At 37.4% G+C, this 144,179-nt stretch overlaps 1 protein-coding gene across 7 annotated transcripts; it reads right to left on the bottom strand.

The window, feature by feature from the left end:
- Window positions 1–41,889: 41,889 nt before the first annotated feature.
- On the bottom strand, window positions 41,890–142,575 carry STXBP6 (syntaxin binding protein 6). Of its 7 annotated transcripts, none has more exons than XM_085061991.1 (7): window positions 142,445–142,575; window positions 122,823–122,899; window positions 107,354–107,539; window positions 65,184–65,314; window positions 63,291–63,456; window positions 44,931–45,088; window positions 41,890–43,737 (listed from the first exon to the last, which is right to left on the bottom strand). In XM_085061991.1, exons 3-7 carry the CDS (start codon window positions 107,505–107,507, stop codon window positions 43,714–43,716), a joined length of 633 nt encoding a protein of 210 aa, XP_084918117.1. In that variant the 5' UTR covers window positions 107,508–107,539; window positions 122,823–122,899; window positions 142,445–142,575; the 3' UTR covers window positions 41,890–43,713. The 7 variants fall into 7 exon arrangements, with proteins under 7 accessions (XP_084918117.1, XP_084918114.1, XP_084918116.1 ...); XM_085061988.1 differs by lacking the exon at window positions 122,823–122,899 and adding an exon at window positions 136,124–136,200 and having other exon boundaries at window positions 142,445–142,526; XM_085061990.1 differs by lacking the exons at window positions 122,823–122,899; window positions 142,445–142,575 and adding exons at window positions 140,732–140,776; window positions 141,310–141,496.
- Between the last annotated feature and the right edge of the window lie 1,604 nt (window positions 142,576–144,179).

The raw sequence follows: 144,179 nt of genomic DNA, 5'->3' as shown, positions 1-144,179 counted from the left end.
ACATGACTGGCAGTGAATGTAGGAGACCGAGTTGGATGTTTTGTTTGTGTAAGAGGTTTTGTTTGTGCAATCCTTTCACACATGGCTGAACCTTGATGGCCCTATCCAGGCTTAAAATTTAACTCTCACTGAGAGGTCACCTCCCACAGGACAGTATCCTGCAGCTACCAGTCAGTTTGCAATGAGAATAACTTGTAGCACATCCAAGTATTTGGAACGTTTCAGTAGACTGGGTATTTAAAGTGGACCTTCATATTCTGGATACATAGCTTTGGACTTCAACAACTATTTTAATCATTTTTATAACCTCTGGTCAAGTGAAAATTTGTTCAGCTCAATTTTCTCTCTCTGTTTAAGGCTGCTTTTCTAAAAAGGCACTTTGTAAGACCATGAATAGAAGGCCCTGAGAAAAATTAAGAACTTTATGGTTTCTGGCCAAGACAGTTGCCTCAGGCTTTGGCCATAGGATGTTTCTCTTGGATTTTGGCCTACTGCTAAGATAACAGTGTTTTTATTAAGCTACAGTGTACTCTAGAGCTAGTGAGAAAATCGGTGAGGTGAAGTCGGTGAGGTGGTTGTGGCAGTGGCAGCACTGGTGACTGAGGTGTGTCCAGGGCTGAGGGTTGGATCAAGCTGTACAGGAGGGTCTCCTGAGCTCAGGTGGCCCAAATAGTGGCCCCAGCCCCATCAGGACCTGGAGGCTCTCAACCAGGCAAAAGCAGTGCCACAGAAAAGGACCTGAGGACCCTGGTCAATGGCAAGTTAAAGCTGAGTCAGCAGTGCCCTGGCAGCCAGGAGGGCCAAGTGTGTCCTGGGCTGCATGAGGCACAGCATTGCCACCCGAGCAAGGGAGGGGATTGTCCTGATCTGCTCTGCACTGGGGCAGCCTCACCTTGAGTCTTGTGTGCAGTTTTGGGAACCACATTATATAAGAGAGCATCCAAAGGAAAAGAACAAACCTGGTGAAGGGCATCAAGGTTTGAGGAGCATACTCTATGATTATGCTAATCACTCACTGTATTCTCTGATTCCGTGAAATTTCTGTCTCTATATGCAAAAAACATCCAAAACAACAGGAAATCTCAAGATCATACTGAAATCACTTTTAGAGTTTGATGCCTAAAAATGTTTTTGGTTTTCCAAAATTAAAATATGCCTGTGCCAGGGGCTCTCTGCTGCGCATTACCCATCAGGCTTTATTAACAGCTACTGTTCTGTGCACACTAAATTGTCACTGGCACACAAACTAGTAGCCAAAACTTGACAGCTGTGTCAGAAGTTACAGTAAGGAAAGGTCTGGCCAAAATACAAGCATTTCCCTTGAAAGTTATCTGCTTATCTGAAGCTATACCTCTAATGGAACTCAGGGGATGTCAGTGGATAATTTTGCTGATTTTTGCTGAACATGAGTCAGCAGTGCACTCTTGTGGTGACAGGCCTGTTTGTGTACCAGGCACAGAGGAGGATCACAGCCAACAGGCCAGGGAAGTGGCTGCTCACTGCTGCTTTCTTGGTACCCAGGAAGCCACTTCTGGTGTACCCAGTCCCGACCTCAGAACAAAGATATATACCAGGTGCAGAAAGAGCTCTGAAGGGCCACCAAGATGACAAGACAGCATGCAAAGCACGCTCTTTGACAAGGAGCTGAAGAAGCTGGATTTCTTGAGTTTTAAGGAAAAGGCTGAGGAAAACAGCTGCAGCCTTCCTAAGACTGTCTGAAGGGAAGTTGAAGAGATTCTGCAACTGAAAACAAATCTGGGCTTTGGTTTATTAGTAAAATAATTGGCACTCCCTTCCTGTGTTTTCTCAAATTTTGGAATTATAAATAAACACAAATATTTAACTTATATGTAAAAAAGGATTGCCTTCTTTGTACTCTTCTGACTTACTAAATAGCACTGGTAATGAGCCAACAGCTGTCAGACATCAGAAGATGAAGGTCCTTTCTAATTGACTGACATTGGCTCATTTAGCTCACATTCATGATCAGACATGACATAATGGACAGATAGTTAAGCTGAAAGATCACTCTGAAAAGGAGAATTTTGAACATGTCTGGACCTGCATAAGTATTTGTACTAGTAGCCACCTCAAGGTTTGAATAATATGGACAATGCCTCACTGCCACTGGTGGTGGAGCAGGAGTTAAAGAAGAGGAATAGCTCTGTCTGATAACTTAAACATATATGAAGTAATTTTATGTCTGCTCCTGTAATTTTAATGCTCTGGTTCCCTAGTTTAGGTATGTAGGACCATTTCAGTTTTGCCTTTTGTTATTAATAGCCTCTGAATTATTGTTGATACAATCCTTCACAGCTTTCACTTGACAGCTACTTATCTGCTTCATATATATAACTTCCTTGTCTATATTTTTAAGCTCATACTTATTGTTGCCTATATTTAATGAAAATGCCCAGTCATGTATTTATAAACCAGAGAATGGAAACTCTGAGCTACTGGTATGACTTACATGTCTACAGTCCTATGATTCACTGGCAAAGGTGCTGCTTCCTTATATTTCATCTAGGTGAGGACTATGAGTACATTTATCTCCTGAAAATATCCCCTCACTTCATTTTTTTACTGTCTTGTCTCATCCCTAAGGCACAATATTTAAATTTGCACCTAACTATATCTGCTGGAAAAATATCATCTGATGCTGTGGCCTATTTTTCTGCAGTAACACTCTACTATTTCTGATGGAAATTAAACAGTAAGGCCTTCCAGTCAAGTCCTACCTTGTTCTGCCTATTTGTACACCACTAAGGGAAATAGAACTTTATTCCAAGATTTCAATATGACTAATTGAATTAATATACAAATTATGTGTAACTGATTAAGTTGGCAATTGCTTAAATATTGGGAAGAAATGCATCTGCCTGTAATCCTCAGTCAAAATAATCCCGCAAAATGCATTTCTTATTGCAACATTCTGTAAGCATGTATTGGGACGGGGCTAGAAATAAGAGTTATAGATTAATCACTTCCTTCATTACTTTTCTATAGCACAGAGAATATCTTCTATTAAATGTCATCCTTGACTGAGTCTGATGGAGAACAGTAAGTGAACAACCAAGTTTCACAAAGTCTTTTTGGATACAGTAAATTTATACCATTTTATTATCTTCTCTACCATATTTGTAATGAAAAAATAATCAGCTTCTCTTTGATTTTTGTCTGCAATAAATCTTGATCAAAATCTGAACCTGCATGACTTTTTAATGTCTCATATACTCTATGAATTATAATGCTACTTTTTATTACTTTGGCCTTTTCAATATTCAGCAATTTATCTGACTGATCCCTTTTGCTTTCCTCCGTTTATAGCTTCACTGACTTCCCTAGTCATTATCCAAAGTAAGCATATAAAAATAGATTTTGCATATTAAAAATAAACAGAACTTTCAAAATTAAAATTAGATCAGAAATAAAACCGTACAGCTACTTCTCAAGTAGTCTCAAGCTGATGCTGAGTGTCATGTGTCAGAAGGTCTCTGACACTACCACACAATGAAATGTCATCTTGAAAACTGAACTAAACAGCTAGAAATTTATATTCACTGCAGAATTAACTCTAAATATACCTTGAGTATCGCCACAATGTGCAACTCCTATCTCCAGTTTATAAGGTAACAATGATCTGTGGGCTATATTATGTGCCATGCATAAGTGTAATCCCTTTCTTCAAATGCAGTTGTGTTCTGAGTTCAAACGGATGGATCTGACGGGAACATATACAACAACTCACTGCAACCCGGTAACTTGTAGCATAAGGCTGCCTTATGTGGGCATATTTTGTGTCATTCAAAAGCCACAGCTTTTCTGTACTTTCACACAATTGCCTATGAGGTCAGGAAAATAATCCACCATAATTATTTTCTTAAAGCACTCACTACGCAACGCATAGAATAGTTCAGTTTACTCGGGTACAAAACTCAAGTAGGTATGAACCCCTGGAGACTTTGCTGCCTTGCACAGGTGAGTACTGTGAAGGAGCTGATGTTGGCTGACTTGATCAGGAAAACTTCGGTGTAGATAAGCCGTGCCAAATATACAGTAACAATATACATTAAAAAATTGTTACTTTCTCAAAATATCTGTAGAAATTAAGGAAATTAACTCTGAGAAATTTACAGTGAGAAAACAGAAGACTTGATCTCTTACACTGAAGTGAGCTGACATTGTTGTGATGAACCCTCTGAAGTGTATAGTTCTATCCAAGACACAGGAGACAGAACAGAAAAATTTGAGGTAGTAGAGGGAAATGACAGGATGGAAACTGTGGGAAATAATATCTAAGCACATCCTTGCCATTTCATGAAGCACTATGTCTTGTTTGTTTGTTTGTTGGTTCTTTTGGTTTTCCCCAGAACTTTGTTTTCTTAGGTGTTTAACAATATATGTGGCACCATCTAGTGGCCTCACAAAAATTTATTTGAATTGTGACTGTCTTGAACTGTAAGTAGTTTTTAGGGACATCTAATGAGTTACTTAGATATAGAAATCGTGATAAGCAAAACCTTGAACTTTTAGTCAAAACTGGCACAAATTTTTCATCCTTTGTGACAATTCAGAACCATGTGTTAGAAGCTCCTAATAGAATTGTAATTCTTAAAATAATTTATCACATTCTGATTTTCTAATCTCAGATATCTCAATAGACTGTGACTGCAATAAGGATGCAACATTCTTCTTTGATGTGAAATTCCAAATTCAAGCAAATGTCAAAGCCAAAGGAGAAGTCTACTAATCAGACTTTCATTTGATCCTCCGTTCTCAGATTTCTGATGCAGTGTGCATTGACTGATTCTAATACTTATATGTAATACAATGTATTAGCGATCACATCTTATGTGTTATTAATTTCAGAGTCATAGGGCTTTCCTTCTCCTCAGATCTCTCATCTCTGAAAATTAGATTAATACTTTAGGGTTGGAATGTATTGGATTTCTCCCTAAAATTCTTTTCAGATCTTCCCCAAACTTAAAAGATTTGTAGGTCTGTAGATCTGTCCTCAGTCACTGAGTAGTTTGCATTCTTTTAAAATCATGCCTTTATATTACTGCATTTTTATGTCAGCCTTTCCTCAGCCTCACCTCTCTTCTCAGGTGGGAAGTGAAGATTATATAACTCTGTGTTTTACCATCCTTGTATATACGTATAACACAAACTGAATTACAGCTTTCTTAAAAAACACTGCTCTTTTTTGGGACTGATAGAGTTGCCTTTCTGTATGATGCAGAAAAAGATTCATGAAAGCAAGAAAGTATGTTTACATTCTTGTACTAGTAGGTGAGGTTACAAGAAAATTTTCAAGCTATACAATGAAGATCTGTAATAGATTTCATTGTCACTGCAAAATCTTTACTTTTAAGTGTCTTCATAAATGGAAATTACTTTCTACTGCAAGTTACATTAAGTCTGTGAGTCTACTCAAAATCTTTAGAAAGCAAATGTGCTATTCCTCTTTTCTGGTCCATTTGAGGGGTTTATGAGATGGTGCTTAAAATAATGAGGTTATCTGTAATCCTAAACAATTAGCAAGTCCCAAAAAGCCTTCACATCAATGAAAAGCTTCTGAGCAGAGTTATTAAAAATCTGTAGAATGATTATATAACTCCTAGAAACTCTGTTAGAATGGTGAAAACAACCTGGATATAAAGGAAGATTATAAATTCCTATCTTTAGAAGGGCAGTTCCTGCTGACTAAGAAATTGATAGACTAAGACTAAAATTATCTTCATAACAAAAAATTAGGTTGTTTAAACCTGTGAAGAGTTCAGGAAGTTTGCTTCAATATTTCTGCTGCATGTGTACATGGCCTGGTGCAGACAATCCCAGTTTCATTCTGTACTTTGGAGCAAGTTACCTTCAGGTTAAAAATGGTTAATCTCTCAGAAAAACCAATCAGTTCATGTGATGTGCAACATTTACTCTGCTCCACTGGTTCTATCTAGCTTGGAGGTAGTTAATTTGGAGGAATTTTTACTATGTCCTATGTTATAGACCTGGTATATCCTAAATCTCTTTGTCAGAGTGAAGAACAGTGTGTGGATTCAGCAGTCATGCTTGAAATAGCAAGTATTTACAATCTTTGTTCTCTAAAAAAAAAAGAAATTTCTCTGTGCCTTTTCTCATGTTTGCGGTCTGTACTAGTCTGCAATTGCCTTCAAATGTAATTAATGTTCAATCATTTTTCTCTAGAATTCCTTGAGTGTGAAACAGCACTCCTTCCTTATTGATTTATAAATCTTTCTAAATTTGATCTCTTATTAAGATAATTTTCCCATCACTACATAATGATGACAATAAAATGAAAAATAATTTAAGTAAAACTTTTCTAAAAAGTTAGCCACCTCATAGTGAGTCACACCCAGATATATGCATTCTCCCCTTACTTGAAGCATCATGAAAATAAATCAGCTGATGTTGGCTTTATTGCTACATCAGATTCAGATTAGGAAAGGACATGGTAATGAGATATGACAAGTGGGAATTCTCTAATTAAGAAACATCTAGAAATTCCCTGGATAGGAGAAGATAAGTTCTAGTAATCTGCAAACACCAAAGACGGCCATGTAGCTAGGGTTGAAAAATGAGACTCCTTTCTGCCAGCAACAAATATTCATGATTTTGCAAAAGAGGCAATTGAAAAGAAGGTTGAAACAAATCCAAAGGTGGCAAAATGTATAAAGTACAGACCTCAGAAGTCTTTACGAATGCTTAATTTTAGAGGGATATGAATATAGACTATCCCCATGTGAAACAACAGATCTGAAAATGAGACTGCAGAGTTATGGCAATTAAGCATTTGAATTTTCCAAATGAAATACTGGTATAATTCTTGCATATATTCACTCATATTAAAATTTGCCTTACTCTGGAGAAAATTTCAAGGAATTCAATACTAGAAATTGTTTGCTAAGTTACTTGAGATAGTACTTTCAAATCCTACCAACAATTCATTATGGTTTCCTACACCAACTCTACTCAAGCTTTTAGAAATCAGCAGTGCAAGCCTCATGCAAAGTTAATGGCCAATGAATTTACAGGAACACTTGATTTTCTCAGCTGTTAGATTGTGAGGCTGGATGCATAAGGCTCATATGAGTTTGGGATACCAAACGCTGCAGTGCTTGGTTTCTTTTTGTCTGTCCTGCTGCCTAGAGCAACTCACAATGATCTTATAAAGATTGGGAGAGAGAAAGGGAGAAATGCTAGCAGGAACTAGCTGGTGTAAAATACCAAAAAGAGAAATTCTCCAAAGAGAATTCTCCAAAGAGTTAGTTATTTTTCCAATTCAGTATTCACAACCATGAATCCCCTTTGTGGATGTCATTCCCAAGTCAACTTATCCTTTCATCGTCACCAAAAATGGATGTAAAGCAAAGAAAACAAAGAAATAATTCTGCTTATTTTTTTACCTGTAGAGTCCGTAGCTAAAATAATTAGAATATAATTCATTGCCATGAAAGAGTCTCTCAGAGCAGCCAATACAATCTGGGCAGACAGACCAGGCAACTATTAGCAACTCCTTTCAACTCTCTGTTATGCTGACTGTACAGTCAGTGTGGGTAGGAGAAAGTCTAGTCAGTGAGCAGCTGAGCAGGTCCTTAATGAATGCAAACTGCAATTGAATCCTGGACTTTGACAATTAAAGGGGCATCTAGAAGTCTAATGAATCACTTCTTAAACAGCAGGGACTTCTCACACCCGGCAGAAACTAGAATTTTGTAACATGAGTTGGATCAAAGAATTACTTTTGCATAAACTTCGGTTAGACTAGAAGTTACTTTGTCACCACAGATCTCCTTTACAGATACAATATTAATTGAATTCACTGAGATATGAAGAAAAGATCTTTTATGTTCCTGTCACTCTTCGTTTACAAAGCAATATTTTAGATTTTGCTCTCAGTGGAAAAGGGACATTGTCACCTGTCGCTGTTGAGCAGCTAGCAGAGTAACGAAGGCACCAGTTCTCAGTGGCAAGAAGGAATGACCTTTATTGTTTTGATTTCATCACATATATAGAGTTCTCAAAAGTCACCCAGATTGGTGAGTCAGAAGCCTTCCCCCAGGCCTGATTGGCCAGGCCTGCACTGTCCAAGTTCTGGGACACTGTTCCAACAACATCCAAACTTTATTTATAAAACACAAGAAAATTTCTCATGGGAAAAACCTGTGCTAGCCACAGTCACCAACACAAAATTTACATTTATTAACTACAATGAAAAGTAAGCCTTTTCTCAATATAAGGTTTTATTTCATTAGAATTTTTCTTGCTAAAGTGAAATATGTAAACTGCTACAAACGTTTTTTAAAGAAGTTTTTTCTTCTCAGCACATTCTGAGTCTACCATTCTCATACATGGTTATAGTGCAGCAGGGGGATTGATGTTTAAAACTGACTGCTGCTCATTTGCCCATCCTGAAAAAGAAGTTGAAATTTCTACCAGTGAATGTCAGCTCAGTGCAGTTTTAACCAGTATAGCAAATGCACTCCTGTTTTCTGGGACTTCTCCCAAGTCAGCAAAATTTAGTTGTCACTTTTATCCTTCATTGGAATTTGAGTCAATATGAGATTAACAAATTATTCACATACATTCCTGTCTTTTCAAACACTCCATTTTCTCCTGACTTATTGATTAGACCTTAAATTCCTTCAAAGAGGCGCACTTTTAATATAGTTTTCAAAAAACAGCCACATATTCTCTGACATTTCCTTATAATTTTAATACTTTTCCCAGTTTCAACAGAATTTGATGAACCATAGAATCACAGAAAATTTTTGGTTGGAAGGAACCATTAAAGGTCATCTAGTCCAATGCCCTTGCCATGGACAGGGACATCTTCCACTAGGTTATGTTGCTCAAATCAACCACCAGTGAGACACAAGGAAGTGATTTAAAAATCTAATGAGTGGTGGTCTTTTTTAAGTAAGTATTTTAAGGCTATGCAAAGGTTTGCAATCTTCATGTCATTTCAGAAAATTCAGCTAGAATTTTTGAGAACATTAACTGTCCTATGAGAATCAACTTAGACTATTTACTACCTTTCTTCCTATTCATGTGGACCCACGTGAAAATTCTTTTTCATCTTCTTTATCTACTCCTGTCTGTATACTTTGCATCTTAAAAGGACACTTCACAACCTCTGGGAAGAAAAAATACCTCACTCTTTCAACAGAACATAATAGAGTGTTTCTAATATGTCCATTAAGCATAAACGTCTCAAACAGGTAGCTAGATCCCATCAATATACAAATATTAAATAAACAGATGATGAATTGATGGATTGTATCGAGAAACTCTATTAATGATGCTGAGAACATCTATCAACAACTAGAGACTGTTAGATTCTTTTGTGTTTGGCATATGATGCAATTTAGGCAGAATTCTAGTTTTGGTGCTTGAGTAGTCAGCCGAACCTTCACAAGTTTAATGCGATTTCTGAGACTATCAATGTAAAAAAAAAATTGAAAAATTGTTATTTTAGAGAGGTAATTATTTTAAGTGAAGATCCCTTTGCACTTGTATGCAGTGCTGAAAACTGAGACACATTGGAATAAAACCTGCCAGGCTGATTTGAAACCTTGTTGATATTAGTAAAAATGTGAAGTTACAAGGATCACTAACAATAACCAAATGAATGACCAGAATGACCAAATCCACTGCTGTTCAGGAGCTACAGTCTGAAATTCTGTGTGGTCCCTGTGGGATAACCCCAACTGGCAGCTCAGCCCTACTCAGCCACTTATTCTTTCCAAGAATGGGTATGAGAATTGGAAGGGTAAAAGTGAGAAAATTGTGCATTGATATAAAGACAGTTTAATAGGTAAAGCAAAAGGTGGGTAAGCATGAAAAGTAAAATAAGGATTGATTCACCACTTCCCCTAGGCAGGCAGGTGTCGCTGTTGAGCAGCTAGCAGAGTAAGGAAGTCAGTTCTCAGTGGCGAGAAGGAAAGGGCCTTTATTGTTTTGATTTCATCATATATATATAGTTTTCAAAAGTCACCCAGATCGGTCAGTCAAAAACCTCCCCCTAGGCCTGATTGGCCAGGTCTGCACCGTCCAAGTCTTGGGACACTGTTTTTAATAACATCCAAACCTTATCTTTATTTATAAAACACAAAAGGATTTCTCATGGGAAAGACCTGTGCTAGCCACAGGCAGGTATTCAGCCATCCCCAGGAAAGCAGAGCCCTATCACACGAGTTACTTGGGAAAACTCCATATCTCTGAATGTTTCCCATTTCCTCATCTTTCCCCCAGGTTTTATTGTTGAGCATGATGTTGAACAATATGGACTATGCCTTTGGTCAGTTGGGGTCAGCTGTCCTGGCTGTGTCCCCTCCCAGTTTCCTGTACTCCCCCATCCCACTTGCTGGTGAGGATGTGTGAGAAACAGAAAAAGTCTTGGTGGTGGACAAGCAATGCTGAACAATGTCTAAAGCAATCCTGAGTTACCAATGTTGTTTTCATCACAGACCAGAAGTACAGTTCAATAATATGAAGAAAAATCTATCTTAGCCCAAACAAGTACAGTCATACAGAAATTATATCATAATTTAATGATTTTGACACAGGCAGACTCAAGGTTTCACAGCAGTGTTTCAAAATTAATGAGGTTAAAATTGCAAACACCTGCTTGGACTTTCTGACCCAATGTAGCATGACTGCCTGGGAGAAGGGAGATGAAAGGAAGAGCAGTTCTTCTCTGGCTCCATGCTAAGATGTTTCCAGACCTCCTTTGTCTACCAGCAGGAGGATGAGGGAAAACAAAGCCAGGGAGTGGGATAAATCTTCTCATTAGTGAGGCTGAGAAGATTGTACAATCTCACCAGACCAGGTGGTGCCTGGAGGGAGCTGCTCTGCTATCACTGTGATTTTTGTGTCTCTCTTTTGCTGCCTTAGGCAACTGCTTACATGGTCTGGGCCTACAGCTGCCCCCTGCCTTGGCAGATATGCTCCATAAAAGTCATATGCGAGGCTTAGAAATTTCCATGGGGACATGTCTGATTGTTAATTGTATTTTTGAGTTACAATACAAATACGAAAAACTAAATTATTTTAAATGGCTATCAAACTGAAAATCAAATGAAACACTGCTGGACTTGTTACTCACAAACCAAGAAAAGCTTCTTAATATCTCAGTTACTGATAGTCTTGGCTGCAGTGATCACAATATGGTGGAGTTTGGGATCTTGATGAGTATAAGGAAGGTTTTCACTGAGACAAAGGTTTTAGATTTTAGAAGAGCAAATGCCAACGCACTCAGCTCAGATGAGAGAGGTTCATTGGGAAGCTTCCATGGAGGATAAAGGAGCTAGCAAGTCCTGGGAATTTTTCAAGGACCCTCTCCTGGAAACAAAAATCCAGTTTATCCCCTTTAAAAGTAAGGGAAGCAGGTGGAGCAAGTGACCTCCTTGGCTTAACTGTGAGCTTCTGAATCTGTTCTAAACCAAAAGAAAAACAATTCTGAGAAGGACAAGCAGATGAGCACCTGTTGAGAACTCCAAACGTATTTTGGAGTTTTCTGAACAGTTGGAGATAGTCCTGTTCTTGACTCTCTCCTCACTGAAGTAATTCTGAGATATTTCATCTACTTGATAAAGAAAAAAGATCTGAAAGAAATACAAATAAATATTATGTCTGGGTCTAGATAATATATGAAGGTGTCTACTCAAGTGCTTCAATAAACAGATAAAACTGCTTGCAGTTAATCCTGACTGGAAAATGGCACATTCTCCTTGTTAAAATTTCATTATCTTAAAACCACTGATAACAGATCTGCAGTGGGATGTGCTGCTGTGAATTAGTTCAGTAGTTGTTCCTGTTTCATTATGAGGATTGAAGCTTTCAACAAATGTAGTGGCAATTAGCATTTTACGCAATGCCATGAAGAAACAGGTGTTGGAAAAATCAACGACTTTTCTAAAAGTCAGCACCTTTTTCCTGTCTCTGTGAAACCATTGGTCACTCTGGAACATTGGGTGGTATAATTGCTGCAAGAATTATGTCCCTGTGTGATGTTTGGTTTGGGCATCTGGTCGTTACAGGAATGAAACTGGCAATAGGCGTGATAGCAATCTTCACCACTGCATGTGGGTATGGTTCAATCATCCTTTTCCATTGGGCAAATAAGTTTCCTTCAGGGCAAGTAATCTTCTAGCAGTAATACTTTCTCTCTTAATTTGCTCCAGAGATACTTGCTCTAAGATATTTTTTGTGCAGCAGCATGTACTGACTGGTGATTCCTTCTTGCTCTCCACCATGAATTTCTCCAGTCCCTCTCTGACAAAGTTGCAAAGACAGCCTCTTCGTGCATGAAACCCGTGCATCCATTATAAATGTTCCCATTGGCAAACACTGAAATACGATGCTGTCTCAACAGTATGGTCATGTGAAGCAGCAAAATAGAACTATGCTTCAATCTAAAGCTCTTCTATGTTTATAAGATTTATATTCGCCAATGTTAGCAACAGTAGAAAACCCAAAACAGGGTTTTATTCCATGTTTGCTTCTTTTGGACTCAGTAAACAATGTTGCCAGGGAGATTCTGCCAACAACAAACAGCCCCAAAACATGTGACAGAGCTACACATGAAGAGAAGAACCTCAACCCATTCTGGATGTGCACATGCCACTGGTGTTACCTATTGCTATCACAGTACTGTAACTATGCCAGTAAAATGTAGGTGATTTTGGCATCAACTGACACTAAACCCTTCTTGGGAGGGAAAAAAAAATCAAAGAAAATACAGTTTCTGACCAGTATGCTTGGAACATTGAATAGACAGCATATTCTTCAGGCTGACCACGAAACTGCAATTCTTTTCATCAAACTATAGAGCCCTTCAAACCGTAAATCTCTTCTTGGAAGGATCCCTTTCCTCACTGTAAAATATGCATTTCAACTTGAGGCACACAGAAATTTAATACCTGTTTTACAACAAGCTTCAGAACTACATCTATGCTGTTACATAAGCCTTGTATGAAAATAGAACCTCAACCTATTAATCTCCACAGCTGGAATGAGAAACGTACACAATATGCAAATATGTGACTGGTTTGTAATGGAAAGAACAGACAAATTTTGGTTTTGGAAGGAGTCCATGCCAATTCCTCTGTTCCACTAAAAACAGTGACAGAACTGAGATAGTCACTATGTCAAAGAAAAGGGGTAACTTAAGGCATTTCATAGGCTTAGTTTCCCTGATTCTTGAAGGAAACCTATTTATTAGATGTCCTTGTGTTTCCTTGATTCTACCTGATTCAGGCAGTCATGCACTGTGGGGCACACTTGCAGCAGCAGAGGAGAGCTGTGAAGCAAAACATCTCCCCAGGGTGGCCACGTCCTTCAAAAAACCTATTGTCATCATCATTTTCTCTCATAAGAAGGAAAATTGCACAAATTGTGCTTACAAACTTTCAGGGGACATTTAGGTTGTATTCATATTGCAAAGTTCTGTCTGCTACGCATCACTTTAATTTACAAATAAGAAATATTCTGTTCCTTTAAAATGTGTTTACGTAACATTTCCTCACACTGCATGAAATTAAATATAAAGGTCTCTCTCACGTGTCATCACATTTCATGGTATACACTGAGATATTTTATCCAATAATAGTAAACATAAATATTCTATTAGTGGGTTGTAAGGCTTTTATCTCCAGGGCTTCTTCATGCGTGTTAGCACTCCAAGCTTGACTGCTGCTTCTTTTTGTACGTCTGGACCCAAGCAACAGGTCATTTAATTAGTTTCATGATATGTAAATATCCACTGTAATTTGGCAGCTAAAATATATTTTAATAAACACCACTTTTTTAAGACCTAGCACAACTGAAATGTGTACCTATCACAAGATTATTAATATAGTCTGTATAAGCAGCTTAGAAAGCAGGCAGTAAATAAGCTCTGTAATTGGAAATGCTATGTGTTCTGCTGGAAGAAAATGTGGTTTTATCAATTACTTCAGTGTTATTGGACAGATTTCACTCCACAGGCCGGATAATATCTTTGCAGAGCAAGTGCAGTACTAGATAAGTGACAGTGGGAGACAATGCCAAATTGTACTGAGAAAAGTTTCAGGACTGAGCCAAATTCTGCTGTGTGCAATGGCTCCAATTCTGAAGAACAATCAGTACAACTACACACACAAGATAAGGTTAAACACTGACACAGTTTTTTTCAGAGCTGGGCAAAACATGATGCATAAAATAAGGACATTATTTGCATAAAGCAAATTACTAAAAATAAACACAATAGTGGCAGTTTTGCTGTCATTATTTTATCATAGCATAAGGGAGCTGCTGCTATAATTCAAGCAAACAAGCGAGTTTCAAGTTGGTTCTCTTTTTGTTTTAAATTAAGGTACTAGAGACTCATTTATTATTTGGTTTTGTTCAATATTTCATTCCCATTGTTTTCCAGTTGTATCGGAGAAATATCAACTTACATATCTGAATTTAGCACAAACTGCAGAGATTTCTTTTCTTACTCCTGGGCACACAACTTTTATTTTACTTCTCACTGGCTCTCCCCTAATCACAGCTTGAAATGAATTAAAATTGAATAGACCTTCTTCTGACAAGTCTGCTAAACAGCAGATCAATACACTGGAGATACTGGAGTTTATTTCTGATGTCAAAAATTATGTCTAAAGCGGCTTCTGAAAATAACACTAACTTATTTAAAACTATTGCTCAGAATTATATTCATGCACATAATGTACCATCAAACCCTCTTGGTGAATGCTATTGATGATGATAACAATATTACATTGGAACGAGCTGGTATCTGGGGTATGTTGCATGAACTGTCAGGATTCATTTTGCTAAGATGCTGGTAAAATTTGCCTTGTAAAACCTAGCAAAGAACTTTAAATTAGAAAGCAATTGTCTCTAGGATTCCTTTAGACAGTACTGAGCAATACTTCTGTTCTGAATTATCTTTCAGAGGACTCAGAGCTTTTTTTCCACTCTGCTCAGGCAGTCTAGTCCCTTCACAGTTAAAATAAGGGAGATGGAGTTCAAGACTTCCAGCTTTCAGGTTCCAGACACTGTCCCACACTTCAGCCTGAGCTAGACAATCCACCCGCTGGTTTCACATAATTTATGGTTCCTGCTCAGTGACAGTAACCTCACAGGCACCCTGACTTAACCCCGAGTTTTACACCTTTTATTATACACGTTTTGTCACTCAGCAGACACATGAAATGTATGCAGGCCTTTTCAGCTAAAGAGGCTTGCAAAAAGTTGCAATTTCTTTAGGGTGTGATGATATTATCCAGCAATGAGTGTGAAAATTTGGAACAGTACTGCTGTCAGCTGTGGGTCCACATCATCACCTTCCTCTTCTTCATCTTCTTCCTACACTTTTGAGCATAGGAGGTGTGGTGGGGACTGATGGTAGAATAGCTGTGCTACCATTTCTTTTTTCTCATGAAAGTATAAAGGGCCAAACATTGCCACGAGTAAGGGAAATATGCTTTATTTTTAAATTACCAGATAGTATTCTAATTTAAACCCTAAGATCACAAATCATTTTTCAAAAGCGCTAAAGCCTCAATATCTTTTCCAGATGTTAATATTACAGTGGGGGTATATCAGCAAAAATATGTTGATATCTAATGTGGCTGCTTAAGTGCTTTCTGCCAAACTTGACAGACTAAAATGAGATGCAGAAATTTTCATATCCTCCTATTTCTGCCACTGGGCTTGTCTCAGTGCAACAAATCCTTGCCAAACATAATTAACTGCAGCTACAACTCTCATCTAACCTCTTACGAGGTGAAAGTATGGTTCATTTCATCTGTGGTACTTGGCATTCCTGAGAATCACCCGTTCAATAAGTGTGAAAGAGGACATTCCTTCACCAGAGCTTAATGGACAACAATTGCATTGGGAAGTTCCAGCAGCATTTTTCCTCTCTTGTCTGGGGAGGCTTAATTCAACATCAACCTTCAGGTAGAAAAGTGACTTTCCTGCCAGGAAAAACCTAAAAGAGCACAACCTCTCTTGGTTGAAGACTTTCCATTTTGTACAAAACAAATATCACTGACACAGGAACAGAATCCCAGGTATGGAAGTGTGACCACTCTGCTGGAGCTCTGAGGTTACAAATGCCTCCCTGTAGTGCTTTCCCCACAGATAAGCAAAAGGGATTTTAAAAGCAAAATTTTTCATGCTGTCAGAGAATATAAATTAGAATTTTTAACACTTTAAAAAGAGAAAAACTGAAGATGGGAAAGCAATTTAAAAAATATCCAGGCTTGATTCCAGAAAACTCACTGGCTTCCCAGGTCACAGAAAACTCAGTGCAGTTCTTGCTGGCCCTGAGGGAGCTCCTCCTCCCTTAACTCTGCCCAGTCTGCTCTCCACTTTCCCTCATAGCAATAGGATCTCCTCTCGGTCTTCATTTCTCCAGGCTGGACAAGTCCAGCCCATGTTGCCTCTCCATCATGAGCTAAGTTGCATTCATTCTGGATAAAAAAAGAAATGTCAAAGGAGATCAAGAGAGAGTCTGAGAGTTTTTGTTTGTTGAATGGGTGTCTTGCTCTTGGATTATCTCTCTAAGAAAGCTGTTGATGCACAAGAGGGCAGTATGTCACAGGGAAATCTAGCATTTGAGTTACAAAGTACACTGCTGCTCTTTCTGGCATAAAAATTATTTGGGGCTGATATATCAGCTCAGTTATTTTAAATCCAGTCGTTGAGCCAATTTAATGAACCCAGGGAACTAAGCAAATTAACCATGTTTTGCTACAATTTTTCCAGACTTTACATCTTTATTGACTATATAGGCTTTTTATATACCATTTCATACTAATGCATATAGGGAATTCTGCCAGGAGTGACAATATTACAGTGCTGCTGCAAGCTGCAGCCAAAGTGTGATAATGGCAACGATTGCCTCAGCAGCAAGTGCTGGCTGAGGCTTCAAGGTCACCTCTCAGTAGCAGCAAACTTCAAAAAACTGGTGTTTCACCACCCTAAGGAACCTGCAATTGAGTTTTTCTCCTTTGTAATTTCAGGAGATCTAAAGTAGATTTGCGATGAATATTCAGACAGAGTATTTTAACTTACCTGGACATGAAATAAATTTTCATTGCGCCTGGGACTCAATATGACAAATTAATTTAGGTCTTACGGCATTTTTAAACCTCTTAAGACACCAAACTATGTAATTATCACCATCTAGTCTATGCAGCTCTCTGTTTTACATTTTGAGAACACCTCTGTGGTGTAGTGACATTGTTATGTCTGCTTTTATGGTGTATAAAAGTTGGGACTGTTTGTGAATGCTGCAGATCTGGAGACAAATACTTGAGCACAGTCATAATTCATTATCTTAAAGACCTTTTAAAACTTTTTAGCCACAGAGCAAACCATCCAAATACATCAACATTCCTCATCATATCTGAAAGTCTCTTCTACTGAGGCCAGGGACTGGGATATTACAAGTCAACATACAGGTACACTAAAATCACAGTGAAAGAAAGCCTATGAAATATCTTATTCAAATGTCTGGCTCACCTCAATATTGTTATTTAAAAGGGATAAGTGTGCAAAATGAACAGACTGCCAGTGCTCTGCATTAGAAAACCTCTAATGGCACCAGTATTATGGAAGTGTAGAACATTGACATTCTGCAGGGGAAAACACACAAAAAAAATAACCTATGAAATGTCACTAATTTGCTTTTAAAGTTTCTTTCCCAAGATTCATTGCATGTGGAATCATGGCAAAAAATAATACTGCTCTTACTGTTGTGCAAGCCATTCATAATTTTGTCCTCTACAGTTCCAATGTTCCCTTAGCAAAAGAATATTGGGCCCAGACTCTCAGCAGAGAGAAGGGCAATGAGGGGGAGGAAGGAAAAGCAAAGTTTAAGTTTCTTCTGCTGTGTCCTAGGCGTCTGGGCCTCTAAACTATTTTTCAAAAACAGACTGGAGGCAGTGCAGCCATGAGACATCCTCAGCAACCTTCTACATAAGTGGAACATTAATTTGAAAATATGTTTGGAAACGTATTTGAAGATATGCTCCTCAGCAAGAAAAATCATTGAAATTGCAATCTTCCCTTTCATACAATCCTTTCCGGAGGATAAATTCTCCACACTGATAAAGTAATTTGACAGATGCAGTCACTCAAGTGAATATTGTTCATTTGATATCATAGTATCTTGCAAAATAGAAAGAATAAACCATCCAGCAAATAGATATGCTTCAAATGAGAATTATCTTGCATTCTTAGGTACCATGAAGCTGAAAAACTATTCTCTTAAATTTCCTACTTTATTCCCAGAGGCTGGGAAATTTCTAAACTGGGCTGAAAAACCATTTAAGCTATATGAATGGAATCAGTCTCTGAATGTTTAGAAATATAAATCTGCCAACAGTTGAAACATGAGCTAAGATATTTTAAATGAAACTTCATATTTTCATTTCTATGTGCTACTAATTAATTAATTGCATGCTGTTCATTTTAAAACATTTTCAAACTTGATACTATGAATTATTTTTTTTAATGGATATTCCTTTGCCCAAGAGGTAATTGGAACCCTTAGTCTAATCACATTATCTACCATACAATACAAAACTGTCATATTCATATCATACTTCCAATATGGAATCCTCTTGGTAGTCTCCACTTGGGGTACTGTGAGTAATTTGAATTTTTTCAGTGCTTCATTTCTTTGTCTTCAAAGAAACCACTTTGAATTCAGTCTTAGGTTTATTTCTGGTGTGTGACACCATAACTGTTTCTGACAAATTGGAAAACATGACCACTGCTAAGTTTTCAAGGTCTATGTTTCAGCTGAGAGAGAACCTAATGAGGACCCACATCCTAGCTTTTCTTCCATTTCAGTAATTTGTGTACAAACCTGGATGCAAATTTAGCAGCATTTTTCTTAGCTCCACCTACCCCAATTTGTAATAGGCATAAAACTGTGATATCCTATCTTGTGCTTATTGTGCAAATATATTCAATATGAAATGTAATCTTTTAGTAGTATTAGTAGTAAATGCTTGATATAGCTGTAAATATAACTGTAAATATCGGTCAGCTAGATGGCATGAAAATGAAAACTTGAGCACATATTTCTGAAGTGTTGATTCTTATTCTTGCCAGTGGAATTTTCTTCTTTTTGCACACATATGCTAGAAATACCTAATGTTAGATAAATAAAACATCTCACTTTTAATATTTTAATAATTATTTTAAGAATTGAAACATCTCTTATTTTAATTGGGTATTATTAGAAAATACATGTTTTAATTGCAGGGCTAAAAATTCTTTGACATTAAATATTTCAGAAATTAAATACTCCTACTGTCCAGCTCCTAGGTTCTACTTAGAGTCCTCCTCCTCCTCAGTGCTGTCCATATTGATAGCCCCAAGGCATGAGGCCAGTGGCAGTCTCAAAATATGGAGGAGTGTGTGGCTGGCAGGATCTCTGAGGGGTTGACCCTGAGATTGGTGCAGTTGGTTGGAGCATGGTGCTCATAACACCAGGGTTGTGGGTTCAATCTCTATATTGGGCCATTCACTCAATACTTGGACTTGATGGTCCATTCTAAACCAGGATATTCTGTGATCTGAGTCCTGGAGTCCAGGCCTGTGCTGGGCTCATCCCAGCAGCCCAGCTGGGAGGTCATTACAGCCCTGCAGATCTGTTCTGTTTCATGAGGGCTCCTGATGGAGTCAGACTGGAACTCACCATGAGCTGTCTCTGTGCCTTTTGGATAAGGAGACAGCTCCTGAGCCAGTTCTAGCTCAGCCAGTGCATTTATACTGGCTGTCGCAGATTGTCTCCCTGTGTAGCCAAGGCAGCTCTTGAGTCTTGGATCTAACTTTACAGTCATGATTCTTTTTTGCCTGACCAGGTTCCTGGAAGAAAACTGTCTTCAGGCTCAGCCTTCATTTCTTCAGAGTTTGTCAGTCATGTCTCAATGACTGCTATCTTCTGAGTTTTCTGATCAATCATCCTTTGATTTTATTTTGGGCTGAGTATAAGGATTTCATAGAGCATCTTATAGTCATATATATTGTATATTATTATATATTTCACAATATATATAATATGTACTATAATGCATATATATTGCATGGATATACACACAAAAATCTTGTTTTTTCCTGTTTCAAAATACCATGTTTTTACGTGTATCTTGAATCTTCCCTGCTTAAGATTACTGCTTTGAGATAATTTTCTTTAGTTTATGGCTATACTAAATTTGTTCTGTGTTCCAAGCATTTTCAACTTAATCAATTCTGCACATACAGCCTCATTGGATTTTCTTTCTAAAGTAGACAATATTATATTTACTGCAAGAAACTATTCAGGAAAACAGCTACATTATTCCAATTTTGTTTTTATACCCTGCCTTCTATAAAAAGTAAAATAGCCCTGGTTAATATTGATATATCTGAAATTGGTATTTCAGTGCATCTGCATGGATTGCCTTGCCCTGTGAAAAATGGGAAAACAACAGCTAAAGAGATACAGAATAGTCCCTATTCCTTTCCCTGAACTGAGAAGTTCCTGGCAAACATGACAAGAATTAGGGTTGGGGCAGTACTGGTAGGAAAGTGCTGGAAAGTTCACTTACACTCAGCCTTCGTCTTTTTGCAAAGAAATACAATGCTGTTGGCTGTTTGCATTGTAAGGTTGCCAGGGTCTGTATATGCAGAACTGACAAACAGAAAATGCCTCAATCACAGGCAGTTCACAGATGTGGGGTTTAACAAAAAGTCTTCCTCAGTCTGTGCAACCACCTCAACAATCCTTTCCTTGATAACCAACAGTCCATAAAAATGGCAAGATGCATGGATTTCTCAGTAAGGTTGCCACAGTGCAATGAAATCTCTCTGCTATGGACATTATTCTTCTGTAAGAGACTATGTGGGGGGATTTTTGAAACTTTTTCTGATACAATCTCATTGATGAAAAATTCGCTCTCTTAGAAGACCAACTTTCCCTTTGGAACTGGTGGAATTGGTAGGGATGTCTATTTTGATGTTATTTTTGGAGGTTTTATTAATGATTTCTATTTTTAGGGTGCTTTGTACAATTTTCTCATGTTTCCCCATCAATGATATTCTGAAATCCTGCCCAATTGCTCATTTGATTTTTATTTTATGTTTTGTGGCTACACCTGTTTAATGCAGGGTTACAGAGAGCTGAGCAACTCCTATAGTTTCTCCCACAATCTCTTGTATTTATTCAGTTCACAGCTCTCTAGGTGAAACTGAAAAATGAGTTTGGTGTGAGATTAAAGACAGTCAACTGTGACAATGAAACAGAAAAATCAGATGTTTTCTTGACACTCATCATGTTATAACCAATATATAAAAGATTAGTGCAGTTTATGAGCATTAGTACCCATTTCGACAAATGTATTATTGTGTTTTACAAGGACCATGGAGTTACCAAGAAAGCTTTTACAATGTGTCAATTTGCAAAGAATTCCATCCAGCTCCTAAAATATATTCTGATATCAACATTGCCCTGGCCAGGGGAGAGGAATAATTGCTTTTCTGATTTTGTCTCCTAACCATGTGAGTAGCATAAGATATTGCTTAGGTTAAAAAGCATTTTGGTGATGTCTGTAAAATGTCCATGTAAAACTCAGTCCTACAGTTCGAAAGGTGCAATAATTTACTTGGTGATTGTTGCTGTCCACATACTCTTCTCCTGAGACCAGGAAAACTCTCCAGTGTGGAAACCAGATGGGATTTATCAGGGGAGATGCCCAGACACCGGAATGGGACTGAACAAAACAAAACACCTTTATTCATCATCATTTATTCATAATCAGGTACAATTCCTGTGCTAATGTATGAGCACAGACGAATACTTTGTCACTGGAACATATAACAAAGCACAATAATTTGTTCTAAAAAAAAAATCCAGCAAAAATTAGGTAAATGAAAAATGATGAAATGAATGGAAATTGCATATGTCCCATGATTTCATCTGGAAATGCATTGAATGAAGAAAGAATTGTGGCTAAGGAAGAAGACCATAATTCACTTATGTTTGGTTTGCCTTTTATTTATATACATATTTTATTTTTCCTGTTGGCTTTATATTTTAAAAGCTGCAGTAATGTGCTTTCAGAAAAAAAATTAAATCTTCTGAAAGTTCTATTGTAGAAAACAAAAGGAAAAACTGGGCAGATGATGGCTCATGAATTTCAAAAATAGCTCATGAATTTGCAAATGTGCCTGCTTAGTGCAGATAGCAGGAACACCTCCTCAGACATCATGCTCTATAATGCACTTCGACATGGTTACTTGAGAGGTAGTAAATGAACTGCAGTCCTTGTCCCCTATGTTTAATCTAAAGCGAACAGTCACAATTGTGCCATGCTTAATTCACAAAAAAAATGCATGGAGGAAACTAACGTGAGAGTATAGAGTCTCTAAAAGGATGCCATGGACCTTTCTAGGACAGCAGCCTTTGCACAGCAAATCATCCAGAGGCTGGAAACCAATTTAAGAAAATAGAAAGCATCTATCGTTTGCACCAGCTGGGCTGCAGTGTGGTGACACAAGAAAATTTTCAATCTGAACAGCTATTAGCAGGATGTCAAAACAGACTTTATTTCAGAATCTTCAGGGCTTATGACTGTATTTTGTAATAAAAAGTACACTTAGAAGTTGACTTGTTCTCCATACAGAGAAAGATTAATAGCCTTATTCAGCTAGCCTTTTGCTTTACTCATTATAAATGGATTAAGTATTAAAAGACAGAGCTTCTGAACTATAGCTCCAAAACAGAACAGAAAATCTCAGATGTGTCTCCACCAGCTTCAGTGAGAGGCAATATGTGTCTTTCCCTTTACAATACTGGACTTTTAATGTCAGAAACCACATATTCATAGCAAGAAGCATTTCCTTGCAGATCTTTGGTATTTTATGCTTTTAATAAAATATGACACATTTTCTATTTGGCATTTAGTTGCATGTAAGGAAGCAACAAAGTAGCAATTTCTGGTTTTGTTCTTAATGTAATGGTTAGGCTGTCAGTCCCTACTTTGTATGTGATCCATCATCCAAACACAGTTCTGAACAGTGAATGATGAGTTTGGCCTCAATTTCTCTGTGGTGTTTATCCCTGAATATGGTCTAAGTCCTTCACAAATAGTATTGATTTTCAGAGTACTTACTAGGGTGTGAAACATTATTTCCCACTTTATTGGTAGACTAAAAAAAACCCTATATTATTACTTTTAGGTTCACGAATTGCAAAATTTATGAGAGCTCAGTTTTTGATCAGCATAACATTTTCTAACACCTACTGTGGTTGAAGCACAGCTGTATCAGTGTATGCTGGGAAAAATGAACTTAGGGCATCAGAAAGAAATGCTTCAGATGAAATAGGGACAGAACCGCACTCACATCAGATGAAATAATAGGGACAGAAACCCATTCCCCAAGAAAATCATCACCTGCTTGAGCCCTGCAGTCATCTTTCATTCTTCAGCCACAGTACCTAAAAAGGGCAAAAAGAAGGATGTAAGTTCCACAGAGTTACGTCTGCAATACTATCGTGCCTGGAACTAAGCCAGAGATCTGTGGAGAAAAGTTGGTGACATGGCTGCAGATACTGAGCCATAAACCTAAGAAGGTTAGTTACAAGTTGATAGTACATAAACAGACTGGCTCTTTCTAACTATCAAAAGCCTTATCTTGCAAATTTAGTGTCTATGTACACATATAGACATGCACATGTACATATTGTCTACATATTTATATCAAACTTACTCGCAAAAGCATCTCAAAAATATAGACCTAAAGGTATTAACAGAATTACCATTTTTTAACTGGCATAAGCATCTTTTATCTATTTCAACATAGGTGATAAAGAACATCACATTCAATTAATATTGCAATGAGAATTTGACTAGTGAGAATGTGACTGTGCATTATGATCAAGCCTGTTGAAGATGACACTCTTCCTTTTAAAACATCCGTAATGGGATCCCAAAAATTCAAATGTCAGAATCTAGCTTGAATCTCCTGCCTAAATGCTACCTACATATCTCACCATTAATATCCAAGACTACAGTGAAATTATTTAAGGAATTGCATAAGAAGAGCCTAAAGGAAACTGAGAGAGCAAGCAAGAAAACTTGTCTTTTATGCTAAACATTTGAACTATATCTTGGAGGGATGTATCCTTTCATTTCTGTCAGAATTTTTTTCTTGGTCTATACTATGTACATTGAAATTTTATATAAGAAACTGTAGAGTTCTCTTCTGCTTCTGCATAGCCAGCTAGGAGGACAAAGCTGTTAATCAAGATATCTTAAGCCAAATTCTCCCTTCATGTACATTAGTGCAAACACATCACTCACCGAAGGTAACAGGGAAGTGGTTTTAATCATGAACAAAGTTAATTAAAATGTGTGGGCTTAGTCCTATAAATCCGAAGGTGATTTATGCCTTCAGATTCAAATTACCACCTTCTCCCAAAAAGCAGGATGTGCTTTATGAAAACAGCAGGTTACCACTGACAAGTAAAAATCCAGAATGCCTGAACTCAGTAAGTGTTATTTGACAAAATCACCCACCATCAGCCACAGAGCTGTACCAGGTAGAAATGTAACCCCTTTAGCATATTTCTGAAAATAGCTTTAAAGTGTTATCCTGTTAAATTCGAACACCACTGGTAGAAAGGACACATTTTTACCCTTGATTCTTTGATACATTCTAACAGAAAGAGGAAAAATAGATTTCAGCAAAAGTACCCACTGTTCCAATCACTTGCAAAACAGTAGGAGTCATTTTAATGGACGTGATTTAAAGTAGACCTTTACCAAGCATGACCTTCTATTTAAAACTGAAAAATATAATGAAGTAATTCTTATGTTAAAATATAGCTAAGAAAAGTGCATAAAATAAGAGCACAGAGTTCAAATATTTAAACTTAAAAATAATTCTTTAATGCTCTATTTTATCAGTCAATTAATCTTGTTTCACTCAGAAAGTGAAAAAACCCCAATCACAGACACTGAATCACTGGTTTCTGAGCACTTTTGTTTTTGTAAAATAAAGCTAATAGCAATTGAATTTAATCTTTTGGCATTCATTAAATCCCCTTATTTTCATTCACAGGAGTTAAAGATATGGTGCCTTGGATCACAGGTCAGAACCACACATCTCATTGCAGGGTTAATCAGTTTTAAACAGATATATAGCTAGAGCTATATATTCAATCATCAACTAGTTCTCAGACTTGATAGAAAACAGTGTAGGAAATAAATGCACAAGATGTAGATTGATGGCTGTAGGACTTTGTTAAAATAACCAACAAACAATTACTCATTAAAAATTATAGCTGTGATTTAAGCCATCTGAAGCATGTTAAAAAATAAAGATATAATGCTAGTATTGATTACAATTTTGTCTATTTACTTGAAAAAGTGACTAAGGCTCATAATACAGTATCAGATATTCAGAAAGAAGTTAGTTTCTTTGGCTAAGGAGCAGATACATAAGAAGCAAGAGCAATGGAAGTTTTTCCTACCTGCCATGTACTTTAGCTCCTGAAGGCCTGTTGATGTTATCAGGATCTTTACCTTATCTTGAGATAACATCCCATATTTACAGTATAAGACATGTCTGGGAGTGGGACATCCTGAGATGTTCCTTACCATCAATGGCTTCTGAACAAATTACCATCAGAAAATCTTGTAGATCAAAATGGCTAGCTCACTACTTTTGACCAGCTAGGCAACATCAGACACTGACATGCACAAACTTCATGTAAAACATCTAATTCAAATATGAGCTCTAAAACCATGTAATGTATTCAACTGCATAATGGGGTAAGGTAGAGGTATTTAATATAAATGTATAATCTTCACTCTTTTGTCTTTCCTTTGCTCTTGATGTTTGGAGATACAGTCCAAAACACTAATTTATTAAAATGATCTACATGTAGTGAATGAAAAAACAGTCTAGCAATTCCTTTCTGAGAATTTTTAGCTTTGAAGTTTTTACATTCATGCTCACTACTAAGTGTAAACAAGATAAGGAAATCAGGAAAAATAGCATACTAATGCTGCTAAGCATGGAGTCACATCCATGTTTTGTACTGTGACAACTTAGCTGTTCAGTTACATTCCCAAATATCTTAACAAGTCAGTTTTGATTAAAGGCAACCCTGGACTTCAGACCCTGCTTACAATGTTCAGTGACATAATCCAAGACTTTTCAGAAGTGTGATATGCCAATCAATTTTACTTTTTTCCCCCTAATCTTTGATCTTCATGCTTTTCATTCCTCCTAATTTTCAAGGAGCCTTAGAGAGAGAGATGTATTTCAGAGTAACTTCAATAGATTTTTCTACTGTGCCATGTACTGAACTGACACTTTATAGCAGTCCTCAAGGAAAGGTCACTTACAATCTAATTTAATTCATGATGTAATGAGTACATTTGGGGAGCCAGCACAAGGATAATGATGATGTGAAATCCAGTTTGATTGAGTCTATTTAAGTGAACAGTTAATAGAAAAGAGATCAGAAGTCATGGAACCATTAATGATACGGATGAAAAGGATATTGAGGTTATCTGCCCCAAGAGAAAATAAATCACAGCTCTATCATTTCTGGTTTTCAGAACTCTTAGTAATGCCCATTCAACTGTATTTGCACCATTAAGAAATATTTTCTGTTGTCTAACTTAAACCTGCTTTCCTGCAATTGTAATACCATTGCTTCTAAAGCGACCTATTATGAAACACTTTAATCCTTTGTTCTTCATATTATCTTTTTATAAATTTGAAAGTCATCATGTATTGTCTGATTTTCTTTGCTACTTTAAATGACTTGAACGCATTCAGACTTTCCCCATTGCTTACATTTTACAGATCATTTTTGTTGCCCTGCAGTTCCAGGCTCCTCTTTGCTCATGTCAGACCTCCCTTTGTGGGAGGGAGAACAAGTACACAAGCAATATTGAAAATTTTGTCCAAAACAAAAGTAGCAAAAAAGTTTTGTGACATTGTGACCAATAAGTTGTTTGGGGTATTCGTTGCCTGGAAAAGTAAAGAACTGAAAAAGCCCCAAACTGAAAAAGCCCCAGTTTGTTATGTAGTGGAAGAGAAATGATGAAGAGAAGAGTGCTAGGGATTGAATAATGCCAAAACTGTATTTAGCAAAAGAGATGGGAATAAGGATAATGGCAGCACACTCTAGCACTGATACTTTGACTGTTGAATACACTTGGATGAAAGGAACTGTCCCAGAAAAACTAAATTATTTTCAGAAAAGGAAATTGCTCAGGTAAGATATCAGAAAAAATAACAAGCAAAACGGGTAGAAAATTTGCCAACAGAACTGCTTTGACAGAAAATTGCATCTATTTAAATTAATTTGTTACTTTTTGCAGAAAAAATTTTGTTCAAATGTGACTAATACCCCAATGTTTTTTATTTCGTATTTCTTGTCATTCTGAGGCTTTAGCTTTGGTGCTTCCTAGCCACATATTCCTCTGCTGGTCAAATAGATGAGGCAACTTTTTAAGACACAAATCTCACCTTTGCTTTCATGTTTCAAAAACCAAACTTCCATGGCAAGCTTCTTAAGAATATTTGATGAAGACAACATGGCTGTTTTGATGAGTGTTAGAAAGGTGCTATTTTGAAGAGCTGATGTGCTTACCAGATCTTGAGCAAAACTCCCTGTTCAGCATCCCAGGTCCTTCCATATGACTACAATAAAACTGCAGAAGCTGAGCAGCTTCATCAGCCTTTTGTTTTTTGGGCTAACCAGACAACCTACATGCAAATGAAGGCTTCTTTGGGTAAAGACAAGAATTACTGCAGCAATATTCCTGCCTCCTCTTGTACATTTACCAAGCCAGCCACTGTGCTTCCAGTTTGCTGATGTGAAGGAATAATCTTTCCCAACTGTACAGCACCAGACAGTAATTGGCATCTAATAATAGACCTAAGCACAGAGATTTCTTGCTGCTCAGCCTTGCTTTAACAGGCAACAACAGAAAGGTAGCCACTTGATAAATAACAAAATAGTTTAGGCTGGAAAAGACCTGCAAGATCATTGAATCCAGCCCAGCACCATCACATTCATCACTAAACCATGTCCCCAGGTGCCACATCCACATACCTTTCAAACACCTCCAGGGATGGTGGCTCCACCACTTCTCTGGGCAGTCTTTTCCAATTCCTGATCACTCTTGCCAGTGAAACATTTTTTCTGATACCCTATCTGAGCCTCCCCTAGTGCAATTTGAGTCCAATTCCTCTTGGCCTGTCACTGGCTACCTGGGAGAAGAGATCAACCTCCACACGTTTACAACCTCCTTTCAGGCAGTTGTAGATAGAGATAAGAGCTCCCCTGAGCATCCTCTTCTCCAGGCTAAACAACCTCAGCTCCCCCAGCTGCTCCTCATCAGACTTGTGCTCCCAACCCTTCACCAGCTCTGTTGCCCTTTTCTGTGCCCTTTTCTGGACGTGCTCCAGCACCAAAATGTACTTCTTGAAAATATGCATCCAAAGTACTGTAAAAGAAGAATTTTTAAAAAATTATTCAGGCCATAAGGGTATGGTTGTCTACACTCTGACATAGTGTTGTGTTTTTTCAGTCACAGTATGATGATGATGATGTCAGGGAATAAAATCCCTGCAATTACTTTAAGCAGCATTTTTCAGTTTGCAACTTAGTTACTTTATTCAGATGTGTTTTCTACAGCATAAAAGAACATAGGTTCATTTCTAAAAAGTCAGTTAAACAATGCAAAGATTTATATGCAAAAATTTTCAGTTGCAGTACACAAATTTCTTGGAATCAGAGCGGAAATTCAAAGATCCCTAAACATCAGGAATGCATCAGCTAATGCAACATATACTTCAGGACACCAAAAATTAAGGAAACAATTTTTTTTTAATCAACAAGGAAGCTATCTCCACCTCTAATTTCCCACATAATTACTTGTACTTTGTTCCAGTCATCTCTTCCCACCTGTAATAGTATCTTCCAAGTCCATTGTTTGAGTCTACTTGATGTAGATACCTGTCTGAGGAGTTCTACATCACACTTGCAGACACCAGTGCCAAAGATATCCACTATTTACTAATCATATGCAGTAAAAGGACTGACAGGGTTAAGGGTATTTTTTTCCTGCATCACCAAGAGATCTCTAATGACTTCTTCTAGCTTTGACGTGAAGGCATATGTTATAAAAGAGGAGAAAAACTAGAATAAAGAGAACTTTCTCATCTCCAGCAGATATTTTTTTCTCCTGTGACTGTGTAGTGCAGTGACCTAGTGCAAAAATATTATCTGAATCTTTCTGTATCTCTACATGGATAACACAGAACAGGAGAAAACACAGACAAACTCTTCCTTTGCTTAAAGCAAGCAGGGGAGCTACAGCTGAGGATGAGACCTAAGCCAATTTTGGCCCAGAAACACGTTTTGCTTAATAATAGACACTGCTGTCTTGGAAAGGACGGGGGAAAAATTACAGTGGGTGCTACTCCTCTCATCATAGCACTATTTATTCCGTAACACTGAAGGCAACAACAAATAGCATTGATATAAAAACAACAGCATCTGATATTGCCACTTAAATGCATTCATGTGACCAGCATGCTAAGCTTTATGTATAACAAAAGGAGCCAGCATAACCTAAGATACAGTAAACCAATATCCAGGTCATTCTTGCCAATATCCTGTCTTTTGCTCACAATGAGGACTCAGCAAGGAGACAATCAGTGTCTGAACTTTTTTCTATTGTTTGTTATGCTAGCACTTGCTGGAAGTTAAACACTGTTACCATTCTCTCTCTTCATTAAAATGATAAAACCATCTCTGAACTTGTCTGAACTTCCAATGTCAAAATAGAAATTCTGAGCACATCAGTCCTGACATTTTGAAATCTTTAGATGTCCAGGGTAAATCACACACATATTATAAGCAGGAAAATAGCTCAAGGACTCTGGTTAAATACTTTTCTTCAACCTACTCTATTAATGTTGCATTATTTCAATAATAGCAAGTTTAGCAAAACATACAATAAATGGATAGAAATAATTCTAAATCTGTGCTCATTTGGTTTTGACAAGGTCAGAGGCTTTTTGCCTTTTTTTTTGTCTTCTTCCTTCTGCTCTCTTAAATCTCTACTCTTCATGGATGTCTATAGTCACGTGTTATCTCCCAAGTTACAGAGCCAGAGAGAACATACCATCATATCCAAGAGAGACCTCCTTTTGTTTCTTCCACAGAGGAGCCTCAGATGTCAAACCATTATCAATCTGTGCTATCTCATGATGCACATACCCCAACACTGATACCGTGCTGTGTTCTGAAGGAATGCACAGACAGTCCTCTTCAAGGCTTTCTTGCAAATTCCAACACACAGATTGAAGACACTTCCAAGATATCTTCAGGACTCAGGTAACTAAGCCACTTGCAATCACTTCTTATTGCTCTCTCTCAATGACCCCATTTTCATGGCACCTAAGAGTTAGCTGAAGACTGTCAAATGTAATATCTATAGGTACCTCTTCATTTTCTTTTGTGAAATATTTAGATGCCATAGAATACTCAATAAATACTACACTCGACTAGTGTGCTTTTTTGTTGCATTTTTCAAGCTCTGTCCATTATATATATAAAACTTAATCTCCCTTTTTCATTCCTTTTTTGGGGGGTTTCTTGGGAGGGAAGGGGGCTTGTTTGTTTTTGTTGTTGTTCTTTTTGTTTGGGTTTTTGTTTTTCTTTTTGCCCAGGCATAGTTAACACCCTTTTGTGTACCTTTGTTTAATGTGTGTCTATAGAAACATTCATAAATTCCATATATATATTTCTAAAGCTAGAGAAAACATCAATGCAATGACTTGTGTAATTAAAGTACAAACTTCACACAGCAGCTTAGATTGGCTTCTTGGTTGAAGGTCAGAGCTACCATCTCCTTAAACTTCATTTTCCACGTCCTGATCAATCTGTCAGAACTCCTGTATGTGCCCTTCAGTGCTGAACAGAAGCTGCATTTAACAGAGAGCAGGTAATCAATAGCAGTTATGTACTGTAGCAAGATGAGAAGGCACATTATTTGTGAAGGATGTTTAGGGGAAAAGAGAGAATTGTCTCCAATGTAGCCTGACTTATTATCTCAGTTTAAAGAGCAATTAATATAATGTTGTAGTTCAGAAACACATCTGAAATATGAAATTAAATTCTGATGAAAAAATACTAATTTTTTTCTACTTTTTTAAAATTAATAATGCAGTGACTGTATAAGAATATTTCCTACATGGTATCAAAAGAGTAAGACAATTTATCCAAAAACATTTAAGGATTTTAGAGCTTTTTCAATTAAAATTAACATCACTTTAGTAGGCAAACAAAAATTATTTAATAGAGAGTACATTAGTCACATGGCCAACCGTTTAAACCTTATTATCACATAGACAAATACCTACTGTTTCACTCATAATTTTCTTAGACGACCTTTAAATTTTTGAGAGTTCCCTAATTCATCTTACTGAGATATAAATGAAAAACTGGGATACAGGACACAAAACTCTGGAGGAAAATAGAGGATTTCTCTGTGAAAACTGAGTCACACTGTAGTCATACTACAAATTAGAGATATGATGTATTGGGGTATGGTTTTGATGTTGTATGTGCATATGTAATAGAAATTCTGCATACTCATTCTGTGCATTTGTGAATTGTTTTCCTTTCCATACAAGCTGGGTGTGAATGAGACTTGCACAAGTTTGCAGTCAATTCCAAACTCCAGGGACAGTGCTTGAGACACAAATGTTTACATTAAAAACTGATGTAATTTTCATTGAAAAAAGTGAATAGACAGCTGGGGGATGGGCACAAAAACCTATCCAAACAAAAAACCCCCTAAACCTCCAAAGAGATGCTCCCTCCTGCCACTGTTGATGCAGCATTGTTTTGTTTGCAAATCAATAAAAATGTAATTTACTGGAAATTGAAACTAACTGCTGTGCCTGCAGAGATTAATGATCGTGACGAGTTGATCCAGTGCATGCACTGCCATGTCTAACCCTATTGTGACCCAAAGCTATGGTGACCAAGACTTTTAATTTTTAATTCCTCGGATTTTAAGTTGACATTGTAATTCTAACTTTAACAACCATTACAGTTAAGAAAGTAGATTTATTCATGTCTCTTCCTCAGATACTACAGAAAGCTTGGGAAGTCCCTTTTTATCTCCTACAACAATTACACTTAATAACCCTAGATTTTTTTTTTTAAATTTTTCTTGCATTCTTTGCCTACACTTCCTAAACCATTCTATGATGATCTCAGAAGTAATCTACTTCTTGGGTTCTACTTCCTGTAATTCACACTTTGAGACATAAACATTATTAACTTTTCAACCTTTTCAAAGAAGTTCTAAATAACACAATTTATCATATTGAGCAGGGGAGTCTCAATCTTGCTGCTCTGTCAACACTGAAGAAAAATGTGCTGTGCCACTTATCCCATTTGCTCTTTTCCTCAGGCATCTCAAAAGGGCATTAAAATACATGGCTCAGCATAATCCTGTGTGGCCAGGTTCTTTTCTTTCAAAGGGAAAGCAAAAGAGAAGATTGAATGTTTGCTACTTAACTCAAAAATTATAGCCAAGCTAATGTTCCACTCCAAAAACTGAAATCTCAAATCCAGGATGTCCAAGGGCATCCTTGACCATAAGTCAATTTTAACTATCAGGCTAAGAACACCTACAGCAATAATAAATTTTGCAATGGAATTTCTAGTTTACATTTAAGAGGCCAAATTAATAAATTGAAAGTTATTTTCTATATCACTGAATGATCTTGGGACATTTCATAAAAGATCATCACAAAAATCCATGTAAATCTTCATGACAGATCTAGTGTTAAATGCACCACTTATTTATGTCTTAATTACTAAGACATACAGAGAACATTGACAAAATATGCTTACTACATGAAAAAGAGCAGCAGCAAAACCAAACAATTAAGTACACACTGCAGTAAATAAAAACACTTACAAGAATTTCTCTCAAAATGAGAATGACTGCTGAACAGTCCTTCATGATAGTTCATCAGAAAAATTATTTTCTTCAGCATCTCCTCTCACATGAAAGAATTGCATTCTACCATGCAGTTGACTCAAATAACTCTGAACTGCTGATAAATTGTAAATTTCTAAAACATCCCTCCCACACTCTCAGAAGTTTGAGTACAGTTGCACATCCTTTCAGTATCAGCAAAAAAGGATTATTATTTTCTCTACAAAATAGTCCACATTCATTAAAAGTATGCAGTATGTTTTCAAGTCAATGTCATTCCTCAAAATATTTCTGAGAGGATCTTGAAAAACCCACAGAAATACTGGGCTTACAAATAGCAAGTAAAAGCAGCTAAATCTTTATTTTCATTAAATTCCTGTTACTAATGCCTCGAGATAATACACATAACTCAGAAAAACTATCTGCACTTATAGTGAACTGATGCACTGTATTAAGAGTAAATTCAGAAAAGGGAGAAAAAGAATGATAATGCTAACTACTTTATTTACAATAACTAAAATGTCAAGCATTAAACTATGGCTATGTGACTCCTGTCGTGCTGTGTCAAGCAAGCTTAGCTTACTAATCAAACTATAAAAAACAATCATCTAGATTCTCTTAGACTTATGTTGGTGAAATAAACCATGCTTGCTTAAAGTACAAAGGCTTGATACCCATTAAAGTAATTTAAGCAAGTTTCCTTTAATGGCTAAGCCTGAAGCCAGTTAATTGTCAGAATGCAACTGGTTAACCCATTACATCCTGGTATCTGAATTGCTTCTGATACTGTGCCTATGAACTTCTTCTAGGGATCAGTTAGAGCTGATAGGATAAAATCTATCAGACTTGAATCTTCTTATTGGAACATATTCTTTTTCATTCGAACATGATAACATTTTTATAATGAGTAGTTATTCCTGGGTATATCTGGCAAATAAGTATTTTTGTATACCAATGTGATTTTGCTAACTTGATCCATTAAATATGTTGTTAACACTTGACTCTCTGCATGTTCTAGTCTTCATAAAAGGACACTGTATATTTGCATATTCTCCTTGTTTTACACATAACATATGAAATCTTTGAAAGCTTCCCTGGACAGCATGCTGTTTTCTGTATATCCCATTCAGAAATGCCTTAATGTATTGTGCTGCAACTCATAAAAATCTCAGAGCTGAAGCTGGGACACAGAAATTGCCATAGGGAATCCATGATTATACAAACAACCCTTACCTATCATCGCCTCCTAGAAAGCCTCTGCCCTGTGCTCTCTAGGGATTCCAGCCAACCCTTCTCTTCAATTTAAAAAAATAAAAGACCTTATTACTACAATTCCCAGAGCATTTCCATCATTGTTTTACATTGATTTAGCAAGAAAAATCCTGAAGCTATTTTATTTGGAGAGATTTCTAGATTCCCCTGACACAAGTAGCTGCACTTGCAGTCTAACTTGGGGAATCCCTGACTGTCCGGCTAAATGCTACTCTGTTGATTTACAAACCTTGGAATGTCAAAGTTATGACAGATTTTAATACGATTTCTAGTAAGAGAGGAATTAATATTTACCAATATAAAGAATTTGATTAGAACTTGATAACAGTACATTGGTTTGACAAGTGATTGCAGTTCATAGCATGAGCTGTCAGTCACTAAATCCACTACAATGTATTTCAGATAGAAACTATGCTGTATAATAACAAAACTGGGAAATAGACTTTGTGTTATTTTAGTAATACTATTAAAAAAAATAAAATCTCAGAACTGAAAAATTCCAGATGTGAAGACAGCAGATATTGGAAGCTTTCGTTTAACCCCACCACAGGACAAGGAATCTTAACAGAGCTGGTGAAATATTAAACTGTCAACACTGCAAAGACCTTTCATGTGGAAGGGATGACCAAGTAACAGCTTCTTGTATTTTCTGACCAGTTAGAAGGAAAATTAGGACATCTGTTTGCCTTTTCTTTGAGTTAAACTAAGCTCTACTACATTAGCATTTGGTTGGGAATGGAAAAATTGCTTACAGCTTAGGGAATTTCACTTGAAAATGGTTGAGTCAAAGTCCCTGTGCTGGTAATTAGAGACAGCTAAGCCGGTGCTAGAAAATAAAGTCCCCCTACTTTTCTGTTTATAACTTCTCTTAAATTCTGTAAGATCATGCATTATGCAGGAATGCCTCAATTATTTCTTTCGTGACAGCTACTGATCACATGCTTTTCACATCCTGAAATGCTGAGTTCTGTTGCCCACTTAGGTTCAAGGTCGCTCAGTCTATTCTCATTTCTTTAGCATGGCTGATGTGTCTGTGCCTCCAGCGTTCACCACATGACTCCCTGTGGGTCACATCCATGGATAGTGGCAAGTCTTGTTTCTGTAAGTACTCTCATCCTATTCATTTGTACCATGTTGGTCTTCTGTAATCTACCCTTCTACTGAGAATCACAATGCTCAATTACTAAATTCCAAATAAAACGACAGAAAATACTGTGAAGCATGTTTTAATTTCATTCTGCTGTGATAAGAAAACTGCTCAAGTTTGGCTACCTGAAATACTGTTTGCAGATTGAATTCCTATTGCAAATAGCATTGCAGAATGTGAGTATTTCTGATGCTTTATTAGGATGTATCTTCTTTTCCTTGAATTACTTGTTCCATGCTTTTAGGAGGGAGGGTTTGTGTGCTTCAAAAGGGCAGTTTAATGGAAGCTGAGAGTGACTAAGCACTGTGTCTCTGACACAGAGATCCTTTTGTCCTTACACTAAATCAGAGAATGTCAGAGAACTGTTTGAGCACAAGGCAACAGACATTTTTTCCTCACAGCTGCTGAAGCCTGTGACAAAAGGCATACATACACAGCATTCCCCCAAATACCTTAAACTGAGTTCTTTCATTGATACAAAGGCATTCAGCCTGGAAGCTGACAGCTTCTTGCGGTGCAAAATCCGAACAGAGCAGCAATGAGATTTTGTTGCTGGTTTTGTCCAGCTTTCCTTTGGTGCCTCTCTTTCTCCAGATATGTTTTGCAACAACAGATTGATCTTTGCAGACAGCACATACTGCACAGCATGAAAGATACTATATTGCTATAGCAGGAAGGGGAAAAAAAAGTGTCCGTGTGCTGGTTTTGGCTGGGGTAGAGTTGATTTTCTTGACAATGACAGCACTGTGTTTTGGATTTGTGCTGAACAGAGTTGATAATATAGAGATGTTTTGTTATTGCTGAGCAGGGCTTACACAGAGCCATGGCCTTTTCTGCTCTTCATACTGCCAGGCTGGTGAGGAGACTGGGGGTGCCTGGGAGGTTGGGAGACACAGCTGGGACAGGTGACCCAAACTGACTAAAGTGAAATTCCAGACCACATGGTGTCAGCATTTAAAGCCAGGGAAAAAGGAGGAGGGGGCATTCGGAGTGATGGTGTATTCCCTGTCTTGCTTTGCTTGTGTGCACAGCTTTTACTTAAACTATTAAACCGTCTCTATCTCAACCCACAGTTTTCTAACTTCTATTCTTCAGATTCTCTCCCAGTGTCGCTGGAGGAGGATTGAGTGGCTGCATGGTGCTGGGTGGATAAGAGGGGTTAAACCAAGACAGAGAGAAGCATATCTGGAACTGATTCTTTCAACAAATCAAGAAACTAGAAGTATTTCTGTTATAATAGTGAAATTTTCTATGAGGAATGAAGAACCTGGGGTTTATAATCTCAGATCTCAATTCTATTCTGGTCCATTAATTTACTATAAGTTACTTACCTCCAGGCCTTATTTTATACCTATATGAAGGAAATTTGACATTTCTCTTTGTATTCTTGTACGGTGAAACACCTTACATTCAAGATAAATACCTTGTAGTTTTTATTACAGCTTCATCACAGACTTTGTAGACAAGCCTTTAGGAAGAATAAGGAAAAAAACACCTCAGCTGGTGATCTAGCACTCTGAATTTCTGACTGCGAAATCTTATCCTAAGTCTTTTTAGACATGCTGAAACACCTTCATCACAAATTTGCCCTTGTGATGTATCCTCATTTTATGTGCAGTACATGCTTACATCTTCATCGACAAACAGCAACAATCTGCAGTTAATAAATAATGCTATTTAAACCCCAAGGAGCAAGGACTACAGATACTACTTCATGTTGGCCTTAAATCCCAATAGCTCAGCAGTGGAGCCACCCCTTACAATGAGATCCTTTCAAGTGAGCAATATGGCAAAAACATGACACTGAATATTGAAGACTATACAAAAGCAGGAACTAGTAAGGACAGTTGGGGTATTAAAGGAAGCCACAAATAACCTTGCACCTGTATGGTGCCAGACAGAGAAACAGATTCTACAGAGCCTACCCAGTCAATAAGTATAAACACATAACCTCTCTCTTCTTCCTCTTTCAGAGCCATTGTAGAGACTGTCACATAAAATACACTTTAAAAAGAGAGAAAAAAAGATTTTAAATAAACACCTTCTAAATTGAGGTGGTTAGCAAATAGCTAATCATTAATGATGCTTTTGACAAGAATGGATGCCAAAAGTTATGAAACCTTGCCTTGCAGATAAATGGTACCTTTCTCAGCCATCTGTCTTACAAATGGATCCTATATATACAGCTAATATTTCAGTCAGACACTGGCAGCTCTGCAATTGTTCATGGCCTCAGTGAAGAATAATACCTGTCACACAGTTTCAGTGCTCTGTCTTTTAACAGACCTGTTTTCAGCTTGTCTCAAATGCTGCACAACCATACGTGGGGAAGCACCAGAAAAGAACAGGTAAGATAAAGGCCAAGGGCACTCACAATTCTCTCTACATAGGTTTAAAGCCCCTCAGAACTGTCCTGAAGAAATTTTGCTGGAACATGCTGTTAAAATTGCAGATGGTTCTCTACGCATTTGTGAGAAAACACTAGTCTGCTGATTTTGGCTGGGATAATTTTCTTCATAGTAGCCAGAAAGGGGCTGTGTTTTGAATCTGTGCTGGAAACAGTGCTGATAATTGGGGATGTTTTAGTTACTGCTGAGCCAGCCTTGCTCACTGTCAAAGCTATTGCTGCATCTTGTACCACCCACAGAGGGGTTGAAGGTACACAAGGAACTGGGAAGGGACACAAGCAGGACACCTGATCCCAGCTGACCAGAGAGATAATCCTATACCATACAGCATCATGCTCAGCATATAAAGCTGGGGGGAAAAAAAGTGGGGTAAGACACACAGTGGGAGTCATGGCCGCATCTTCCCAAAAAATGGGTATGTGTCCCCTCTTCCCTGGGACTCTCAGAAGTTACCTCATCACCTCTTCTGACTTGCTTACCTGGTGATGCAGAAGTCTCCAATCTATCCCTCATCTTTCCCAACCTCTCCTCAGGTTTAGGCACTGTTGATTGGCAGCATGAACAGTGCATACACTTCTTTATTCCTAAAAAGTAATACTGGGATGCTCTCAACTGAGCTAGTCTCTTACAGACCTCAAACAAATGAATGCAGCAATCCATTGTTAAATCTAACAGCCTTTTTTTATCAGAACACCAACCCTACCAAAGGATCTCACAGCCTTTTTCTTTTTCTTATTCTGTTCTCTCACAGAAACAAATAAATGTTTCCGAATGCTATTTTTCATAAAGCTGGTAAAAGTTTTGGAAAGAATTCTCTTTAAAACCTAAATACGTCTGACAACTAAAGGCACTTTCTGCATAAGTCCTAGTCCTAGGATCACACCAAACCAAAGAAAGCTTTCCTATGTCTATTCTTTCTGAAACAGGAAAAGGCTCCAACTGGTCTGGCTGCAAACCAGCATGCTGATTATTGTTAGCTGCACATGGTGAAGATTTTCTTTTCACCATAGTATGAAATGTTTTTTCATTTATTTTTGCCACAATTTCTTTCTGTTGTCCAGAAAAGAATACTTAACACAGATGAAAACTCTTTCCCCCTCTTTAGCAGCAACAGAATTTCAACACAATACAGGTTTTAAGTCCTCTGCGTAAGTTATCACCCTTTTAGCTGCTAGAAACCCCTGAAATTGTTTAAAATATCAATTAGAATTTTGTTAGATCTATTTTATACACTTCTAAAGCCCCCTGACTTGCACAGTTAACAAGGTTACTTTTATACCCTGAATATTTGGTCTGAACACTGAAGATCTGCCACAAGACTATCTCCATGTAACAGATCTTTACACTTGTTTTATTTTGGTTCAGTCATTGTAAAAATAAATAGTGAATTACTTTTCAGGCCTGTAATTCCATGTCAACCCCTGCCAAAGCTAGCCACCATCACATTAAGTATCTCTTAAAAAATGCTGCCACAATTTGGACTGTATGAAGTGACAGCAGACAAAAAGAAAGTCAACAGCTCAAATTAAGAAAGTATAAATGAAACAGACATCAAATACCATGCAGTGCCTTCAGCTGATGCACAAAATAGGCTGTAATGATGTGCTATGAAGGGAAGTTGGGGCTTTGGAATTATTAGGGAAGTTACTGTTTATGTAAGTGCATGTCATTACCCCAGTGGTAGATGACTACTTCCATGAGGGACTAATTTTGAAATAAGTGAAAGCCATTTTTAATCTGAGATATTGCAATCCTCTGTGAGTACTGGACAGCACTCCTGCTCACTGCCTGAATTAGTGTGTATCTGTATCTTCACAGATACTGTGACTTGCTGCTGAAGTTCGATTTTCTCAGTCAAATATCATCCCTTCAGGAACATTCTAGCATTATCTTTTAGAAATTCTAACATACCGAATCAGCACACATTCATGATTGAGCTTCTTCCATGACTCAAAGATGACAAACAAAATCCCATTAATTTATACACAGCAACAAATTAGGCTGATAATTTATCAAAATTGTAACATCAAGAACAAAAGGACATGATGAAATTGATCTAAAAAATGTTCAAAAATGAACCAAACATTTTGTCTATCTTACAGAATAAACATACAATAACAATAGAAAAGAACTGCCAAATATCTATGTTCAAACTACAACAAAACGTCGTCCTGATCAAATTAGCTTCTGATCCACCAGAGATCTATTTCCTTTACTAAGAGGTTCATACAGGTTGGGCATTGGGGATGTATGGTATTCAACACCTACAGATAACATGCATGTAGCAAAACATACCTAAGAACTACAGTAATTGAACAACTGACAGTATTTGCCAACAATACATTTCTGAGATTATGGTATTAGGGATCACATTTAAGCCTGAAAAGAGAGATAGCAGCAAAGTCAGTTCATATTGGATATGGTTCTTGTGCAAGTAGACCCCATTTGAATCTAAGGGATTGCTTCTCTGCTTTGATAAAAAATTATCAACAAAATTAGATAGCCAAAAGAAAACATTAACAACTTGAGAATAAGCTTTCCATGGCAAATTTAAAGCAAATTATGAGAATTATTTTCAACCTATACAGCCTTTAGGGCAGGCTACTACATTTAACCTAGTTTCCACAACTTCTATTTTAATTACAGTATTCTAGAGAAAATTTTTATCACTACAGCAGAAAATAATTTTTATTCAGTTTTTCTGGAATTCAATATAATTTTGCTAGACTGAAATATAAAAACCTAACTCAAAAATAATTTACATTTTGAATAGAGAAGTCAATCCAAAGACAGTTTTCATCACAGTTAAAGTATTTAATGACAAAAATCAGAATTTCCAGTAGTGAGTCAAGAGAGCAGGTCCCACTTCTTTTTTTCCTCCCCAGAATGACACAAAATAATTTCTACATCTTTGAGAACTTCCAAGGAATTGGTTACAATAGATATCACCAAGTATTACAACTCTGGCAAATCATAGCAAAACCTACCTACCTTTAAGATCAATTTTAAGAGCGCATATTTTTGTTAATATTTCACATAATGCACAACTTTTGCTAGACACAAAAGTAGCCTTTTAAGACAGAGTTTGCAGTACAGCAGTCAAGTCTAACAATACATTATTTTTATTCTGTTCAGAACTTTAAAAAGATAAAGAAACTATTAATATTGTTACAATTTACAAATACATTCTTTCATATGAAACATTAACCTGAATCATAGTATATGTTATGTACATGACTAATAATACTAGGTTGTATACACTACAAGCTAAGTTCCAGAAGGAAATTACAATGCTCTAAGATTTACCTTTGGATAAACATTTACACACCTTGATTTTTGTTCTAAAATCTACCAAACCTTGCAGTTTAATGAACAGCAAGAACAAAGTAAACAGACAAACCACTTTTCCTTCATTCAGAAAACTGGGCTACTTAAAAGTTCCCATAGTAAATGGCTTTTGATGGTTGGATTAAAGTCCTGAGTTATGAAAAAAACAATACATTTAACTGGAGGACATAAAAAAACCCAAAATGCTGAAAAACTCAGGTGGGACTAAAGCAATGTTTCAGTACAATTCAACTCACAAGAGGTCTGGAACTTAGCAGTGCAATTGTGACCTTGTCTTGTCCAACTGATATTTATGTAAACACTTGAAAATCTATGCCTTTTTATCTGAATTTAGACAACTAATTCTTTTCAGGTTTATCTGACCTGGGTTTAGACATTTCTTCTAATTATTTGCAAGTTTCGAAGACCAGCCAGATGGCAGCAGTTCAGAATCTACTTACTTCTCTCAAGAGAAAGACTTGAGAGGTTAGCAGCAGAACATAGTTAAAGAGTGGAAAATATGACAAGAATATAGCTATGTGGTCAAAAATGTACTACCTGACTGATTTATAATCCATCTTAAAAAAAAAAAAAAGCCTAACATTCTGTATCTAGCAGAAGTTTAGTTTCTAGCAACCCCAACCAAAACACCCAACAACAACACAACACATTTCCAGGGCAAGCATTACTTACACACAGCTCAACTGAGTGTTCAGAACTTGTGCTGTTAATGAACCTCCTCTGATTTGTAACTGAAGTGGCCAAATTCCATTCCAGTTGTAGGTGCTAGATTTGGTAACTGTTGGAGATGGTGCTTTATAGACCTAAGTGATCATATGGTACTACACAAATGACCCATTCTCTCAACTCCCAGTGTGAAATTAAATAAAAAGCTTCATACAAAAAGGTTTAAATTACAGAAAAAAATCCCCAAAACAAAACAAATGTAAAGTTTGAATGCAATCATCTAACTAGTGTACTTAGTTCAAATGAGAATACTTTCCTAAAGGCAAGCATCTTCTTACAAAATAGGTATTCCCAAGAGATTTTCAGTTATTTCAGCTTGCAGTAAGTAAAATATTCTCAATTACTACAGTAGCTTTTATCTCTCTTACAAGCACTGCTCTGAGGATTTTAGACTGTTGTGTCATTAATAATACAAAAATCATATTCTACAATGAATACAGTATATTCATACAATGCCAGCTTTTCTCTGGTAAAATGAGGGCAAAAATGAAGAGCAGGCATTTTCAGAATATGGAGGCTGTACCTTCTGCAAGGATTTCTCTTCTAGCTTACTGGTTAAAAAAAAAAGAAAAAAGCAGCATCTTTTTATCTTTTTTTTTCCTCTTCATTCTCAAAGCATATTAGACCATCTTAAAAACATTAAGAAAACAGGAAGGAAAAAGGTAACCTAGTTATTTTTGTAAGAGAAATACAGTGCATATATTGCATTTAGTGAATACAGATGAAATAGAATCACCCTTCCAGTGATAACATATTGAAAGCTGAGGCTCAAACTAGAAGTTGATTCTAGTGTACCAAGACATGCTTTTTGAAAGCCTCTATATTAAAAATCAGACAACTTGCTAACACAAAGTCATTAAAATCAGAGAAATTTTTGAAGTGTTCCAAAAAATGCTTACTGTAGAATTTATGAAAACAGGTATCTTGAAAATAGTGCACTCCCATCTTCCCAGGCCTTTGCATTCTTATTTTCATGGGCCTGTAGCCACACCACCACAGGTAAAAAAGAAATGTTATTTTATATCAGATTGCTAAACTGTAAATCGTGCTTGAGGCACAGACATGTGCGTACAGATGTAAAAATTACTTTTTTCCCTTAATTTTGAAACCTCAAGCATACATTCTTTAGATTTCAGTATACTATTTAAATAATCAGTCTCAAAATGAAAATAGGAATATGTAAAATGCTGATAGGAATGAAATTCAGATATGAACTTCTGAATGCTGGTGCACATGCAATGCTTCCTACAATGGGTAGAAGAAACATTTTTTTTTGTTTCCCAGGACAAAGCCATTTGTCCTCCACTATAGCTACAATCCCAATGTTTAATTCTAACATTCACATTCTGCTGATGCTACATTAAATGAAGAAAATTATACTCTTTCTTTGGATTTTATTTCCACACACATGTCCACAATCAGTTCAACTTTTTTTTTGTACAACCAGGGAAGACTATTACTATTTGAATCCTGATCAGCTTGTCATTTGGTCCTTTTTCAATGTTTGCTTTCACTCCTGTAACAACTGAAAAACAGGTAGAAAGTACTGCAGGACTGTGTAGCATATTAAAAAAGAGGAACAAAAGTAAGTCAAAAAGGTAGAAATGCAACACTTCTTCCTGCACAGAAACTGAAAGAATGCATCTCCACTGAACGGCAAGGAAAAAGCACACAGAAGACTGGATCTCCTGTAAAAGTTGCTGAAAGTAGCCTTTTAGCTTCTCTTGAGATTTCAACTTTGGGCAGTATCTCAGCATTTGTGCTTCATAGCAAGCTGAAAAAGAAAGAAAAAAATAATTCGAGAGATCTCACATATAATGACAGCTGTATCAACCTAATGTGGCTAGTCTGGATGAGAAGAGTTTGCAGGAGAAATTCTCGAAAAGATGCCTGAAATCCATAACTTCCTTGCACACAGATATGTAGTCATTCCCTTTTCTGGGACACATAGGCAAAGTCTCCCTTTGCCATGCTGAGGAAGCAGGATTTATCTGCTTTCAGAGCTGTGTTTCCCAATGCTCCATTATTTTGCTATCTTCTGAGGAAGGCTAGAGCAAGACACCAGAAACAAAGACACACTTAAAGAATAGTAATTTTGATCCAATGATTTTGACTGTTAACTACAATCAGAAATTCTAGACAAGTAATTTAACACACCTATTCAGGAGGTCTGCCACTACATAATGATGAAAAATAAAGGGCTGATTGCCTTTCCACCTCTGTGATTACCGATTATTTCCATTTCAAATAATTCAAAAATGGACTTAGCAGGGAATGAGAGGGAGAAAAGAGAGATGAAGTGAGCTAAAACCTCTATAAAATGTGTAGACAAACTGACTTCACAAACCAAGAGAGCTTAGAAGAGAGAAGAAGAGAACTTAGGTTTAGGGTTCATACAATAACAAAATGCTATCTGTAGATAATAGCATGCTAACAAAGCTGAGATGAGTGAATTCTCTGGGAAGTTACTTAGAAAACAGAACTGCTAGGGGCAGTTAAAATTCCCTCAGTTGCTATCAGTGAAATGATGACCAATAAATGATTCAAACTTAACTGACATACGCCTTTGATGCTCAAGGATTTGGTTACAAATATGCTTTAAAAAATTATTATTTGTAGGGATATACTAGAAATGCATTTCAGCATGAAAGAACTTAATTCAACACTTTTCTTTCTCTCCTCAAACAACACTTTTTTCTTTTTTTGGAAAAATGTGTCTTTGGCATGCAACTCTGAGGAGTTTTTATTATACAGAATTCATAACTTTGAGATCCTGTGCAGTCACCAACAAATGGAAGGGTTTTAGAGGCAAAGAAGGCAAAGAATCTGTCATAAGCAGGATTTGATGCATACCCTGAGCAAAGTACCAGCCTTTACGCAACTATAGATACATGCTTTCATTCAATAAACTCAGAGAGCCAAATGTGTGACTTTCACCTAGTGAGTCTTATCCTGCCAAAATCTTACCTTATGTGCAGTTTCTGCAAACTGCTGAGCACTGTTTTTCAGCTCCTCTGTCTTTTCTTCTGCACGACCTAGCCTTTCACCACGCTCATTCAAGGCTTGACTTGCCTTCTGTACCGCACTTGTCACACTGTCTGCTGCTGAATGGAGTATGCTGTTTCCTGCAACACCAAAAGAAACCATTAGAGTACTCAAAGTACATAGATGTTTTGTATCAAATATAATTAATTTAATTTATAATGTTCTAGGGCTGATGTGCTATCTTGAGTGGCCCCACTTCACTACAACCTCTCTTCAGGTGGTTGTAGAGAGCAATGAGATCACTCCTGAGCCTCCTCGAGACTAAACAAACCCAGCTCCCTCAGCTGCTCCTCATCAGACAAGTTCTCCAGACCTTTCACCAGCCTTGCTGCCCTTTGCTGGACATTCTCCAGTGCTTCAGTGGTGTTTTTGAAGTGAGCAGCCCAAAACTGAACACAGTTCTTGAGGTGTGGCCTCACCAGTGCTGAGTACAGAGGGATGGTCACTGCCCTGGTCCTGCTGGCCACACTATTGCTGACACAGGCCAAGATGCCACTGGCCTTCTGGGCCACCTGGGCACACTGCTGGCTCACTCTGAGCCCACTGCTGACCAGCAGCCCCAAGCCCCTTTCTGCTGGACAGCCACTCTTGCCCCAGTCTATAGAGTCACCTGGGATTACTGTGACCAAAGTGCAGGACATGGCACTGTCCTTATTGAACCTCGTGCTGTTGTCCTCATCCCATTGACTGAGTCTGTTCAGATCCCTCTGCAGAGCCTTCCTTCCCTCGAGAGACCAACACTCCCACCCAGCTTAGTAGCATCTGCAAATCTACTGAGGGTGCCCTCAATCTCCACATCCAGATCATCACTAAAGATGTTCAGTGGGATTGGCCCCAAAACTGAGTCCTAGGGAACACTGCTGGTGATGGGCTGCCAGTTGGATTTAGTTCCATTCACCACAGCTTTCTGGGCCTGGACATCCATCCAGATTTTTATCCACCAAAGCCAAGCCACAAGCCACAAGCAGCTAGTTGATCTAGGAGGATGCTGTGGGAGATGGTGTCAAACACTTCATTGAAAGTCTAGATAAACAACATCCACATCCTTCCCCTCATCTACTGAGTGAGTCACTATGTCATAGAAAGCAATCAGGGGAGTCAAGCAGCACCTTCCTTTCGTAAATCCATGTTGGTTGGGCTTGATCCCCTGGTTGTCCTGGCTGGCCTGCTTTTTTCCACAGCATTAAAATCAAGTATGTAATACTTTTAAATGAATTATTCTGGTAAAGGTATGAAATGAGTTCAACAGAGCTGAAGTGAGCACTACAGCAAATCTGCTGTTTAAAGCTTGCTCTTTCTACTGACATACAAAGACAAGTGAAAACAAATACAAACATACTGATTTTATCATTAACCTGAGAAGTGTATCTACTTCAAAAATATTCTCAGGTTAAAAAATAAAACCAAAACAATAAGTTGAAGGGCTATTTTCCTACTAGTTTGTTGTAGTTTAGCCCCAGCCAGCAACCAAGCACCAGGCAGCTGCCTGCTCACTCTCCCACCAGCAGAACTGGGGAGAGAATTGGAAAGGTAAAAAAAAAGATAGAAAATTGATGGGGTGAGATACAGACAGTTTAATAAGGAAAGCAAAAGCTATGCAGTCAAGTAAAATAAAATAAGGAATTAATTCATTGCTTCCCGTGGATAGGCAGGGGTTCAGCCATCTCCAGGAGAGCAGGGACCCATTATACAGTAACACTTCCCCATGAAGACAAACATCATTACCCCAAACTTCCCCCTGCTTCGTCCCACTTTATGTACTCAGCATAATGTGATATGGTCTGGAATATCCCTTTGGTCAGTTGTCCCTGCTGTATCTCCTCCCAACCTCCCATGTACCCTCAAGTTCCTTGTCAGCATGGCAGTATGAAAACCAGAAAAAGCCTTGGTTCTGTGCAAGCCAATCTCAGCAAAAGCAACTCTGTATTCTCAACCCTGTGTTGCACAATTCCAAAACATAGCCCTGTACCAGCTGCAGTGAAAAAAAATTAACACAGCTGAAAATTAGCACACAGTTTCATTAGAAAAAAGATGAAGGAATGACCCTTTCAGACCCAGTTTTCAAATAATAATCCTTTCCTTAGAAAGGCTAAACCAACAGCGAATAGTGAAACTAAAGGTTGCCCTGAGTAACCTGTGGAGCACAGCACGTACTGCATATGCAGAAATTCCTGAGATAAAGAAAATTGCCTTACAATTTTATTAAACTAAAACACAACTAGCATTAAACTATGGAGGTGAGGGAGAGACTCAAGAACCTACACACAGTGACTCACTGATGATGAGTCAATATGAGTAATACCAATAAAAGAGCACCCTGGCCTCCTGCATACCAATACTGCTAAGTTTTTTTTTCATATCAGGAGTTAAAAAAAATGGATGTATAGGATGTGGAACCGCTACAGTTTTGGGGTTGTTTTCTTTTGTTGCATGGAACAAAGAGGCTGCATTTAGAAAAGGAATATAACAGCTGGCATTATTGTTGAAGAGATTAATATCTAACAATACTGTGAGCTGGAACTTTGCAGAGACAGAAATTAATCTTTTCAAGGGGTCTCCCTTCAGACACTGAGGAGTTTGATTGTAAAACCAAACATCTTTATATATTGCACACTTTCTTACTTCAAAAATTTTCAGTCAATTGCTATTTCGTTCATAATTTTTTAAGGAGATTATTGTTTTGGCTTCTGTTCAGGCAGCTTTTCCAATAAACACATGTACTGAGCAATGCTGCACTGGAAATAGTTTTCCTTTTTTGGTGGTATGACCTAATGGCTTTAGCCTCTTGTATAGTGTTAGTTTTCTAGGATAAGAGCTTTAAAAGCTCCCAGCACTGAATTAAAGCTGTTGTTTACAAGATCACAAAGCCTCTGCTGAATTCAAGGGAAGCAGGCTACATGGCTAACCTTATAAAATTAAGCATCTTCCACAGTCTTAAAATGTGCTGGAGAGCAGAATTTAACACATTGCTAACCTTCTGTAATGTCAATAGGAAACTACAGAAAAAAATATTCTCTATTTTTTATACTCCTAAAAAAATTTGTGGATTTGCGGCCAAAGATTGGTATCTATTTCTCCACATTATTTTCAGCAGAGAAGAATGAACTTGAAAGTTTGGCACAATAATAGTAATTGTTTTTAACTCCAGCTAACACAATATTGTGTTCTCTGCAGGTATGATCTGATGTATTTTCTCATGAGCAGTGACTTGCAGAGAAGCTGCTATTCTGAGACTGTTCTCAAGAACTACTTTGGAGTATCTTTACTAATGGAATGGCAGTAAAACAATAAAAAAACCTCTCTTCTAATCTATGAGCAACTCAGAAACTCACATGTCAGTAGTCTATGGAATTTCATCAGTGTATTTCTAGAGCATGTGTAGGTGGTTGCTGGTATGACTGACTATGCCTCATCCTTGTATTAGGATCACTGCAGGAATAGCAACACTTGCACTTTGTATTGGAAAATCATTCCTATGAATAAATCACCTACAACCTGCAAAACTTTTAAGCTGTTCTTCAGGAGGTAACTACTTTGATCCAAAATATCCTGAAAACCATTTTCCATGTTGATGGAATCCTTTAGGATTTCAGTAAAACTTTTGATGCTCTCTCTCACAGGATCCTTCTGGACAAAATGTCCAGCACAGAGCTGGATAAACACATCAAGGGATGGGTGAACAACTGTTTTGGGTCAGGCACAAAGGGTTACAGTGAATGGAGGGACATCAGACTAGCGACCTGTCACTAGTGGGGCTCTGCAGGCTCAGTTTTCAACATCTTTGAAAAGGACATGGATGCAGGACTCGAATGGATACTAAGTAAGTTTGCAGACTATACTAAATTGGGAGGAGCTGTTGACTCCCTCAAAGACAGAGATACCCTGCAGAGACACCTTGACAAATTAGAGGTCTGGGCAAGCACCAACCATGTGAAGTTCAGCAAAGGAAAGTGCTGAATTCTGAACTTGGGATGGGGCAACCCTGGATGTACAGACAGACTGGGGAATGAGATTCTGGAAAGCAGTGCCATGGAAAGAAACTTGTGGGATCTGGTCAATGGCAAGTTGAATATGGGTCAGCAGTGTCCTGGCAGCCAGGAGGGCCAACCCTGTCCTGCAGTGCATCAGGCACAGCATTGCCAGGCAGGCAAGGGAGGGGATTGTCCTGCTCTGCTCACCTTGAGTCCTGTGTGAAGTTTTGGGCACCACAATACAGAAGGGATATAAAGCCATTAGAAGGTGTCTGAAGAAGGACTACAAGGATGGTGAAGACTCTAGAGAAGACATGATGAGGAGTGGTTGAGGTCACTTGACTTGTTCAGCCTGAAGGAGACTGAGGGCAGACCTCACAGCAGTCTACAGCTTCCTTGTGAGGGGAAGAGGAGGGGCAGGCACTGATCTCTCCAGTTTAGTTTGGATATTAGAGAAAGGTTCTTCACCCAGAGGGTGACTTGGCACTGAACAGGCTCCCCAGGGCAATGGGCACAGCACCAGCCTGACAGAGCTCAAGAAGCATTTAGACAATGCTCTCAGGCACTCTTGGGGTGTTCTGTGCAGGGCCAGAAGCTGAACTTCGATGATCCTTGCAGGTTCCTTCCAACTCAGGATATTCTACAATTCAAGCTGTATCAGAGGCTCTTACACCCCATGAAATCAGATTTAGGACTTTTATCATGCACAATGAAAAGTACATCTTTTAGCCAATATACCCAATACCTGAAAGATACAGGAATACTGTCATCAATCAAGTATGCAAAGAAACTAATTGGTCTCTAGAGATACCATTATTTAGATTGCATCATTTGTTTTATTACACATTCATAAAAGGTTCATCGCATTCTTTATTAGCCATATCAAATATCTTTCAGCTCAATGCAGTGATTTATTTGTACATTATTGATAAGACCTTACAGTGACTGATTTGCAAATGCAAGCATTCAATTTTAATTGTACATGGATTAATAAAACATTTAGCAACTACGTACATCTGAGAAGGGAATAAAAGTATTTAACTTTGATAATTAAGAAGCTTCATCGATGTCACGAAAAAATTTTTTTTCATTTTAGGAATCAGATATTGAGGGATCGCACCTCAATGCATAGAACTACATCTGTGTCACTGAACAAACACTAAAAGCATTACAATTATCAGTTCAAATTAATTAATATGACCTTCTCCATCACAACAAAATTCATCCACATGTGTACACAAATTAATGACACTCAGATATACTGGTGCCAGTAAAAATTCAATGGAGGTTTGAAAGTAACCGTGGAAAATACAAAGAATGGGTTTTTTCTCATTCTCTGTTTTGTGTTTTGTTATCTGCCTGGGCACTTATCGCTTAACAACAAAAAGCAGTGAACAATTAAAATATCAAGTCAAAACTAAATACTCTAGAGAGAAGACAAAGGTGATGACACTTAAGAATGAAGATATCCTTGTGAAAGAAGGAAGCATCACAGAAATATTTTTTCTAAGTGGGAAGTAGTCTGAAACCGGGAGTTATATAGTATAGCACTATTTTTCTTCCAAAGTTACTTCAAAACATCGAGACAAAGCAGTTTAAATTGACTAATTAAAAAAAAAAAAAACACCAAACCTAAGAGGGGAAGAGATGAATATACATTCTGGGTTTCCTGACACAGAGTAGTGGAAAAAACCTTAAGGCTATTTCTAATTAGAAAGCTAGAAATAGCTAGAAATTAATTTTACTTTCTAGTTTATCTTATTACTTTTCAAAAATGGAGGTAACCAATACAGAATATAGCTTTGAAAAGGAATTTTCAAAATAGACCACATTTTTAATTTCCATCTAGAATTAATGATTCAGCACAGAATTATTACCTGGTTCAAGTAACTTTTAAATACCAAAGCTTCTCTATGGATCCAAATAGAATTTTAACTCATGAAAACCTCATTTATCTTCAGTCCTATACATAATATGGTTTCTCATGTTGGATATTGTCTTAGTTGTCCATGTCAAGGATTAATTTCAAATTACAGGCTTGATATAGATTACTAGTCATTTGCATGTCTTGAAATTTTTTGGGTTATTTTCTGGCTTTTGGGTTTTTTGGAGGGGCTGGGGAGGAAGTGTTTTTCTTTTGCTATGGTTTGAATTTTTTTCCCCTATTTTGAATTGACACACCTTTTTTTGTTCACCTCCATCCTGGTTTTCATGAAAGATTTTGATAGCCATTTACTGAAAATTACTGCACAGCAAAGATCCACAGTATTTCCCTAATACTAAACTCAGTTGTTACTTCTTTAAAAGGTCTTAATAGGCTGGAGAAAATTACCAAATCTACCTGTATAGCAGCTCATATGGGTCAAATTGAGACCTTTTATTTTATTTTTACCTAACATCCTTTTGTGCCTTTTAGTCAGTGAAGGACTGTTATTTTAGAGTTTCGTTTTTGGTAGGTTCTCACTCTAGCAGAGACAATGTTTGTTATGCAAGACCTGAAGGTATTGTGACTTAAAGAGCAGGAAATGGAGGGGGAAGAAATTCTCTAGCGTGAATTTTTGTGTGGGATTCCATACTTGTTCCAGCTAAGTATGTTTACTGGAAGTGCTGATCAACAGCTTGTGAGTAACCAGGCTCTGCAGTCTGCAGCCCAAGAATACCCTGACCCAGGCTTCCCCAAACCTCCCCTAAATCTACAAAGTACAAGCAGCTCCACTGCAAAACTTCTCGCCATGTTCAGGCATGAGTGCTGGGATTTGCCCTGCAGAAAAACTATCCTGACCATACCAGAAACCAGATAATTCCTACATTATTTTGCACTCGCAACAGCGAAAACAAGTCCCAGAGTCTCAAACCTGAGTTACAGTTCCTAATGCCTGGCAATAGTAACATGTCTTCTATTATTATTACAATTCAATTTTAATTTCATTTTAATCCATCTACTTATAGGTAGAAACTATATACTGAAGCCAGATACTTGATCTCCTTCAGACAACCATCTTTAACTTCTTAAATGCTGCAAATGTTTCATTTGGGAGCTGGCAATTTTGTTTGGCAAATACTGAAGTAGGGTGACTACTGATGGCTCTAGCTTCAGCCAAGGACAGGGTTAATTTTTCCCAGTAGCCATTGGGGGGAATAGAGTACAGAGCAATGGAAGCATGGCCAAGATCAATGTCATTTGATACCATCTTACATTTCCAGGGGTGGGGGAAAGTGACCTTTCACTTGTTGGAAAAATGGGCCTTCCCTTCACTTACGGAAAAAGCGTGGTGGCACAGATGGTCTGTCTGCCACCATTTTTTCATTTTCCGAAGCTCAGTGAGCATTTTGCATGTAAACCTCCCTCTCTTTGTACAATTTTGGTATTAGTATTCTTGCTGTTACTGTTAATTTTCTTATCTTATTGGTTTTTTCAGTAAATTTTTCTTATCTCAACCCATGATAATTGCCTTTAGTGCTTTCAGCTGCAAAGGGAGGAGAAGCGAGTGCTGTTACAGTTTCAGTTGGAGCACTAAAGTGGGGAATACCATTCCTAAACCACAACATTGCTATAAATGACAAAATACAAGACTCATTTTGCACTGATCTGATTTGAATGTTCATTACATTCCAGGAAAACTTCTGAAAATGTTAACAAAAATCAACGGACAATTAGGAAATTATGAAAACACAAGAATCAGCAGACGCTTAGAGCAAAGTAAATATATAGTGATACTCATCTACTATATTCTCCAAGTCTACAACTATTTGTGGCTTTGGGGGTTTCTTGAGTTAATGAGTATCTTTGCACATATCTTGACTGAATTATTTCCATAAACTTCTCTAAAAAAAGAACCACCCCTACTTTTAGCTCGAACAGTAGCATCTCTAACATATCAAATACATCTATCTGGATGATTTCTGCTGTTTTAACTCCCACATTTCAATATAGGCAAACCAGGAACGCAGAAATTAAAGAAAACCAACATAATCTGAAACACAGCAATTAGCTGACCAAAAGCCAAAAGCAGCACATGAACAGAATGACTTCTGCAGAGCATAAGAAATAAAATTTAATTAAGTTGTTAAGATGAGGTCTTAAAAGAAAACAAACCCCAAAAAAACTACAAAATCAATTACCTAATAACCTTAAGGGTTCAACAGGTGAGTATTTTTATTGCTTAGCAAACACAGTGTATTTGCATTTCTCAGTGTGCCTTGCAAAATCTTAGATCTAGAAAGAGCTTTATTACACAAAAAAAAACCCGCCAAACCCTTGTTAAGGTTCTGAAAGGGACTATAAAAATCTCTTCTATGGGCAGTTAAATAGGACAAGCTGTCTTGCTACAGTCGTAAGAAAGAGGAATTTTTACCTCTGATGCTAGCACCTTTTTATTTTAAATAGTGATATTAAATAACATAAGGGACCATTAGAGTAGAATGAAAAAGATCTTTTTCACTGATGAGATATCTTCATAACGATAATAACTCCTGTTCTACTGAGATTTTCTTTTGTTTTATTCAGTACTCCACAGCAATGATATCAAGTAAATTATTCATACTTTTGAACAGCTAAACGAATTACAGATTCAAATTTCAAGCAGTAGAATCAGAAAAATTAATTTAACATATCTTTGCGTCATTTCATTATAGGAATTTGTCTCTTGTCATTACTCTGGTAAAAATGTTGTTAATTTTGGCGGGGAGGGAGGGCTGTGGATTATGCTGTTACTTTTTCTGCATTTTTAGCAAATATATTCTTTTTAAGCACGTATCTTCTAACCAATAAATCCTGACAAATTAAAATCAGTATTAAATTACATTCAATGGCGATGGTTAATATTAAATTGGGGGATTGGGCTAGATGATCTCCAGAGGTCCCATCCAAACCTAACAATTCTGTGATTAGAGCCTGTATTAATGACAAACTGTTAGAGTCAAGATTAATAAATTCACATAAATTCACACCTTTGGGAAAAACTCAATCTCTGAGGATCCAAATTGGAAAAAACTTTATATATAATAACTTTGAAAACCCTGCAGGAAGAAACTCTGCCTTGTTCTCTAGTAAGGGTAATTTTCTTAGGGATTATAAAACCAATAATGTCTAAAAATCTTACTGTGCAGTGATATTTACCCAGTATGACAATTTTGAGTTAAAGAGGTGTACTCTGGAAAAGTTCTAGAATTCAGCAGGATCTAAAGCAATACCACTATTACAGCCAACCTGACAAGAAGCAGAACCTGTAATTAAAACAAACAACAGCAGCTATGCACTGTGGCAAGCTTCTGTTTGAGAATGAACTGCCAAACGTAAACATTCATTTTAAATGCTGCTACCCTGGGGTCACAAGTGAGAGCTATGAGAGCTGTGAACACTGAAAAAAACTTGCAAGTTTTCCTGATATTGATCAGCTGACAGGTAAAATTACTGGAAATGGATAACTCCCATGTCAACTTTTATGGACATTGATGTGATTCTATTAAAAAAAAAGTATGGGGTTTTTCTCGGTTAAATCCTTCCAGCCATTTCTGCCAATAGTGAAATGCTGTACTTAGTATATTTCTTCAGGACCACAAGTTGAAATACCCAAACAAATTAGATTCAAAACGAGAGCATTTTTCTGTAGTGAGTATTCAGAATGATGAAACAGATTTTTTATAGGATAAGAAAACCCCCCAACCACTGACTACTATGAAGAGTCATATTTAATATTAAAACAAAAAAATCTATTTTTGATGAAAGCCTATGGTACAAATGATGCAAGAACCACCTACCACCCAAGAACCCACCACTGGCCTGATGCTCAGCTAGTCCCTGAGCAATGGTTACCTTGGGAAAAGGCAGGTTCCCCATCAGTTTTACTGCTGAGCATGCTGTTACATGGCATGGAGCACCTCCGTGGTCAGTTTTGGTCAGCTTCCCTCTGTGTCCCCTCCCAGGCCATTTGCTGGAGATGGCAAGATAAGACCATGAAGGTCTTGACTGTAAGCACATATTACCTAAAACATTGTGTGTTACCAACACAGTTTTGGTCACAAATCTAAAATACAACACTGTACTGGCTGTTATGAAGAAAAATAAGCTCCATCCCATGCAAAACTTATCCAAAGTCTAAATACACTTTTTCCCTGACAAGGAAATCCAAAGGGTTTACACATCTCCTGATGCAATTTTGCTGTTTTGTTTCAACCAGATTTCGCAAAAGTATTGACATTTCTTTTAAGGTGGGTAGGAGAACTAGACAGCAACATGCCCTGAAGACAAAACAAAGGATTTTTCTAAACAAAGGTATTTCTTGCAGACATTGTGTCAATACTATTGACTGAGCTTCTGATTAAGTAGTATTAATTACTACTGAGAAACTTAATGCACTAACTTGCCACAATGGAGGTGTGGAACACAGTGTATTTCTCAAAATATTCCTATTTCTTCATCAGGTAAGTGACTTTGAAAATTATGTGTTTGCTATTTAAGCAGCATATTCAAAATCACCAATTTCTGTTACACCACATATGGCTCATAAGTAAGAAGGAAAAATGAGTAAGAACTGGTCAAGGTCAGGATGAAATCAGTCAAGAGCAATGGTTGGAAAACATCAAATGAAAAATGCAGCATCTGACCTAAGACTGACTAGCTGTGCCAGCCCTGTCCTCAGGGTAATCCAGGAGCCATACATTTAAGGGCAAAATTTAGCACCATCTGAATCACCTAGGTGGTGTGACAATGTTTATGTCTGAATAGTTTTCTCTGCTAATTATGCACATTACTCGCATCTGTTTCAATCAACTACTGTCAATACAAATCAACTCAAATGTTGCTCTCATAGACACCATTTCACACACACACACAAAAAAAAAAAAAAAAAAAAAAAAAAAAATTATTCTTCCACATGCCAAACTGTAATGAATCACTGAAAACAAGACTTTAGGATGAAGCAAGTGACAACAGGAAGCTCAAGAGGAAATTACAAGTTTTGCTAATCTGAAAGTTTCTCCTAGTCTGTCAAGGTTCAGGTGACTTCCACATAATATAAAGGACTAAGTAGCACTAGGCACCTAACTCAGGAAGCTAAGGTATTTCAAAATCAACATATTTAGACTGATGAAGTTCCAACTGATGGTGGCACTTCAGACATCCATAAACTGCCTCTCCTGGCTGAGCACATTTGTTTTGTTAAACTCATCATTACCGAGGTGTTACATTTCTTAGACTAACAGTAGCCCAAGGCTTTCCATCACTTCTGTCACACAACAGCTGATTATAAATGTCCAGAGGACAAACACATTCTTCCCCTTCTTCTTCATCCCTGTCACTGCCTTGCCAACTGTTATACATCCTTTCATGAATATTGGTGCTGTGCTGAGAGCCTTGGTTAAGAGCTCTTTCGAATAAAAGAGGAAAAAAGCTACTAAAAAGACCCAAACAGAAAAAACATTTCTGACCTCTCTTAAAAAAGGACATGTGAAAACCTTATTAAACAGCTTGAGACAATAAGCAGAAGATTATCTAAACAGTACTTCTGTGATTGTAATCCTGTAAGATAATACACTCTTACAACTTAATGGAATCCTGTACCATGTGAATGGAATGTTCTCTACATAATTTCAATATTTTAATTATCATCCAGGAAGGACGACTAAGTGATCTGAAAGACAGAACATTTCTAAAAGGTAGAGCCTGCACTGGATGTACACCTTTGAAACCCTGAATCTGAACTTAAATCTGAACATCAACTTCTCAATTCATCTTTCAAGGATAACTTTCTTCCCAACTTAAATCTGAGCCATAAAATCCAGAAGCCTCATAGCTCAGCCTGGAGAGGAGGAATTCCATGGATCTTCACCTTCTTTGAAAGTAAACAAAACACTTCTGTAGGTCTTAGCACCTGAATCTGAAAAGTTTACAGCCTTCAAAAAAAGCATTAGTTACCAAGTCTGGTAACTATTATGACACAAGTGGTACATATTCTGCACTTCATTTAGCCTTTACTAATCATGCAACATTAAGAGTCACTGTACTCCCAAGTACCAATGGTTCCAACTGATGCAAAAATCTTTTTCTGCCCCAAAAAGTGATACAGGTTGCAGGGTAAGAAATGATCTCAAATTAAGACTGGTTACAATATTTTCCCCTGTCCTCATGTGGGGTAGGCAATTTCTTCTGACACATCCAGATCTTTTAATACCCATCAATACCAAAAGTGGCCAGGAACAGCTGTAAATATAAAGAGGCAGGCAACTATTGCATATTATGTTGATGCAAAGAGAGTTATAGATTAAAAATTCATCAATCCAATATTTGTCCAAAAACCCAGTATATTACAACTGCTCTTTAAATCTCAATAAAACCATTCAGATTTGACCCCATACTTTTCAGTCTTCCTGATTAGCAACACATGAAATAAAGCCTACAATATCAGTTGCAGTAACATGGAATATTTTATATTGTAGTATGTTCCAATATAACCCTAGTTTGTCACTTCATTGCTTTTGAGTGGAATTTACATCTGCATAAGATTAATTTTTGTGTATCTGAAACCTTGTACTTTTAAGGCCAAAAGAGCCCAAAATTATCTTAACTCTTATATGAGGAAAAATCATATTTTATTCCTCCTAGTAGTTAAGTAATACCTATAATCCTGGGAGTTAAACAGATGCTTGCAAGTTATTTCTAACAATAAAAAACAATTCCTTGGGTATCACAACATTGTATTTCAAAAAGGTCCTACCAATTACAGAGGATGTAGGAGGTAAAACGATAATCCTCACTGTTCAGCATCTTCATTAGCAAGCAACAAAACAAGATAAGACTTATTGACAATGGAGATAAGTTTCTTCCTCTGCTCTCATTAGCCAAGTCAGCTCCTTAGATTTGCAAGGTACATTTTAAGATGAAGAAAAAAAATAAAAATCAGTCTAGTGCGTAACATCCCAGTTTTTGTTTTAGCCTTGGGTTTAACTTATTTCCCACAGAAATGCTAAAAAAGAAAGCTACACCCTCTTCCTGGATTGAGTGACTGAAAAACGTGTGTATATTTCAGATTCATGCAATGACTGCAGCCTATGTAGCCATTCCAGATGTGGACTGCTAGCCATCCAAGGTCCTGCAAACAATACTGTCACAGCTGCACTCAGAAGAGGCTGCAAAGTCTACCTGAGGACCTGAGTAAATGCTCTGATTTCAAGAATGTTATAACTAGATTAAGGCTAATAATCACTAGCTGAATTATGATGTGTTTACATGAGCTTTTTTAATCACAACTTTGTGAAAATGTTCTAAATGAGAAACTGATGGATAAAATTTCTCCACTTTCGCATTACTATCAAGCATGAACCTTGTAGAGAAATATCCAAGTGTTCAACAGCCAACTAATCTTGAGCAGAAGTTCACAGTGAATGAAGAGGAGTCTGCTATGGTCCCAGAAGGGGGATAAAGGAAGTCTGAAAGACCTTAACTTGTCTAAAGTGAAAGGACATGCTACTAAAAGCCTGTCCAGGTCAGACTAGCAATGAATTTCCTAACTGGCAGCCTTAAGACAACACTTGAGAGAACTTTATGCTCCATACCTTCCTGCCCAAATCTATAACCACTTTTAAAGCATGATTTTAGCACTAGCCTTTAGATGAGAAGGGAGGAGAGAGGGGAGAAGGAAACAAAGGAAGAATAGTATTTAAACAGGTATGGAAACAGAGGGTATGTACTGATAAGCAGAAACAGCATCCGGCCATGGTAATAATTTTATATCTTTGCCAAATGTAAATAAAAGCAAATAGGAAAAAAACCATTTGATGCTAGTGGTCTGGTAGTGGAGAGAGAACAGAAAACGTTATATAGATAAATCAATTATGTATTATTTTAATGAAGAAAAATATGTAATGCAATGAAGTCTGCAGCAACTAAAGGTGATGCAGATCCAATCTGTTTTGCATTTTATGAGTGAGTTTAAATACTGTGAAGAGAAAGAAAATCAATAAATTACCTATTTAGAAAATTACTAACATGTCACAGTGGGAATTCTGAAACAATCCTTTTGCAAGTAATTCCAAACAGCAAAAAATCAAACACTTTGGCCTAAGATGTCATCAAGACTACACACTGTGTTTTATTTATTAAACAATAACCTTTACCTGCTTTCCAAACTAAAAAATGTATTTAAACTTGAAAACTTTAAATTCTAATCTAATACATTAAAAATTAATGCTAACTTGGGTAATAACACAATAATTAAAAGGTTGTGTTAATAAGAAATTGATCCTAGTTAGGTATTTCCTAATTTATACCTAATGACAGTCTAACCAATCAGAAACTTACAGAATTGGTAACTATAACAAAGCACAGAACTCTAATCTGGCTCTGTAAACATCAAAACATAACAACTTGATACAGAAAAAAAAGAATCCCATTTCTATGGCGAACAGCAATATTCTGCATCTGGAAGGTAACGCCTCATTTAGACCTCCAATCTTCAGAAAAGGCAAGCAAATATATATTGCTTAATGCTTTCTACATTATCTTGTTTCAGAGTTACACAGATCAAAAAAGGGAACCAACCTTTATAATGATAAATGTCCATTCTCAATTTATGTATCCCTACCGATTTTGCAAGAATATAACATACTTTTTTTTTTTAAAACAATATTCCCATTCTAGAAAGTTAGAGTTCTGATTATATGCCATATTTCCATGGAAAAAGATCTCAACTATTCTTATCCATTCTATTATCAACACATAGCTTTTATGTTTAAAACTACTAAAATACATCCAGTTAAATAAAATTGCAAAGCAGAATTAATCTTGACATGAAAATGCAGGGCATAAAATCAGCACATGAAATCGTCTTTGGCAGCAGAAAATTAGCTTCTAATATTTTAATCTCTAGATTGACAATAACTGAGTACTTGGCATATGCTGGCAAGAAATACCTAAATAAAATGCAAAATATTTTGTTGTTTCTGTATGGAAACACGGCTAAGGGTCATCTGATTGGTCATTTCAAATCAGCAAAACACACCATCAAAATAACAGGTATTTCAGGTAATTCATCCTTTTTTTTTTTTTGGGTCAAAGTCATTTTCATCAGATTAATTTACAAGTGAAAGTCTGTAAGAATACCATGTTCAAACATACACTTCATTCAGTGTCCATCAGGTAAGAACTGAAACAACCAACCTACCAGGTATTTGACAGGAGGGAGGGGAAAATTTGTCTTTCTTCCCATACTAATTCAAAGAATCATAAAATGGCCTGGGTCGGAAGAGACCTTAAAGATCATCTAGCTCCAAACCCCCACCATGGACAGGGATGCTACCCAATAGATCAGGATACTCAGGGAAATTCCTAACACCAGTTTTTGTTCCTCTCCTCTGGTCAGTCATTAATCTTGCTCAGCATGGTAAACACCACTGTACGCTTAGCTGGTCTCAAATGTGGTAAGCCAAGATGAGTAATACTGCATGGAAAAAGTACTCATTACCAGTCTCACACTGGCATTTTATTCTTGGAGGAAAAAGAATGATTCATTAATAACCCCTCCAAGGTGTCCTACAGAAAAGGTTACAAAGGTAAAGATGTCATTATTTTGGGTTTCCAAGAATATTTTGATTAATTCAACAGAACAACTATTAAATACCAATGCATATAGCTATGACAAAGCTTAAAATCAAATGCATTTCTAGTATGTATCTAAAGGTGGCAGCAAATGTTTATTCTTTATTATAGGCCCAGAATTAATCTTTGAAGAGCTTCAAATGCTGTATCTCAAGGCTCTATCGAGAAGAGAGGCAAATTCATCCTCAATGTCAACGTTATGTCCAGAATCAAGCTGTTCTAATGAACACAACCTCCAAGTGATGAAATTTCTGCACACCAGCAATATCCAACTTTGCTTTCTATATTACTGTTGTAAAAGCAAAACCACCTAACGTGGCCACCAAATAACATAACACAAAGATACTCCAAATTAGACACATTGCAGTATCAGAACTTGTACACTATAAACGTGCAAAAGGGGAATGTATTTCCCACCTCAGCCAAAAAAAGCCCTCTAGCTTCAATGCCTGCCTTTCCTCTCCAAAATAACATCCAGAATGCACGTAAGCTAGGGAGAGAGCTCACCTAAATTCTAAACAAAAGAAAACCTCGAAATATTTAGTATAAGACACTAGTAGGAGGAATCTTACAGTTTGTCAAAACTTGAATTTGTTCTTTGTTCTCAGAATTAGCACCCACACCTTCAGTCAGTTCTCATTACTGCTGCAATTATTGATGTCATTAATCAAGTTACAGAAAACAGTCTAGCCTATTTAACTCTGCAGACTATACTCTTACATGACATTCAAATCAAAATAAGGCAAAAAATGATTCCGCAGAAGAGTCAATGGAGGGCTCTGGTCTGTGGGGGAAGTGTGTGTGAGAGACAGAGGAGGTAAAAGGAAGAAGGCCATGAAGAGGGTCTGAATTCCACAGGAACACCCTTATTTACTTAAAGCTAAGCTCCTAAGTGCTTCCTGCAGAACAGGAGGCTTTCACTTTCTTCACTCTTATCCTTTAGGAAGGAATAAGGTTCAATAAGATAAGCAAGCTTGTAAACAAACCCTTCAAGTTCTTTCATCTTCAGTTTCACTTGGGAAAAGTGTTTGGCATTTTTTTAATTTTGAAAATATACATTAGCTGCAAGATATACATTACACAAATGATGTGCATATCTATATAATGATTTTAAAAAGCATCTGTGTGTACACATATATAATTCTAATAATTTACTTTTTAAAACAATTGTAGAGATTACAAGTTAAACTGACTTTTTCTTATGGATGGTTAGAATTATTTTTCACAACCCCAGAAATTTCACAAGAATATCACTTAAAACATTATGCTACCTTGGTTGAGGGATGAAGTGACAAGCCTTATCTGAAATCTGACCACACTAAGATTTAAGCATGATTTGAATATACTGCTTTGACTAGTTAGCAAAATACACCAATAAAATAGTAACAAAAAAACCCCAAAAACCAAAAACCAACCAAACAAAAAAAAACCCCAAAAAATGAAGCTGTAAATTCTCACCTGGATATAATAATTTGTAAGCTATATTCTCAGGTATATGTTCTTTGGTTTGCTCAGCTACATTTAGACCTTACTTTCCCTGGCCAGGATGAATTTGACATCAACATCACATTTCACCATATTTTCCAGAAAATATCTCTTGGAATTTCAGGTTTTGGACTAAATGGGTTTTGATACACACAGCTTGCTCAGTGAGGCTGACACACAGCAAGCCACTGAAATTTAGGGTCAACTATTACTTGGTTTACAGTTGTTACAGTTTCTGTCAAACTGAAACCTACCCACAAGGAAGAAAGGGACAAAATAACAGTGGGAAAAAGAGAACATATAAAGGTCTCTGCAACTCTGATAATACTTCTGATAATAACATACAGGAATGTATTCTAGACCTATGTGAGGAGAATTTGCCACAAAAAATGAATAATGCTCCTATACTTGTAAGTTGTGCCTATTGGGGGAAAAAAAACCCCAACTAAATGGAATCTCAAGTCAGCTTGCACTTCTCTTTTATAGTTTGTGGGCTCATTGAGAAAAACCAATTTTTATTCCCACTGAGCACAGGACGTGTAGAAGTTTTAAGTGTCCTGGTTTAGAACACACAAAAAAAGTGACTATTTTCAGAAATTTCAAATAAAGAAGTAACTAGGAATAACTAAACAATTTCATTTTCCTAAAGAATACTTGGTGAAATATGTGAAAATCCTCCCAAAATAGGTTTTATTACTCAGGAAGTAGATTGTTAATACTGATTATTTCACATATGGACCACATTTTTTTACCTAACCAGACATTTTTTAATCTAGTTCTGGAAAATCACCTTAAGATACATGACTTATGGAAGTATCATGGTTTAAGTCCAGCTGCAAATTAGGCACCATGCAGCCACTCAATTGTGTGAAACAGTGATGCAGAAGAAGCTTTTAGCTCATGTTTCAGGCCACCCAGAAACATTTCAGGATGAACAAAGAGAGACAAATCAAAATCAAGGTTGCTTAAAAAAGAGGGAGGAGAACAATTTCTCACAAGGTGGACAGGGCATGTAACCTTTAGAGCTGAAAACCAGGAATGAAAAGGTAACACAAGAATGTGAAGCGGTACTTGATGGAGAAATGCCGAAACCTTGAAGTTTACTGCTAAGCTAGCATGTTCAGACCCGTGATTTCAAGATGTCATTAGGCTGCAAGCTTATTTGAACACAATAAATCACCTGCAAATAATTTCATGTCCAATTGCAAAGTATTACAGCTTTGATTCACTTACCTCCCATAATTTTAGATTGGCAGTTGATAAATTCTGGCTTCTTGTCTGTAAGGTATCGTTGACAAGTGTGATGTAGAACCTGAAAGAATGTGCATTTTTCTGAGGCTGTGCTTGCTACCCATTGGTCAAACGCATTTTCAAACAGTAAATCAAATTCTGGGGAATCCTAGAAGAAAAAAAAACACAGTGGTATTATTCGAGTTTTAGAAATTATTTAGAGAAAGATATTTCTTAAAATGTACTGTGTTTCAAAAAGAAGAAAGGTCATGCAACTCATAACCATCCTGGTACTATTGCATATTTTTGGATGAAAAAGACCAAAAAGGCAGAAAGTTTTTTTTCTCACTGTTATTTTTAATGAGGAATACTCAGCTATGTTTTAACAAAAATCTGGAAACAAAAATAATTTAGATCAAAACATTAAAAGTCAAATTCTCATAAGAAACCCTTGTTAACAGATACAGCTACTTGTGTTTTCTATATTACACAAGAAGCATTTATGCCTCTCAACACAAAATCTATGGTCACACTACATTACAGAACATGTGGCTCTGTTCTCCATGCTCAATCAAACAAATAAACTAAGCAAATAACAAGACCTAGTTATTGTATTTAAGGAATTTTCATAAAGTATTGCAAAGGACTTAGGACAACATGAACAGAAGACCATTCCCAGAACAAACTGAAGTGAAGCTCTATATCAGCATCAGCTGCCAAAATAAAAGGATTTTATGCAAGAAGTAGAGCTATATATTTAGCAATATTTGCTAAACATTGTTTTGTAGCCTCATGTAGTAAATGTTCTTTTCCAACTGATGACACTAAGAATTTACAGGAAGACAGGTTTGAAAAGAACATTTCTAAGCTTAAGAATGTGGCAGGACTTTCAATCAGCTATGTACATAGCAGATGCTGCAAAAGGGCCTAAAACTCATATCCCTTATCTATTTGTAATTTCTCTTGTTTTCATAGTTGCTCTACCCAGAGAAAATATAATTCCACTCCTTCCATTTCATAGGGCAGTGCCCAAGGGCTTCTTTTTTTTACTAAGACTTTTTAGGTAGTAACAGAATTTGATGCATCATAGTTAAGATGCTTAGGTGGCTGATCAGACTACAACTTTGAAGAAACCAAGGCAGTTAGTCACAAAAATATTTTGCTATAAAAATAACACTAAATCACTTTGTGATCATATAATATAAGCCACATTTCTAACTTCTAATTATGTTGTTTTACTACCGTAGAATTGCATTAATAAGCCTATAACATATTAGTACAACTTTGTCTTGAGATAGCTCAAGGTGGGCTGTATAGCCCAAATTAAAGGAGTAATTCCACAATTATTTAATATAGGGTTGATTTATTTTCTTTTTGGTAGTTTTTAGTTTAAATCAGTGTTCACTTGCCATCTGCAGCTAAAGGACACTACCATGCTTTGTAGTACAAGATAAGAAATGCTGAAATAGCTGAGGAGAGGACTGTCCTAGAAAAATGCAGGATTCACAAGATTTCACAAACTTGAACTTCAGTAACCTCTTCTGTTCTTACTTCTACCTACTGCTCTATCTCACAGCACAGCTGCATGGCAAAGTAGACCCCAAGAGGCTTATAGCTGAAGCAAACGAGGCTCTTTGCTCTTCACAAAGAAAAGAGAAAGTATTAAGCATGGAAAGACAAGAAGAAAGAACCCCACAGGATGAGCTTTAGTCTCCTCCCATGTTTCCCACTAAAATTTACTTCACATATTTAATTGAATTATTTCTTTATTGACAATTTGCACTTAAAATTGCATCTTAAATTTCCAAATGTCTTTTGAATAAAGAAAGAATGCCTGGTTCACAAATCAGTTATATAAGAGCTCAATTTTTATCTTCTAGAACTGTTCAAACTCACCCGATTGGGGTCTATGCCATTGACCTGGCGAAGCTGCTCGAGCATCCACTGCGTTCTCCTGACAAAAGACGTAGAGCCTTCAAACTGCTTCACCTTTGTAATAGATGCTTGAGGTGGTTTCTTGTTTGTCACTGAACACACAAAGAAACATATAACTGCAATGGGCTTTGTGATTCAGGAACATGCTGTTTACTTCACTTATCAGTAGCTGTTTTGCTGGTGTATTTTCTACAATGTCCCACAAAGTCACCAATTCTGACAGTCGAACAAATTCTCTTTCCAGGATAACATACTGAAAGGCACATTCCTTATTGTCAGAAAGGTGGTATGATGCCAAACAAGCTGTCTGCTACTCAAAATTGGATACATTTTAGCTATTATCAACTTAAGTTAACAACACCCTGTAAAAAACTCCAGAACTACAACAAAGGTTTTTCCATTTCATTCTCACAGTCAGAGAATCACACAATGGCCTGGGTTGGAAGGGACCTTAAAGCCAGTTCCAATCTCCCTGCCATGGTCAGGGACACCTATCACTAGATCAGGTTGCTCAGAGCTCCATCCAGTTTGTCCTAAACACCTCCCGTGAGGGGCATCCACCACCTCTCTGGGCAACCTGTTCCAGTGCCTCACTATCCTCCCAGTAAAGACTTTTTTTTCCTCACATCTAACCTAAACCTCCTGTCTTTCAGTGTGAAGCCATATCCCATTGTCCTGTCACAACAGGCTCTTGTAAAAAGGAGCATGTAGTGCTCTCCAGATTTCTTGTAGGCTCTAAGGTACTGGAAGGCCACAATTAGGTCATTCCAAAGCCTTCTCTTCTTCAGGCTTAATAATAAATGCAATTCTCTCAGACTTTCCTCCAGGAGAGGTGCACTATCAATTACCTTACTGTTCTCTTCTCCGCATGCTAATTTGCTTAAGTTTCTCCTACTCAGCATTGAGCATTAATAAATTATTTCTCATCTTCTCAATTTAGGAAACAGAGAAGGAAAAAAAAACCCAACCATATGACCATGTAAGTATACGCACATTATTAAAAAAACCTGTTACTTTAAACTGAATTTCATGTTGTTGATTGAAAAAAACCAAAATGTTTCTCCAGTCTTTTCACAACATGGCACATGTTGGTCATGCTTGTATAACACCAACATTTGTGAAATTTGATTCCCAGTCAAGAGATGTAGATACATGCACTTATTACACTGCAAACCTACCAAGTCAGACAATAGTCTGTGAAAAACACACGTATAAGAATTAAGGAATAAAGATTTGCTTGACACCTCCCCTTCCAAATATTAGGTACCACAAACAACAATCATGAATAAGAATGATTTTACTTATTATAAACAAAATGCATGTTAAAAACCATGAAGAAAGAAGGCTGATCTGATTTTGGAAAATAATTAAAAAGGCAATATAAATACTCAAAATAGTGTATCATTAAGTCAGAATTGGGTTTTCAAAAAGTATTTAAACAATAAGGCTAACTTTTCAACAGCAGGAAAACTGACTTCTTCCATCAGATGTTTTCTTAAACAAATATTCTTCTAATCAGTATAACTTTTAACCTCCAAGGAAGTTCTCTAAGTAGCTTTAGACACTTTCTGTAGTCAAATGTGTATTTTATTTACATTTTACTTACTGGTTGCTGCATGTTAAATCACTCCCAAATCCATTTCCACTTTCTGTGAATAATTTGTATAATCATTGTATTGCATAATCTACTAAAGCTGGTGTGTCATCTATTTTTTTTCTACTTAAACTCTTTCCAAAAATAATTTTATCCATATGGTCCACCAAGTAAGAGTATTATTGGAAAAGTTGCTCTTCTCTGCTTTTAGATGCTGTTAGTTAAAGAAAGCTTCTAAAATAATCAAGACTTAAATGGCAAGATCGCTTATTTTTGTGCACCCTATTTGCCCAAACAACCAGGAAAAGAAAGAGGCTTCCCACACTGAAAATGCATGTTGCATGCACTTCTGCACCCAGTGACACAGTTAAACAGTAAGTAAATACTGATGCAATACCTTATCATTCCATGAAGTTAAAAAGTTAATATTGGTTTTCAGAATGAAAATTTTAAAATGCACTGATCAGTGTCTTGATGTTAAACATACTTTGGAATAGATTATCAAAAGCAGATTTACGTGAAAAGCTCTTTTCAATACCTCAGATTTAAAAGTTTTCAGTGCTGTGTGTGCCTGTGAAAGTCCAAACACAGTTATGGGAACTAAACTTTATAAACAGCAAATTCAATGCTAGGGAAATTTTAGTACGTTTAAAAAAAAAAAAAGAAAAGAAAGTGATAATAGCATTCCACAAGGCAGATAACTGTTTTTAAGAAGCTACCTTGGAACAGAAAGCACAGCTGGACTCAGTATATTGATCAGACTATTGACAAGAGTGTAGTAAACAATTGGCAGAATCACCTCATTGACAGTGGAAGCACTGAGAGCCAAACTGGTGCATGGTGCAGCATGTGATTTAGAATCTTACATCAAATAGTACAGAAGATCAATGCAGTATCAGAAGGACAGCAGCAAAATTAGACCAGAACAACTACTGAAATGCAAAGATTAGATATTACTAAGAAGTGAGATAAGTATTAATGATTCATTGTTTGCTCAGTGGCCTATGCATCCAAATGTAACACTCCCAATAAAGTAGAGGTGTCAGGAATCCTACCTATACCTACAGGGCATACACAGGTTCTGTTTCTAATGCAAGTCTACACAACACTGAGTGTGAAACAAACTCAGAAGCTGTACAAGTTTATGTGCCTATTTAAATTTACCCATTGTGTCTATTAATGTCTTTTTTGTCAACTCCAATGATCACCTTGAGACACTTTACAGCATTCTACTAGACAGAGTTTCACATATCTTCTACAAAGCAGTACTAATTGAAGGCTATTTAACAGTGGCTTAACTATTATGGCCTGTGGGTTATTCTCTTTCCACACAAAATGGGCAATGATGTACTGCTAAATGAGCCATGTACTAAAAAGAAAAAATTGTGCATACTATATGAAAGTCACACACATAATTAACACTAGCAGCACTGCAAAACAAAGGGTTCAACACTGGGAATCACTAGACAGAATGACTGTGTGATCAAATACTAGTTTTTCCCCCTCAGAACCTCATGGATAACTAGTCATGGAATGCATAGACTTAAACTTTAATGCAGCAAACTTCTACTTGCTCTGAAGTTGTCTACATTCTACGTACATTCTAGTGCTCTTGAAACAGGGGTCATTACATCTTTCAAGTGAGAATATCAAATTTTACAGACTATAAACACTAAATGTCTAATCTCAACATCTCCTGAAACTGGAGAAAAATCTACTTTTCCAAACTTCTCTATACAGCACTTTTAATAATCAATGAACAGCAGCTTTGTCTTCATTTGAAGCCATTAGTGCTCTGTACTGCAGTACAAGAGCCACATTACATTTCCAAATTACATCACCTCCCAAAAATACCTATTAGTGATAAACTATAAAAGTATGTTGAGTAGATGATTGTTTCTGTATCATCCATCACACAGTAACTGTGGGAGAGGCCAAGAGGGTTACTCTTCTGTGGAGGAACTTATAGGGATCTTGGGTATGTCAGTCACCTTAGGCAGAAATTCAATCTTAAGCTAAATGATGCAATCTCCTGGAAAATGGCAGTTCCTCCTTTACATCTCACACTCATGATTATTGTGCACAGCCAAACAGATCTAGTTGGATTTCACCTTTATGTTTTAGTATTTTAGGAAACAGCTAGCACTGCTATAGCATTCCAAAACCCAGCTACCCACGAACCCACCAAACACACTTTAAAACCATCACTTTAGTCCATGACAGCTTGACAGTAATATGGCAGTCACTGCAGCTCTGAGAAACCCTTTGGCAGCCAGGATAACAATCCTCACTAGCTGCTCATTATGTTGCTTAAAAAACTAGAGCACTTCACCAGCCACTGAGTGGGAGTTACCTTGCAAACATGTAAAAAGTATTTTCTAAAAAACGAAAAAATGTGGAAGCAATTATATACACCTAGACACATTCCCTCTCTGACAAATCATTTAGGTATTTTTGCTAAAGTCTTTCACAATCATTATCCACTTTAATAAAAGGCAATATTTAAATTATGCTTCAATTTTAAGTGAGTTTTCTGTTTGCTTTCCCTTTTTAAAAAAATTTTAACACTACACCTTCAAAATAAGAAGCTACAGCAGTGTGGACAAAATACATTAAACTAGAACCCATCAATAAATGGTAGGTTCATATGGCATTTCTGTGTGTCATAGATGGAAATAATATTTCTTGTTTTTAGGCAACATACAGTTATTGGTGAAGTAAGAAAATATGAGAAATCAACTACAGAAGTTTATGATGGAAGACATCATGTGGTTTGGTTTTGTGACCTTTTTGGACTTGTCTGTTTCTTTCTGTGTGGTTTGTTTGTTTTTAACACTAGATTAACATACAACCAAAAGTTGATGAGTCAGAAAGAGCACTAGTTCCGGGATTGAAGACATTATTAACCATTTTGCATCATAAATAAAAATATGTTGCAGTATTAAGTTTCAAAGATGTTTTAAAGACTGCGAGCCATGCATTTAAATGAAATACTCGCTGCAAAAGCAGATCAGCGAATACAAGGCAGAAATGGATCAGCGTTAGCTTTAGAGAATACTGTGACAGAGTCAGAAAAGTCATTGTTCTCATCATTTGCAACACATGGAACCAAAAGTATTTGAATTCCAGACATCATTTACAGTCCAGTCCCACATGCATGTCCAGCATCTTAAGCAGCAAATCAATACAGCTCCTCATACACAGAAAGCTGTATTTGAAGTTATAAACTGCCGTGGAGTTACAGTTCATCTCATCTGCAGCCCAGAATGTATTTTCTTCGTTTTTTCACTCCTCTAAAGTAACTTTACTTGAACAAAAAACATAAAATGAAACCAATCCCTTAAACACCTACTGCACAATACCTGGCCTTAAGAAACAGTCTGAAAGCTCTAAGCCAATCCACTATGAACTTTTAGTTATTTTTCCTTAAATTTGCATCCATGCATTTAATAACTCAAACTCTAAGTAATTAGGCATCTTATGACAAATGGCTTAACTGGCTCACAAAATTTCTAGTCATATTGTGATGTATTTCTATTATGTGGAATTGGTGAAATAACTATTGAAGGGAGAAATCTGAAAGCATAAAGCTCTGAAGCAGGCAATGCCTACTGTAATTGTTCACATTAGAACAAGGATTTGCTTTATCTGGGCACTATATAGATTGATATATCAAACAGCCTTAACTTTTATCGCTGTTATGTCACCAGCTCTTGAATAAACAAACCAACAAAACTAAGTCAGATGAATCAAAAACTCACTTTCATGGGTTTTTTTTCATTTGTGAAAGTGAGACAGACTTGCTCCTCGGCAGGCCTGCAGAAGTCTTCTGAAGGCACTGGCTATCTGTGAAGTTCAGTCAAAAAATATTTATCAATTAAATGTTATACCATGACCTAGCTGTGTATCAAACTCTGTACAGTGTATATTTATCCATCAGTTCACAAGAAAACAATTATGCACAGTTCTTCCAACCAGCTCTTAATAATTAGGGATGGAGAAATCCTTAGAATGCACTCAAGGCAGCCTTTCAAAAAAAGATCTCTTTGATGAGAAAAATGCTGAACTCAATCCCATGGCAGAGTGATGTGATTTCATGGTCACTGAATGTAGAATTTAATCATTCCTATCTTCTTGAAGAAATGCTCCCATACAGCAGAACTCTTCCTTTCAGACTCAGACTAAGTCTAAAAGCATCCAGGAGTTCCCTAAACAGCTTTTGACTCAGACAGGATAAAGAGAGCAAATTTAAAAGCAGGAGTACATTTTAACTAAAAATATTATTTCACAGCTGATACAGATTTTAGTAGGAAATAGATAAAATTCTGTATTACAATTTGTACCAGAAATCTTTTTTTTTCTTCCCAAGCCAGTTCTTAAGGAAAAAGAGTATGTTATGAACAGACATGAACAGACTGTAGCAGAGATGCTCCTGTATACTTTCCAGTTCTTGAGAGTTACATATTGAAATATTGCCTTTAGCCTCTAAAATTCGGTTTGTGCAATTACATCTTATTCTCACTCTGCAAGTCCCTTCATTCCCAGCCACCAAGGAAACAACTATTCCTTAAACTTGCAAATAGCTCATAGACTAAAATTCTGACAGTCAGTCACATACACAATCCTGGTAATCTATGGCTTCCAGTTAGACTGATCATATCATACAATCATAGAATGGTTTGGGTTGGAAGAGACCTTAAAGATCATCTAGTTCCAAACCCCCTACTGTGGCTAGCACAGGTCTTTCCCATGAGAACTTTCTCCTGTGTTTTATAAACAAAGATAAAGTTTGGATGTTGTTAAAACAGTGTCTCGAGATTTGGACAGTTCAGGCCTGGCCAATCAGGCCTAGGGAGGGGGAGGTTTCTGACTGACCAATCTGGGTGACCTCTGTAAAGTCTATATATATGTTGGATTCAAAATAATAAAGCACCTTTTCTATGCCACGCTGAGAATCCAGGTTTTCCTTCTCTGCTAGCGGCTCAACAGCGACACCCTACCATGGGCAGGGATACCTAAGGATCTGCAGTTTCTGATCATGGAAAAAAATAGTGACTTTTTTGTATCTTTGTCCAGTTGCCACTCAGTTCTGCAGCGTCTGACTTTTTGATTCAGAGGACAAAGCACAAGTAATTTGTGGAAATGCCCCAGAAGTCTGAGAAAGAAATGTTGCTTGTTTTTTTTTCAAATGCCAAAATACAAAGGCTCAAAGAAAAGATAACATTAAGATATCTATGAGGACTGAGCCCCATTTGCTATTCTCACCTACGTAACTCCAAAGCAAAAGGCAAGAAAAGATGGCCCCTGTTCTTCCAACATGAGAAGCTCTTCCTTTTGTCACTAAAACAATCTTACAATTGTTTTCTCCCCATTTCAAAATCCTACCCTGCCTGTTTTCTTCCCAAAGCAAGAAAATGAGGACTAGGTAGGGGAAAGGACACTAAATAACCCATCCCCTTAACCCTTATGATAGTAGAAGTTTGTATTACTCTGTTCTGCAAGCCTCCAAGGTAGTTCAAACTACTACTGTTCAGGTCACATGATCCCACAAGCAAAATATGGTCCTGGCAGGCAAATTCAAGAACTTCCTACAATAACCTTCCAACAATCAAAAAAATGAAGCTGGGAATTAAGATGGAGCAAACAGGTGCATTCTGACTTATTTAGGTACTAAGGAATAAGGACCAGATACATGAAACTATCTTAGTATACCATGTAAACAGGAAAATTATTTCCAGTCTGCTTCACAGACACAGCTCAGGTTGTGAGCTTCATTGCCTACCAATTACAGCTTTGAGTTTGAGCACCAAAACTTGTAGTGTTTAATGTTTTCTCAGAACAGTTTCAACTAATACTGATTTAATGTGCAGTCTGAATTATGGAACTTTGAGCCTTCCCACTGTGATTGTCCAACTATTACTTCCTGCCACTATTACTTCCAGTTCTTAGACCTCAAGTATCTATAATACAAAGAGATGCTCTGAGAAAACCATGCCAAAAAGAACCAGACTTATGTTGCCACTTCCAGGAATTATTTTTTTTTTGTTTTAGGCACAGAGAAAAGAAAGGATATATTTGCAGCAGAAGACAGCTAGCCTCACTGAAAATAAACAAAACAAACAAAAGCAGCTAAAACTGGGGCAGGTTTAAATTCCCACTTGTTGGTCAAGGCTTGCCAGGTGTCAAAATGTTCAATAAGTTAAGGCTTGACTTCTCAGAATGGCATCTCCTATTTTTGCCCACATTTCCTCTTTCCTTCATTTGACAGTGCTGCTTTCTCACCATCTGGGATCTAAGGAGCTGAAAGCAGGGACAAGCAGCACAGTCCCACCTTCTCCACTTGCCAAATAGGACATGAGGATGTAAGTGGCCTTAAATACATAGCAGTATAACCAAACATTAATTCCTTCTGTTTCTTTGGGCACAGCATAATGTTTTGACATCAAATTGGAAAAAAGAGAAGTTTTCAGATACAAAAGAGGCAAACTACTCCTAAGTCTAAACACATACTGGTTTTCCCACAGCCCTTCACAATATTTCAGATAACAACATGCATCATCTGTCTGCTTAAATCAGCTCTACTGAATCACTGTCCATAACAAGTTGCCAGCCTCATGCTTCAGGATAAAAATGTACGAATACCTATCTCTTAATTAAGGTATATCCATACATTGTTTGAAATATAGTTTTACATAAGTAAGGCATTTCATTTCTGCATACAAGTTATCTTTATCTGTTGAACAGTAGAAGAAAAATCAAATATTAAAAAAATTAGGTTAACATGGAAGTTCAGGCTAAAATATGTTCTGTATCTTCCCCAGATGAAGGACTAGACAAAAGAATTGTCTGGTGCCTTTACATTAAAAAATAAAATAAAATTATTGCTTTGAGTAGCAATGAAAAAATAGATTTTTTTATTCATGGGTATGACACCATATAGTGTTGTAAGCCTGAAGTGAGAGCCCATACACTTTCCAAACACCACACTGACTGCATTAATAACAAACTACTCCTCATAGGCAGAGTGCCTTGCCTTTTGTTTTTTCACCTAGTAATATTTACTTTTCACAGAATAATGTAAATACTTGTCCTTAAAAACAGATTTTGTGACTATTCAAACACTTGAAGTCCCCACCATTACCATTCACATTACAGAAGACTCATCTTTCATTCCTGTCAAATTTTTAAAGCTAGAAATAGAGAAATTTTTCAGTTTTAATTTAATAGCTTGCTTAAATTATTCTTCAAATACTACAGCATTATAGTTTAAGTCACTGATATCAAGGCAACTCCTTATTGTAGTTGCAGTTATACAGACAGATGTAGGTAACAGTGTCAAGAATGGCAGACTTCCTTTTGTCACCACAGAAAAAGATTCTGCTAAACTGCAAATATCTGAAAAGGAATCTTATTAAACACATATTGACTTCCAGAATGATGACTGAACTTCCAGGTTTTGTTTGAATTGCCTTTTACTACTTTATATTGCAAAGCAGCCAACTTTCAAACTTTTCCCACCTCCCTTTTCCTGCAGTCAGCTGCATTTGAGGACTCTAGAGATTTCTAGTCAAAACCAGAAGATTTGCTGTGTGTATATTTTTAGTTAAAACCTAGTTGAGAGGACAGGATGGTGCTCAGGGAGATCTACCAAAGCTGGATTACTGTAGGGAAAGATAATAGGTCTTCCAGCCAGGTCCCAGGGAAGAAGGATGAATTTCTTACAATGCTGACACCAAAATCTTCATCAGGGACCTCTCAGTTAGGGTGGAGCTCTTGCTGATCCTGACCTAGAGCATTTTATATTAGTAGTTCACTTTGTTCTGGCATGGTAGAGCCTTGTCTCTTAATTGGAGAGTATTTGGTGATTGAAAATTTCAGTTCACTCTATTTGTCTGGATCATCTATACTTTCAATCTTCTTTGCTCTCTTTTCCTTAAAAGGAAGGCAGCATCCTACACAGACTTTGCTGAACAAGATACTTTAAAATCACCTTGTAAGCATTTATGCACACTGCAGAAAATCTCACTTCAATTTCGCTTAGAAATCAAGGCTCAAGATACAGATCCCAGTGAATATCTGTGTGGGTTGTCCTTTTATCACATTCTGGTCACTTCAGCACCTGCAACTGTGGGGAACCAATTAAAATCAATACAACAAAAGTACTTGTGAATTTAAGTGGAATTTGGCATAATTCCCGTACAAGTTAACAGATGTGCATCCGCAAGCAGAGAGTACACTAGGAATTACCTCACCAGCCTGAAAACAATGTTTGAACTTCACAGCAAGTGTCCTGAGAGGCAGGAAGAGGCTCTGGAAAATTAAAGTGTGACTTTGTTACTCAGTATCTCATACAAAGAGCCTTGTATTTAACAACTAGTGCTCCATTTCTAAACTTGCTTGGAAAATTTGACGGGCTTCAGGTTCTGGAACAAATTGGCCAATGACTTTTAAGATCCTACATTCTAAGAGGATCCTGTTGTAACAAGGTAGAAGGTTTACTGGAGCTTTTAAAGTTACTTAGAAAACTGTGTTTTCTTGATTTTGCACTGACCTAAAATACAGCAGACGTGACTGCTACTAGAATGCAGCAGATGCAATAAGGGACTCTAGTACAACCCTTCAAGACAAAATCTCCCCAGCTTTTGCCATACAATGGCCTAAGTCAGAACAGCAGCAGGCAAATTATTCCATACTTATGACTCAAACTGTCAAGAGAGAAAATAATAAAGTATGTACATTCACTTTTTGTTTTTAATTTGAATTAAGTTAATAAAAATAAGACCACCAATACTAGTACTATTAGATTTGGGAGAGAGCTAATGTTGTGTCTTACACAAATGCAGATATTTTATGTATCAGCAGGTCTCATCTCTATCCCAGCTATCCAGTAGCAGTCCAGAGAGTACTTTTTTTTTCCATACAAAGCAATTCAGGAATGAAAAACCTCCCTGAACAGTAATTAAAAAAAATTTAAAAGCTACTCCATGAAAGAAAGGTCCATCAAGGGACATTTTGTGGTGAAAGAGAATTGTGCCCAGGTAAGTCTCACTTTGCTATGCAATTAGGGGACAGCTAAAGGACTTTCCTAACAGCTTCCATATCCCAGAACTATATAACTACCAGAAATTTAAGGTGAAGGTCGTCTCTGTAAATTAGAAGTTTACCCCCACACGCACTTCTTCAAAACTCTACACAGAAGGCTAACCTTCCAAAGTCACATAGAAAAGTGATTTATGATGAGGTACTCAAACAACAAGGTATTTTGAAAAGGTACATTCTCAGACTGTTCAAATGAACAAAAGATGAATACCTAAAATCATAGATACAAGATGTCATAATAAAATTAAATAGAAATATCCAGTATGTTGTCAGAAAACCCAAAAGCTATGGTGGACATGCATGGCTGTCTGCTGCTTTCTTCCATGAAATCTCAGCAATTACAACATTCAATTTTTTAATTGTCTGTATTAATGCTTCCCCAGAACTAATTATAAGAAACAACATCAGAAAAACTGTTTGCAATTCTTTCCCAACAATTTTACTGACTTCAAAGATTTTCAGCAGGTTCATTAAATTTACTAGATTTAAGATTAAACATTTCAAGTGCATGCCACCAGCTTTTTTTTTTCCAGTTTCAATTATTTTTCATTTGAAGGAAGCCTACTGAATTTCAAATAGAAATGTATAGTTCCTTATTTTATGGGATTACTTATTGCTATTTTGTAGGCATATTTCTTACAGGAATATAGCCACGTAGTCCTTTTAGACACCAAATTTTCTGCCCAGTAATGTGGAAAGGTATGCTATCCTCTATTCACAACTCAAATGAAATTCAGCAGCAGCTTTAATCTCTCAGCTGTGAAGCTATGAATCACAGAATTGTTAGGGTTGGAAGGAACCTCTGGAGATCATTCAGTCCAACCCCCTGCCAAGGCAGGATCACCTAGAGCAAGTGACACAGGAACTTTTGCATCTTGATTTTGAATATTTCCAGGGCAGAAGGCTCCACGACCTCTCTGGGCAGCCTGTTCCAATGCTCTGCCACCCTCAAGGAAAAGAAGTTCTTCCTCATGCTGAAGCAAAACTTCCTGTGTTTTAGTTTGTGGCCACTGCTCCTTGTCCTGTCACTGGGCACCACTGAAAAGAGTCTGGTATCATCTGCTTGGCACCTGCCAAGAAATACTTTGTATACATTAATGAAATTCCCTCTCAGCTGTCTTTTCTCTATACTAAATAGGCAAAGCTCCTGCAGTCTCTCCTCACAGGAGATGCTCCAGACCCCAAATCATCTCTGTAGCCACCACTGGACACTCTCCAGTAGCTCCTTGTCTCTCTTGTACTGAGGCACCTGGAACTGGGCACAGCACTCCAGATGTGGTCTCTCCAGGGCCAAGAAGAGGGGCAGGATCACCTTCCTTGACCTGCTGGCCACACTCATCCTGATGCACCCCAGGATATCATTGGCTCTCCTGGCAGCAAGGCCACACTGCTGGCTCATGGTCAACTTGTCATCCACCAAAACTCTCAGCTCCTTCCCAACAGAACTGCTCTCTACTAGGTCAGTCCACAGCCTCTAGTGGTACTTGGGGTTTTTCCTCCCCAGGAGCAAGACCCTACACTTACCTTTGTTGAACCTCACGATTGCCTTTATGTTTTTATCAAAAAAGAACAATCCTAAAAGCCATGTAATGTATGTTTCACATTAGTATTTTTATATTCTACATTTGACAGAATTCACATTTTGCTTCTCAGCAGATTAAGTTTCCAACAGTTTGCTGGCATGTGTCTGTGTTTGACCTGTCTGAGACAACTGTTTCCAAAGAAAAACAGAACACAGGAAATATCCCACTGACTAAGGTACAAAGATCACCCAAAAAGATTTTTAAGAAGCCTCTTGTATTTTTGTTATTTTACATACTACTGTCCCCATGTTGCCCCCTCTGTTAAAAAAAAAAAAAAAAATCCCCAAAACCTCAAAAAACCAAAACAATCAACCAACAAACCCTAAGCAAACAACCCACAAATCACTTTCTCCTCTTTAGCTTGGCTTGTAATGAAAGTAGCTTTAGATTAACAGAGACTTGCTAAAGCCTTCTAAATACTGTCATCCTACCAAAATGGATACAGAGCAGAGAAGGAAAACTAACAGACCCAACTGCATGGGTTCTTTCAATACATGAAAGGCTTTTTGACACATGAATTCAAACATTAAGAAGCAAGACCTAGAGGTAGAGCTACAACGTGATATGAAGCCAAAAGAGAAAACAAATTTCAGTTTGGAAACATCTTAAAGTTTTACTTTGGGTTCCAGGCCACTAATGAAGTGTTATTTAACAAGTCTATGTAGACCAAACTAATTTTGTCCATCATCTGTAAATGCCAACAATAGAAGCTACTACTACAAACATACATTCCAATTTCACTCTACCAAGTACCAATTATCAGGTCACAAAGCCCCCAATGAACAAAAGACAAAAAATTTTGTACCCCCAAACCAAACTATCTCGTTGATACATAAGTATAAATACAAAGAACTAATTTAAAAAATGAAATCAGAACTTAAGAAAGTTATTTTTATAAAAACAATTAGTGGTCACCATTCAATGTACAATAAACAGGAAGCACTCATCAATATAGCACCCAAGTGCTATAGCATGCACTGGCGAAGACAATTTTGGTATTTGGCTAGTAGATTTTACTGACATGTCATTTTTTCTGAAAGATTAAAATCAGTAACTATCTCTCCTCCAGTAAGATGTGATTGCAAAAGTCTCTCTCCTCCTTCATAAGGCAAGAAATTAGCTACTATTTTCAACATTTCTCATATATAGACTAAAATGCAAGACCTTGGTTTATTTAAAGGTTGACAGATGGAAATAGGAGAGATAATTAGCGAAAGTACACCTCAAGAGCTGCATAACAAGACATCCATGTTCTGTGAACTGAGTTGGCCTTTTGAAGGATTATTAATCCTCCCTATAGCACCAACTGAGCTGACAACTCAGGTCCTCTCAGTTAAGTTCAATGAACAGGGAATGCATACTAACACCTGGTTTGAAACTGACCTGCAGATTAGAGTTTGGATACTATCTCATCAAAGCTGTGGCACACTTTGTGAAAAACAGAAAAACACAAAACCTTCTACGAAAAGTATAAAATGCACCAAAATTGCTACACGTCTACCCCATACATCTGCTTTCCAAAACCAAGCAACAAACCCCAACCCAAAACAAAAAAACTGCCATGAAGCCAGAAATAAACTCATGTCTGTTAAAAGCACTGTGGTTTGGTTTTTGTTTTCAACTACCTGAACAATAGGATTTCATCCGTCCAAATAGATAAGTATGAGTTATTTGGCTGAAAGTGTGTGTTTTGCCTGACTGTATTGGACCAATTTCCTATCAGAAAACAGCCGGGGAAAGTAAAAATGAGCTGACAGTACACAAAGGACAAGGTAAAGGAAACTCACACTGAGGGAAGAGTACTTTTTTTAAAGCAATATCCATAGTCTTCCTGGACACAGTACACTAATAAGAGCCTTTGAGAGGTGAATAACCAATAATTTTATTTTGCAGATTTAGTGTATTAGTAATACATTTATATTTATAGCCAAATTAAAAACAGGTGGAAGGAAAACAGAAAAGCTGTTCCTCAGATCCGGATTTCTCCTACATTCAAAAGGTTAAGACTAAAGATATTCTGAAGCAGAAAAATATAACAGTTTGAAAAAGGAGAAAAAAACACTCAAAGAACAGGCAAGAAACACACAGAAAGTTTGGATCAAAGAGATCTATAATCTTAAATATTTAAAACAGTTTCACCATCTAGGACACTCAACACTTTGAACTTGAGACACCAGACGTGAGCCCTTAGCTTCCACCCATGCTGAGATTGTTGGTACAAGAGCTACAATGGAGGGAGCTGCCTGCTGCCTTGGTGGGCAGTTGTACAGAGAACATTAGCAATACTGCAATCAAATTATAAAAAGCACTTCCACATATCAGGAGAGGAAAAATACAATGTTACAGTACTGCAAAAAAGCCCTAAACCAAGTTAGTATCTGGAGGCCAAATAATTCTGTCTAGGTATGAAGAAATGCTAAAGAAATCCCCAACAATCTGAACCCAGAGAAAACCGATACTACAAGCAGCACTACAACACCTTGGAAGTTTGTTCCTACTATTGTCAGTATGTATTCATTGCAAAATGCAATGAGAAGGGTGTATTTTAAAGTGGATGACCTGCTCATTACACCTCCCTGTACTTAACTCTTCTGAGTTGAAACTCTTCCGATTTTCAGCTTTACTGTGGTATGAACCGAGGTGCAGACCAGCATATGATAAGGCAAATTTGGTAGGTGGCAACACTGTTAAAATGCGAAAAAACCCACAAAAAATAGCAGGTTTTCTAAAACTATATATCTGGACATATGAACTCTAAACACAAGCAGCTCTAAAGGCAAGCACAACCTGAAAAATGAAATCTGACAGTGCAGCTTTTTCATCTCATGGCATTTCATCATCTTATGACTTTTTTCAGTCCTTTGCAGTGCCTTGGAGGTATCACACTACATGTTTTACAAGAAACTCTGGGAACACATTTGATATGGAAAATGCATTTGATTTCTTCCAGCCACACACTAGAAGGCTCAAACAAGACCAGATGAAAATAATTATTCTGATTTGTTTAAAACTGAAGACCCTAAATGAGCCTACTTCGTGTATCTAATCTGTTGAGTAGGCTCAGCACACTTGCTGTCTAAGTCATGAGAAAACGGCTAATTTGTGCTCACTTTCATACATCTGTTGCCACACTTAACCTAAAGCAGAATACATCAGGTCCACCCACTACACAGCAAGATACAGAAGCTTGCCAAATAAAACCACATCCAACCAATAGCTCCTGAATTAACATGTAGCAGCCACCACCGAAAAGCAAAGATTCAAATACCAACTTTAATTAGTAAGACTTGACTGTGGGATTTCCTCAAGGGGGATATTGCTTTGGGAAGTTAAAATCAAATGCAATTTCCCTCACAGCATGATATTGTTACAATCTTTCCATACTACACTGCTAAATTTTGGAAAAGACAACAAATTAATTTATGATTGAGCAGAGATACTTTTGGCAATACTTATCAGGAGCAAGGATAAAACAAGTTAGTTTTTCTTGATAGAACCTTTCATCTCTAATTAAATGTCTTGGATTTACCAGGATCCTAGTTCTTATTTATTGTATTTGTCATTCAAAGCAAAGTCAATTCAGGACTAACAGATATATCCAGTCTTCAGGGAAAAATGTCCACTGGTATATGTGACAGCCTTAGAAAGCACCCAGCATGCTGACAGAAATTTAACCTGAATCTAATATTCTGCTCTTTCTGCTGAGAAGTTTTTGCTGCTTCTATCAATTCCATGATGAAACTTTAAAGAAGCTCCTGTACACAGCATTCAGATTACCAAAACATTCCTGATTTCATTACAGACTGGAATTACCTTGTCAAAACATGCTGGAGTTCCTTCATTACTGCCTGGTCATTTATACAATTCAGAATCACAGAAATGAATCAGACCTTCGAAGTCACCTAGTCAAAGCCCTGCTCAAAGTGGGGCAAACATTATCATTCATTGAGGCTGCTTAATCGCAAAAGATAGTAAAACTAAATGCAGAACTTCACTTTCTTATGGTGATTTTCTTCCTCTCCTCTCCCCTCCTCTCTTCTCTTCCTCTTTTTTAATTAAAGGGGGTTTCCCCAACTGTGACTTGTCACCTTAGCCTTCTAGTTTTCTACTGCACACATCTAAGAAAAATCTAGTTCTACCTTCTGCAGCCATGAAAAATATAGGGAGTGTAAGGCTGCGAATAGATCCCCCTCCTTGGCCTTCTCTTCTCTTTCGATCTTTTCTAAACATAACCTGCTTCCTCAGTGTCTCCTCCTGTCATTACGCTACTTCTTCCTAAATAACTTAGTTGACTTATGCTGGACTCTCAAGTATTACAGCGTTCAAGTTTTAAACCAGGAGACTGAAAGTGTGTTTCCATGCACTTGCACATGCCCAGCAGAGGAGAATAATCATTCCTGCTGATTTGCCGGTTACGCTCCAGTTAATGAAGCTCAACATTCTTGGCAGTTTTTTCTTGTTCTCTGCTTTACATACCCCAATACAGAAAATTCCCATTTTGAAAGAAAAGCTCCTCTGTCTCATCTGACTTTTATGTATAGTAGAGCATTTACTTGCTTTTTCTGTCCTCCAATACACAGTATTAATATAATCTATTATTCTAAGCCTCATTGCTTGTAAATTTGCCGTTAATAGCTTCTTCCCACTGCATAGTTTGCAGCCAAGAAACACCATGAGTGTTGGCTTGTCTGCTGCCTATTCCATGAAGATTATCCTATAATTACTCTGTTAGAGTCATCCAGAAATACTAATTGATAAAATCAGATAAATGGCGCAGCAAAGAAGAAAATCCGTTATCCTTACTGCAATTTGCTTAGTTTAAGTGTATCAATGTGTTTTTCAAGGGCTTGGAACTACATTAAAATTTGCTATTTAACACATGAACAGAATGGCTTGAACTTGAGCTACAGTAGTGGCAATAATTACTCCATAGGTTTTTCAGTTTCCTTAAGCCTTACACCCTTTGTGAAATAAAATTCTTTCTAAGCTTGCCAAAAGTCTTGAACATATTAAACCTTTATAGCAGTATGTACTGAGACCAGTGGCTATGTTCTTCTCAAAAGACAGTAACTGGTCACTTCAAAATAAAAAAAATCCAATATAAAACTATTTTATAAATTTTTTAATGAAAATACAGTTGCATAACTTAAATTATTAATAGCTGCAGACAAAAAAAATAATGGGACTGTGTCCTGAGTGATACTTTTGCTAAGCAAATCAGTACCACTGCAACACATGCACTCATATTCAGCTTTGGCAATGCAGAAAGTAAATTCTGAACACTGATCAGATATTACATCAAAGCACTTCCCCTAAGATATTACATGAACTATTTCTGCTTATACTACATGAATTAAGCATACATTTTAGATCATACTTAAAGATTTTACCACATTCTATGCCTCTTTGTTGTGAATCTCTACACTACAGCAATATTTGCAAGTGGACAAATGTATAAAGTTAAATATTGTCCCAGATCTTTACAGCCTTCCAATTGCCTAAAAAAAGTCTTTCCAAAGACACCATTATAAAGTAAATTGGCATTGAATTGAAATTACTTTCTTTACCTCCTATTAGTAACAGTATGTATTTTCATTGCAAATTAGTAGCAATTTCCTGGTTAATCAATTAATGATGGACATGTTACGTTGATGTAAGAAAAAAAAGTTTATTGACCAACATCCTTTGAAATTACATTTGCCATGGGATGAAATGATGAACTAAGAACTAAAGTCATAAAATTCAGAATGTAAGTTATATGTATTGACTTCTGAGCTTAAAAGCATTAAGATAGCAAATTGTGTACTTATAGATCAATGACAGACATAGCTACTTTTTAAAACTTACATCCAAAAATCATATGATGAGAGCTGACCTACAAAAAAGGGTCTAAATTACCTGAAGAAAATAACCTTACTTTAAAGTTGCAGGTTTTGTCAATTAAGTAAAGCTTCAACAGTTTGGTCCAGTGATTTACATTACAAAATTGATCCCTCAAAAGTATTCATTTTAGTGAATAAAGCTTTTATAATTCCACAGAAAAAATATGACAGTATTGGCTCAGATTTAAAAAATTAGAAAACTGTGAAAATATAAGTTTCTGGTGTATCACTATCAGTATATTAAAAGCAAAACTGACTGAACAAAAGATACCCTATTTCACTGGGAACTTTATCACTTAATTTAGACAGAAGACATGAAGTCCCTCTCCACAGAGACTATGATACATTGTACAGTCTGTCCAGCTGGTCAACAGGTATAAGTTGCTCTCCATTAAAAAAAAAAATCCTCATTTAAAAAAAAATATATCCTGGAGAACAGTGTAACAGGACAGTTAGTAAACAAATGTAAGCATTACAAGCAATTTGCTTCTGTTTTCAATGCCTAAATGCCTCTTGAAGAGTTGAACCAGGACTTACTTCAGAGAATAGTGACTTCACATGAAAGCCAAAGAATGGCTATTTCTAGTAAACAGGTTTTAGACTGTTCTTTTCTTCACCTTACCCCAATCATCTCTATTTAGATGGGTTTGATATTTTACATTTTTAGCCTGGATACATGTTTTTGAAGTTATGCCAAAAATTAGGCAAAATGCATCTCTTATCTTCTTGTAATACATAATCATCTATATTCCAAGTACAACATCCTTTTATGTTCTTTCTGAATATAGAGAATTTAAAACTTAATTACATGTGCTTCCCTTGCCCCTGCTCCTCTTCTCCCCTTGCCATGGTTAAAGAACTTACTAGGACTGCATAGGCACAATCAGAGGCTTCTTTTCTCAGTGCAGCTGTACTAAGACCACTCCCATCTACATAAGAAAAAAAATCTTTGTCATAACTAATATTTTTGTGTAATACCTTTTCCTCATGCAGATACAATTTTACAGACTCAAGAGTGACTTTTCTAGCTGGGAAGCCAGCTATACTGCTGAATCTTTTATGAACAAGGCATTATAGGTACCACAGCAATAGATCCATATAACTCCACTTAAAAAGTTCAAGCTTAGAAGCAACACCAGAAATACTAAACCAAATAAATGAATCAAAAGGTTTGTAAAGACTGTGCTATCATCCATTTTAAAAGAAATCACTGACCAGTTCAACAAAATATATTATCCAGTACTAAAAAGGAAAGAAATATAAAATAGAGAGAAGATTAAATAACCATTATCTGACAAAGATGGACTCAAGGTGGCTAAAGGAAAATGCTGAGCAGTGAAAAGAACATTGTAAAAGTCTCAAGCATATATAAGCAAGTGAAATTCTCATTTCAAATCAGAAGTTATTTACTTTACTGGGCTCAGTTCTTTAGAGTTTCAGGAAGTGGGGCTGGGAGATTCAGGACTGCAGCTTATCTATCACTATTTCTCAATGCTTAACTGAGCTGCACATTTGTATTACACACCACTACTGTCTGCACAGTGCAGACTTTTAACACTTCCCTTTCCTATCACAGCACTGCAACAACAGTATGACAATCTCCTTAAGTCAAGATAAAAAGAGAACAGACAAGGAGCTTTGTCACAATCTATTTTCTCCTAATGGTTCTCTTCCATGCCATTTCCCAGCCAGCCAGGCCCAGATATCAAGAGATAACTGGATCAGAGCTTCATGTCTCTGCCCAGTGTGTTTGCAGGAGAAAACAGCTCCAGGCCACTGTCTTATACACATGGCCTATGGCTAATATTTTTTGTTTGTGTAAATTGAGGGCAATTTTATCCATGCAGTGTCTGTGTCCTGCTACAGTAATAAATAACTGCTTTGATTTATTCAGCCTGGAAAAAGTCACTACATTGCATCAAGACCTGTTTTATTATTAAATTTACATTTTGTAGTTGGCTCTTCAATGATAGGAATCATTTTTTGTACAAATAAGCTCTAAACAACGAATCACTTTAATGTTTTGTTTCTTTCAGATAAGCACCCATCTTAAGGAGACAGAGGTAATTCAAAGCAAGCCAAATGTGGTGCATCTATAGCTGGCTTCTTTGTCCTCTACCCACCAAGTATATACAGTTCATTTCCATACCTTTTCCTTCTAGAAGGCTCAGACATAGTATTTACTAAATTCCTTTGAAACTAGGAAAGTTAAACAGAATCGTTGTTGATGAATTTCCATTGGGGGGGGGGGGGAACCTTCACTACTTTTTCACAGGAGCAGTTTAATAAGGAAAAAAAAAATCACAAATTAGTCCCTGCAAAGACAAACCTATTCATCAAACGTTTATGTGGCTTTCTTTTGCGTACTAGAACCTTACTGAATAAATACATTTCAGATTATAAACTGGAAAAAGAATTGAAATGTCAAAAGTGCTTTGAACAAAAATGCAAGAATCTGTGTACTTAAAAAAACATGCAGGATTTGCTTTGCAATATAAAGACTTGCATTCACGGGTTTGAAGAATTTGCAATAAGAGCATATTGTCAATAGCTATCAGAATTTCTGCAGGTCTGACCTTGTCTCCCAATGAAGGTTGGAAAACCAGTGGGATATTTTCAAATCCCAAGACTGTAGCAATAAAGCTATCACATTGGGTAGGTTGTTTTGGAGTGAAATTTAAGAGAAATTTCCTAGAAGCACAAGTTTAAAAAAAATTACCAGTATTCCACAGCTTACTTAGCCAAGTACACATTAATAGTAGCAGACAGACATAGCACTTTGAAATAGGGGGGATGGGGGAAGGGAAAAAAAAAATGCACCAGCCCACCCTACAGGCTATTTCTCCCAATGAGAAACCTTACATTATTTCACAGATACTAATTTCCATTACCTTTTCCATCTGGTGGTTATTCCCAGTTAGTGATCCATTGCAAATACAGCTGTTTCACCTTACATTCGCTCAGAACAGCATTCTGCTGCCAGGGAAGATGCTCTACTAAAACCAAAATTATTGTGCTTCACCCCAAAATACATAAATTAAAGATCAAGAATAGGACCCCTCACTTTAAGGGGTTGAATTCCCCATTCCATCTTTTCACATGATCATTTAAGAAATCAAAAGAGTTAACATTAAAATTACATATTAAAAACCATTACAGCATTCCTATTTGAGTTCTCCCTTATCTGGCACTTTTTCTGTCACTGGCTTTTCAAGAAGTAGCAACTTGTCTTTCAAAACTTAAGTATCTGTTCATGAAACGATAAATGGGACATCAGAATGCCTGAGAACTACTGGGACACAGTAATTAGTACCTATCATTTGATTTGCCTAACTACTGCTAGAGCTGTTTGTAACATTTGCTACAGCAAGAGATTTTCACTGAACCTTTCTGTCCTGCTAAGCCTGAAAAAAACTGAAATGGTTTGCTTTTACATGAACTAAAATCTTAAATCCACAAGATTGCCTATAAATCTAAAAAAGTTTTTGTCTGTTAGAGACAGCTATGTACAAGCAATACATTGTTGCATCAGCTGGTTTAACAGTTCTTAAGCAAACACATCTGCATCCCAGTTCTTGGTTTCCACAGACTATCACAGCTATAAAGAATATGCTATTTGAAACTAAAAGAAATGAGCATTACCCTAGAAAATTTAGATTCTATAGGGACAGGTATTCAAGTACTTAATTATTTGGCAGTGCTAGAAGTGCAGGGGTGTGTCCCTATTAGCATGTCAGGACAGAAAATGATGGTAATGAGGCCTTCAAAAGGCTCTTTAGAAGTCAATTTAGCCTTGTCAGAGATTTACTGAATGTGGTATAATTGCAAAGACTGCCAACACAAGAAGTTGAACGTGATCCAGAATAGCTATAGAAACTACAACATCAGGGAAAGAAAGCAAAGGCATTCGGATTAAAAGGATACAAGGACTAAAATTACAGGGGAAGGGAGCAGAGCAGCCCTATCCCATCTGAAGGTTTTTGTCTTAATGTCTCGCTCTCCTTAGTCAAACTCAGCAGCATGATGCACAAGAAATATAGTAATGATAAACAGACTTTTAAAAGAAGCATCTCAATAGCTTACAAATGTTCAAAGATTACTGGACAATATAATGGGAATGGTAAGATCTCTAGGTTTTAAATGTATTTTAAAGGGATGCCGGCTTCAGTCATATTTTATGTGCCAAGTTAAGCTTGGCATTCCTGAAGAACATTCCCTGATTAACAGGTATTGAATATGACTAGCAAAAGAAAATAACTAGGATCAGATTACTTTAAAGAAAATAATTAAACCACATCAATTTATCTTAACGAGAGCTGAAATGCAGCATCAGCCAAGTGATGTTTCACAGCTACAACACCCCCACACAAGAGGCATTTAAGAAGTGAACTAAAAAAGGGCCAGAAACATTTACACCCTTCTGTGTTGGTCAAATTATCCAGACATAAAAGTTATTAATTTCATTTTAAAAAGACCCTGCAGAAAGGTCACCCATGCATCTTTCAACTCATGGGAACACACACAGATTAGCATCATACTTCCATAGAAAAGGATGCTATCTGATGCAATACTACTTCTTTAGAAGGAAGCAGTCCTTTACTTATATCCCATCATGAGATACTCACAAGGATTATAAAGTAACAAGAAAAATAATTCCATATGCTCTCCCCAACTCACCTGATGCTGCCAATCAGAATAAAATTTTCCCTGAGAAAGATAAGGATATATTATACATCTATTTTTGCAATACATAAAATATTGTTATTTAATTAATTGCAATACATGTAAAATGAATATCTGAGACTATCAACAATGTCAATACTTTGTAAGTTTTTGATCATTGGCAAATAATATATAATATATAAATCACATATCAATATCATATCATATAAATCAAATTTATATATATAATAATATATAAATCACATATTTCACAGAAATTGGGTAGAAATCAATGCCTTAAGTCAGATACCCTGTTTACAATGGGCTAGCCATTCTTGAGGCTTAGATGATTGAGGTGGAACACTTATTTGGGTTGTGAGATGTAATTCTGTTGCTGAGAACACTGTGCTGCTTGTGAACAAATCCTTCATGTAATGGGCTGTCACGTCACTCAGCTTCCTCTGAATGTATATCCTCGTGTATATATAACTGATTCCTCAGGGGGAGCCGATGCAAATGTCTAGTATTTGAGGGGGGGAAGCACATTTGAAGTAAGCAGTAAGGTAACACCACTAGTTGCTGCTTAGGAAAGCCCTCAAATAGTACATCAGCCTTCTGAATTTCACTTGGTTCCTGTTTTGATTATTAACACACAATATTTGCATTTTACTTTTAATAAATGCATAACTTGTTTATGAAGACACCACTTGGTCTCAAACTCCAATTTGTCCAGCTTTGGACAAATGCATGGAATCAGTTTGTCCAGGATTTGAACCAGCACCAAACAAGAGTGTTGGTGCAGAGGCAGCAGAGATCATGGTCAGAAGTTTGTACCTCTATGGCATAAATCAGGTACTGCTGTCAGGTGTCTCCTCCCATTGCCTCGAATTTCACTCTGTCCCATGCTGTGGCTTTCAGTCACAGACAGAACCAGGCTGCAGAGTGAGCAGGATGAAAAAACACAGGAAAAGAAAAATATTTTTCAGTTGAATCAGTTCCTGACCTGGGTCAGTAATATGACTGCACAAACTGCAGTGCCATTGGAGAGAATGACAACTCCCTAAAGAGCGACCAAAACAACAAAAGTAAAGACTTATGCTGAAGGACTTGCTTTGCAAACTCCTTTCAGACCTGTATTTCTTGTTTTTACTTTGAGTGATTTTTGTTTCTGTTTTGTTCTATTTTATTTTTTTCATTCTGACACATACTCTAGTACATTATTGAGCTAATTCCTTATCTTTCATGACTTGGACTGTGTCAGTCCCCCATTAGGTAAAATGTGACTAAATATCAGTTAAACATCAATTTGGTTGACAGGCTTTCTTCTCATCTAATGTTTTGTAAGTTCTGGTTCAAGCTGTCATCTACCTCTTGGTTTAACACTATTTCAAGAGAGAAAAGGTAAAAACAACCAAAACACAGCAACTTGAGTGAGATGCTATGAAGTTACTAAAAGCTAGACCACAATAAGTCACTTCTATGAAGAGAATAGACCACACTGACTAGTTTAAAAGTTTCTTGACCTATGTTTCTTGCTATACTTTTCAAAATACTATATATGACTTGAACTCTATCTTCTGATATTTAATTAATTTAAATATTTTACCCAAGGACTTTATCTGAAATTATGACCATTTAATATATGAGATTAAAAAAGTGGTTTATATCTTTCAGCAAATAGTTAAATATGAAGCTATCATCAAGCAACTCAATTCCTCCATTTTTATAAACGCAGTTGCAGAATAACCCTTCTTGCCTTAGGACCCTATTCACTTCACAGTTCACCAAACAATGTAGCACAATATGATACTGTTAAAATAAACAGCATGTGAATAACATCTAACCTATCTTTCACTGCTAGATTAGCCAGCAGCTACTCTCCTTAACAAAACCACTGACAACAGAGTACTAAGTACACTTTTCCATAGCAGCACTCTCAGTTAGAACTTGGTTGTAACTGTTAGAAGAAAATGACAAAATGAAACAGATAATTAAAGCCTTGCAACTACCAGTACAATAAGCACCACTGGATATATTACTAAACTCACCCAATGCACCTGTATTAATGCTGTGACAAGTTCTCTGGATTGTTGCTACAGGTATTCTGTTCAGCTAGGAATGGGAACACATGGCTTTATGAAGCTGCTTAAAATACTGTATTCCACATATGCCCGAAGGGGATCCACCAGATGCATTTGATTACAAATTGGAGTAAGAAGATAAAGCATTCTAATCTTGAAAATCAAATTAAACCACAAATACATTCACACTTAATTCACAGATTCATAGAATAGTTTGGACTGTAAGAGACCATAAAGATTATCTAGGTCCATCTCCCTCTGCTATGGGCAGGCTAGACCACGTTGCCCAAAGTCCCATCCAACCTGGTCTTGAACAATTCCAGGGATGGAGCACACACGACTTCTCTGGATACCCAAATCTTAACAGACAATATATGAATATACTTGTAAAAAATTCTATTTAAGTATCTGTGATCTATTGAGGATCAATTATTTTAACATTATCAAACAAGGCTATTATTTCTTCATAAACCAAGTCAATTTTCAGAAAGCTGAAGATAAAACACAAATAAGAAACAGACCTGCCCCTAAGTTCAGTTTTCCTCTGATACATCTGTCTCTTTTACCATCTCAAAATCCTTCCTAAACATAAGATTAAGACTTTTAACATTTCCAGGTTTTTCCACACAAGCTGTTGCACTGATGAGACTAGGGAGTTTGAGCAACGTACCAGGATCCTGAGAAACACCAATGTGTTTGACTGGAAATTCCATGTATAAACCCAGGAATTCTGTTTCAGAATGCCTGGAGTCCTCCTCAATGCAACAAAAATCTCACTCAAGTACTACTTCACTGAGAAAGATAAAGAGCTATCAGAGTTGCATGTACTTCTCTCAATGAAGCAAGTAAACATGGATTCAAAAGCCCATGGGCTGGAATAACATTAGCTAGTTCAAGTACCTGGAGTAGAAACATACTGATATTTGGCTGAGTTACTCTCCATCCCTGCTTGAAGCGCTTCAAGAAAATCAACCATCTCAACATCTACTTAAAGTTCCTGTAATTCCTTAGCCTCCCACATACACAGTTCAAATTTTTGTGCTGAACAAGTCACAGACAGGGCTGTATCTTGAGATATTATAAAATGTCCAGTATTATAGGCAGTGTTTCACAGGAGGGGTAGCTCTTCTGTTCATAACACTTTCCATAAAAAAGCAAGAAATCCTAATACCCAGTATTAAAGATAACTGGATTTTTAATAGATTATTTTCAAATCTGAATTTTATACTGCACATACCACCACTGTTCTCAGATTAATATCTCTTTGAGGGCCTTCCTTTGCCAGTACAGTATACTAATCAGTTAGCTTTAATAAAATCCCAGACTTTACTAATTCATTCTTTCATCCTATGAAGGTCAGCCTTAAATTTAATTTTAGAAACTATACAGCAAATTCATAGTGGATTCTTGGTGTATTAGTGATTATGAACTTTAGAGCTGAACACAGAATAATGCACAAGACTACACAAATTGCTTTTGTATATCCCAGACTGCAGTAAGTTTCTCTTGCTATTGTTATTAAACCTATTTGTATTTATCCTTCTGTAATGAATACATAATGAAAAGGATTCAATAACATAAGCAGCAGTGGCATCTTGAAAGGTTACACAAATGCTACCTACAGAGATCCTACAGAATGCAAAAAACAGACAAGACACAGCCAAGAGTGATTATCATATAAATGATCCTGCAGAGTGAAAAAAAATACAGCAATGCATAAGCAGGAAACTATTAAATTTTATTACTGCATTATGACAATGGTAAGCCATAGACTGAGTTTTTAGAGATTACACAAGTGTAATCAACTGTACGTCAAGCATTTACCTGTACAACCCAAAAGAAGAGAAAGACAACAAAGTTATTTTGTAACATTCTCTGCACTTCAGAGCAACAAACAATCCCGAAGATGCACATATAAAAAGGGCTAACACATGACATCACTCTGCATTTCCTTTCAGAGTACACCCAATTTTTTAGAGATGTCCATAAGAAACACCTTTTCCCGCTCAAATATTAAGCCTTATCAACACAGGGTTTTCATCTATTGATATAAATCTGTTTAGTACATCAATCTCCTTTTACATGCCTCAGCCCGCTTGTTCAATTCATTACTGTCAATACCAAAGGAATGAAAGCTAATTACTATTGCTCCTACTTCTACTATTCACTCTTTTCATACTGCAGTATACTGGTAAAAAACCCTGTAGATCCTCATGGTTTTTGAAACATCCAGAAATAGTATCTTGACATCTTGCTTAATCACATTTGGATGTTCTGCAGCCATCATCATTTCTAGTGAATGATTTTCTTTGTGGCACATACTAATTTATGCTGTTTAGCCCCTTAATCCAGATTCCATTTCAGTGCAATAACTATGACTACCAACAGCTAAAATACCAAATCTATGAACATGTGCCCCAGAGGTTCTGAGTGTCACTCACTCACGGCTGATGATACTACATTTAAAAAGATGTGGCCAGAGACCAGGTGCAAGCAGAGGAGTTATACAGCTTCACCCTTATGATGGAGGTTGCACATTGCACTCAGCACACCTTCTACAGTATGGCATCAGTTGTCCCCAAATCCCCTAGCCATCTGTACCTCATAAAGACTGTGCTTCAACTTGCTTCAAAGAATGAAACTATGCACTGGCCAACATTTAGGGTAATGAGGAAGTACCATACCTTGTGGAAAGGCAATCCTGCAATCAGCTACATTATGATTTGAGGGTTCGTGTGACATATCTTTTGGAACTCATTATCGAGTAAGACAAAACTAAATTCTGTACAAATTGCAGCCACATCAGTGCCAAAGAATGAACCTGAAAAGTTAGACAAGAATTCTTAGTTTTATACTAGAAACATCAGAAGTGGGCAGTCTATCCCTTTTCTTTACAGTACTAATTACCCCTTATGCAAGCTTATAGTCACTTAGCAAGTTGGTGGTAACTGTCTTTGTTTAAAGAATACTGATAACTAGATTATGAAACTACTGATTCAGTAAAAATAACATCTCAAAATAAAGGACATGTCAGTCAAGTTATTACTATTCTGGAAATTCTATGTGTACTCTGAGTCAGATTACTTTGACAGATAAAGCACATACTCATGAAATACCTTGACAAAGTTGCATGTGCATATATTAAGTTTTCAGATTTTTTTTTATATCAATTCTATCAAAGTCTTGAGATGCTTTTAAGATGCTCAAAATGAAACAAATCCCATGCTTAAAAAAACCCAAAACATTTCTATAGTTAGGAGGACTATTTTAATACCAGCCCTCAAATTAGTGCATTCCTGTTATGATTTAAACTAAATTGTCTGCTTAGGCAGCACTTTAAGGCTCAAAGAATTTGCATTTCTTCTATTCTATTTTCTAAATACACGAAGATGTTTGAAAAACTGTGTTACTAACATGCCACACTATCAGAGATAAAGTATTTTATGACAAAAAGATGAATTCACCATATAACTAAGTTTTTATCTCTACTATTTTGCAAGAAATCCCGTGAGAAAACTCATAACAAACAGAGGAACTAGGTCCAAAGCTAACTTTAAAACATGTGAAGAGATCTTAACATATGTGTTGAGATCAATTTGTATTCCTCTCTCCTGTGTTGTTTACTTAAGCCTTAACACATGGACAATAGACTATTTTTATTCATATATGTGAAAGTATTTGTGGAAGAGAAAAAAAAAAAACTGAAGAGCCTGTAAATTCTCTTTTCATTGAGATTAACAGGCAAAAGAGAACGAAGCATAAACAACAGTAAAGCCAAAAAGCTTTCCTGAAGGGAAGAAGGATTACACTTTAACAGGTGGAAAGGAAGCCAAAGCACAACCAGCTATGACAGGAGTTTGCAGCTGAATCCCAAACATTTAAAAGAATGCATCACAGTTGTTTCCAGTGCTCCATCCCTGAAAACATGTCCTAATGAACACTCATTCACAGACAAAAATACAGCTCTACAAGGCTGCTCTAGTAATCAGTGTTTCTTTGCTATTCTGTGAGCTTCTTACTCTTTCCAAATAGTTTTAAAACCAAGCTCTGTGGCCAAAAAAAACCCCAAACCATTTTTTAGAATCAAATAATTTCTCTGCTCTTCTGTTATGTGCAGAAGCTTCCTGCACAGAGCTGACAACCAACTGCTAGGACTGCTTTAATCAAATACTACACAAATCAACTGAAGACCTTTTGATCTCCTAACAGACAATCGCTAATAAGCACGGAGTTCACAAAACCCAACAGAAACATCAAACATCCAACTGAAGTGCAGACAAAGTGTTCAGGGAGAATTAGAAATAGGAATTATGCACTCAAAGTGATTCCTCCTGAATCTGGAAGGAAGCCAATTGATAGGATATCAAAGTTTCACGGAAATGGTATAGCGGAAGCCTGCATTTACAGCTGCAGCAGGATTCTAGAAACAAAAGGAAAAACAAAGAAAAACAAAAATATGTTCCAAAACAGCAGATGAGGTATTGAAACTTAAAGAGCTCGACTGCAAGATGGAAAAGCCAGACAAGCGGATTCCTTAAAAAGAGCAAGAAGATGAAAGAGGATGGAATAATCACAAGTTTAACAGACAGTCAGTGACATAACAAGTTTGCATTAGGAACGGAAGAAGTTGGCATAAGCAAAGAAGGATTAGTGTTCTGTTTTGTTTCAAGAAAGGATAGATTCTTGCACAGAGCTGGACAGCTGGAAATTGAGTTAGGCAGAAATAGCGCCAAGTGGACAATGGCTTGTTACTAGTGAATATTCACATTCAGGAAGGAAGTGCGCAAAATTAAAACGAGAATTAACTTGAAGTGAAGCAACTATGTTTAGTGACTGAAATTTCTCCAAGAAGCAATAGCCATGGCTAAAAAATATAATTAATTAACCAAAAAGAAACAGGAGTATTTTAAAAGTAGAAGGAACAGAGACCTTGCCAATGTAAAACTTCCACAAACCAGAAGACTAAAAGAAGTTGCCCACAACTGCTTTGTTCTAGAATAGGAGCTACTTACAGAAAAAGGGAATTTCAAACATTTTTCTCATCTTCTAAAGGCATTACAGATATGCAAAAAGAAATCAGGAAACCAAGTTGATTGCCCTAAATCATGCAGGTGTTTTTTAAGGAGAGAAGAAAGTTCATGGGAAGAAAAAGAATGTTTGAATAGGTCCACATTAAGCAGATGTGAGAACCATATGAAATCCTTCAGAAAAGTGACTAAGACGGAGCTGAAATGGCAAAAAAATGTGGGTTATGGATAAACAGTTACAATAGAAAAAGCAAAGCTGAAAGTCACAAATACTCATAATTCTTACAAGATTTTCTACACATAATTAAATTTTGAGTCCAAAGCAGTACACCTCTGGTCATTCAAGTCTTTGTGCCTGTGCTAACTACCTAAATGAATGGTTAAAATTATTCTTGACAACATTTCTACTTGTTTAGGCTGCTGCTCTGGATAATTCCAGCACACTGTCTGAATAACACCAGTGCCTCACTACACAGTATTTTTTTTTTAGTACATTATTTAACAAGTGAAGTCTGAACCAGATAATTATTTTAAGGCTCATTTCAACCTGGGCTGTTCTGCCATTCTCTGATTAGTGTAATATAAGGACTGAAAAATGATTCCACAAAGAAACATTTTAATCATATTTAAAAAGCAATTAGAGCCTTTAATGAAATGTTGTTTCTCATTACCTGGATCACAAAGCCCCACAACCATGAGAAGTTAAGCATCAAGTGCTTTAGTCCTCACAATAGGTAAGAGAAGTATGTGGTTCAACCAGCTTGTGTAGTTGCACGCATTGATTCTTTTTCTGTTCTTCCCCTCCTGACCCTTCTCCCTAGCCAGAACAAAAGCTATTTGACCAAAGCACAAAAATATTTTATTAGGTTACATCAGGTTCTAGCTAGAACACAAACAAACCTCACCCTTTGTTAAAAATTATACGAACACAGATGACAGAATACATCCCTGGAAGTGCTAAAAAAATGACTGAACATAGTACTTGGTACTACAATTTTGCTGACAAGGCGATGATTGGTAAAAGTGGACTCAACGATCTTAGAGATCTTTTCCAACCTAAATGATTATGTGAACTTGCTTACTTTTTTTTTTTTTTTATCTCTGTGTGGTCAGGTGAAAACAGGAAACAGAAAAACATATTTTTAAATTTAAATTTTAAAAAATTGATTTATGAATCCAAATGAATAAAACATTAATACCTCATGGCTTTATCAGTCAATACATACAGTGGTTTATCCACTGTATGCCACTTATGTATACAGTTAATGCCACTGTAAAACCCTTCCTTTTTCTAGTTCCTAACCATTTTCAAACCTCCTCAACCAATTTTATGTTCCCCATAGTTAAAGAGAATTTTTGTTCTTTTGCTTCCCAACTACCTTTCATTACAGATTGGGCAAAAAAAGCAGCATTCCATCAAATAGTACAGGTCACCCATTGTTTGTGTGTATTTTTAGGGCAAACGTACGTGCACTAAGCCTAAGAAAACTATTCTTAAAAGAAACCATGATATGGGAGTACAAAAATTAAGCAGAACAGAAATTATTCCAGAACTTTTAAAGTTCTCCACCTAGATGTTTTGAAGTAAATTCAACAAATTTCAGTTGTCTAAAATCTTCTCAGACAGTATTTTTTAGACAACTTCAGATATTCCCAGACACTTGAAGAGCCAAGTTTTCTTTAGGAATCTGTCATTAACGCAAGTGAACAAATATAATGACTGCAGGTTGAAAGCTTTTATTTCTTTCAGCTTGCAATTTTTGCGTCACTCAGAAAAAGCATACTTTGTGTACATGTTTTAAATAAATTTTGTAAACACTTCTCTTGCTACAAGTAAGACAATATTCTTTTAACAGTTCTGTTTTCTTCCAAGTCATTGATCCAGTCACAGAAAACTGCTCTTGCCATTACTACTGTGCTCCACAGAGTGACATGAGGCAGAGATTTAAGAAAACTAACACAGCAGGGGCTGATATCATATTATCCACAAAAACCATTTACTAGTTATGTCATCCAGTAAGATGTTTATGTTGTAGCTTTCCATCCAGCTGAGCCTGTCCTCTGCAGACAGGTCTAAGGAGACAATATGGAAGGAGAACTAAATGTTTAAAGTAATTTTCCAATAACTGTTTAGAATTAGGGGCTAAAAATGTCCAAGGAACTTCACTGCCTGACAAGTACTTTCCTCAATGTTATAAAGTTGTCTCAGCCCCTTCCCCCAAAAACTTCACCAAATGAAGTTTTCTTTAAAACAATAACATTAGACAATTTGTATGGTTTTAACTTTGTCATTCCCTGAGGTTACTGAGAGTAACAGTGTGCTGCTCAGCTCTAATGAACAGAAAAGCAGCTGACTGGGTGTGCCAGATTTTCTCTATGAAGTTGTTCCAGCTAAACAGTTACTAGAGATTGTTTTAACTTGGACAAACAGGTAGGCTCCTCCCTGATACAAGGCCAACAAAACTTTGCGTAGTTTATATTCTCTCAGCCTCCCCACCCTTCATATGTTGTTTTTTCCTTCTTCCTAGGATATGCATAATCAGAGTACAAAACCAAGTTACTAAAAATCTTAATATAAGTTGGGTGGAGGAAAAACAATGCCTGCTGTAAATGCAAGGCACTTGGTCACAGTAGCACATATACATGCATACATGAGAATATGAGCTTGTTTTTATTGCAACAGTCTGAAATGTTTAGATATTAAACCAGTGAGAGAAGATTGGACAGACTTAGTTCATTAATTAATTCCCTCCCTACTGTGTTTTACAGGTGTGTCTTGCAACTTGATTGGTATCTGAGCACCTATGGCAGCAGTTTGCATAAACTGGGAGACACAGACAAAACACATCAGAAAATCAAGTATGAGTTCTGATCTGTTCTTTTTCTATTTAACTTGCTTTAAAAGTATTATTTACAGATTAAAGTTCCAAACAGAAAATATTTAGAGATCAGGATTGCATTATTCATCTTTTTCTTTGTCAAGGCAACAATAAAACCTACCTAATGATAGAGAAGCTTAATGTAGTATTCTAATCAGTTTAGCAATTCCTTTGTTAAGTATGTCTTACGTGCTGCTCTGCACTTAAAAATATTTGATAGTACAGTATTTAAAGGCCAGATGTATGATAACTTACAGGATTTGACTTATACAGCTTGGAGTACTATAAAAGGGTAAGATTTTAATCTGATGTTTATCTACTAGAAGAGTCTGTAATACAGTAAGCACTGGTCAGGGAGAAAGAAAACTTCTGGTTTTGTTCACAAGACGGTATTACTTCTAATGGTAGAACTAAACAGCAACCAACAGAAATGCTTTCTGAAATGCAATGTCAAGGGAACATTCCAGATGTTTTCTGCCCAGTCTTATGCAAGTTCAACAATCTATAATGCAGCGAGTCAGGGTATTATACATACTACACTCCAGCACCACAAAAACTAAGAAAACTGTTCAGAATGAACTCTATTGCAGAGCAAAACACACCAGTTTTAACTGTTATGGTACCACAAGAATAGTTTCTGCCAAAGCTGGCAATTAGGGGACAGTCACACAGGTATTATTTGCATGGTTGCTGTTCTCCAACTTGAAGGAAGAGCTACCATGTAAATTTGTTATGGAGAGCCTTACTTACAGCTCTGCATTTTTATCACATACCAGATAGCAACATACTCTGCCAAAAGCCTCACTTGGACAAAGAATGAATAAAGCGTTTCCAAAGACATCATGATTTTCAAACATTTTAACCTGGCATTAAACTTGATGCAAGCATCTGCCATGTTCTGGGCAAAATATGGCACTGAAATAAGTCATCACTACCAAAGTAAGGTGCTGTCAGCTCTTGAGGAATACAAACCTACCCAGCACAAGTAATTTCAATAAATGGATAAAGCCCTACAGAGCCCCCATTCTCTTCTGAACATGCAGGGGGGTGAGGGAGTCTGCAGCAAAACTACTTTTTGTAAGCCTTCACAGTAATTTTTGCATAACTCCATAAAAAAGGCTACTAAGTCCAACTAATAATCTCATTAAGCTTCCTTTATAATGAATGGGGCAACAAGCAGCTCCCAGTGTGAGACTTCCAGTCTACAGTTTTGTAACCAATTTGTTTTATGTATAAAAACTTGCTGCATCAAAACAGAATTTGTATTTATGAATATTGAATTTATTCCTTTTAATTACTGCAAATTTACATATGGGTAAATAAACACACCTGATGCTTCATTTTTACCATCAGATTTTCTATGGCTTTGTTTTGCTCACATTTTTTCCTTTCTAATTTTTCCAAGATACCTCATTTGAGATTTTGGAAATCTTTCTAAGGAATTTATGTCTGGTTGAGGCAGAAGGAAAAGCAATTCCAAAAGATCAATCCTGAATAAAATTGAAGGCAACATTAGTAACAGAAGTTCTCTGTATTGACCAGTCACTTAAAAAAAACTGAAAGTGATCAAAGAGTCACAGAATCATTTAGGCTGCAAGAGTCCTCCGATCATTAAGTCCAACTCCTGACTGAACATCACCGTGGCACACACGATCTTTGAGGATCCCTTTCCAACTCAGCTTATTTTGTGATTCTGTGAAAATCCCTGAAGTTGTAACATATCTTAGTTAACTCCCCAGAAAGGCTAATGATAATATTATGCCTCTGCATACATAAATTTTTATTTCCTTATTTTTAAAACAACTAAATAAATAAAATTTTTAAGTAAAAGCTTTTAATTATTTTTAGACATCTATTCCAAAAGGAGAAGTAAAGGCAGAGTAAGTATTAGAAAACTCCTCCAAGCTTCTATTATACTTAATTAAGTTCAAAGAAACCCTAATAAAGAGCAGGGGTGCTCAAGAGACCTGTGTGCTTAAGTTCTATTGCTTTTACATAGAAGTTTAATTCCAATCATGTTGGCTTCTGAAGCAACACTAATAAAGGGAAAAATGTATCCATCCATGAAAGGTCATAATCATTCTTGTGTATTTGATGTTGCAAACACTTGAGCATTTACATTATGCAGAAATTGCCTTTATACTATTCCTTAGAACTTGTAAACATGGTAGGTTTTTTGCATAGCATTTAATGAAGCATGTGAATTTGATATCACTGGAAATAACTTTGCTAGCAACAAATGTGAGCACCACACTAAAACATACTCAGTGGTAAAGAAAATAGAGTAACCTGCCACATACACAATCCCAAGAAGGCATTATCTCATTCAGAAGTACAGCAGGTAAGTACTGCAATGATCAAATAAATTTTTTTCAAAATAATGGAGCAAAGCAAAAAAGAAAATTGAATGAAACCTATTCCACCATTTAGACATTCAAAAGTTTCAAGGCAAATAGCATTCCAGATGAGGAAAGCTGATTTTTCAAGACTGCATCATGGCCACAAGAAATGAGTATTCAAATGTCTTCTATGAGCTCCAATAATCAACTAAGTTTTATACAGATGGTGCGCTGTACAAACCCAGAAAATTGTTTTCCAGCTTTTCAAATTGAAAAATACCAAAAAATGTAATAGAAAAAAATGTGGGAAAAAAAGCTAAGGCAGACATGAAATAGCATATGAAGGCTGACAACACTTTTGTACATTTACTTACTTACTAGTAGTAAAAACAATTACTGTATTAAGATTAAACAAAAATAAAAGAATTTAGTATGATTACACTTTACACAGGTATATGCCAACACACTTGTATCTAAGCATAACAAAATATACCTAGCATTAAAATGAGGGAAAAAGGAGTTGTAGCTTATTCATGAGAAAATATATTACTGATTATTCTTCCTCTGTGCCAAAGACACTTTGAAAAAAATTAACCTATTTAATACTGTGTAAACAACAACAAAAAAATTGAAGCCAAGTGATCTCTAAGGGCATCTTGTAATCCTACAGGCAAAACCACTCACCTTAAATGCCATTCCTGGCATACTTCCACAGCTTCTTCCCAAACAGCAAACTACATAACTTTTCAGAGCTAGCTAGAGCAAAGACTTGCTATCCTTACCAGTAAAAAACAGGCTCTCCTCATAGCATCTTCATCACTGTACTTTATTTTTTACAACTATAATGCTAGTTGTAATGGTTTCATGTGAATAAAAGTCAGCTGAAGTTGTTTCTGTTTCTCATGGCCAGAGATCCTAATGCACACATTTGTACCAGACCAGCAGCATGAGCAATGGTAAAAAATTTCAGTGAGCACTTGGAAGACAGTCAGAGGCATCAGTCCATGGAAGTCCAGGAATAAACACAGAGAAGTTGCCATGAGACTGGAATCCAATTACATGTATGTGGAAACCACAGAATGTTACATCAGTTTAACTCCACCCACACTAGCAAATTGTATGACTTCGACTTAGTCAACATGAAAGCAAACTTTGCACAATATCTGTGTAGGTTTTATCCCTGGGTAACCTGAAGCAAAAGCAGCCAATGACTCTGCACAAGAAGGTTTTAGAGGATCAGTAGCCAACTGAAGAAAATATCCAATGTGTCTGTACTGTGACGCTAAAAATAGCTAATAAAGAAGGAATAGTACATTTATTTTCTATGTTTTCTGCATTGTAGAGTCCTTTCCACTGAACTCTGGAATAGTTTCTCCATTGGCAATCAGGAAGTTTTATCAGGTATTTTCAGATAAAATGCTAAAGTGTTAGGCAGAGAATTAGTGATGGCAGCGACATTTTTATACCAATAGGTAACATTCAAGGAACTCATCCAAAACATAGGAATACTTAACATCTGTCTTCTCTGAGGGACAGAACACAAGTCTTTAAGCCAACATGTGCAACAAGAAGCCCATGCTGAACATCCCAGTCTGTGCCCAGATGCTCAGCATGCATCCAGTCTGGATCCACGGGGCTGGGCCAAGCACCACAAATGGCATGCAGCTGTCTGCAAACAGCTGTCCAGGTCAGAGCTTGCAGACTACTGGACCACCATCTGGCAGGTGTGTTCTTCTGGGCTGACCAAATCTCTTATGTCAGTCATGACCTATTTTGTATAAACAATCAAATATTCAATAGTCTGACATTCAAGTGGGTCAGATTGAAAGTGAATATGACAAACACTGAAGTAACATTTTCACTCCTTAATACAACAGTTAGACAGAGGGAAAATGCCAATACCACCCTCTATCCCCACCCCACAAAATACTCACTAATACATCAAAACACCCTATGGGCAGACAAATAGAGCATTATCCTGGAAAGTCAGTGGAAAATGACATTTTCTTTGGTTTCTCATGTCCTGAAAAGGAAACATGAGAATCCTCTGCACTACAAATTCCTGAAAATGGGATGTTTTCTTCAATAAGAAAATTCTGAAAAAAAAACCCCAAAAAACTAGGAGATTATCACTTTGGTAAAACTCGAAAATAAGAACACATTAGGAAAAAACTGAATTCTTTTGATAACAAGTTCCTTCTCACCACTTCTCAATTTTCAGTTCAGCTACCATGTTGAAAACCCAATTGCACTTAACCTGCCCTTGAACTCCCCATGAAATTATGGCCAGTTCCTGGCAGCCACATCAAGTGGGTTTTTATACTTTAAAAGGAGCAAGAAATATAGGTCATTCCTCGGTAACATGCTATTCCGTGAGCAGCCAGTATGGCAGGAACAACAAATTTGTAATTGGAAAAACAACTTCATGACACCATGGACTTACAGCCAAGATATCAAAGTACAAATGCTCATGTTGCAAGTGGTATGGTTATGTATCAGCTGTAAGCATGAAAATGAAATATTCACAGAATTATTTAAGCTCTTAAACCAAGTCTCTGTCTCTGTGTATACTTAGAAACAGAAGTAAAAAGACCCCAAAAACCAAGAGCTTATATTGGTAAATGTAAAGAGCCTTCCAAGCTTTCTGAACTATCTTTGATACCACCTATCTTTTGAACAAGTCTGTGATATAGTCAATAAGGTTAACTTTTAAAGAAGGAGAAAAGCCCAACATGCTCTCCCCCTGCATGTGCATCTTATTTTTGTATATTATTTCTTATTATTTCTTTGCATTTCCTTTTGGCTTTCCTAGCACCATTCCTAATAGATTGTGCTTCTGCATAAAAGCCGTTCAAAAAAAGCCCTGAACTGCCAATGTTAATTTGGAGATGGCAAAGAAAGAACACTGTTAAAAGCCATGACCACAGCAGAGAAATGTTTCACTCTTGGTTTTAAAGAACTTTAGCTTTACAGTCTAATCCCAAGGTTTTCAGCAGAAAGCCTAGAAACATTGGAGCAACTAAGCTGAATGTTATGGCACACAAGAATCCGGGTTCAAAAGGAACCATCTGGTTCATTCACTCCACCACAACTGCAATAGGTATTTAATTCTGAAAGGTCAACACAACATCCATACATACAAACTGGAACATTTCCAATGCACTATGACATTAAAAATCTTTTTAATTAGTAGAAGTGACTTAAAAAAATGTAATGACAGAGCGTCAAAGAAATAACACACACAGAACTGTGCACAAGCAAGTAGGGCAATGGCCTATATTTCTGAAGTGACCTTTTAAGTATTTTATACTTAATTCAGAATTCTAAATAAGGCTAAGAACTATTTTAAACAATTGTGTTTCAATTATATAAGACAATGGTGACAAAATTAAAACTTAGATCTGATCCAATAACTATCACTAGGTCTGCTAGTGTGGAGGAGGTGATAAATATCCACTTTCAGCTTTGAATTTCTTGTCTTTTCTCTGTGTTAAATCCTCTTGTACATTACAAAAAATCCCAGTTTTCATTTTCACTGTTCTGCCTACAGCCACCCCACCTCTGTGGTTCCCATCTGTCTATTCCTTTCTTGCTGTTTTTCAACTAAATAACTCCCTGAAGATCTGTCTTGGCTCTGTTTGCCAGTTTAACTTGGCCAGCTCCAACATTAGGCTAGAAAGCTGCAGGTAACCCAGCTGCTTGGTTTCCACCAGGCTGTCAAGCAATCTTGCCACAGCTTTCTTAACTTAATCTGTCTCCAGCTTCAGATTACAGGCTTTAGTTATACCTCTTTAATTTTTATTTCTAACCAACTCAGTATTTCATATAGTAAAATTATAAAAAAATCCAGAATGTACTTCAAATACCATTATTAAGGAACAATCTCCTTTACTCCCCCATCTCACTCTGCTCAATATTTGATTCTTTAAATGATTCTCTATCCAATCTCTGAGGCCTAAGGGGATTCCCCCTGCTCAGCATCTCTACCCATGCTTTCAGAAATTCAAATAAACAACTATGATAGCATGTATTTTTAATACCAAACTTCAACTCAACACAGGAAAAAAGGAAAACATTTAACTCTGGTTTGTAACAATTTGTAAAATTGTAGTAAGTAAAAGTTGCTGTCCCCAGTTGCTGTCCCAATGTTTCATTTTCTGTACCAGACCCTGGATGAAACTACAACTAGACAATTCCCAAATATTTATATCCCTTAAGGAGTCAGTTTATATTGTATTCTTTCAAACGACAAATTCTGTTCTAAAGAGTAAATTATCAAATTCCTTTCAGCAAATGCCAAACTGAATTAGTACTAGGAAACTATGAACACACATATATTCCAGTCACTTTGTTTACCTAATACATAGCAAACCTGGCAAAAATGGGACATGAGCCAAAGGCTGATAAGGGCATTTCCACGAAAGAGGTCGCAACACTCTGCACATGTCGCTTGAAATACAAATACAAATCCAGAGCCAGCCACCATTGTGTCTGCTTCACTGTACATAATCACACCAAAAAAGGAAGGTAATCAAGTATGTTCTGTTGTCCCAAGATACTGTCCATCTTTGACAGTTTGGGGCACAGCTAAATTGCCATGTTCACATTAATCTAAGCCTTACTAAATGGAAGCTTTTTCTGTAACAACTTCTTGCTGCAAAACAAATTCTTGATTCACAGCCATTAGGAATAGGCAAAAATTACAGTTTATCCTCATCACAATTTCTTTTAAACGCAGTGGCAGAAACAGTTGCTTTCCAATGCTTGGTTTTGTGCCTTTGATGATTCCCAACTAAATAACTAATCGCACTTGACCTTACTGATCTGTATAATCTTTCTGATATGACTGTTTGGAATGTGACATCAAACACAGGCAGGCAGTCCTCTCCCTAGTCACTCTGTTGCCTACTCAAATTACCAATCATACTGTGCTTTCATAATATAAACTACAAATATGTATGAAAAAAATCTGGTCTCAGATCTGTGCAAAACCCCACGAACAGTGAGCCACATGTGAAGGTTCTTGCAACACCAATATGCAGCTTTTCTGCTACTTTGTGGCACTTTGTCTGCCACTAAGTAGTTTCATTTAGATCCTGAACGCTTCTCCTTCTCATAAGTGACAAACTCTGCTCATGTCAGGACATCTGCTATTTCTCCTTTACTCCTAATATGCTATCCCTGTGGCAGAAAAACAATAGGTGCAATCAAGACCATTCAAGGTCTTAAAATCCATGTTGACTGATACATATGAATATGGGGTGGGGGAGCTGAAGGAGGGTTAAGTTTTCCAGAATGGCAATTTTTCTAAAAAAATTCAAAAAACCAAAATCCACCTATGGAATAGTTAGCCTACAGAAAATTGTAAGCACATATCACATCTCTAACCTTTAACTGTGAACATGGGTATCAAACACCTGTGTATTCCAAAATTCACTGCACAGACCTAAAACATGATTGCTCTTTACAAGAAGACTTAAAAAAAAATTGGACTGACATTTGAAAAATATGACTGCCAAAGGAAGAAGAGTTTAGCTTTGCTTAAAAACATTAGTGATTTGAACATTTCTTTAAGAGATGGGAGGCAGAGATTAGTTTGCTCTACACCTTGAAAGGTTTGAAACCTGCAATTCTTACATCCAAACAGAGTGTCCCAACTACAAATCAAGGGAACAGCCCAGGTGAATCAATTTTTAAATCCTTTCTTGATTCAAGTCCTTCCTTGAAACTCTGTATGTGGGGAGAATGGCTGAGGTCACTTGGTTTGTTCAGCCTAGAAAATAGGAGACTGAGGGGAGACCTCATTGTGGTCTACAGCTTCCTCATGTGGGGAAGCAGAGGGTCATGCATTGATTTCATCACTCTCACAGGATCTTAGGGAACAGAATGAAACTGTGTTAGGGAAGGCTTAGGCTGGGTACCAGGAAAAGGGTCTTTATTCAGAAGGTGTTCAAAGCCATGAACAGGCACACCAGGCAACTGGCCACAGCACCAAGCCTGGCAGAGTTCACAAAGCATTTGAAAATGCTTTCAGACACATGGTGTTGTTTTTGGGGTTACCAAAATGCAGGGCCAGGAGTTGGACTTGATGATCCTTGTGGATCACTTCCAACTCAGGATATTCTGTGATTCTGTAATGATAAGCAGAATACTCAGCTGTAAATGAAAGGTCTTCTGTTTTGTCTTACTGACCTCACACGGGTGTGCATATCCTCTGCAGCTTATATTTTAACATAAACACTTGTATATATGCACACAAATAACATCTCATCCAGCAACATCCAATAGATGTACATTTTTTGGGCAAATGTGTGATGTCCTAGAACAGTAGTAGAGTCACTGTGGGTTTTACATCCTATGCTTTCAAAGTTTTAACATTATTTTTCAAAAAACACCACAATTTGAAAGAGTCCATGAAGCATTCTCTCATTTAGTCCAAAAATAATTTCACTTTTCCGACATTCACAGAACACTTTTCTTCGGGACACTAGTTGTACTTCAGCAAGATGCACACACTCAAAGGGAGGAACTGATATGCCTAAAAACCTAAGTGGCTAGATCACCCTAAAATACCAAAGGTATTCACACACACTCAGCTGGCAGACATTGAAACATGGCATTAAAAATTACACTGTATATCATTTTAATGTCCTGAAAAGTTCATCCTTCTAAGAAATATCTTAATCTGACTAAGGAAAGACTGTTACCAACTATTCTATTTGTTCATATTCTGCAGCTGTGCTGTGAGAGAACACCTGGGGGTTTTTAAAATAATGAAAACACCTGTTCAATTTATTATACTATATAAATATTAACAGCCTAGAGCATGTGGTTCCTCAAGACAAAATATATAAGTGCTATAATTCTCCAATCGCACTATTAAGATTGGAATTACCCAGCTCCTTATGGTTGCAGACAACATCTAATCAGTTAATCAAAGACAAGATTAAACAAATAACTGGATGTCAAAAGTCATTAAACTTACCTGACAGGCAGATGTATGTTAAATATTCACCTTGACCCCCAGTAGCTAGAAATGGAATCTTTTTTTTTGTCCTTCTTTTCACTTGAACAGCTCCCAGCATCCTTTCATCATGTGGGGCAAAAATTTCTTTGCTGATTGCAGATTTGGCATTCATTGTAGATCACAGGTATAGCAGACAGCTGCTCTCTAAAAATAAAATCATAAATATAAGCAATATTAGAAACTCTTAGGTTTTATCAAAGTCTACTTAACTTACATGGGCATTAAAAACTCTGACCTTCAAAGAAAATTTTTACTGACTCAAAGAATCTAGAAAGTCATTTCATATTCTTAGAGGCAGAATTTTCAAAGCATTTAAGTGTCTTCCCTGTAGTTGTCCACACTTCCTAAATTTGCTTAAATTATCTTAACTTATTTTGGGCAGAAGCCATCCACACTAGCACTTTAGTATGCTGCAAAATCTCCTCAAAGAAACACCCTGTTTAACTTCATGCAGCATGAAAGCTTCATTAATTCCCCCTCTGACAACTGGAGGGAAACAGACCTGTGTCCCACATACACAGGAAAAGCACTGCAAGGGCATAGGGAAGGAGCACTGTGGTTGTGCTGGCACACAAGAAGTCACGTTCACAGGAGACAGAGAAAGCTTTGGACCTGGTGAGACTGTTCCTTCAACAGACTGCTCTTGGTGACAGTGCTTGACTGCACAGCTCTTGCACCTCTTGCAGCTTTAGCACCTCATCCCCTCAACTCCTCTGGAATTACTGACTGGGCAACTGCACACAAAACAGTGTCAGAGACACCAACGGGGTCAATGCAGATAAAACCACACCTCTGCTTTTGGGCTAAATAACTCTGACCCAGGTCAGTTCTTCAATGTGTTTCATAACAAAACAGCACAGTTGACTTAAAAGAGACAGTTGTCTTAGGAGAGACATATGCATTTGTAAAGCAAAAAATTATTGCAGAGAAGAGGGAGGGGGAGGGAGGAGGGAAGCTGCTTAGTCATGTGTGTACCACAAAAGAAACCTCACCACAGCTTACAGAAGAGCCTAACTAAAGGGGAGAGTACTCAACAGGCAAGCTAAAAAACAAAAGACAATATCCAAATCCTGTTGCAGAGATCTCCCAAATCATTTTACTTTTTGCTTGTGCACTGCAACTTACAGCAGGAAACCAGAATGGCAGCCACATATGCAACAACTAAAATAAACGCAAAAATTAGAATATTTCATTAATATACCTCTCTCTGTATACAGTCGTCTCTATCACTTAATGCAAATGCTTTTATACAATGGACATACAAATAAGACTTTATTTAGCATCCAGCTCAACATAGTGTGCGAGACAATTTAAAACTCCTGTTTCAGCAGAGAAACAGAAGACATTACATAGAGCCATCAAATATTGCAGTTTATTTCTGCATGCTGTTATTGGCTTTGTCATTAAACTGGTTTTATACACACCCAGCAGACGCTGCACACAGACAGACACAGTAAGTACCAAATGCTGGGACTGGAACCTCCAACTAAAGTGTGCACTCCTGGCTTCTGTGATCCTTCTGTTCCCAGAACTTGGGTTGACAACAGCTTCAGATGCCATGTTTAAACAACTAATCTAACACAATGTGTACTTGACATGACTGCCAAAACTAATGTGAAAACTGACACTAACACAAACCACAGAAGCCTATTTATTCAAAGAAGAAAACAACTGTGCCTGTGTACAAACAGACTTCTGAGATTGAGATGCCAATACAGTTTACATGAAGATGTTTTTCATAGGTCAAAAAAATCAGCAGCTGAATTCAAATAAGCAGCCTTCTCCCTGTGTACTAGTAGATGCATGCAAAAGACCTTTGCTTAAGTAAGTAAAGCCTTCCAAATTTCCTTGTTTTCACAAGTGGAGATAACAATCTTTGCCAGTTTTACTAAAAAAAAAAGCCAAAAAAATACAGGACGACTTCCTAATTTTTTCCTGTCATAAGCCTCATTTTCTCCCCTTCTCCAACAAAACCCCTCTTCTTGTGAAAAAAACCCCAATCCACTGTCTGTACATGCACAACTTCATGTCATAAGTGCATATTTCTCTGCACAATAAGGTTTTCTCTTGGCACACATTCCAGGACAAATTTAAACCATCAGCAGTTTCCACTCATGGCCCATATAAGCTCATGCACTGCAACATGAACTTTTTCCTCCCAGTTGCACTCAAACACAAAATAAAATGCCTTAAAGAAGCTTTACTGGAGGATCTCTGAGCACTCTGAGACAATGTATTACTACTTGCAACATGGTCCCCCACTGAGGTAAGGGTGATTTAAAGGTTTCAGTAAACCTAAGAGTCGAGAGAGAGAGAGAGAGAGAGAGCTCATTTCCCACCTCACATGCTTTGTTCCACATATTTAACTCCACTCAAATTATTATAATGATGCTTTTGGCTGAACAAAGATCCCATTTTCCTTCTGCAATTTTTCACTCCATCTATCATAGCATTATGGAACAAGATGTCAGCATTTACACTGTGCCCCCAGCACACCACAGAAACATAGAGGGAAGATTCCTGTGTGGATTCAAAAAAGTGTCTGCAATGCGCTGCTCATTTGCATCTTCTCATATCTTTCTCTACTACAGTTCTTCTCTGTTGTATTTCTATCACTAAAAACTCCCTTCTATGAACAGCTGACTATTCCTCTAGAAGCAACAATTAAAGGCAATTTCTTAAAAAGAAGATTAAATAAAACCAAGATAATTTAGTTGAATCCTTAATTGATCCCACATGTTCAGTAACAAAAAAACTGGACTGTTTTCTGGTCAGCCAGAATCTCAGACTGTTTTCAGGCACACAATCAGCAAATGGCTAATTTATCTTTACACCCACATGTTTTATAGGACTCTATGCAAGTAAGTGGAAAAAAGGAGATTTACAGTATCTTTTTGAGGGTGTAGGTATGCCGAAAGAATTGGGGACACTAATCCTCAGCATGCAGAATTCAAAAAGCAGTAAATTAGAAAGAAGATACTAAATACAAAGCTAGAGATGGAAGAGGATGTAACAGTTTCCAAAATAAAGGAAAAAATGTTCAGTATGCTAAACCTCGCTGTTTTCAAGGTTCTTTAGTTTAATCACAAACAGGGATGGGCTCACAGGACAGGCTAACCACTGAAATGCTGCCTGCAGTGTGACATCATCTAAGCAACCAACTATTCTTGGAATAGTAACTCTAGCAAGCACTCAAATCTGCTTTTAATAAAGCCACTATCCTGAAAGAGGACATCTAGTTTAGGAAATCACTACAAGACACTGTTGCCAAAAGAAAAGCTTTTGCTATTCTGATAATTGTCTGGTATTTACTTGCTGGAACTGTTTAAACTACTTTGAACATTACAGGTCATCAAAATCCTGTATTTGCTGTTATCTCAAACAAATAGCTCATACAACTCTGGAAAAAGCAAAGTATCATTTAAAAACCAAGGCACTGAATTTATAAATCTTTAAAGAATAAATATTAGAACGTACAATTTCTAAAAGTTGGTTTGCAATACATTTATTAAGCGTAACTTTATCCTAGAGAAATAACATCAAGTTTAATTAGCTCTGCAAACAAGGATCAAATCAGTAGATCAACCTTACTCTAAAACAGTCAAGGTAAAATCTTTAAAATGCTTGAACATGAAAAAAAGAAATCAGAACATCTTCTTTCACCCTTCTATTTTCTAATCTAACTTTGCTTGACAGATATTTATTTAAATTAGGACAATAGCAGCAGCCACTACACCAGCCAGAAAAATTCTACTACTTGCTACTAACACGGGTTTACAACTTTTAGAAGTATTTACTGGAAAAAACCTCAATCATCCTCCAGAGTTATTTGTAGGCTGTCATATTTCCAATTTATTTTTCCAAATAACCTCTCAGCTATGACTAGTTCATCTGAATAATGTATTAATTCCAAAATATGAAAATGATGAAACTGTAACTGTATTTGTAGCAATTCAAAATAGAAACAAGAAATGTGTTTTTACTTACATATGTAATTACAAAATAAACTGCCAAAGCAAGCTGAACTGGACATAAGCAGACTTTAGAGAGCAGCAGCTCCTAAATGCAAAACTTGAATCTTTCATGCTATGAAGTGAGTTTTTTCTGTCCTTTAAGTGAAGTCTACAGAGGTTTTATATTGTAGCCCACCTCATCCAAGACCAACACTTGGCAAAATTTACTGTAAATTAGAAATACAAGCCTTCTTAACTTTTTAATCAAGCCATTGTTTGCTTATGGGAATTTAGCAGAATTGCTTACTGAGCCCTTGAAGCAGCCTTGTTTGAATCACTGAATCTCTCAAAAACTCCTAGAATAAGCAAAAGAAACAGGAAAGACTATACTGGCTACCATACTGTGTGGCCTGAGAACATGTTTTTGGTCAAGCAAAAAAAAAAATAGGAGAGGAGAGGTGCGTAGTAATAGGATCTTACAGTCAGACAGAAGCAGAAAGTATCTCAGTACTTGACATGTTTCTTCACCTGAGGCAGGCAGCCTGAGGCCCTGAGCAATTCCTATAACCTTTCCTTACAAGGGATGATGATTTGAATTCTGTGCAAGTTGTATGGACCTATGGATCTAAAGAGATAAAAAGCTCTGAATGGAATAGTAATTTATAAAGAGGCAATTAAAAAAAGGAAGGTACCTTTGAGTTTATTTCATCTATAACACAATCCTTTAAGGAAAGAAAAAATTAAAGTTCACCTAGAAGATTTGTACACCTTCGTCCATCACCCCACAAAAAACTCAAACATCTACTTACAAAGACAGATTATCAGGAAGATCACAGAAATCCCACAAATGTGTAAATGAGAACCAGTCCCACCTTCATGTGGAAGACAGAGCAGCAGCTTTCATTTCCGCACTCTGCTCTGATGGGTGAAATACATACGTAGAGCATCATGATAAGTAATATCTGTACTTCCTCAAGCCAGCTGCAGCAAAAGCAGAAGATGAAATATCACAGGGTTCCTTTGAGACTGTGCCCCCAAACTGTCCTCAAACTGTACAGAAAATTAAGTAGGAGATGGCACAAGAAGGCACAAGAAGGCACCAGAGGCATATTGATGGATGGGTTACTACATATTTTGGGTCATAAAGCTTTTTCTTGTTCTGAAAAGAAAACAGCAATTCCATATCTAGAAGCTAATGTCCTAGTAAATAATATCATGGATCCCAGCTCACAGAAAGGATGTAATACTGAAGTGAACCTACAATACTGTAATCTGGGAAAATCCAACTCAAATACAAGACATAACATTTCTGTACTGCAATTCTGTGTGTGAATGGCTGCAGACTGTCAGTAGATTAATCTAAACTGGTGTGCAAGAAAATAATTACATGTTCAAGAACTGAAGCAAATTAAAATTAATTTCTGCTTATGTTTTCATAGCATACTGGATCAAGATTATACTCACAAGAAGTTAATAAAATGATGCCAGAATCAGTGGACACTAATTTTTTCAGTATTTTCTTAACTGCCAAAAGCAGCAGTGTTCCCTAAATGTGCCTTCCCCTGGAATCAGTATGAAGAGCAGGGGGTGTTTATGGGAGCTACCCCAGGGAGGGAAAGACATTTTAGTAGAAGTTGTTGTACAGCCCTGTCCAGCTCTTTCTGAGTGAAGAGACACAGCTGGAGACCCACTCAGGTTCTCACAGAAAGAGTCCCAGTATCTGAAAATCATTATTATTTTGAGAATGGTAGAATTTGAAAATAAAGATAGGCAACACCACATGAAGCAGCACCACCCAATCAACAAAACTGTTTACCAAAAGCTAGTCAATTTCTTGGGAAGACTGTGCTGGAGTCATACTTTTGAAACAGGAACATTTTGAATCTCACAGACATTCACCAGGAAATTTAGGAATTGCCAGATTGTATAACAAAGCCACAGAGAGACTGGATTTACATTTGTAAAAGTTTACCCCCAGGACACTGGGACACTCATAGCAGTAAAAATACTATTTTTGCATAACAACATCACAAATCATAGTCTTAAAACATTAGCTTAACTCTTATGACCTTTCAGAAGTGCTTAGATCTTTAGACCAGTTATAATACCCACCATTAGACTTTCATTTGCAGGAGGGACTATTACAGTTTCTTCTGCTATTCCTCATATATTTCTTACTCCAAACACCTCACCTCTCTAGACTTTTTCCCATTATCCTACACCTTTTTTGAAATGCAATCCTTAAGTGTGGACTCAGCTTCATTTACGGCACCAGAGTCAACTGAAAGAACTGCTTGGTTGGTCTCCAGAACAGGCTCCCCAAGTAAACGACCACTGCACCAAGCCTGTCAGAGTTCAAGGAGCCTCTGGACAATGCTCTTAATCATATGGTTTAGTTTTAGGTAGGCCTGGGAGGAGCGAGGAGTTGAACTTGGTGACTCTTACGAGCCCCTCCCAACTCAAGATATTCTATAGACCTTAGAGTGAATACTCTTTATACAGCTACTGTCACACAGTCAGCAAAAGACAAGAACTTCAGTTCAACACTCACCATGCTCTTCAGTCTTTTTGTGGGGGAAAAAAAAACAAAAGACATTTGACATCTGAGTAACTAATTATTTCAACTTAACTGGAGATATTTGAGCTTACCGTTTTAAGGCTATTTCTCCTACTGTACAATAATTTTACATTCCAATTCTGTGTTTTAACACTTGCAGTTCTCCAGATCCTATGTGCTATCACTTTAGACAGTTAAAATTGTTTGAGACCTAACAAAGCCTCCTTTCACTCCTTCAGTTACAACTAGAAAGATACCAATTCCTTGGAATACACTTATGAATCACTTTTGTATTCCTACATCTTATGCTACTTTCATGTGAACTCAATGTCCTTAGTTAACTCAAGACTAATATCACATGAGACAGCATGAGAAGTACCACTAAACCAGTTGCAACTTATTCACATGGCCTAACACTTCATCACAAACCCAGATCAACTGTTAATCACTAGCTCAGAAGTTGTATTTGAGCTACTGTTGCTTGTTCCATTGTTTGTCCATATTTTGGCAAAGAAAAAACCACCAAAAAATGAAATAAAAGAATACTAGTGAGAAGAAGCAGACATGTTCCTCAAGGAAACGGGAATTAGTTTGAAGGACTGTAGTTTAGAACATGCAGTTTCTTTTAGTAGTTTGTGTTGTTTCACATTAACTTATGGCTACCTTGAGCACTTGTAATGCCAGAAATTACTGCCTTCTTTTTGTGCTTCTCTTCCTTATGACAGTATAAATGCTTCTATGGTAGTGCAGCGAACTAGACAAGAGAATTAATCCAGTTTTAAGCTAGCTTAAAAAATAGTGATTAGTTTTGGTTTTACTCAATCAGGCTCCCTGATATAGTGCAATCAACAGCTGTGTGCTAGCACCAGCACATGGGAATGAAATGCTGGTGATAAAGTTAGGGCTGCCATAGGGCCCCAGCAGTGTTAGTTTACTAGGATCATGAAACTGCACTCGAAAGACAGAACCCAAAATGTCATGTACTTCCATCAAATATTGAAATCAGCTGACCTAGACAAAGCTTTTCAGAATCAAAACTTGCTACAGAGAACCAAACCAACTAAAAAGTGCAAAAACATGAGGTTTTTATGGCGTTGCTCCTTGTTAAGAGCAAATGGGGCTCAAGATAGTATAAAATTTATTGGTAGACTGACTATTTTTTGTTGGGTTAAACAGAAGGGTATGAAAAAGGCAGGTTAAAATCAGGCTCTGTTACATAGCTATCAAAATCTGTTGCCTACAGGAAATACACAAAACATATGATGCAATGCTATTACTGCAGTGTAGCTCACATAACTACAACACTAACTCATGTCAGCTACTCTGTCAAGACATCTCATAGGAACCTGGTTTCGACTAAAGTCCTAAAAATTGAAAAAACAGATTAAATGGATTCATAGTTTAGTGTACAGGTTGCCAGAGAGACAGGTTATTCCTACAGTATTAGGTGAAGGTGTTTTAAAGAAAGAAAAAATAAAACCCCACAACACTGTGCTAACAGCTGGCACATAGTAGCCTTGCCTGTTTCTTCCAACTAGTATACTTCAGTACACTCTGAAAAAAGGTTTTAGAAGTCCTCCCAGTTCCATTTCCACTCCTCCTCACATAACTGATATTGGTACAAATAGCAAATTTCTGCACATTACAGTCATCCATTAAATTAAATATCCCAAAAGAGGAGGAGGGAACAAAGTCAGGTCTCTAAGGCTAAATATTTTCAATTTTCTGAACTGCAACCTGCTACACCCACATTAAAAAAAAAATGTTCCTTTGTATTACTTTAATTCTGGGGAGAAGTCCTAAAGCATAGTAATACATTGGGAGAAGACAATAAAACATAACATCAAGGTATTAAAGCATTTTATTTCATCCACCCAAGGTGAATCAACATTTCGCAGTATGTGTAAATAGGTTTTTTTCAATCACTCCAAATGCCTAAGAAGAATAACTTACTAGCAAAATGCATAACGTTTTTAAAAATGAAATATATGCAGTTCTGGGAATATTAAAGTCTCCGTAAGAGCAGACACACCTCTATGAACTATTACATGAATGTCTTTCTTGAGGGAAAACAAGCACCATGTAAAAGCAGCAAACCATCTACTGGCAGAGTCCTGACTCTTTGCAGCAGTTAACTAAACACAGTTCTCTTTTTGGCAAATAACACAAGCTGAATACATTTCTGACATGCTGCATACTTCTTCCCAGGAATCCTCCAGCACTTACAAGCATTGCTCATTTCAAAATGGGTGAGTTCAACAAAGCTTGCAAAACTGCATAGTTCTGCAAACTTAAGAAATTACAAACAAAAATAAAATGGTCTTCTCCAGTGTTTTGTTCAAGGGATGTTATCAAGACAGAAATAATTAAAAATTGCTTTAGCTCGGCTCTCCTGACAGAACCCAGGAAAAAATCCCTAACTGCAAACAGGCCTTGTACATTTGAAATTTATGAGGTTTTGTGGGGGGTTTTGGGGTTTTTTGTTGTTTTGTCTTTTTGGGGGCGTTTTATGTGGGATTTTTTTTGTTGGTTTGAGTGGGGTTTTTTTGGGAAATTTTTTTTGCTTAGGGTTTTTGGGGGTATTTTTTGTTGTTGTTTTGGGGTCTTGTTTGGCTTTTCTTTAAATTTTTTTTTGTTGGTTGTTATTTTTTAATAACTGACTTGTTCTGTCTCACAGAAAGCTGAGAAAACCTAGAAAGGAAACTACTGGCTTTTCTCCTCTCAACTAAGTCCCCCTTACTTATTTTCACAGTAATTTGCAGTGATCAGGCAGAATTATTCTATTTTATTAGCTAGAGAGTTTCCATCAAACATTGAGATGGTAAGGAGAAATCTTGTCAAATGATAGCCTGCTGGGAACAAGATAGCCTTCTTTCAAAATAATAAATAAATAAAATGCCACTTTCCCTTCTGGACTCCTTTCAGGGAGCAAGTTGTAACTTCTTGCAGATGGGAAATGTTTCATCAGGTTTACAGACCTGGAAAAAACATTAAGTTTTAGACTAATATCTCTTACAGATCAGCATGGTATTAATCAATGTATGGAATACCTGTATGTAAAACCCACAGTGATGTTTTGCAGTTCTACATTAAACTCTAAAAAGAACAGTATACCAGCACAGCGAAGGATGAAAGAGTTACGGTAACCTAGATACCCCAAGCAAACAAAAAACATCCCTCTCCAGTTCTATTATGTGTTTTTACATTTTGCCAAAGAAGAGAGATAGTGGAATACTTTTATTTGAAGTGAAAACATTAGGAGAATCGAATATGTTTTGCATGCATGAAACTGAGACAATACAATAGGGGAGCATGGGAAGGTGGACCAAGGAGTAACACCTACATTTGTGTTAGAAACATCTTGTCCAGGGAGCAGGGACACAACAGGACAGTATAACACAAAACCCCTTTATCACTCACTTCATATATTTAGGAGTGATTCCATGCCTATTGCACACAGAACTTAGATTTACAGCCATTAGGCATCTACCCATTTCACATGTCAAAGTAAGAGGGCTGTTAAAAAAAAAACAACAAAGAGGAAACACAACAAAACATACAATGTACATCTTCCTTTAGACAAATCCCAAAAGACACCAACTCAATGCATCAGATAGCCTTCCAACTTTAATATCAATTTCAACTTTACAATGAATAACTTACACTGTCTCTAAAGAGTGGGCACAGCTATGGATCCTGAAATAACATCATCTCTCACTATCTTCACAGGGTTACAAAAAGGTTATTTTAGCATCAAAGGCACACTTGATTGATAAATATACATTTTCAAATTAAGTGGCATTTTCAATTTTCCCCTATCAAATTCTTAAGTATAGTAACTGACAATGTCCACAGCAACAAATACTCTGCCAAAATCAACTTACAACCCACATCACATTTTACATGGCCATACCCCTAGATAAAATGGCATCCAACTAAAAGAACAAGCACATGTCCCATAAAGAATTATGATTTTTATTACACAAACACTTTCCATACAAACAACAGGAAGAAATATATTGCATCTTTAACGAAGTCATCTGAATACAAGGTAAGGAAAAAAACTGAGAGCCACACAGCCCTGTTTGTAGAGTGCAGCCTAGAAAACAAATCCATGTAGATACAGATGTATTTATCTCAAATGTATCACTGTTTTTCCAGCACAAATAACCTTATGAAAATCCTCCAGCTACACAAAACCAAACCACCACTGTGCAACAGTAGCAACTCATACCATTGCTCAAGGACAGAAATTTCCAGTTACAGGTAGGAAAACTGTTTCACAGAATAATAAATGTAGTCCTGTCCTCAACCAAAAGCAGCTTTTCAGTAGCAGCTTATGCCAGTTACTCTGTGAGATGTTACCAAATGAAGAGGTCAACATCCTTCATCTCCCAGTACTTTGCTGATTCATTAGAACACTCATCCTATACTAAAATTTGCAGCTGCACGTTAGTATCAACACAGTGAGACTGTGGGAGGAATATGCACTAATTTTGGCAGTAATCTATAGTTCACTGTGTTAACTCATTCTTGAAACCTTACCTCATCTCTGCACATTCCTTTAGAAACAAGCCCTAAAATCATATTCCTAAACTTTATTTTTGAATCCTAAACGCATCTCAGAGACAACAATATGTCCTTTTACAATGAACTTACAGACTCCTCTCCACAGCTTTTTTACTCAACAGGACCCATAAACTCTACTAACACCATATTTTATTAAAAACTATTAAACTACTTTGCCTTTGTAGTCCAACAATCAATGTAAGAAGTCAAAAGCAATTCTGTAATTCAATAATTAAATGCCTACATACAGAACCCAGAAAATTTTAAAAGTACATCTTATATTAACCCAAGTGATCTTTTTGCTATAGGGTTTTCCTTTCATATATTCTGCAGAAAAAGAGTAACAAAAACCATAAAATTCATAAAAGGTATCAATAGCATTATCTCCAGACTTGTAACTCCTCAAAACCACCCATCAGCTATATTAAAAGAGAACGGTTTATCTAATAACATGAATGATTCAAATCAAGCTTCACTTTACCTTTTACTTTTCATTTCACACAGTCAGTAGGTAAATAAATATGACTTTATAACCTGATACTTGGCCATTCAATAGACTAAATCACTAGAACAATTTACTTCAGACATATTCACTTCATAATGGCTAACACAACAGCCAAAGAAGCTTGAGAACTTATACCTCCGGCTTAAATTCACAATACACATTTACAACTTCCAACACCTAAAATATGCTTTTAGTCTGACTACTTTTAGTCAGCCAACTCAAAGTTTTTCCTTCAATGATGGGATTTACCCATATATAAATTTAGGTCCAAACTGAATAGGCAAAAACATACTGCTCCTCACCACTCCTGACCTTCTTTATTCCCTCTTACCACATTCAGGTTATTAACTTCTACTAGTACAGAAAGTTTTGTCCAAGTCCCTTCAACCTGTTTTTGTGGGAAATAAAATGAAAACTACTCTCCTGGAAGACAGTTCCTAATATCATAAAGGCTTAAAAGTAGGTGGTCATGTGCAAGAGTAAAAGGAGGATAAATTTTACTAACTTCACAATGTATTTTTTTTTTCTGGAGAGCACAGCAAAAAACCCTTAAGTCTTCTGATGATTTCATTGCGCTGAGACCAGCACAGCTCCCAAACCCATGACTCATCCAATCCCAGCAAAAATACTGCTGGAGAGACAGATGTTTTGTTTATGAATTAATTCCTTCAGTACGTCCTACTCATAACAAAAAATAATCAGGCTTTACTTTGTATGCAAGAGATAAAGCATGACAGTCATATTCCTGCATTATTCTTTTCTAAATATATTCTGTGAAAACTGAAGTAGCAGTGGATGTTGGTGACACTTGAGTAACTTATTTAGGAAAAAGAACTATGTCTTTCCAATAAAGATTTGATTTCCTGGTTTTGAACAGTAAAAATGTGTTAACTTCTAAATATTCAGGTTTCTGGCTATGAAGTTTGCAGTGGGCTCATTGTTTTTTAACATTCTTCCTGTCCAGTTGCTTTTGTAATACTACTCTAAGGTGTACTAATTTGCATTCCAGTGAAGAAAATCTGGCACTTCAAACATTAATGGAAGCTAAGTATCCATACCTTAATGAATTCCAGTGGAACTGGAAGTCAACTCTCCAAATTCACCATCAAACTCCTCACTTCAAATTATTTTATTTATGCTCAAATATGTTACATTTCACTTGCATTTAGGGGGATCTCTGGTCTTTATTCAATAACCTACATGCCATTCAATACTGCAGAAGACTGACCTTTGTCACAGCTTTCAGACCAAATCCAAGAAGAGACATGCATTAATGCAGCTGAAATTAAGAGTCTGGAAAAATCCTACTGACCAACAAATGTATGCCTTTATTCATCTGAGCTACAGATGCAGCCCAAACTGAAGCTAATAACCCTGAGAAACAGATGTAACTTGAGCTTTAGTTCCTTAGTTAACTGTATGCTTATTTTGATATGAAAAATATGTATCCTGATATGGAAAATAGCAGTTAGAAGCTATAATCACCACCTCCCTACCATGCTTGATTTTCTACATTTGCATCAAAGCAATCAACATACAACTGTTCAATTCAGGCCTATTAAGGGCATTGTCAGCTATCTGACAAAGATACAAAAGTACAGAATGTAACAGCTAGTCCACTTAAATCAAACCATGCCAGTACATCAACACAGCCATCAGCTGGTAACTTGGGTTCAGCAAAGTGATTCTGTCAGTCCCATTGCATTCTGCCCAATAAGTTTGAGATCAATCTAGTTTCAGAGCTATGAGAAACAGTATTAGAATGAATTTACTTTATGTCTACCTTCTACCTTAAATAACACAAATCAGCAAGCAAACCTGTCCCAAATGGAGCAACTCATTGGTTATGGCATATCAGAGCAAATATTTTCACAAAACCATTTGCTTTACACAGTGCTTATAGTAAGGTTAATATACAGCACTACTAACTTCCTTCCTTTATGCACAGCCAACAGCAAAAACCAGGTCTCATTATGTCATAAAGTAAAAACATTGTGGAAAACATCTCAGATTTTTTGTTGTTGCTGTAAGCCGCATGATCTTTGGCTCATGTATTAGATTAATAAAGTTCTTCACATACTAATTCCTATTTAGCATAAAGGAGATAGAGAAGACATAGATGAAGAAGGGAACAGTGGAAGTAACCTGCTTTTCTCAGCCAAGTTTCAAATGTAGGCTACAATTCAGCAAGAAGACATCTGCAAACAAGTGATGACAAGCTGTTACTTCCACAACACTCAATATGACCAAAAAGGAAAATTGTTTGTTTGAAGTATCAGCAGGGATACACGACTACAAGTATCAAAATTGTACACCATATCATTGTTATAGAAAAGAAATTTACAATAAGCATGTTCAAGAAATAGCTAGTCAAATATTTTGCAAGTTACATTCTATGGTATCAAAAAAGATTGCCAATATCTACATGATCTTTCTGTGCTAGAAAATATTGTCAGCCCTGCGTTCTGCATGCCTGACAACGACCTCAAAAAGGCATTTTAAACTCTTCTATTAGGCATTTTAGTTTTACAGCTGAAGTCTTGTATAGGTTTTGTCAGGACCCTGACAGCCTCACTAGCCCACCTGCTGCTGGGCTGATACCCCAGGCTGAGGACACCCCACAGCCCCAGGGAGCCCTCTCACCATTCCCGGTGCCACAACCACAGGGAGCCTCCAGCTCACAGAGCATCTGGGCAGGTTTAACCAGTGTGAGAAACAAAACATCAGCTTAAAAACCACCAGAAGCTATTTGCACAAGGAACACCAGCAACAGCTTGAGTAAATGCACTAAGCAGCAAGCAGGAACCAAAGACCATGCTAACTCAAGCCTTTTGCTATCACACAGTTATTCCAAGTCTCATTAGAAGAGGGAAAGTGAAAACAAAAGAATCAAGCAAACAAAACTGCTTTTGACTTGCTTTCAGAAGGTTTAAGCAATGAACAGATCATGAGAGAGACTACTGCAGAAGGTACCAGCAAAGAACAGGCAAAGCGGTGGGAGCAGAGAAGCACAAGGAAGGAAAGTCAGAACACCTAACCATTGCTTGCACACAGTAATACCTCCCATTCAGCAGCAGTAGCCAGCTGGAGCTTTTTCTTCTTCAAATAAAAGGTAATTATGCAAGAGACTAACCAGCTCAGCAGTGGGAAAGAAGACAACATGCATATAGCTTATAACATTGAATCAAAAACTTTGTGCTCATTTGTGGTTAGCAAGGACAGCAAGGACTTCAAAACTGCAGATGGAGATCTTCAGAGGGAGGGTTGCAAAACTTCTGCAGAATGACAGCAGCAGCGTGACTTGAGGATGACCTAGAAAGGCTGAAGCATCTCCCTTAGTCACCACACCTCCTGTAGGCAAGCCTCAATGCACAGACCCAAAGCGACTAACAACGTTCTTTGAAATGCTCACCAGCATCACAAGAACATATTTAGTCCTGCTGACCAACTCTGAGCTGAGATTTAGCAGAAAAGAAAAATTATACAAGCAATTCTAGTCTAATAAGAGCACATTAAAAATTGCTTCAGTGACACTGGCAAGAAATCCAATTTTGATAGGTGGCAAAGGAGCTGCCAAGCCTTGTCAGTTCTTCCATTCTAAGTCAAGATAACAAGATTACCACTTCAACAACAATATGATAACTAGAGAGCCAAGTACACCATACCTGTGTCAATAAAAATTTCTGATTATTCAAATACAACAGTTCATGCATAATAGAATTAAGTGCTCACACTACAACTCATCAATATTAATAAAGATTCTGGGTGCACAATCCCATTCTAGTGAGATGATAAACTGAGCAGGCCAAAAAGGAGAATTATGAACAAAATGGTCTTGCTCACAGTTAAGAATAGTTCCTGCTCCATATGGGCCACCAACAGGCAGTCATCTGAACTTCAGGGAGACTCTAGTCTGTAAACTTGAAATTAAAATAGAAATAAATCCTTGAACCTATGTCTGAACAGAAAGAAAAAAAAATTCAAATAGTTAGCATTGCTATTCCATAAATGAAAGAGTGGAATTAATTCTTAAAATCATATTTTGGAGCAATCTGTGTACTTGTTCAGAAAAAATTAAAACAGTTTCACAGATTACTGGTACATGTAACTATCAACAAGACACTAGCTACAAGCCTCAATAGTTTAATTTTACCTTTTGAAATGCTGGCTATATGAAAAACAAGACAGCCAAACAGTTACGAGAAATTTTGAGGTAATATTTCAAAATAAACCTTCCTGAATTTCAAAGGTTTCATTATTTTGCAGAGGTTTTCTCCCCTTTAGGTCACTGAATATATAAAATAACAAGCATAACTGCCCATTGTAAACAAGCACTCTTATACCCCCTTATAGATAAAACAGATTCTTTTCAGCCTTTTCTGCTGCATAAGGAGGCAAAATTTTGATATTCAAAGCAGAAAATATCAATAAACTTAAATAAACTGACAGGTACCAATGACAGGCAAAATTTCAGTTAAGACTTACTCATAGTACAACACCAAAAACAGTGGATCAACTTACTTCTAGTGACAGGAGAATGAGGAAGTTTTTGCTTAGAAAGAAGTTCAACTCAGACTGAAACTCAGAAAATAGATTTGGAAAGCATTTCAAAAGGTCCGGTCCCTACTGGAGGCAGCTCAAACATACATCATTTACAACTGATATTTCTTTAAGCAGCTAACACCAACTCAAGATAACCTCCTTCTAAAGCTATTTTTTTGCCCCAGGACATGAAATCAGGAAATGTCATTGCTACAGCTGTCTCAATCAAAGGAAACCCACTTTATGCACACAAGATATAAAAAAAATAAAGGGAACAAGCAATTGCTTGGCTTGTTTTAATATTCTTTAGTCTAACTTACTACTGATGTAATTTATACATTTTATGCCTCAGTTGCTTCTGCATACTTCAAATTCACAAACACTGCCGAAGTGCAAAAAAGTAGTAATGAAACTAGTAATCTGACATTTCAAAATCAGAAACTATTGTCCCTGTGTTGAGGTATAAAATTCGTTTGAACAGGATTAGAAGAAATACAGATCTAAATCTTCTAAACTCAAATTTAAAACTAAGAAATTAAAAAAAGTAAGAGCTTTCTATTAAGCACCTGATAATCCTGTCATTTAGCATTTGACAGATCAAAACACTAACTATCCACCCATCCAAAGGATGACCACTTCTTTGTACATTTTGGTTGCAGAATATACAGATCACGTTTGACAGATGGACACGTCCTGTTTGCGCCATGCTTAATTACACTGCTTCACCAAGCATTCCTTTCTTCCTTGAGCATCCCATATTACACATCAGGTTCATGCCTGTACTTGTGACACATAAGCATGAGGTAACTGCAGGGCTTATGCATAGGATAAAGGTATGCAACAGACTCAAGTCACAACTTATCCATGCTGGGATAGCTCATTACTTTAGCAGCAAACCATAGACATCACAATGGTGAAAGGATAAATGGTAATCCTGACAGGTGTTTTAAAATGGACTTGCCAGCTGCTGAAGACATCCCACAGACCCATTAAAAGCACTGCAAGTGGATTGATACAATCTACAAGGAATTGGGAAAATTCATATCTATTTAAAAGCGGGTTTGAAAACTGTCACTTATACTCAAGTTGTCATTTTCACTAAACTAAAAATCAAAAATGACAGCCATCAAGCATTCCCAAAGGAGAAGGAAACCAGAAACATAGTTAGAGCATATTCATGAAGAAAGGTTAAGTGAAGCAATAAATGAAACCAGTCAGTCTTCAGTGACAGTTGAAATCAAATGAAAAACCTAAGATTCCAGCTCCTATTGAATTTTCCCTTATGGTAATTAATTTTTTCAAACACAAATTACAAGCCTTTAGGCAAGAAGTTAAATGGCTTGCTTTGTATCGAGCAAGCTCCAGACAGAAACAGACAGTTTTCCTTCTTTTCCAAAATGAGGCTTAGACTGAATAGAATTTCTGGGATGATGAAATATGCTTAATAAGCACTGCCAAAAGAGAAGTTCCATGTAACTTCCTTTCAGTTTCTTGTGAATTACTGCATGTGTGAGTTAGTTACCTTAAAGAGTTGCAAATGATATTGATTGCAAGGCACAACTCCTCCTTCAAGCCAAAGCAGCAAAAGATATTATCAACTTTACTGACAAACAGTTACATTTAATGTAGTCTAATAGTACAAAATGCTCCAAAAAAAAAAAAAAAAAAAAAAAAATTTTGAATGGTCAGTCCTGAAGTAATGACTTTAGGACTGAACGAAAGTAATTCTGTGCCAAGTACATAAACAGATGCAAACTGATAGTATACTGAAATAAAACTCCAGATTTGGAAACTCACGTTCATAAATTGTATCCTGCTGTCCCTAAAGTTCCCTCTTCCTGTTTTAGTTATGAGACATTTCCACATATGATGACAGAGGGGTTGACATGGGTTTGTCTCCAGTATACCAATGCTATTAAAACAAAAAAAAAAAAACCAAAAAACAAACCACCACCAAACCAAAACACAAAACAAAATAAACCACCAAAAAAAAAAAAAAAAGCAAAGAAGAAAACCCATATGCAAAAGTCAGATTTCCAAACTACTCTCACTTGAATACAGTGACAGTATCCACCAGCTCTATTTCAGAATGGCCTTTCTTTGATTACTTTCATAAATTTGTTTTGCTAAATTTGAAATACCTCTGAACATTACTGTGGCCACTGATGGAAAATGGTAGGCATAAGAACCTTATTTGGTAGCTCTAAATCTTGAACATCAAAAATAATGCAGAAAAGAGGATCCAGAAGAGCATCCATTTCTGTTTCCAGAAAATGATGTATCTGCACTACCAGTGAAGTCTAGGATTTAGAAAAGCTCATAGAAATAATGTGCATAAGGCAGCCACCACTGGCATTATGCAAGCTTCAGTGTGACATCAATGCTCTTCTTTTAAAACTCAAACCACTAAACAGGATTGATGCCAACTGACTTGCAGATTAAAAGAAACTGCTTTCAATGAAGCATTTGGTTGCCTTAAGAGATTGCATTTTAGAGAACCATTTTCTGGCAGTCTCACTGTTGCACACATTAACAGAAGATCTCAAAAATCTTCTTCTAAGAGAGGAAAAAAAAATCATCCCAACTAACTTTATCAATATAGTTGTAATTCTAGTGTCTGGCAGGAACTGTCTGTCTTTTACCGCAATGCTTCCTTTCATTAAGCAGTTTAAGAAAAAAAGTTTGCCTCTATACTAAATCAGCACCAATATACCTTAAAATTATGATGATAATCCAGGCACAAAGTTAAAGTACTTTTTCACCACAGTACTGCATTCTGTTCAACACCTCTACTTTAATTCCATCAAGCTGTAACTCCTGTCCTGTGCTTCCTGTTTTGATACACTTTTGAGCAATGTCTTGAGCAAGTCAAATCTGCAAATTTCATACCACAACCTGAATACACAGAAGTGATAATGAACTTAACTGGTTACAGGAGATGAAATCATTAAGCAAATTCCTGTTTTATGGATCTTCAGTATTTACTTTTGGGGAGGGGAAGGAGTGGGCAGCACTACCCAGGTAATACAGAAGAAAAGGTGTTAGAAGCAGAGCGTTGGATTTGAATGCCATAACTGTGGAATATTACCAGTTCTGATCCACACAAGTCTGCATTTACTGGCTTTTTCGGTGTTTCCCAAAGAAGAAGTAACAAAGAAATTATCTACTGCCACTTTTTACATAAACTTAGTTTCAGTAAGTGCTTACACTAAGCACATCTTTGAGCCTGCGTACTCTAGTTCACACATATTGGTAGACTACATTTTCAAGTATCACAGTTTTGTTTGGAGAACAATGTTTTTAGAAGAGAGAGAGATCTAGGATAGTTTTACAGCTTTAATAAAATGCCCTTATTGTTACTACTCAACAATACACTTTCAATGAGAATCCTAATTACCTCTTTTTTTTTACCTTTATTTAAGGGGGGGAACCTACAACACTGCAATCACACATGACTGAAGTTGGTGGTAGAATCCCAATATAATTTCAAAATATGAATGGAGGGGAGTAGGTGAAAGGGAGAACAAGATTCACAACTTGCTTCAAATTACCCAAGTTTCATGAACAAACGTGGTTCTACGTATTTCAGGACTTTTAAATCAACACTGAACAGTTTACTTGAAATTAACATGTTATTCTGGCTATTTCTCCTGTAACTGACTATGAAAGAAGATGAATTTCCTCTTCCCTTCAGGTCCATGTAATCTTTTTTCACTTGCTATTTGTCAACACCCTGAGTATATCAAGAGTGGTCTTCCACCCTATTCCAGGCTGTACTACTGCTGGGACAAAAGACTACAGGACTTTTTCACACAAGGCTTTCAAATCCAGTCAGCGTGGCCTCTGAAGCTCCCACAGGAAGGCTGCCTCATTCTCTCCTCCCTTGTGCTGCAAAGATGATGTTATGGTTCACACACAGACAGAAAGAACTAGGTCCTTCAAACATCACCAGGTTTTCTCTGCCTTCTGTTAGGAGAACTCACCCTTCTCAGGATCTTATCTCCCACTTGTCTGGAGGCTAGTACAGCTGTATTCACACCGAGGAGATGTGTTTTCAGTGTACCAGTACATTTAGTGACTTTTAAGTTTACTCTAAAACCTGTGAGGTTTCCTAAAATAATGGACAAATGTTTGCTGAGCATACAAATGTACGCAGTACTCCTTCTAGCTTTTACAAATGTTTAACTGCTTAAAGGTAGCTGACAACCAGTAAGCCTGAGGTGCAAACACCTGAGGAAGGCATAAATGGAAACTCAAATTGCTACTCACCTTACTATAGCCGAAGGTTCCTGCTCTTCTACAATCGAAGCAGACAGCCTTGTTAAATAAACTATGTAAATTAGATTCAAGATCAAATGCCAATGTTTACTGTCCTTTATTTGTCTTTCCTGATATACAACAGAACTATTTACTGATCTGATGCCCTTTCACAACTGTAATAAGAACAATTCAGATCTAGTATTTCCTTGTACACAGCTCTGTCTTCACCAGAAACACAATTACCTCCTCTATTAATTTCTGAAAGGAAACAAAAATGGCTTTACTCAGGGGGTGTAAGCCTTATTACAATACAGTGGGAAGGCTAAAGAAGTGTGAGAATGTACACTGAAGTCACAAGGAAAATATTTTTAAGCAAATTTGCATCAACTAGAATCTTTTTCTAGAATTGTTAAAATCTTATCCAGATTACTGTTATTAATACACTTCCATGATCAGTACTCTTTACTGCAACGTGCATGGCATTCTACACCTTGTTACACATCTAGGTTTTGTACATTTTTGCTGGTAGCTTAACACTTTTCTTTCTTTGAAACCTTCTCCTTTCAATATTAAGCTTTCATACCACTCATGCTGGAACCTGAACAGGCAACCTGCTGCAACTACAGTCCTTTTAACAACTCATACCCATGTCAAAACTGGTGAAGGGACAGAACAGAAGGTAAAAGAAAAGCAATCCAAGTACATAACACGAGGACAATGAGAAAGAAAATTAAGAAAGAAGAAGATAACAAGAAAAGGAAGGGAAGTCCTATTAATTTTTATATGAAGACAAGTGTGCAACAGTGACAGGACAAGCTTAGAAGAATGGAGAAATGTCTTCGTCCAAGAGAAGAAAATCAGTGTCACACATTCAACAGACCCAGAATCCTGGGTGCACAAGTATCTTTAAAGTTAATGATGTTCTGTGCTCATTATGTTCAACAAGTGGAGAAATCCCTGAGAGATTTTCAGAACAGGTAGTTAAAGCCTCAGAGATAATTACTTATATTTAACAGCTCTTTCAGTAGCTCTCCCATTATGCAAGGATTCAGCGCTGCATTTTATCACAGATGTTATCACTAATAAAATACATTAAACACAGTATAGTCAAAAGATAAAAGCAGAGAAATCCAATCAAAATTTTTCCCATACTCCACACAGATAAAGCAGACGCATTTGATTTTGCACACATTCACTTTGCAAGTAACTTTTTCATCCTTACCAGTATCAGCTATCATGTTACCATCACAACACTAACTTTCTGATGGTTGAATATAGTTAAGTCTTAGTCTTTAAACAGACCTCCTGGCTTCAGAATTCTTCCACTTTTGTTAACACCTCGGGTCAAAGCAGAACCTGCAATTTCACAACTGATTCCTAAGCCATAGCAAAAACAAAAAAAACAAAACAAAAGAAAAAACCCCCAAACAAAAAAACCCCAAAACCAAACAAAAAACCCAGAAAAACCCCACAAAAAACCAAACCAACAAGCAAACAACCCACTCAGAAACTCAAAGGCCTGAATTCAAGCCCTGGTAGATGTAGGCATTTAAAAAGTTGTTTGGGGGTTTTTGATAGTGAGTTCACATACAATGCAGTTGTACAGTATGTATTTGGGCTTCGATGCTGAGCCAAAATCTAAACTAACAGACTATATTCAGCATGACAGAGAGGCCACCAATGAAACACAGTACATGCATATAGGCAGGGAAGTTTCAAAAAACGAGAACCAGTAAACAATATTGTTAATAGGGTCTCAGCGCACCCTAAATGGAATCTATGTATGCTTTCTTCTGGTCTTTCATCACCAAGGCAGCTGAACCTAGCTTTCCACAAGTTCATATGCTTTCAAGATTCCAACAGAACTTAATACTTTTTAAAAGTGGGATCTTATCAGGGTTGCAGTAATTAAAAATTTTTATTATTCCTGCCTACACGTTAGGAAGTTTTCTAAGACAGAAAGAGGTGTCAACTGCATTTTTAAAGTTAATATCCCAAAATATCTCAGCCAGGGGGAAAAGGAGGGAAGGGGAAGCTTAGGGTGTTGGGTTTTTTCTTAAGAAAATTCTTTCACATTTCCTCGTTGGCTGAAAAAGGAAAAATGCATTTCATTTGCAAAGTATACATGTGTTATGGACTACAGGATCTATTAGTATTTGAGAACCTTCTGTCTCTCCAAGAAAATTTCATGCAGAAAGGTTTGCAAGGACAGGCAACTCTGTAAAAATTGGCATCTATAATAAAGGAGACAATAGTGTAGGCACTTAGCACATGGCACAAATATTGTTCTTACAACTTCTTAAAAGGCTTTCATCTAGTTTTCACAAGGATACTAATTTGTCAAAAGCTGTATCATTATAAGAGCTGCTTCTAAATCTTTGTGACACAGAAAGACTCTGAAATTAAGTGTTAAATGCATTCTGTGCTTTTAGCTACTATGCCTACTCATGTTTCACTCTCTCTTCAAAGAGCAATCTTTTGTATGGCCATCTGCACAGAAAGTAAAGAAAGCGGGAGATGTTTTCCCAAATAAAGACATAACTAAACTGTGGGTATAGCCCTAATAGCCAGATGCATACTTGGAATTCTTTGCAACTCATTAGTTTTAGTTGCTCACTCAGCTTGACAATTCTAGCATCATTTATACTTGAGAGCCTATTTTATTACTGTAGGAAAGAACAATTTCATAGGTACCCCGAGAGAACTGAGAGATTTCCATCTGGAATCAAGCAAGGATCTACTGCTAATAAACCTTCCAAAAATCTTCCAACAAAAGCTTTTTGCCTGAGATGTCCATTCAGTCCAAAGACCAAAACAAAAAACCCAAAACATTATGGTTTTGCAGAGATGCAAATTCACCTCTTAAAAAGGAAACATCTCAGGTATACACAAGCATATAATTAATTTACAGACTGTGTATACTAAAGTTAACCTTTAACCAATAAGTTTAAAGAAACACAATAGGAAATTCAATGTCCAACAGAGATATTACCAGTACTTAAAGTGCTCAGACGTTTTAGAACAATGAAGAGTGCCAACCAAAAGCGGAAGCAGCCCTTCCATGTCCTGTACCTTGTTATACAGATAATACTAGACTGAAATCAATTGCTCCATTCAATGAAAGATTAAAAGATAACAGATGCATTTCTTTTGCCTTTGAATGTACATTGCTCAAATCTTGAGCTTAATTAAATGCAGAATACTCTGCACATATTAAAGTATATGTATTAGACTTCCCAGCATCATACTGAGGTAAATAACCACCCACCACTTCAGATTTGCCTTTTCTGAGACCCTTTAGCACTGGCAGAGCATTGGCTTCTTTTGTTCCACTACAGAATAAGAAGCAACAACTCAGTTATGTATCTAACTTAATTCTAGGTCCTTCCTTATTCTACCTACACTTCTTCCAGTTTTTCATTATAAGATGTTCAGAAACAAGTCATCCAGCTCTGCTAATTTAAAAGCATTTATTCATAATAGTTATTATTTACTTGATGCATGTGGAGTATTTCACAGCCTGTCACAGAATGTAATAACATATCTGGAAAGATCCAGAACATACCACAGTGACATTTTTAGAACACTTACGTTTCATCCCTTATCACCAATAACTTTGTTGTTTCATTTAAGCATGCAACTCATAAGAAAAATGAAGACACATTGTGAAAGAGAAGTAGAACTGAAAATAGAGAGAAATGGAAGCTACAAAGTAAGTCACACAACCACAGAACTATAGAATGGTTTGCATTGGAAGGGACCTTAAAGATTATCTGGTTCCAGAGCACATGGCTAGGTCATGTCTAAGCCTCTCACCCACCAGCCCTCCCAAGTGTTTCTGGGCAGGGCTGCTCTGATCTGTTCATCCCCAGCCTGTGTTGATACTGGGGGTTGTCTGATCCAGCTGCAGCACCTTGCACTTGGTCTTGCTAAAACTCCTGAGATTCCCATGGGCCTGCTCCTCAAGCTTGTCCAAGTCCCTCTCGATGGCATCCTGTCCTTCAGGTGTGTCAACCACACCACCCAGCTTGGTGTCATCTGAAAACTTGTTGAGGGTGCACTCAGTCCCTCTGTGTCATTGATGAAGTTATTTAATAACACTGGTCCCAGTACATATCCCTAAGGGACACTGCTTGTCACTCAAGACTCTGAGCCATTGATCACTACCCTCTGGATGTGACCATCCAACCAGTTTCTTATCCATTAAACAGTCCACCCACTAAATCCTCCTCTCTCCAATTTAAAGAGCAAGATGTTGGAGAGGACCATGTCAAAGGCTTTACAGAAGCCCAGATAAACGACATCTGTAGTCCTTCCCTTGTCCACTGATGAAGTCATTCCACCACAGAAGGCCACTTGGTCAGGCAGGACTTGCCCTGGGTGAAGCCATGCTGGCTGTCTCAAGTCACTTTCCTGTCCTCCATATCCCTTAGCACAGCTTCTAGGAGGATCTGTTCCATGACCTTCCGAGGCACAGAGGTGAGGCTGACAGGTCAGCAGCTTCCAGGATTCTCCTTTCTATCCTTTACCAAGATGAGCGCAATGTTTCCCCTTTTCCAGTCATCCGGTCACATCTTACTCTCCTCAAATGTTACCTTTTTTCTAAGATGAGCTAGAAATGTACAAGTATTTAAATAAGGAAGTAGCAACAAGAAGAAAGATGAGAACTCACCTAACAATGGAAGAAATCAATCTCTAAGAAAAATTTTTTGCCCAAAGATGCCAAAGTTAATGTTTAAGCTGATGCATGACAGCGAAATATACACCTATTAAGTCCCTTAAGAAATTCCAGACTACTGCTAAATAAGGACTGAAAGAGAATAGACTCATTATTGAAATCACATACAAGGGTTGCTAAGTAAGAAATAGTGAGAAATGGTGAAGAAACAGATAAAATAATAAAGGCAAAAAACAAAGGGTGAGATTAGACACATCTGAGACCATGTCACGGGAACAATTCTTGTCCGAGGCAGACAGCTGAACCAGTGCTACTGGTTCATTAATCAGATAATACCTCCCATACCTCAGAAGGCAACTCATTGCACCTCTCCATGTTTCAGTGGTACTGAACTCTCACTTCCTCCCATGTCAGACATGTTTCTGCAGGGACTGCTGCACTTTCTGGGAGTCCTATAATAGCTCTTTTCTATTTTCAGAAAACTTTATTCAGGATTATTTACTACAATACATAATATCACAGTTTGGATTCCACTTTTCCTATCCCTACTACCCCCTCCTCAGGACAGCTGACTGAGTGAAACAAAAAGGATTTTCCTCTTGCTACAAGATAAATTATTTACCCCTCTATCAGAGGAGTAAGGCTCCCTTTTAAAGTCAAACCAGACATCAGTTGTCAACCCCACCACACACTGCCCTTTTGAAAAGGGAGGAAGAGGAAATGTTTAAATGAAAAAGCAAAAATAAGTATGAGCACTCATGTCAAAGCTGGGAGCATTCTGAAGTTCAGATAAGCCTATATTGTAAGAACATGAAATAAATCCACATACTGGGGAGAAACATACAGAAAAATAGCCTGGGATTGAGTGCTTTGTCACCAGCAGGAAGTGAGAAAATGCTCATGTAACTCTGGCCACCAAACCACCTCCCTATGAGACACCCAGACACTACACCTTCACAAGGGTGGCTTTTATTGCTCCACCTATGAAAATGCATTTCCTTCTGTGCAGAGACATGCACAGACTACGTTCAGGGTACACGTACAAACTATGTCAGACACAGAGAAAACCACAAGAGACGCACAATGAAAGAGGCAGAAAAACAGTCCGTATATATCCCTGCCCGTTTTACTCTAGAAACCTAAGGAACAGGCTTGTTACAAACAGGAAAGGGGAAGATGTTTGTGTTATACATTGGGCAAGATTCTCTGTGGCATAAATTCACAAATTTTAATACCAAGGGGACTCCAAATCCACACTGAGTTGATTACAAGTTTGTTACAGAATTGCTTAAAAGACAAAACTAAAGTATGATACGCTGATAATCCATAAAACCAGAATTAGAAAGATGTATTATCACAGTTTTACCACAAAATATCACCTTTAGGAACTAATTTAATATTATTTCCTTCTGCAGAAAATGAAGGCTCACCACAGCCAGCTCATGAATGCATGGGAAGAGTTCAACATCTGCTAAGCACTTGTGGGACCACCAGGTCAGTGTTACAGAGTTGCACAATTGCATTCTTCAGCTTGATCAATGCTCAGAGAGCTGCAAGAAAGCCTCACCCAGCACCCAAAGTGGTACCTGGGTTACAAGCAAAGACAATCCACTCCTGAACTTTTCACTGTAACCAGATGGAATGCAAATAAACAAAAACAAAACTGCACATTTAGCTTTTGAATGAACAAAAAAGGTACTTTCACACACAAAAACCAGTCAGTACTTCAATGTTAAGATTTGAAGATATCAGCTATTACTGTTTGAAACAAGCAACTAATCACAAGCTATGTCAGCATCTTGACTACACCCTGCTTCACAAGCTTCCACAGGGGACAAGTATGAAATAAACAAGTGTCTGATACTACTGGAGAATTCCCACTTTTATATACCCAAACATCCAGATAGCCAAGTCAGTTCCCTAATAAACTAGTGGAGAGGAACAGAAAGCAGAACTGCAAACATGTTCTTATCACCCCCCTAATAGGAATGCAGAACCACTCCAAAAGCCTTGCTTCACTCCAGACCTGCTCACTTTCACAAGCAGTCATTTTTACAAGAATGAATGAGAAGATTTAGAGAAATAACTAGGAGTAGAATTGCACCCACAGACATCTGGAACTATCATAAGCCCTTACACTCCTATTTCAAAACACTAATGGTCTTTTAACAAGAATAACCACCACGAAAAAAAAAAAAAGGGCAGCTTAATGCAGTGTTGTTTTACATGACATGACTAAAGCCAGTATATTTCTTAGCTGACAGAGATTATCTTTGAAATTTTCTTTTTAAGTTAAAATGAATAATGTTTACAAAAAAAAATTTTAAAGTTGCCAAAGTCCAATATATTTTAATTGCATATTTTTTGTCCCCTAAAATGAAATATTGTCTAGCAACCAAACAGAACCTGAAACTAGTCTCTTCTGCAATTCTTACGAGGATCTGAAGGTGCCCTATACATAGCTCCCATCTACTAAATTCTTTATTTAAGGTATAGGCACACTGATTTCTTAATCCTTTAAAGGCTGTCACATTAGCCTTCAGTCAGACAAGGGCTCTGAGTTAAAATATCGTATCGGACACAAAGAATTTCCTTTTAAGACATTAAATATCATGTTTCAGATTCCATCAAACAAGTCAGAGGTCCTAACTTCCTCCTGAAAAATTTCACAGATAATCAATTATCTTACCTTCACAAAGCTTTCTCAAGAGACACCCCCATGCAACTGATTCTCTGGGCTGGGGACAAGAGCCATCCACAGTTCAGCACGACCTTGGCAAACTGGAGCATGCAGGGACAGTGGTGTGTCAAGATGTGTAAATGGGGTGTAACCAAACAGACACAGCTACCTTCAGCTAACAGAGTACTCACAAAATTGTATTGCTTTACTCCCAACTCACATAAAAGCTATTGCTGTTCATGCTTTTTTAATACATCTTACTGAAGTAATGTCATTACTATTTTATGAAACACTACAATACTGTGATTCGTGCCTGCAGGGCTTTCAACTCCTTCCACTGACTAGACTGGAAATGTGGACACCTCAGGTCAGCAGATAATCAGGTGCCTAAGAAGACAGCATTAACTCACAAGTCAATGCAGAATTGACATAGAAGACTCTAGTTTTAAGCACAGACTGAATCACAAAGGCGATGTGCCTAAGTGCAGGTTAATTAACAACTTTGCAAGATACAAATGATCACCTATGGCAAATCCTTAATCTCATATTTGAGTATTTCATAAATAGATTATGTACTGTAACTATGTCTCAGCATCTAAGAAACACATTAACTAGCACCATAGTTACAGATAAAAAGAACACCTGAAGCCTTATTAAATACACAGGAGATAGAAAAGTAAAGCAACTCCATGGGACAAAGCATGCCTACATGCTCTGTTCCAGTCCCACTGAAGTCAGCCACAGCCTTCAGTTTCTGTAGGTGTTAATTAAATCAGAATCTTCAAAACACACACTTCAATCATGAATTTCTGTATGTGTATTTCAGGCCCTGGAAAATTGAAAGTGATCCAAACACCATAACTTAGTACAACCTGAGCCTGATATTACAGTCAAACTAGTTTGTCACCCAGAAAAAAAAAAAATATTCAAAACATGTAAATATTCACTCTTGGTTACATTTTTCAAATACAGATCATACATTACCAGTGATGTAGGAAGCATCCAGCACTTCATATGCTGTTGAATCATTCTTTGCTCCTCTGACAGTCACTTCTGAACAGCTGCAAAGGCACAGGCTACAGTAAAACTGATGTTTTAAATAAACAATTGACATACTAATTTTCTTAAGTTGGGAGTTTTACTAAATTCAATCAAGAATAATCTTTCTTCAAAGAACATACTGAAAGTATGCTTACACTGAAACTGAAATTCTGTACCAATCAAGAGAAAATTAATAGCTTGGGCACAATATAAGATTATTCTGAAAAGGTCCCCTTTTAAGGCTCAAAAAACCAGAAGTTAGGAACATTTCAGTTCCAGTAACCAAGAATTCCAGTCCATCTGTGAATGTGCCTCTGACTTCATTCTGCTGTCTGCTTACAAAACAAAGTCTCCTTTGTTTGGTATCCCCTCATAACTAGTGAACCTCTATATTTACAAGCTGCAATTTCCTTTCTACATCTCCCAAAACAAATCACAGAACACCCTGTATTGGAATGGATCCTCAAAGATCATGAACTCAAACTCCTGGCCTTACACAGACAACCCCAAGAATCACACCATGTGCTCAAGATCACTGTCCAAAAAAAGCTAAGTTTAACAAAGCTTTTCTCCTAAAGAGAATAGCGTAATAAAACTGCAAATAGGAACTTCCAGAAGTCCCATCCAAACTCGGCTGTTCTACAATTCATCTGGGTTTTTTGTATTTTAAAGTCAGACTGGTATCTTCAGGAAATCCCTTCAGCACAGACCTAAATTTTAAAATGACAAAACTAAGCTGTGAATTCTGATTTTCAATACCTACATTTCAATCTGACCTTAAGAGATTAAGGGCAGCTGAATACGAGTTCTTTTGTTGGCCCTTTCCTATGGAAAGACACCAGACACCTTTTTGTCTCTCTGAAGCTTGTAACTTTCATTCAACAAAAAAAAGTGGCAAAGGCCCCAGGGACAGAGCCCAACTGCTGTGGATGCCTACCAGCAAGGAACTGATGGCCACCAGGAAGCCAGAAAGAAGCCCCTTTGTATTGCAAGACATGAGCAGAGCACATCTCTGAGCATCCATCCTTTCTCCACGTCATGCTGCCTAAAAGCCTAAGGCCCCAACACAGAGTCCTACAGAATGACAAGTGTTTGCTGTTAGAGGGTAGATTGTTAACCTACACTGAACAAATTCCCACTTCAGAATACTATTTGCCATGTTTACATAAAGTCACAGAGGTGCTAACTCTAGTCACTAACCTCTGGGCATATCAGAGCATTTGGACACTTTATTATACTGATAGCAACCTGCCATACAAGCTCAAGGAAATAAACAAACTAACAGGAACTCGCACTAACTGTGTAATTCCAATCTGTCAATAACTGATCATATTCTTTCCTTCTTTCTTTCCATATATGATTAACAATGTTGAACTGAGCATTGTGTTCCTTTAAATGAATACAGAAATTTGATCTGCTATAATGGCCCATAAAGGCAAACAGTTCAAGAGGAAGCTCATGAACATCCTAGACTTACTATTAATTACTTAGAGGGAGTTTTCCAAGTGTGGACTGCATATGGCCAGCTGTTTGTTCTTCCCCTCCTCCTAAATACACTAGCAAGTGGAAAGGCAGAAACAAAATTAAATGATTTTCAATTTTGCATCTCAACAGCCATGAAAAAAAACCTTCAAGTAACCTTAGGGAACTACTGTTTTGGTTCTCTAAGCAAGTAATTGCAAGATACAGAAAAGTGTTTTCTAAAACAGCCTGCATGCACAACACAGAATGGCTTGTGAAAAGGAGACCCAAAACCAAAATGTATAAGTAACAAAGTCTCTCCATCCTAAGTGTTTCATACAGATATATGCAGTCTTGGGTTGCCCCTATTATTAACAGATCTGGCTGTAATTACACCATGTATTTTACACTACTTGAAAATGTCACATATCTAAAAAACATATGCAATCTCTAGGAAGAGATAATGAAGTGAAAGTGTCTGAAGTTTAAAGCCACACAAGGTAGTAAAGAAAGAAGAATAAAACATCAAAAAGATTCCTGGATCTGGCACTGTTCTCATGTCTACAGCAAGACTAGAACTAAGTTTAAAGGGCAAGAAAAAAACAGTTCAGCTTTTAGTGCTGGACTTTAATCCACATGAGTTCATGACAGTAAAACTTTTTATAACTCATATTCATAGCCACTGGTAAGAATTCTGCACCTCTGAGTAACCTTAAACTCCCACAATGCTCCTGTTTTATTAAGGAAATCAAATGCTACAGAACAGAAATGTCTGGATTTTTTTCCCTTGGGGCTGCTGACCATAGATTACCACTGTTATCCACACATAAAAGTATGAAGCTGACAACATTAAACACAAACATATAAACCTAGGTCTTCCAAGCACCAGAAATCCAATACAGGTGCTATCTTGTAAAGAACACAGCCCACCCTTCCAGGAACATTATGGTCCAAATTGCTCTCAGACCTGCTGCATTTCAGCACAGCAGGAATCCTTTACCAAAACTATCTGCCAAGAAAAAATATGAAAGGGAAAGTAGAAATACATAATACATCAAGCTAACTCACAGTCATGCAATCCCATTTACAAAGGAATTACTATCTTTTATACTTATGACAAAGAAGCCCCACAGCACTGTCTGTGTCAAAAACCTCAGGTGCAGAGGATGTCTGCCTAAGCTTAAGATGGAAAAAAGGCAGCTTAACATTCAACTATGAGCACTAGAACATCACAATGAACAACACATTCCAAAAGTCAACTGGGCCTCCAACAAACTGAAAAAAGAAAATGGACTGCCATAAAAAGATTTTTCAGTATGGAAGAGGATACTGGTAGTTTTAAAAGAATTTGAATACGACTTTGTTAAATGGTCTGGTCTCTTTTTGGCCCTCAGCTACCCAGTGAATACATTTCATGAGTTTACTTCTGCTATATATAGCCTCAGAAATGCATTTGCTTTTGAGAAACCATCACTCATTTCCGTGATAGCAGATGACCCAGAGGAGGAAAAAAAAAAAGCAGTAAGATGCAATACCTAAAACAAGAGCCCTGCACACCACAGCCTAAACATTCTGTGACATCATTTAGGCAAGAAAACCAGTAGACCCTTCTCTTGTTAATGTATTTCTTGTTTTCAATTATTGTTACTATTTTCCTCTCCTTTTCTCCAACAATGTATTTCTTGTTTTCAATTATTGTTACTATTTTCCTCTCCTTTTCTCCAACCTTAAGAAATTCATTGGGGATAAATTAAAGATCTGTATAACCAAGGAATGCTACACAACAAGAAACCAGAAACAATCAGGCTATGTTTATTAGCACTGATAAAATACTAGATACATCCTGTTTGCATGTCCTGACTCAAAACAAGAAACAGGCAAACCAAATGCCTGAATTTAAACGTGCCTATACACAGTTAACACAGCATTAACATTAGTCATATGCAGAAGTGTATTAATGAATTCACTGGCGTATCTGGCTACAATATAAATTAATGCCAAGGCTTTTTAGTTCATCCATTTTTCAAATCCCCAACATCACTAGAGACCACCAGTAAAGGACTAGGCAAATTAAGTGTTCCCTTGAAGGACTTGATTTGTCTCTGCATGCGTGTTAGCTATAGCATTCCTGCTTGGTAAGAAACAGAAGACAAGTCTGTCTTACCACCACATTATCCAAACACTGGCTTCCAAACCCGTGATTAAAACACTTTTGTACAACCTTGGCAATGTCAGCTTACCAGCTGGACACTGGAAAGAGACATTAAGTTACAAGGAAAGAAAAGAGAAAGAAGGAACAAATGCACTATTATTTAGATAGCATGTCTCTCCCCAAAAGAGACGAACAGCTACTATTTTACAGAGTTGGCATTTCATAGAATTTTATCCATAATAAAACAGAAGACATCTTACCCCATATATAGTCTTATAACCTAAATTTTTTAAAGAAAGTTATTTTTAAGTTTTTTAAAACATATACTTTAATCTAGTAACACCACTACAAGCACAAGATATATCTACTGATGAATTCATCTTACTTAAGTAAACTTCTAGTAGAAGTAGCCTTAAGTAGTGCAAGGAAAAAGTATTCAACTAGGAGGAAAACAAGGCCCTTCATACTGAGGACTTTATAAATGGCTTATTTTTATATCATCCTCACTGTCTAAAAATCACACACACACAGAGGAATGAGGTGATCTGAACATAAATCTAGAAGGAAAAACGCCATAAAATACTTCTCTTTTGCCTTTCTACAGCACACATTACTATGTTATCATCACACTTCCCTGACTCTACATGTTCCTATCTAGACCATGTCTATGGAGACACTCACAAACCTGATGAATGAAATGGACATGAGAAATCAGCATGTGCTAGTTAACAGCAATCTCAGTTACCACAGCAAACACTCCTACTCAGGGGTAAATATCCCTTACTTTCCACTGCACAGATCTTCACAGGCTTTTTTTCCATCTGGAAATTCCTTCACCTGAGGAAGGTACCACAAAATGGTGATTGGGCAAACTTCCAAAATGGTGCTTTCACTCTACACTCAAAATGTCACAACACTTTTTATTTTCATTGTTTTACCTTAGTGCATTTTTCAATGTGCCATCCAACTTTTAAGGCATAATCCTAAAGAAAATCAAGAGTATTAAAAGGGAAATTAGTGTGGCATGACTACACTGTAACTGAATTCCCTCAAGCAGAAAGGCCTTAAACACTTCACTGAAAGTGACTCTTTCAAGTATTTATCAAGCAGACTAACAGCAACCCCACACGGGAACATTCATCCTAGGGACAAGAAGCCGTACATTCACATTCACAGTGTGGGGGAAAAATAATACTACTGCCCATTACGATTACTTGCACGCAAACTACCACAGATATTTCTTTTGTGTTCATTATGTTTGGAGTTCTTAGGGCCTCATTAAAATAACTTACTACAATTACAGAAAAAATCAGGAGTTAAAGTGTGCTCAGAAACTACAGATGTGCAAAAGAAACCTCCCAGTTGCTAACTCAATGCATCACCAGCAAGACACAACAGCTTCCCTGCCCTGTGCTTACTCCTCCCTTCCAAAAGGGACAGCAGGTCACAGACCTCCCCTACAGTTAGTTCACTGCAGCATTGATTAGATGCCATTAACAAAAGAGAATCAAGATACCTTATTGTCATCTTCCAGTATTTCAGGATGGAAAAGGTCCTGTCTGCCTCAGTCACGTCAAGCAGAGCTGCTGGATGATCCCCATCACATGAGCAACAACTCTTAAAACTCTTAAGAGAGGTGTCATGGGGCTGTGGAGTCTGTTCAAGCAATGAAAAGCAGTAACACTAGCTCTGACTCACAGAAGGAAAACAGCCAAGTTAAAGACATCCTAAAAGACAGTTTATATTTAGAGAAAAATAGAGGGATTTGCAAAGTAATGTAATTCCATAAACATAAGCTCCTCTGTTTGACAAGAGGGCCAAATATGATGAAAAAAGAATAACACCTTTCTCTAAATAAGGGTAAATATTTCCTAGAACTTCAGATTTCATCGGCATCAGCACAAGACAAGTGGATAAAGACGACAGCTGTCGTAGATTTTACTTTTCCATTAGCAAAGCTGTTTCAAACAGAAGGCAGGGAAGGTGGTGGTGGCCGTTTCAACTGGACTGTCAAGGTTACTCCTGAAACATCGTGTTGCAAAGGGACCAGTAGGTCTGCCTAACGTCTGCTGGCCGGTTCTGTGCTGCTCCTCACCCTCCGCAGAACCTCCCGAGGATGATCGACAGGGACCGACCACCGCGGGGCTGCACCAGCCGCTCCCGGCAGCGCGGACTCGGGGCCGGTGTCAGAGCACAGCCTCCTGTGCCGGGGGTGGCTGCAGGGCCGGGACACCCCCGCTCCCACAGCCTCCGACGGCGAGGGCAGGAGGGCTGCGCTGCCGGACGCAGCGCCCGCCTCGCCCCAGCCGCGCCGCAGACGGCGCTCGGCGGAGCTCCGCGGCTCCGGCAGCGGCCGCCCCCGCCCGCGGCACGGTACCAGCCGCCTCTCCCCGGGTGCGGACCCGGCCGCCTCGGCCCGCCACCTCCGGAGCGCCCAGGCGCTGTGCCGGGGCGGAGGACGGCACCGCGGAGTTAATCGCTAACTCGCTGCCCCGCTCCCTGGGAGAGCTCCGCCCGCGGGCGCCGTGGCAGCCAGCAGCCCCAACGGAGCGGGCGCGCCGCGCCACCGAGAGAGCCGACGGGCACATCGCCCCCGCCCACCCCGCGGCCACCGCGACCCGCAGCACGGCGTCGGCCGCTCCCACACCCACCTCTCCGCAGGCTCGGCTTCACTCCTCTCTCTCCTCTCCTCGCCGCAGCGCCGCGTGCGGTGCGCGGAGACCCGCGCGGAGCGGAGCGGAGCACGCTGCGCTCTCCCGCCCTGCCCTGCCGTGCCCCGCGGCGGCGGCCGCGCTGCCAGCGCCGAGGCGAGAGGGCGGCCCCACGTGCGCCGGCTGCGCCAATCGGGGCCGCCCGCGGGCCGCCCACCGCCCCCGCCGCCACCGTCCCGGGCCGCCCGCGAACCGCGGAGCGGAGCGGCGGGGCGGGCGGGATGCCGGGCAGAAGCGGTGGCAGCGCGGCCAGGAAGCTTCTTTGGGAGGCAGGAGGAAATAAGCGCGTCGGGACGGTGTTTGGGATCGCTGAAGGGAGGGAACGAGGGAGCCCCAAACGCTGCTGATCGGGCGCTGCGCGCGGCTTCCGCGCCCGCGGGGCCGCCGTGGGGTCGGGCTGGCGGCAGCGCCGCTCCGCGAGAGCGCACCGCGGAGAGGAGAGCCAGCGGCCGGCGCGGCCGGGGAGCGTCCCCGGGCCGGGTTCCGCCGCGCCGGAGTCCCGCCGGAGCCGCTGGGGCGGGCGGAGGCGCCCGGCGCCTGGATTGAGAGTTTAGATGGGCACACCTCCAAAATTGCCGTATAAAGCGCTCTTTTAGCTTTCGGACGAATTTCGCAGCGCTGAGCGTGCTGGGCACAGAAGGACGTTCACACCTTGTCGCAGAAAGCCCGCGAGGCGGGAGCCGGGTCTGGCTGTGCCCGCGAGTAACGCGGAGCCCGAGCACGGAGAGCCTGGGATCGCTCAGGTGTGCGATGGCTGCTCAGGGGCCCAGCGAGCTTCCTGAAAGGCACTGTCTCCTGCCAAGCTTCAGGTTCACACAAATAACAGAGGGCTGGTACTCCGCAGTCGGAGGATAAGGCTGGAAGCAAATGCTGCCACTGTACTTTCTACTCTGGATGTCAGTGAGGTGTCCAGATGCTGAGCCACATTGCTGTGTGTCCACTGTGGCCATGCTGGGAATGTAGTGCTTGGAAACAATAAGCTGGTTAGCTAGAAAATAAACATTCGTAACATAGCAAAATATTTTTGTACTTTCTTTTACAATGTTGAACTTATAACACTGAGTTTTTGTATGATTGTCAATATGAATTGTAGTTAGTACAACTTCCGTTAGTTAATGGAAATGTAAGTTGATTGTTTTCTCAGGGGGTGTGTATTTTGATCCTGTCATTTAATCTAATGGTTGTTGATGTTACGTAGTGGTATTGTTCACTACAGCCTCAGTTTTTCAGACCATTACACTCAGTTGTGTTGCTGTTCCCTTAGATCTCTCTTAGAAATGCTGTGAAATCCGTTCAATGGCTCATATTAATTTCAATAAAATTTGCATGGCTATCATGGAAATAGGTCAATCTACTTTTGTTGTAGGTAACAGCCTCCCACAAATGCCTTCCCATTTTATATGTAAAAAGTTCATCCCCCAGCGGCATTCAGTTGTCCATGTACATTGAAACCAATTTTTCAAAAGATAGATCCCTTCTTTCTGTGAGTTTGATTGCCAGTAGAGTTCAGTGTCTCCAGTATCCATGGACTTAAGGCCAGATACACAGCCATGAAGAGAAAACAGGGAGAACAGGCCACAGTTATGAAAGGCAAAGCTGGAAACAAGGTTACTTTTTTCTTTTTCTGATGAATCTTTGCATTGAGACTTTTGAAGAGTTCATTATGACCTTTTTT

This window comes from Lichenostomus cassidix, chromosome 5 (assembly GCF_008360975.1).
Source record: "Lichenostomus cassidix isolate B80296 chromosome 5, HeHo_3.0, whole genome shotgun sequence".
NCBI classification, from domain to species: domain Eukaryota; kingdom Metazoa; phylum Chordata; class Aves; order Passeriformes; family Meliphagidae; genus Lichenostomus; species Lichenostomus cassidix.
This window is presented reverse-complemented; position numbering and strand designations above follow the sequence as displayed.

What these genes read in the sequence shown, in the direction of transcription:
- STXBP6 (XM_085061991.1), bottom strand. Translation starts at nt 107,507, where the DNA reads ATGAATGCCAAATCTGCAATCAGCAAAGAAATTTTTGCCCCACATGAT. An exon ending in ATGGCATAGACCCCAATCGG is followed by an intron (nt 63,457 to 65,183) that starts GTGAGTTTGAAC and finishes TTTTTCTTCTAG; the next exon opens with GATTCCCCAGAATTTGATTT. An exon ending in TTGCAGAAACTGCACATAAG is followed by an intron (nt 43,738 to 44,930) that starts GTAAGATTTTGG and finishes TTTCTTTTTCAG; the next exon opens with CTTGCTATGAAGCACAAATG.